Source organism: Typopeltis vanoorti, chromosome 2 (genome assembly GCF_054136105.1).
Source record: "Typopeltis vanoorti isolate ZY-2024b chromosome 2, IOZ_Tvanoo_1.0, whole genome shotgun sequence".
NCBI lineage: Eukaryota > Metazoa > Arthropoda > Arachnida > Uropygi > Thelyphonidae > Typopeltis > Typopeltis vanoorti.
In genome coordinates, this window is record NC_143550.1 from 33,637,724 (window position 1) to 33,781,902 (window position 144,179).

At 35.0% G+C, this 144,179-nt stretch overlaps 1 protein-coding gene across 1 annotated transcript; it reads right to left on the reverse strand.

The window, feature by feature from the left end:
• Positions 1-616: 616 nt before the first annotated feature.
• ND-13B (NADH dehydrogenase (ubiquinone) subunit ND-13B) lies at positions 617-74,721 on the reverse strand. Its single transcript, XM_090414508.1, has 5 exons — positions 74,426-74,721; positions 50,198-50,258; positions 23,224-23,340; positions 7,127-7,192; positions 617-907 (listed from the first exon to the last, which is right to left on the reverse strand). Exons 1-5 carry the CDS (start codon positions 74,719-74,721, stop codon positions 806-808), a joined length of 642 nt encoding a protein of 213 aa, XP_090270634.1. The 3' UTR covers positions 617-805.
• Between the last annotated feature and the right edge of the window lie 69,458 nt (positions 74,722-144,179).

The following is a 144,179-nucleotide window of genomic DNA, read 5'->3' on the forward strand; positions in this document are numbered from 1 at the left end:
CTGCATATGTGCTATAATTTGGACTAAAGAAGATCCAACATGGTATTAAATAAAAGTTTCTAATTCAGTGGCTGGTACATGAATGGTATGAGAATATGTTCTCTGAATATGCAATGTTTTATGCCATAGTATCCCAGAGTAATATCCTTGCCATAAGGAACTTTAATCTTCCCCTTCCCTTTCCCAGTGAAACATCTGAATAAACAACTTCAAAGCACAGGCAAGCTGTGTAATTCTTTGCTGATCTAAAATTGCAACTTAAATACTAAACTTCAGCAAGCTGTTTTTAACAGAATCAGTTCTAGTGATGGGCATAAAAATGCCCATATATTTCTGCTTTATCCTAAAAAAATGTGCATACGTGTAGACTAGTAAAGCAGTTCAAATTCCTAAGTATCAGTGAGAGTAATTTTAAATACATTGTATTGTGCTTTAGCAATGTTCATTTCTTGTTATTTCTTACTTTGCATTTTACTTTATATGTATTTTACCCTCCATTTTTCTGCATTCCACTATTTTCATATTCATAACTTCCATTTCTAGAAGTACTAATTATTAAGCATAATTATTCAGTTCTGTGCTTTCCCTCCATAAATCATTCACTGTTTACAAAAAATGAACAAAATGAATGCTTTGCATATTTACCTCATCCTATACTTTTTTTTTTTTTTTTTTTGTAAATGAAATACATTACATTAACTGCTTTATTTTAAGCAGTATATAAGTCCTATGTATCCATTACTTTCTAATTTATAGCTATACAGTAAGGTGACATTATGCATACTAATCAAAAATTATCCTTCATTCAAATAGGCCATTTCCATTGATTTTCTGGAGGGGAATTAGCTAAGGGTTCCCAGGGCTTCCAAACCAGCATTCTTCTTGTTAAATTGAGTTCATTTTCAGCCTGTTTAAAATACATTAATGAAGTTAGAGAATAGCAAAAGTTATGAAATAAAATACATATCTTTATAGCAATTAGATGAGTAAATTAATACTTTTCTTCAGAGCTTTCTTTGTGACTATTACTTGATAACTATAATTAGTGCTTTTTTTTTTGTTAAAAAAAAAGGGGAGGTGCAGGTAGTGGACATGCCATTACTGCTTATTATCTGCCATCTTTGCTAAAAATTGTCACTAAATAACAAGTGTTTTATCTTGTTCTATAGGTTCAGCACTAAAAATGAATAATGTTTTCCAATGAACTTTCTATTTTTAAATTTTTATGCAGATTTTCAGATTAAATTTGTTATAGCAGTTATTAAATTTAGTTTGCATGCTGAAGCTTTGCTGTGGATAAAGTGCACAACTAAGTTTAATCTGATTTTAGTATCAGGTTAAATACCATTTTCCTTCATGAGGATCCAAGTAGGTGATAAATAACTGCAGAGATATCAAACATTTTCCTGTTCATCCCATTCATCACACCATATAACTGTTGTATTCTGAACAGCTTTTCTCTTCACACCTTATTCAAATTTTAAAATATTAAATATCGATCCATGTTATACACTTGTGTCCAAAAGCTAAGTATGAACTACATTTTTACTTGTATATGAAAAACATTTTCATGACTACAGCCAAATGTAGACATAAATTATTCTCATGCTAATAAATTATATTACATAAAAAAATGTGTAATAAATTTTGTACAAATTAAATTGCAATGTTTAGCTGAAAGTTACAAATTTTACATAAAACTATGAGGAGAGACATTTTAGTAAGGAATATGTCCACCCAAACTGCAATGCAGCTCTCACAATGTCATACCATGCTTAGCACAAAGTGATTCAGAAGTTCATCAGACAAACTGGCCCACTCCTCCTTCATAGCAAGGATAAGACCTTGTTTGTTTTCTGTAGGGGAATTTCGAGCAGCAAGTGTCTCCCTATTGCATCCCGAATGTGTTCTCTAGAGTTGAGATCCAGGGAGCATGCTGGGCACTCGATTCAATATATCCTCAGATCTCCAGAAGTACTCCACTGCTTATGTATGATGCTGTCATTCATAAAAATGAATTCTTTGCCTGCAGCACCATGGAACAATCAAACATGATTTTGAAGAACTTCGGTGCAATATCGTTCACCAGCCACAGTCTCTTTTTTCCAGCACTTGTAGCTCGATGCATCTATTAAGGATAATGCCTTCCCACACCAATCTCAGCATCGCTATATCTGTCCTTTTCAAGAGCATTCTTGTGATGGTAAGCATTACCGCTTTCACGACAGATCAAGTGTCATCTAGAATTGAAGGAAAGAGTAAAATGACTCATCTGTAAAGAGTATATTAGCTCATTGGTGTCTTGTCCAATTTTTATGGATATGTCACTACTGAAAACATGCTTTATGATGAGTTGTGGATAAAGGGATACAGACTAAAGGCCTTCAGGCATATAAGCCTATTTGTTGCAGATGTCTTGCCACAGTTTGTTGAGATACCTGCATACCTGTACTTGAACAGAGCAGACTTGCTAGCTGATCTGCCATGATGCTTTGATTACATTTTGCTGTTATAACCAAAAATCTGTCATCAAGCTCCATGGTAGAACAAGAATGACCTCTTAGCAAACATCTGGAACACAGTCCACTGGCTTGAAACGCTGTCCAGAGCTTGGATACAACACTGTGATATTCCAAACTCTGGCAAAAGCTCAGCATGAATTACATTTTTACCTGTATATGAAAACATTTTCATGACTACAGCCAAATGTAGACAAATTATTCCATCATACTAATAAATTATATTACATAAAAAAATGTGATATAAATTTTGTACAAATTAAATTGCAATATGTTTTGCTGAAAGTTACAAATTTCACACAAAACTATGAAGAGAGACACTTCAGTAAGAAATATGTCCACACAAACTGCAATGCAGCTCTCACAATGTCGTACCATGCTTAGCACCAAGTGATATCTTGGTATTCCTCTGGGTCGTTTTCCTGCCAACCTGGCAGAGAACACTTGTTTTTGCTAATCTTTCTTGTCCATTCTGTTTAAGTGACCATACTACCTGACATTAGCTCTGCTAATGCATTCCTGGATGCTGACAATCTCAAGTTCTTCCCTAATATCCTTGTTTTTAATATGATATTGCCATTGATGCCATATGTTCACGCCTCTGATCTTTCTCAGGACTCTCATATCTGCAGTCTCTGGTCAAGTGTTTTACTTCTGACCCAGCTCTCAGATCCATAAGTTAAAACTGGTTTGAACACTGTCTTGTATATAGATAATTTAGTGTTCCGACTAATTTCTCTCTTATTCCATATGAATTTATTCAGTTGACTTCCTACCATACCAGCGTTGTTGATTCTGTTGTCTATTTCCATATTTAATTTACCATCTTCACTAAAAATCATGCCTATGTAGATGAAATGTTTTACTTGTTCCAGAGGTTCTCCATTCACAACACATTTGACATTTTCAACGATTCTGCCTATTTTCATTGTCTGTCTTTTTTATTAGTGACCATCATACCATATCTATTACACCAGTTATTCAATTTAGTCAGAGAATCTTCAGACTTCTAGGGGATTTATTCAGAAGTATAACATCATCTGCATAAAGAAAAGAGCTGACATTAAAATCTCTAATTTTGATATCAGGTTTAATACCACTTTCCTTCATAATGTGATGCATACAGAAAATGAATAACAGAGGGGGATAATGTACATCCTTATCTGACACCAGATTTAACATTAAACCAGCTTCCTGTACTTACTTCAATTCTAACTGCTGACTTAAGACTCAAATAAAGACTAAGTATTGCTTGATATAATGCCCCATTGACATCATATAACTGTAGCGTATTGAATAGCTTCTCTCTTGGCACCTTGTCATATGCCTTTTCGAGATCAACAAAACTTAAATACAGATTTTTATTATATTCCCATGATTTTTCAACTATTTGTCATAAAGTGAAGATCTGATCCTGACAGCCTCTATTTGGCACAAATCCAGCTTGTTCTTCACCAAGCTTTTCTTCCACAATTCTTCTCAACCTTTCTCAAGTATACTTGCATAAATCTTACCAGGAACATTCAGTAGGGAAATACCTCTGTAATTCTCACATTCAGTTTTATTTCCCTTTTTATATATGGGTACTATGAGAGCTCTACTCCAATCATCGGGAATTCGTCCCTCTGTCCAGGACTTCTGAACTATGCAGTTCAGCCACTGTTAAGACTTTTATACCACCATACTTCAGCATTTCTGGTCAAATATCATCTACTCCTGCTGCTTTTCCTCATTTCAAATCTTTGATATCTTTTTCTCCCGTTTTCATGTCATCTTTATCATCTCTAACTCCTTTTACAGCACTCTTTCCTCCATTTCTAAGCTCCTTCAACAACCTCCAGAATATTTTGCCACCTTCTTGATATTTATTTTCTATGTTCTTGTCAAAGTCCTCCCATGAACTTTTGTTTAGCCAGTTTTATACAGTGTTCAGCTTTCTTACATTTGTCTCTGTATTTTCTAAGAGCACAAGCGGACTTACTTGCCAGGAACTTTTGATATGCTTTCTTCTTTTCCTTCACTGCCTCTTTAACTTCCTGTGTCCACCATGGAGTTCTGATTTTTCTACCCTTGCAGACAACTTCACCACATGCCTCTCTAGCTGAATCAATCAGGGTTTTCTTCAAGGCTTGCCACTGAATCTCCAAAGTTTGGTTCCTGTTCTCAAACTCTTTCATTTTTTCTTCAATAATCTTTGTGTATTTTAGTCTACAGTTCACATCTGAGAGCTGCTCAACTTTTATTCGCTTTAAAACTTTCTTACATATTATTCTTTTCAATATGAAATTCAACTTTATCCTTATCAAGAGTAAATAATGATCGCTTCCAATTTCAAATCCTCTGTACACTCTGGTGTCCTGCACCAGGGAGAAAACATCACTATCAACAATAACATAGTCAATGAGACTTTTGTTATTCCTTGCCTCTTTTCTCCATGTGAATTTGTGCACATTTTTATGTTGGAACATGGTGTTAGTAATAACCAGTCCATGGTCTGAGCAGAAATCCAACAAGTATTTGCCATTATTATTAGCTTTGCTCTTTTCTCCAAATTTTCCCAAAATATTTTTGTATGTCTGACAATCATTTCCTACTCTGCTATTTAGATCCCCAACAAGGACCAACTTTTCCTTTTTCATTGTGTCCACTGCTTTCTCTAAAGCCTCAAAAAATTCCTCCACTTCGACCTTAGTAGAACCTTCTGTGGGACCATAGGCACAAATAAGTCTCATTGTCCAGTTCCTCATTCTGATATTTGCTCACATCACTCTACTTGAGACTGCCTGCCATTCAAGAAGATTAGCCTCGTATTTTGTGTTGAATACTATGGCTACTCCTTCTTTTCCGTGATTGTCATTGCCTGAATATAACATTTTTTATTTATTGTTCAGAAAGATCTCACCAGTTTTTGTTTTTTTGTTTCAGTCACCCCTATTATGTCGATCTGGTACTTATATAATTCCTCAGCTAGCTCCATTTCTTTGCCATTCAGGCTTATGTTGATAGTACCGATCTTTAACTCTGGTGATGTTGAGTTGGGGTGTGTTTTCAGATTTGTTCCAGTAGCTGACTTTTTGCTGTTTGCCCTGGTAAAAACAAGGGAGATCCTTGTTTAATCGGGCGACGTCCCAGCCGACATGAAATTTTGTCATATTGTATTTTGGTTTAAGCCAAGAAGAATACAATTTGGTCGGCTAAATCCCAAGCTGCCAGCCCATCCTCGTCCATTCAGTATCCAGGTGGATATCCAACAGGGTGCACTACGAGAAGGTGAGGATTGGACATTAGGTCAGAAGCCCAGGTCGTTTTCCACATTCCTTTAAAGGCTACGTGGAGGTCTCCTCTCAGTTATACAGCTTTGACCCTTAAGCACCCCAGATGTTTTCTAAGAGGTCATCCTTGTTCTACCATGGAGCATGATGACAGATTTTTGGTTATAACAGCAAAATATAATCAAAGCATCATGGCAGGTCAGCTAGCAAGTCTTTGCTCTAGCGCAGGTATGCAGGTATCTCAACTAACTGTGGCAAGACATCTGCAACTTGACACCTGATAGGTTTAAATATTGATGCTATATGTGGGAAAATGGTTAAGAAGAAAAAAGGAACCTGGTGATGTTTTTTTTTTTTCTTCAACTGGAAGTTTACTCCTTGGGTAAAGAGTGCAAGAAAGATTGTTCCACAGAAGGTGGAATGAAAGAGAATGTGTTGGTTTGGTAAGTTCGAAGTGGACAGTGAATGAATGCTAACCAGCATTTGCTCATGTTTATGAATAGGCTTTAAGTAAAGCAGAGTAATGATGGTAGCCAGCAGACAGGCAGAAAGAATGTCTGTAACAAAGTGATTGGAATGAATCTGTGTGAAAAGGGATAATCAATTAATAAAACTGTTTTCTGGGTGTGAACAATGATTTTAAAGATTTTTGGTGTACTACATCAAAATCAACCTCCTCCTCATGTCTAAGGAAGATTGTGGCTTCCATGCATTTCTGTCAGAGTTCATTTCAACCGCAATCCTGAATCAAGGGCTTCTGGTGAGCATGAGAGTGCCGAACCCAAGGAATAACCTGATGCTGGACCATGTCTCACTTTTGTAATATGAAATGTACATTGGTTCCCACTTTTCCTTCTTTTTTCTTCCTTCCAATACTATTAGAGAATTGAATGCTATGATGTACTTTCCTGTTTTACTGTATTTTTGCCACATGTAGCAGGAATTTGCTTTCTGTCTTGGGTAGTAAGCTAAACCCCAAGATGTCTTGTCAGTATAGGAGGAATGATCACATAACACCTCCACATCCCTAAAGAAATGGAACTGACAAGAATTAAAGGCTGTAGCAGACAAGACATACTATTGCAAATGTGATAAACCAAAGTTTATGTGCTGATGCTAATTCCATCAAATAAAATTCTGAATTACAATGTGAGCCATGCACAATGCATGGCTCACATTGTAATTCAGGCATTAGCAAATTAATGCCTGACAATGAAAACAATATGAAAATACTGGTATCACAGTGTTCTAGATGGCTTCTTACACACACATAACAAATAATGTAGAATTTGATTATTCAAAAATCACGCATTTTAGAAGAGAGAAATATCATACCTGTATAATAATTTCTTCTATTTGACCTCCTCCAATCTTTTCTTCAATTCTTGTTAAATCATTTTCCTGTTTTTAAATGCAATGAATACTAACTAAATATACATTCTGTGCTTATTTGCATGTTTAAATCTGAAATACAGACCATCTGAGAGAAGTGTAAAAGAAAATAAAAATTCATATCTCTTATTTTACTGTAATGTGTATGAATTGAATTCAAAGACAAAGTGAAAAGATATTATGGACTCACTTCAAATTACCACAAAACATTCTGTTATTAGAAAGAAATATTGCATGTACTGCAGACACTCATTGTAGTGAATCCACAGTGTTATGCAGCAAGGTTTGCTATAGTGAACTTAGGTGAAAAAAGAATTCCTTAACATTCTCAGGAAATAACCCAAGAAGGTCCTGGACATTCAATTTTTTAAACTTATCTAACATCAAGCTTCAGCAGGTCTGTTTGAACCCTTCCCGATCACATTAATTGGTCTTTAATGCACTTTCCCCACTAGGGATCGCAAGTTTGAAGTATGGTAGTCAAGAATTTAGGAGTTAAAATATTCTGAATATCTGAAGACTTAATAGATTCTTTTGTCACCTTATAATTTCATATTTAGTGTTATATGATTTCTATATATATATATATATATATATATATATATATATATACACTTTTTTTTTTTTAAAAGAATTTACTCTAAAGACCATTACTGATTTTAGAATTTTTGTACTTAGAGAAGCATAAAATAAATTCATACAGGCTTGAATATAAACATCTCATTCTGTCGACTATAACCAACAGAGTGAAAAAGAAAAAAAAAAAAGGGCAAGCACAATTAACTATATAGCATAAGGAATTTTTACTGCCATAATTTTACCATGAAGAATTTAAAATTTTTCATGGTAAAATTACTCGATGCTGTTACTTAAAAAAAAGAGATGGAGGAGGACTAATAAATGTGCAATATTTTATAACCAAGATGACATGATCTATTGAACACATATACACAAAGCATTTTTAAGGGGGTCAAGAGGAAACATTAGATGAAGTCAGTAAATCACACGCTGATAAAAGAGCACAAAGTACTGAAAGGAACCATACAGAAGAACCCAAAATGACTAGTAAAAATTCAAACACTAATGGAAGACATAAAAGGAAGAGACCTTACATTAACATCATTTAAACATTTTTATTTAAATAAGAATGCCATCATAATGTGAAGGAATATTATAGCACACTTTGTGACTCTGGAAGTATTAAAATTTATATCACTCCATATTATCAGATACCACATACAATGTCAGGAAAAGCTAAAACATCAATTTTTCCACACATTAATTGAAAACAAAATTAATACCATTTATTCCATAGTATTATACTTACAGTTTATGTAAAAAAATAATTTTAAAAAATCGTTAACCCACCCACAGTACTAACTATAGGTTTATAAAAAGAGAACACAACATCTAAAACCAATGAATATTGGTTTTACTGATATATGCACATCAACAATGCCAATAAATAAAATGCTACTGCTTCAAAGGCTCAAGAGGGTAGCAGTGCACACATTCCTTACATTCATGGAGTCAGGGCCTGCGGAAGCAGGCATGCAGAGCCGCTACAAAGGGGGCGCCAGGGCACGAAAATAAATAAATGGAAAAGGGAATGAAAATAAATAAGGCTGGATACACCGAATAAAAAAATTTTAAAAAATTGTATATTACCAGTTTACAATTTTGCAGCAAGAGCAGGCTAAATGCTTGCCTCCAGAATCTAAAGTGCAACGGTGAACGGTTTTTATGTGCAGAAACAAATTTTCGTACAAAACATGTGCTGCTACATAACCAGTCATATGGTACTATAAAAACCACATACAATGTCAGGAAAAGCTAAAACATCAATTTTTCCACACATTAATTGAAAACAAAATTAATACCATTTATTCCATAGTATTATACTTACAGTTTATGTAAAAAAATAATTTTAAAAAATCGTTAACCCACCCACAGTACTAACTATAGGTTTATAAAAAGAGAACACAACATCTAAAACCAATGAATATTGGTTTTACTGATATATGCACATCAACAATGCCAATAAATAAAATGCTACTGCTTCAAAGGCTCAAGAGGGTAGCAGTGCACACATTCCTTACATTCATGGAGTCAGGGCCTGCGGAAGCAGGCATGCAGAGCCGCTACAAAGGGGGCGCCAGGGCACGAAAATAAATAAATGGAAAAGGGAATGAAAATAAATAAGGCTGGATACACCGAATAAAAAAATTTTAAAAAATTGTATATTACCAGTTTACAATTTTGCAGCAAGAGCAGGCTAAATGCTTGCCTCCAGAATCTAAAGTGCAACGGTGAACGGTTTTTATGTGCAGAAACAAATTTTCGTACAAAACATGTGCTGCTACATAACCAGTCATATGGTACTATAAAAACTCGATTGTAGCTTAAATATTCCAAAGCACATTACATTTGATTGTTTACTTAGGTTAAGTCCCATGTGAATATTGTAAAAATAAACTGTTTGTCTCTGTATAGTTTGTTTTAGATGTTATTATAAATAACACTCTGGAAGTTAACTGTATATACTGCTTTAATAAGAATATGTTAGAGTGTTATAAACAAAGGCAATGTTTATATCGCCGAAGCTGCATGTAATAGATCTACATGGCAGCATTAGAAACATTATTAAAATTTATTTGTAATGAGAAAGGCTTGCAGGCTCTAAGTGTAAACATCTGCTAAGTCAGTCAGAAAGGTTCAAACAACGTTCTGATGGCTGGCAACTTACAATTAAAAGAAATCAGAGGAGAACAAAAGGCGTGTCGAACTTGAAACTTAAGATGAAAGAATCATACTGATTCTTTGGGGGTTGCCAAACTTCATGCAAAGTCTCAGAGGAGGTATAATAAAAAGGGACTGATCCAGAGATTCCTGCAGAAGTAGAGGAGGCCCGGTTCCAGAGACGTCCACAGAGAGACAGGAGAGGCTGCCCGGTTCCAGACGCTGTCAAAGAGGAGGCAGCTCGTTCCAGACATTGCTAAAGCTGCCCGGTTCCAGACATCATCAGAGCGCATCCCAGATCCAGATGTTGGTTAAGAGAGGAGTTTTCCACTTCCAGAAAGGAGCTTCTCGGTTTGAGACGTCGCTAGAGAGAAATGACTTCTAGGCCACAGACAGCTTTCAAATTGCCGAAAGGAGAAGTCCCAAACGCAGTAGAAGAGAAAAGTTTCCAGTCCAGAGGGATCCTGATTGACAGTTGACAACAGTTTAATTTTTCTTGGAGGCAGCATTTTCAGTCTTAGAGGCAGCAATTCAAGCTACTTGAGACAGCAGTCATCCAGGCATTTTCGGCGAGCCCAAGTAGAGGAGAAAAGGCAAGGCAAATTTCCTGAAGTACCTTCGCTCGTAAGTTTATCTTTTCGCCGTGGGAGAATAACATTTTTCCGGAACTGTACGAGTCCCGCTACATTCCCAATTGATATAGCCGAAGCCAAAATTCCAGATGAAGATCTGAGATGAAAGAATTGCCATAGAACATTTAGTGAAAGCCTTTTGACTAATTGTGATATACAGAGCCTTTGTAAGTTCAAAACTTTTATATAATTCCTCTTATAGTTGTATTAGAAAGACTTTTAAGAAATATGTTTAATAAGGTAAAGAAGTGTCCTTAAGAGAATCAATTGGCATGTTAGAAGGTGATATCAAATTTGTAAAGATAACTTAACAGAGAGATTTAGGTAACCTCTTTGCAAGTAAGCTTGGAGTTTAATAAGTAAAATTTGGAAACTGAGAGTAGATAACGTTTTGTGTTAAAGAAAGTATTTTAAAGTTGAAAAAAAAAAAGGTTTTAAATTTTGCTAGAGAGTTTTTATAGAAGGATAGAGAAAACAATCTCCCTAATGTTTAAATTTGTGTATATTTCATAGTAATGTAAATAAATGTTACTTGACTTTCTTGTAAACATAGCATAATATAAACAAGAGAGATTCTGAGAGAGAGAAAGCGCACACAGCTACATTAGAATAACGGAGAATAAAGTATAAAGTAAAGAAAAAAGACACCACAAGTAATTAATAGAAATTACAAGTATACAAAGTTAAAATAATAATAAAATTTTACAATGTCGCAGTAATGACATGATAGCAACAGTAGATTTATAACAGTACGCATCTCAATAGGCTACTGACAGTAGCGCAGTGCGGACTATTGTTTCGTCTCTGTGTCGTGTTGTGTAATAATTTCTTGTGGGTATAAAATAGAAATGGAATCAAAAATTAAAAAAAAAAATTATCTGGTGCACAAAATCATAAGCATCATGCTGCGAAAGAAGCAGATATTAAAGAAACAAACCGGGGTTCTTAATAAATTTGTTAAAATATTCTGATGCAGATTGTAACCAACTCGATACATTAGAAATCAGAGTCGACAAACCATGCACATCATCCAGTTTGAATGGAAGTACTATTACAACTGTTGAACAAGATAACAAGATGCAGGATTTAAGTGAAAAACAGTTAGGAGAAGATTTAGTTGTAGTTGACCACGAAACTAACACATTGTTAGTCTCTGTAAATTTAGAAGATCCAGGTGAATGGGGAAATATTGACAAAAAATTACAAGTTGTTTTTAATTGAAAGTCGTAAATTTGGCGACGCGTATTATAATAGAAAAATGGAAAACGCGGAGCTCGTGCCAAGAACATGGCTCATTTATTCTGAAACTTTAAATTCTGTTTTTTGCTTTTGTTGCAAACTTTTCGCACCTACTGAATCAAGTAGTCTTGTAGAAGGTTATAACGATTGTAGAAATGTAAGTACAACTTTGCATAGACATGAGACTAGTTTAGCTCACATGAAAAATTTCTTAAAATGGAAGGAACTTGATAAAAATTTAAAAAACAAAACTACTATTGATTGCCAGACTCAAAGCATGTATGAAATGAAAAGGAACATTGGACGAGTGTTTTAGAACGCTTGATTGAAATTATAAAATTCCTTGGTAGCCAAAATTTAGCTTTTCGCAGATCATCTGATAAATTATATGAAAGGAATAATGGCAATTTTTTAAAATTAGTTGAACTGTTTGCGAAGTTTGATCCCATTATGGAAGATCATGTTGAAAGGGCCCTACAACGAAACAATAGAATACACTATTTGAGTAAAGACAGTCAAAATGAAATATTGGAAACTTTAAGTAATGCAATCAGGGATACAATTTTATTATCAAATCGAAAATCTAAATATTATTCCATAATTTTAGACTGCACACCTGATGCAAGTAAAACAGAACAAATGATCATTATTATTCGCTTTGTTTCCTGTGACAATGGAATTGTCAAGATCAAGGAAAACTTTTTAGGTTTTGCAGATATATCAGATTCCACAGGACGTGGTTTATGTGCAACAATAGTGGAACAACTGGAAAAATGGAATATTCCCATTGAAGACATGCGAGGTCAAGGGTATGATAATGGGGCAAATATGAAGGGGAAAAAATATGGACTCCAAAATTTGCTTTTGAACAAAAATCCTAGAGCTTTTTACGTGCCATGTGCTGCTGATACTCTAAATTTAATCATCAATAATGCAGCCAAAGTGAATGCAGATACAATTAGTTTCTTTGCAATTATTCAAGAAATATATAATTTCTTTTCATTCTCTTACAAACGTTAGGCAATCCTTTTAAGGTTCGTAAAAACTTTAACATTGAAACAGCCATCAGAAACGCGATGGGAAAGTAAAATTAATGCAATCCGCCCTCTACGATATCAGTTAGGAGAAATTTACGATACACTTTTTGAAATTTTAAATAATGAAAATTTTAATAAAGAAACTCAGCATATAGCACAAACATTATGTGCTAAAAGTGCTAAAATGAAGGACTATAAATTTATTTGTTCTCTTATAATTCGGCATGATTTACTTAACAGAATAAAGCCTGTGAGTAAAATGCTTCAAGACAAAAATATGAACATTACACTTGCTTTAGAATCTATCGAAAACTTAAAAATATTCTTACAAGAGTATCGATCAGAAACAAATTTTAAAGAAGTTCTAAAAACGGCAAAAGAACTGAGTAAAGAGGTGGATGGAGAACAAGAATTTAAAACTGGTACGGAAGTTCGACGACAAAAGAAGACACGACAATTTGACTGCAAGCATCATGACGAAACGCCACAATCGCCAGAAGATAAGTTTAGAGCGAATGTGTTTTATACACTTCTAGACGTTGCAATGTGTTCGTTAATAAAACGTTCTGAACAACTAAAAACATATTACGATAATTTCAATTTATTGTATAGATTACTACAAATTAATTACTACAAAGTACTTCTAGACGTTGCAATGTGTTCGTTAATAGAACGTTTTGAACAACTAAAAACATATGATAATTTCAATTTATTGTATAGATTACTACAAATTAATAATGAAGATTTACGAAAAAATTGTGACGATTTAGAGATTCTCTTGATGGACGGCGACAATAAAGACGTAAATGCAATAGAACTATATGATGAGTTGTGTGTTTTCCAGGATATTTTTCGAAAGGATAATTTAAATATTCAAAACCCTTTCGATATTCTTAATTTTACTGTGTCCAATAATTTATCTTTCCCTAACTTTTCAATTGCTTTAAGAATACTATTAACCTTACCTGTTAGTGTAGCGAGTGGTGAAGGTTCCTTTTCCATGATTAAAACCTACTTAAGAACAAGTATGTCACAAAAAAGTCTTGTTAGTTTCAGGGCCGGCTCTTGAATTTTTGCTGCCTCGTGCAATCCATTACTTGCCGCCCCAGCACCAACCTCAAATTAACTTTTGGAATTTTGAAAACCATTATGTTCAACATTAGCTTCATGACCATTAATTTTAAACAGAGTACCATTAATAATAATGCACTGATAAAGTGATTAAAATACTGCATATTCATAAAATAAACCATCGACTTCATCAATTGACAATTATATGAAATGTAGTAATAATTTATTACTTACATATATGGAATGATCTTCACTTGTACAATGGTGAACTGTTGAGTTACACTTAACTATAGAATGTACACATTATAGTTTTAGCACTATTTTCACATTATTTGTATTAGAATTTATATTGTTTTTAGTATCTACTGATTAAAAATACATTTTTCTTGCTTTCATATTTGCAAATTAGGTCTACATAGTCTAATTTCTGACTGATTTCATGTTCAATTAAAATCATGGCAAGACCTTTCAATCTAGTTTCGGCCATTGTTGAGCGTAAGTAAGTTTTAATAAGATTCAGTTTTGAGAAACTATGCTCACCACTTGCAACCGTCACAGGCAATGTCAGTAATATTCTTAGGGTGACAGCGACATTCAGAGCAAAGTTATTTTCAACAATAAAACGAAAAACTTCAATTGGCAACGTATTTTCTGGTACCAATTTGGACACTACTTTCAGTTCATTACATAGCTCAACTGCATCGATGTCTCTATTTTCTTCATGTGTTAAAATGGCTTCTAGGTTTTACAATTGTCTAAGAGCTCGTTTGTCGTCTCAGATTTTAATTTAAAGATGTTATATAAAAATGGAAAAATGTGAACTGTGATGTTCCAATTGCTCGAACCTTTCTTTAATTGAATTAGTTGCAACATCAATAATAAAAAAAGAAAAACTCAACTTTGAATTTTGTTTTGGGATCTAAAATAGGTTCATCTCTTGCTTCATAATCATGCTGCTTTTTCTGCTGATGCAATCTGGTACTTTCGAATGTTAGTTTCAAATCAGCATCAGCTTCGACTTTCTCAGCTAATGTGGTAGAATCGACAAGAAAATTTTGAAATGATTTATCATTTCTGAGATTCTTAAGACTTTTGAGAACATTACCCAATGTTGTTATGGCGCAAGACAATTCCATCTTTATGCTTTGCAACAGTTTACTTGTAACATTAATTTCATTTAAAACATAGTGCCATATAACCAGACAACATAAAAATTTAAAGTCTCTAAGTTTTAGAGCAAGGGTTTCAGCTTCGTGTATCACCATTTTGTCTACTGACTCATCATCAGCAATTTCTATCAGTGCATAATAAAACTCCTCAATATAGTATCTTAAAGGACGAATAGCATTAATTCTAGATTCCTAGCGAGTTGTACTTAATGGCTTGGGCGTTAGGGTTGTAATATGTGTCTTAAGGATTCCCCAACGCAGCGCTGATGCTGAGAAAAACACATACAATTTCTGAACCGTTTTAAAAAACGAAACCCCTTCTCTAGATGACAATTGTGGCATCATTGACCACCAAGTTGAGAGAATGGCTTTCCTTTCATGTTCGATCCATTGTCATAAAACTGGCCACGCATGTTTGCGAATGGAATATTCATGTCTGATAATTTTCTTATGATACATTTGGTTAACGCTGAGCCTGTGGTGGCTTTGGATCCGTATTAACAAATCTTACAATTAATGTTAATTGTTCAATGTGGCTTACATCGGGAGTACAGTCTGCAACTATGCTGTAATATTTAGCTTTCTCAACCATAGAAATTATTTGTTTTTTTATGGTTCCAGAGAGAAGAGCAATCAATCCATTTTGAATATTTTTCCCAAGATAATGTTGGGCCGAACCACAAGCTACTCTCATTAAATGTTCAGACATAGCACTGTCAAATCTGGCAATCAGTTCAACAAGCTGTAAAAAATTTCCATTATTAGGGTCATATAAATTATCAGATGTTCCACGAAATGGTAAGCATTACTGACCCAAGAACTGGACAACAGCAATTAGGCATTCTATTATGCTCCTCCAGTGCCGAATTTCTGAATTTAATAACTTCTGCTGCATTGAACCGATTGTCAATTCAATGATAATTCAATCCACTTTTTATGGGACTCCAAATGGTTTTTGGATTTCTCATGTTCATTAAGCTACACATACAAATGACCCCAATCATTATACCCATCAATAGTGAATGACATTATATTACAGGAAAACAACTTACAGCAGAAACAAAATACAGAATCTTTTTCTTTTGAATACACTAACCATGATCGATTAATATGTTCTCCATTGCTTAGTTCCCTGGTGTAAAAATTTAATGAAAATTTCCTACCATTAGAGCTGCGCGGAAAAATGAAATCACTGTTTGGTTTCTCTGGCGGGCCCTTTTTTAGGATTTCCAGTCTTTCGGCTTAAAAAAGGATTCCATCTAGCTGAATCAGTGTACCTATCAAGTTCATCACTTAAATCTCTAGATTCGGAAATTGTCATATCAGTCTCATTTTCAAGATTCCTTGCAATGTCTATGTTACTGGGATCCGAGTTAGAAGTACTTGCCATGAGCTCAGAATCATTGGTTTCGGCACATGTACTTATTTCCTCCTGCCCTACATCAGCTGATTCAGTTTTTAGATATTTAAGTAAAGTCCCGCTATGTTTTTGAATGTCACGTTCTTTTTCCAGTTTCCGTTTGCGATATTCTGCACCTGATAGTTCTCTTTTATCAGACATTGTAATCTATTTGAATATTAAAATTGTTTTCAACCCTACAATAAAATATTATTATTAGTATGGTATTATTTAGTAATTAATGGAGGTTGAAACACTGTACTAACTGCTAATTTACATAAAACTCAAAAAAATCTTATCACTGTAACAGTCGCTAACACTGATACACGCTCAAAAACAAGTGAAACGTTCTGGAGATTACAGTATCGACGGCCGTTACTCTAAGAGAAGGACTCTAGTGAAAATTTCAATTACTTCGTATATGACTCATTTTCTAGTACACGTGTCTTGCCTTAGGCAGTAATTCATATAATCGGATTAAGTTCCAAGTTCCCGTGTTTAGTTCACAATGTATGCATGCCCAATACTAAGAATTAGCATGATTACAACTTACAGAAAGCTATTTTAAATCTAAATGAGATATCCAAACCTTATGGTATGATAATATCAACAGAAAAATCAAAAACTATGGCCTTTAAAGGACAAGATCCAGCAAGAACTAAAATAGTAATAGATAACAAGATCTTAGAACAGGTGAATTCATTTAACTACCTAGGATGTATGATCACATATGAAAATGAAAAAGATATAAACGTAAAAATTGCAAAATATTTAAAAATAACAGGTGTAATTAACTCTATATTTAAACCAAACCTAGTTCAAAAACAAACCAAGCTAAAAGTATACAATACATTAGCCTTACCGGTCTTAATGTTTGGAAGTGAAATCTGGACAATAAAACAAAAAGACAAACAAAGATTAACAACAGCAGAAATGAAGTTTATGAGAAAAACTGCAAAGTATACCCTATTTGATCACAAAAGAAACGAAGATATTATGAAAGAATTAAACCAAGAACCAGTAATAGAAAAAATTAAAAAATATAAACATAAATGGATGGAACACGTTCAAAGAATGAAAACAGAAAGATTACCAAAACAAGCCTTAAAGTACAAGCCATTAGGAAAAAGGACGTCCTCTTAAACGATTCAACGATGACTTCTAAGGCCGGAACAGGCCATGCTAGGCCTAAATCCTTGATACATACAATGATGATGATGATGATAATGATGATGTATGCATACCCAATACTAAGAATCAGCATGATTAATACAACTAACAACTACACATTTTTACAAATATATTACAATATATTATACAAAATAGTGACACACAACAGTAGGTAATATTTTAACATTTATTCTGATGAACAAAATTGGCCTTGGGAATGGCAGATTATGTTAAACTCTGAATGAGATACTATTATATTATAATTCTTCTCATTCAGAATTTAACACTAGCTAACAGTGGGAAATTCAATTCATAGTAAGTTAACAAGCACAAGATGGAAATATAATATTGCATAATGAACTTTTAAATGCAGTTTTATTGCAGACTCCATTGTTGCATATGCAAGGAACAGAGAGTAAGCGAAGAATGACTCGCATAGCTTTGATTACCGAAGAGCATTACGCGAGTATCATTGGTCGACGGATTGTCGGAAATAGAAACAGCATCATGGGCATAATAAGTCACTGGTCAACTTATTATAAAAACTGCAATCTTATGCAATATTATTATTTATTCCACATCTTCCTTTTGGCTGCCCCCCACTCCCCCCAAAAATTGCCGCCTCATGCAAATGCACGCATTGCACCGCTGGCCCTGGTTAGTTTGGCGTTAATAGCTATTGAAAATGATGTATGTGCGGAATTAGACGTTAAGACCATTATTTCTAATTTGGTGAATATGAAATCAAGAACCCTAAAATTTTAATAAAAAAATTTGAAGTATATTTATGTAATTTAATTTATTTTCTGTTATTCTGTAAAGATTTTAGTTTTTGAATACTTATATTAATATTAATAAAATGTTCTAATTATTATTTCTTAATTCTTTTCTTATTTTCTCATCTATCTTGAGTTTCTTTTATTTTCTTAAAAGATAGTTCAACTTATAAAAATTATTAAAAAAATTTTATAACTTACTAAAAATTTAGTAAAATGCAAGAATTTTTTAAACTTTAGTTCAAATAAATTTTAACTTCAATTAAATTTCATTTTAATTTTGTTAGCAATTCGAGTCGATGAGAAGGCTATAATCCCTGTATCACTATATTCAACGATTAAAGTGAAGTGGCTTTATCAAAATTTGCTTCAACTTTTGAGAATTTTTTGAATATTCCGGTTTTTAATGATTATCCCGCCTAGTCAACACCCCCCGGTTCATTACATTTAGCGAACCAACGTGCGACTGTTCTGTCAAAATTTATTTAAGAAATTTCAAATAATTTAAATTTTTATTATCGTAAAAGAACCACACATGCCTGGATCGTTACAAGGGCACTTAGATAGACATTGCATGCAGGCGGCAAAGAACCTAGCGCCGGCTCTGCATGGAGTATTTGAATGCAACAATGCCAATATTCTTATAACTGTAATGTTCAAGTTGTATTCTGCTGTTTTACTAAGGATAAGCTTTCCTACATGAGCACATTTCTCATGAAATGTGCTCATATGGGCAACTCAAGGAAAACTGGGAAGCATTACTAATGGCAAGATACAACAGGCAATGTTTATCTCCAATGCGAGAATCAATATTACTTTGATGCTATTTTTCAATCAGTCATGCCTGAGATGTGCATGACAATGCATGAAAATTATCCGATTTGTTTGCATAAGTAATCCGTATTTTATATACATTTGTTTTAACAAGCAAGATTCATCACTGAATACTATACCTTGGTTTTTCCTTTATTGACTGCAAGGTGATTTTATAAAATCAGTTGTAATGTAATTTAATGTAATATTGCATGTAATTTAATCACTTGACATGTCATTTAAAACAGAAAAATACCAGAAATAGCCATCATAATTTTTTGCCAGATTATTTGGCAATGGCATCAGGATATGTATAACTAGTAAATGAGTGTAAAAATATGGACTCATACAATAATAGAAAATAAAATAAATCATCTCCCATGTAACACATCTACTTCATGATTACTGGTACAAGTGTTCAGAATGAGCTCTGGTTCCTATTCAGAATTGCCATGCAAGCAATAATTTTGCAGGATTCCTTGAAGAAACAAGAGAAAATTGTTTTTACAAGGTCATCAATTAATTTACAATTAATGGATTAGCCCATTTCACGGTTCTGAAAAGACATGAGCAATAAGGCCAGATTGATCCCTTCATTTGCCTATGACAAATGGTATTCACCTTTCCTAATTTCAGAACTTCTCCAAGTGTATAGATTTCATAGATGTAGAAAGTTTCTGGCATAAAAATGTCTGCTGGAGATTGTAAAAGGCTGTAAAGTGTCTGAGATCATGTAAAGACTTTAATGTGTGCATGTTGAGGCACAGTAGCTAGCTATACATTAAGAAGTCTGTATTTAAGATCTGTAATGGCACAATAGTAGAGTTTCTCCGTACAGTCATACACCGACTTACATGAATCTGGAGTTATGCGGTTTCTTATATGTACGTATTCCCGTCCCGCTTCACCACTAGTCATATCTTTCAGGTGCCAACTGCATTCACCAGTGTCGCACATGCTGTGAACAAGCACTGACGTGTTTTGCGCAGTCTCCATTCATACATGATTTTTAGAGTCTACAAACCTTGCGATTATTTAATGTTATGTTCTTGATAAAAATTTTATCACATAAAAAATAATAATGTCGTCCAAAGGAAGCAAGTCCGATTCTTCTACAGCTAGCAAGAAAAGAAAAACATTGACTTTGGAAACAAAACTCAACATTATTAAGGATTTTGAAAGCAGAATGAAAATTTGTGAGCTAGCAAAGAAGTTCGATCTACAGGAATTCACAGTAAGAACAATCATAAAAGAAAGGTTTACAGATTTTGAAGGAGACACAGATTCTAACAAGGAACGAATTGTAGTCACAAGGCAAGGAATAAAAACATCATTAGTTTGCTATGAAGAAATTTTGCGTGACAAGAAAAAGACATTATGCTGTCAGACGAATATATTAGATTTTATGAAACCATCAACATCAAAATAACTTTCTTTTTTTTTTTATGTATGAAAAACTACAATTATGATTATATTTCTTAAAAAAATATAGGTGTTTTAGTAAACCTTTGGTCCCAATTGTATATTTGTATATATAAATTACATGCAAAATTATACCCCGAGTTACACGTTTTTTGTTGGTCCCACCTACCGCGTAACTTCGGGGTTTTACTGTATATCTGTATATAAACCACTCTTTTTGGATAACTATCAAGACTGAATTGTTCACAGAAAAGGTTAAGCTTTTTTTTTTTTTTAAATGATCATCTGTTTCTAAGATAGGAGGAGATCTACTTTTCGTGTAGTGATAATGCAAAATTTCTGTCTCTGAAACAAGCTGACAACATAATCTTTAAAGTTTTAAATCTTTAATCATTTTGTTTAAAGATGGCATAATGATACCAAACAGTATGAATGCTTTCTATATACATCAAGTGCTACATCACTTCCCACCTCTTTGATGATTAGCATGTACAGAAAGGGGAGTTTGTTTTCTATTTTGACAAATTTTACTTTTTGTAAAGACCATTCAAAAAATCCAGAATTTGTTCAGATAACCTAGGCTGTGTTTCCAAAACAATAAGTGTGAAACTCCACTGAGGTAGGTAAAGAAATGATGTCCTTATATCTGAGATCTCTGATAACACATGATGGTTTTTTATCTGCTCACAACACTTTACAAATAACCCTTTTTTGGATAACTGTCAAGGAGTCTATAAATTTGCTGTTCCTGTGGCATGACTTTCAAAAGTCTGTCAGACTGGGAGAAATTATGGAAGTGAACGCTATAGAGATGTCATGCAAAAATGAAGGGATACATCAGGTTTATTGCTCATCCCTTTGTAAAACGATGAAATGGACTGATTATTAGCTTCAGTACATTAGCTCAAAAATGTTTTACTTCTTCAGGAAGTCTTGGAAAGTTGTCTGCTCATAGTAGCCTGAACAGGAACCGATCTCATTGCACATGACATTTTGAAACTATTCTTGCTACACATCATATTTTTTCTATGCTAACTATCACTTATAAGCCATGCAAAATAATGAATGAACTTATGCTGAATGAATGAAATGAATGAAAATATCCTGGATATGGGACATGTTTGAGTACATTCTAAGCCCTAAAATGTTTTGTGTATTTTAAAAACATTTTTTTTTTGTGTATTTCTAGTTCTTATACATAATTATCTTTTTGATGGCATCAGATAATTGACAGCAAAACATGTCAGTGTTCATATTTAAATAAAAACATTCTTAATGAAAACAGTCTAGATATCTTACTGTTGCATGTCTGATAATTTCCTCCAAATATAAATGTAATTATTCATTTATAGAAAAGAAACAAACAACATTAGATGTTTTGAAGGAAATATAGATTTTCCCATTTTCCCACTGTGTATGTGTGTGTGTGTGTGTGTGTGTTAAATTCAATGGTCTCACAGGAAGGGAAAGTGGCTTCTTTGAAATCTAATTAATATCCTGATAGAGCAGTTAATCCAGTCTGCATCATATATTATGACTATCAGTTGTATATGTTCTGAATGGTTTACCTCTTTGCAGGATGAAAAAATTGAGTTTGCTGAAGGATGAAACCTTCCACCTCAATATGGGACCAGCTAACTCACCAAAGGAAAAGACCTGATAAACATTCTTCATGTCCTAGATGGAATTCGATCCAGGTTTATCCAACTAAAGGGCATCATTGATACTGAATAAGCTATGGATGAGCTTCTGTTCTGAAGTCCATTTCGGTGGAAATATAGTCAGTTAAAATATATACATGAGAATAAAATAAACACATTAACTACAACGTCAATTGTTCTCATATGACAGTATCCACAATTAAACAATGCACTGGAGAGTAGATTAGTTTCTGAAATTAATTTTATAGCTATAACTGGATTCTATGACAGATGATATTACAACCATGAAGTACTAGATTTTAAAATTTAAATTTTTAAAGAACAAACTGTTTTTTAACTTGAACAAAAACTGCTGGTTTGTAGGATGAGTCCATATAACACTTTTAAAGCCAGTATGTTGTACTGAACATGTATGTGCGGTTAGCCTAGTGGCTTTGTGCTTCGCAACCATATGACTAGGGAGGGAGTGTCCCAGGTTTGATTTCCGTTGAAAACATGAGGAATTTAAGGATCTTCCTCAGCCATAGCCAAGTTAGCCGGTCTTCGGCACGGGCTTTTTCTGCCAGTCTATCTGGCATTTTTCATCCCGCAAGCAGGCAAACTGGGCCCGCGAACATATGCTACTATAGCCAAAAATATATCCTCCCAGCAGCAGGGCAGTTGGGAGTGGTACTAACAAGAAGTCGCATCTAAGTAACACGCAGACCCTGCATAGGAAGCGGGAATAACGCGTACTGAAAGAAGATGATGTTGTAGTGAACATCTGTAAATTAAGTTATCTCACTGTCATATAAATATTAAATAACTTTAAATTTAATCTAGGTTTATGCAATATCCAATAGATAAGCCAATCAAATTGCATTCAGTACCCCACAAATTTTAAATGACATGAAAAAAAAAATTAATACTTACAGACTGAATAATAGATAATCGCGACTGAATTATTGCCTCTGTATTTTTTCTGTATGCCGCATCTTCTGGCATCCTCTGCAATGCCCTTTGGGTTTTACTATACAGAATGTTCAAAACCTGATTAAAAAATAAACACAAATTATAAAATATTCTAGTATACAGGTGATTTTCTTTCTTTCTTTTTTTTTTTTTTTAAATTGTTGTAAATACAACTTCCTAGACATTCTGTTCATATGCACAAAGAGACAGTCACAAGCTTTGGATTACTAGCAGTGCTGAATTCAGACAGAAGAATTACTTTATTATGGATTACTAAAATGTTGGCATTTGTTTCTCAACTGTGGGTCATGTTTAATGCCTCAAGTTCTGGCCATTTTGCAGTTCTACTTCATTATTTTATGTTTACTGTGAGTTGCTTTTTTTTTTTTTAGATCCTCTTCCTGATTCCACCGAGTTCTTATCATTTTCTCAGTTAGGGGTGGCCTGAAACGCCTCTCTGCAGCCATGTTTCCATGTTCTTTAGCATACACAATCACACTTAGCTTGTATGCAATACTGTAGCAATGGCAACATTTTTCAGCTGCAATTTGCCAAGAAATTTAGAGAAATTTTAACAGCAGAAATTTATCACCATTCATGACGACATGTGCATCCACTGAACTCTATATAACTGGAATGCTCTCACACACCCCAAGGAAGCAAGAAAGAAATCGTGTAACTCAGAACAGAAAAAATTTCCAGAAATGAAAGTAATAAACTGAGTATCGCCGTATAAGACACACTCTGTTTTACAGACCAATTTTCAAAGAAAAAAAGTGCGTCTTATATGCTGGCAAATGCGGGTAATTGTTATCCCCTTTAACATACTCCCCTCCTCTATCTATACACTGTTCCATACAAATTTTCCATTGTTGGATGCAGTGCTGCAAGTCATCAGGTGTTATCTACTTCAGTAGAGCCGTTTTCTCCTTTACCTCATCCACTGACTGAAAATGGGTGCCCTTCAATGTGGATTTCAACTTTGGAAAAAAGTAAAAGTCACATGGAGCTAAGATTCAGCAAGTAAGGTGGATGGTCCAACACTGGGATCTTCTTGTAATTAGTTTACAGAATTAACAACGCATATAAAGTATATTAATTAAAGGTAACTTTAATAAATAACTTCTATATTTCGGCAACGTCACGTTGCCATCTTCAGGAACATAAAGATATGGTATGTGCACGCAGGCACTAACAAAAGCAAATGAGGAAGAAAGCAAGAAACTAATATTGTTCCTAAAGTCCTAATGGTGCCCTCTGGTGGGCTAATTTGGTTGACTTGGCAGTTGGGCTGAAGTTCTCAAAATGTAATTCTCCCAAATTTGGGGTAGTTTCATGCACCCAAATTTGTTGAAGTTAGGAACGTTTTTTAGAGCTGCTGAAGATTCCTTGAATAATCTCTCATATTTAAACTTGCTGCGGTGTACTATTTTTGTTTTCTTCCAACGAATTCTATGGTGTTTATTATGTTGGAGGTTTAATGGATTTTTTACAACACTCAAAAAGAATTAAAATAGAATTTAATACTTCCTATATTTCTTCTTCACTCTTCGCTTCCAAAAAGTAACTTATCGTATGCCCAACGCATGGCTCTCCTGAAACTACACAAAGAAAAAAGTATCGTTATCACCAGAGCGGATAAGGGTAATGCCACAGTTGTTCTTAATACCAGCGAATACAATCGTAAAATGAACATTATCCTCCCCGATCGCACTACCTGCATCCCGCTAGAACACGACCCCACTAAAACACAAGTTAAGAAATTAAAAATCTTACTTAAAAAAGTAACCTCCTGGTCCCCTGATGTCACGAGAAAACAAACTTTTCTGCTCCCGTCCCTCCCGAATATACGGTTTACCAAAAATCCACAAACCCAATTCCCCACTCAGGCCTATAGTAGATGCCACCAATACACCTTGTTACAGACTGTCTAAACAGCTGGCCAACTCTCTGTCCCCCCCTCACCGGAAATTCAGCTTCCTATATAAAAAACTCGACCCACTTTAAAGCCCTCACAGAAAATTTAACCTTGAATAATACAGACATATTAGTAAGCTTTGATATCTCCTCTTTGTTTACCAATATTCCCTTAATTGACACTTTATCTCTCTTAGAAAACGTTTTTCCCTCTGACATCTTAGATCTCTTTTCCTTTGCCATCAACTCTGGGTATTTCTCTTGAAAGAAAAAAATCTACAAGCAGATAGAGGGAACCACCATGGGTTCCCCCTCTCACCCCCCCCCTTGCCAATTTCTATATGGAAGATTTTGAAAAACGAGCCATAGACTCAGCCCCACTCAAACCTTCTATCTGGCTAAGATATGTAGATGATGTGTTCTCTATTTGGCCTCATGGCCCAGACACGTTAGACTCCTTCCTCAGTCATCTCAATAGCCTACATCCAAGAATCTAGTTTACTATGGAAAAGGAAAAGAACAATTGTTTACCCTACCTAGACACCTTAGTCACACGCCTGCCTAATGATACACTTGCCTTCACTGTATACAGAAAACCCACACACACAGGCAGATACATTCACAAACTTTCCCACCACCACCCCCTCACAACAATATGGCATCATTAAAACTCTTGCCAAGAGAGCCCACAATCTTTGTTCCAGTGGAACCGCCCTCACTACTGAGCTTAACCACATACACAGAACTTTCCTCTCCAATGGCTACAGCGAACACAGTATCAAAAAAACAATCAATTCCTCCCCCATTCCCCGTCCCTCTCGTCAACAAGATTTTAAAAATGCCATCACCATACCCTACATCTGTGGTACTTCGGAAAAAATAGCCAAGATACTAAAAAAGTATAACCTACACATAGCATATAAGCCCTACCGCAAACTTGCTACCCCTATCTGTTCTACGAAAGATCAGCTCCCTCCTCTCTCTCTCTCTGTCTGGAGTGTACAAAGCACCCTGTTCCTGTAAGCTTGCGTACTTTGGACAGACAGGCAGATCAGCATCCATCCGCATGGAGGAACACAAGTCGTACATCGTTAAACACAACTATGGCCATTCAGGCTTGGCTGACCATGTTTTGGACACCACCCACAGAGTATCATGGAAGAAAACCACCATGCTCCACCACAGCAAATTCACGAAAGAGAGACTTTTCTTAGAAGCAGCAGCAGCTCTCAGAAACCAACCAAATCTTAATAAATACGGTTGCATTAAGCTTCCGAAGATTTGGGAAACACTCATCACCAGAGGTCCCACCTTACATTCCAGGCCACTTACTACTGCCCTTAGAGGGCGCTCCACCTAGATAGGACTTTAGTGTCACACACATGGTTGGGCTTAGTATTGTAAGTTTTTGTGTGCTTGTTACATTAATTGATTTTGTAATCCCCGTAGATGTCCTAGTGACTAGGACGAAATATAGGAAGTATTAAATTCTATTTTAATTCTTTTCGAGTGTTGTAAAAAATCCATTAAACCTCCAACATAATGTCCTCACAGCACTTAAGCTTCTACACAAGAATTCTATGGTGGGTATCTAAGGCATGGTCTGCCAGTCCAGAGTGGCTGTACTGATGAAACCGGATGTAGTCTTTGTGTTCTGAAATCCTGATATTTGTTGTTCTGCCTGTTTGTCCAAAGTAGGACAATTTGCAGCTGCAAGGGACCTGGTATACACCAGGTAGGGCTAGGGGAAGTGGTTGGTCTTTGGTAGAGTGGATAAGGGATGCCAACTTTTTATATGGTCTGTAACAGGAAGTAAGGTCATATTTTCTGAGGATATTGGTTATTTTCTCAGAGGTGCCCTGGATGTAGGGGATGGTGATAGATTTGGTGTAATCTTTATTGTGGAGGGGGGGTTGTGGTTTACTGGTTACCAACCACTTCCCCTAGACCTACCTGGTGTATACCAGGTCCCTTGCAGCTGCAAATTGTCCTACTTTGGCCAAACAGACAGAACAACAAATATTAGGATTTCAGAACACAAAGACTACATCCGGTTTCACCAGTACAGCCGCTCTGGGCTGGCAGACCATGCCTTAGATACCCACCATAGAATTCATTGGAAGAAAATAAAAATAATACACCGCAGCAAATTTAAATATGAGAGATTATTCAAGGACTCTTCAGCAGCTCTAAAAAACATTCCTAACCTCAACAAATTTGGGTGCATGAAACTACCCCAAATTTGGGAGAATTACATTTTGAGAACTTCAGCCCAACTGCCAAGTCAACCAAATTAGCCCACCAGAGGGCATCATTAGGACTTTAGGAACAATATTAGTTTCTAGCTTTCTTCCTCATTTGCTTTTGTTAGTGCCTGCGTGCACATACTATATCTTTATGTTCCTGAAGATGGTAACGTGACGTTGCCGAAATATGGAAGTATTTATTAAAGTTACCTTTAATTAATATACTTTATATGCGTTGTTAATTCCGTAAACTAATTATCAGTTATGTATGACCAACGTATATAAGCCTTGCTACTAGAATGTGATCTTCTTATCAGCCAGATACTGCTTTACAGACAGTGCACTGTACGGTAGAGCAGTGGTTCTCAAACTGGGTGCGGCAAGTATGCCACAAGGGTGCCGCGAAATTTTGAATCGTCTATTTGAAAAAAGCAAAATATTCAATTGCCACAAATAACTAAATCAAAAACAAAAAAATTATATATTTTGATTTTAATGGATGAAGTGTATATAAAAATTATCATTTTTTTGTATCACTCTTATATTATATTCTGGGATTTCATTAGATCACCGCGTGTGGTAGTAACTAGATATGTGACAGCACATAAATACTGGGGAAAATAAACTAATGAATGGTTAGTTGTCCTGCTGTCTGTTTTAGTATTTCTCTGTTCAGTGTGACAAGTATTATACATGACCATTTCCCCTAAACAAAAATCATGAGTCTTTTGTCATCAGTGAGAATAAACGAAGTACGATATTAAAATCATTAAATTCAGTGAGTAGAGGTTTTTCTTATTGTTATATATTCCAACTATAACGAGAGACAGCATAAACAAATGTTTTTCCTTTTTCCATCCGGAAAAAAAATTATTTACTTGAAATAAATTTTAAAATAAAATATTAAAGTTACATATGCCCTTCAAAATCATGAATAATTTTTTCCTTAAAAAAAGAAGAAGTGAGGATTCTGATGATCAAGAAATGTCTACTTGTAGCAAAACTAATGAACCAATTCGCACTAATAAATTATCAAAGACTGATACTTGCATTAATGAAGATTTGATTATTTTTAACGTTCAGCAACAAAAAAGCACTAATGAAACAACAGAAACAGAAAGGATAAGTTCATGTAAAAAGGGAACAATGAAAAAGAATGTAAAAACTCGTTTATATCAAGAGTGCTATCTAAAAATAGGATTTACGTGGTGTGGTGATAAATTAATTCCCAGACCTAAGTGTATTTTGTGTGGTTTGGTTCTCTCAAATGAGGCTATGGTTCCTAGCATATTATTGCGACATTTCTCCACAAAACATGACAACTTGTCGAATAAAAATCCTGAATATTTCAAAAAGTTAATAAGATTACAAGAAAAACAAAGTAAAAGTTTTGTAAGAAAGTTTACAATTTCCGACCGAGTTCAAGAAGCGAGTTATTTAGTCGCTGAAATAATTGAGAAGGAAATGAAGCCTCATACTATCGGCGAAACCTTGATTCGTCCAGCCTGTTCAGCAATTGTGAGAACAATTTTTGGTACTGAGGCAGAAGAAGAAATAAAGAAGATTCCATTATCAAATGATACTATGAGTAGACATATTAATGATCTGTCAGTCGATATTGAAAAGTCAGTTATAACCAAAATAATCGAATCAAAATATTTCAGTTTGCAGTTAGATGAGTCAACTGATATCGGTGGTAAAGCACACTTACTTGTTTTTACTCCATTCATTGAAGATGATAATATTATCGAAGAATTTCTATGCTGCAAGGAATTCGAAAAAACTACGACGGGAAAAGATGTTTTTGATATAATGAACACATATTTTAATACAAATGGTCTATCTTGGAAAACTTGTGTGCACCATCTGTACATATGTACAGATGGTGCACCTTCTATGGTTGGAATTACAAAAGGGTTTGTTTCCTTTGCTAGAAAAGAAAATGAGAACATTATAACGACTCATTGCTTCATTAATTGTGAATCATTGGTGGCAAAAACAATAGGCTTGGAATTAAAAAGTGTATTAGAAGAAATCATTCATATGGTTAATTATATCAAGGCCAGACCATTAAAATGTAGAATATTTGCAGGACTATGTGAAGAGATGCAATCTCATTACAAGAATCTTTCTTCATACCGAAGTAAGATGGCTTTCAAAAAGTTGCGTATTGGATCGTTTTTTTGAACTTAAAGAAGAAATATTAATATTTTTCCAAAATGAAGACAAACCAGAATTCTATAAATTATTACAAGATGATTTTTGGTGTTCCAAACTAGCCTATTTAACAGACATATTCAATCATCTGAACAAGCTGAACTCCAACATGCAAGGAAGAAATTAGAATATTTTGATATCTACAGATAAAATTAAAGCTTTTAAAGAGAAAATAAAAATGTGGAAGATAAAATTAAGCACCAACAATGTAGAAATGTTCCTTAAAGTTGCCTCCAAAAAATGTAAGAACACTGATCTGCAAAAGCTTATTTACAGTCATTTAACATCGTTAGAAGAAAGAAAAAATTGACCGTTATTTTTCAGACATTTCAGTCAATTTATACAATTGGATTCGAAATCCATTTGCAGAGTCAACAACATCAGCAGTGAGTGAGTTAAGTCTTACAGAAGCCGAAGAATTAATTGATATAAGTAACGATCATACGTTGTAATTGAAGCATTCAGAAATGTGGCTGAATTCACTTTGGATAACAACTATGCAGGAGTACCCCAATATAGGATTCAAAGCACTTAACATCTTATTGCAATTTTCTACATCTTATTTGTGTGAACTGGGTTTTTCTGCACTCGTAAATATTAAAACAAAGAAGAGAGAAAGACTAAAGGCCCTTGAAAATGAGATGAGAATATGTCTCTCAAAAACAAGGCTTAATATCAAAGAAATATGCAAACAACACCAGGCACATATTTCACATAAGTTCATATTTTATTATCTGAACCTTTATAATAGCTTTTGTTTTGTATGTTTTTGGGTTGTTTGAAAATAAACCAATTTAGTTTAAATAAAATCTGTGTTCTTTTAAACATACTTTCCCTCATATCTTTAGTATCCATAATATCAATTTATTTATGGGTTATATATGTGAGTCTTTCAGAATCAATTAATCGGCACTTTACTCTCTATAAAAAGCAAATAATACTAGGGGTGCAGTGAAATTTATTTATTGATTTTAGTGTGCCACCAGACAAAAAAGCTTGAAAACCACTGCGCTAGAGCATTGTCCTGATGGAGAATCCAAGCATTGTTCTTTCACAAATCGAGTCTCTTCTTCCTCACTCGTTCTCTCAGCTTGGCCCAAGCCTCAAGGTAATAATGTTGGTTAACTGTCTGACCCTCTGGTACCCATTCAACCATTACCACGCCAGTCATATAAAAAAAACCGATCAGCATTGCCTTCAGTCATCTTTAACGTTTTCTTGACCTTCAGCAAAGTGTTTGTGCCATTCAAACATTTGTGCACGTGACATTACATTATCACTGTACACCTCCTGCAACAGTTTCAAACACTCAGTCGGCGATTTCTTCAATTTCACAAGGAATTTGAGATTAATGCACTGCTTGAGTTTAACCATAAAACGGCAGTACTACTGAAGCAGATAACACCTGATGACTTGCAGCACTGCTCCCAACAATAGAAAATTCATAAGTAACAATGTATAGGTAGAGGGGAGTATGTTGAAGGGGGGGGGGGGATAACAATTAAGTTGGACAACTGTAATAAAAAAAAACACATTTTTGCAACTAGTCTTGTTATTTAATAGCCACACCTCGTATTTCATATCTTTGAGGCTATTAGAGCACAAAAGCATAGGTGAAAGAAGTGATTGTAGTGGCTAGAATGAATGATTTAACAGAAGAAAAGTATGGCATGAGAGAGGACTAGAAAGAATTACTGAAGTAGCAAAAGAAAAGAGTGAGAGAGTTAAGATAGTAATTCTGTTGCCATGGTATGACAGAACAGAGTTAAAAAGGAGGACCATAATAGCGAATGACTCGATGCATAGGTTATGCAGGAGGAGGAATGGTGTGGAGTTTGTTGTGTGAAGCAAATTTGACAGGGTGAAAGGACTTATACAAGAAAGATGGTTTGCACATGAATGGATTTGGTGTTTGGAGACTGAAAAAAATTGTTGCTGAATGAAGTGAAAGTGGATGTGCGGAATCAGGGACACTAGAGCTTTTAGGGGGCAGGGGAACTTGTTGAGTGGATATGCAGACACCAGTGAGGAAATTGGGTGTAAGAATGATATAGTTGGTGAGATAGAATGTGAAGGGTATAGTATGTTCAGGAAGGATAGAAAGAAAAGAATGGGGGAGGAGTGCTATTGATGATAGCCAATGAACTGCAGTCAAGAGAACAGAAGTTTGACTGCAGGACAGTGAAAATAGCATATTTGAGACTATCTGTTGTGAGATTGAAGCCAGCATAACAAAATATACAGTTGGGTGCTGCTATAGACCAGGGGATGCAAGAGATGATGGAGATAGTATGCATCAGCAAATACACTCAATGAGTGGAGGACAGATAATCATTATGGGGGATTTCAACTATAGTAACATTGATTGGAAGGAGAGGATACATAGGAGGAAGAAAATGAATTTTATGCAGTTACAAAGAGATAATTACCTAAGACAGCATGTAATGGAATATACTAAGGGTTCGAGAGTGCTCAATCTAGTAATTGCACCTGAGAATTTGTCTATAACGAATATGACCACATTGCCACCAATTGGTGAGAGCAATCATATGATCTTGAACTGAGAGGTGGCTAAACATGTGGAATTTTTAGTGGAATTACTGGGTGGTAAGTATGACAAGCTTTGGAGATTGCTTGGATCAGGGCCATGACATAAAACTGCAATGGCTGGATGTTGATAAGGGATGGGAAGTGGAAAAGGAGTGTTTGAGGGAGGTAATGACTGACTGCATATCTAGAGTCAGGAGAGTAAATCAAGTTGGAGTTAAATGGATGAATAACACCATTAAGCTGGAGTTGCAAAAAAAAAGAAGAAACAATTGTGGAGGGAATTTAAGGAGAAAGGTGACCTGCAGGCACACAAACAGTACAAGGAACAGGCCAGAAGAGTAACTAGTGTAAGAAAAGCAAAAGCAGATTATGAAAGGAAGTTAGCAATGCAGGCTAAAGAGAATCCCAAACAGTTCTTTCAATATGCTGCAAGTAAAGGGAAAAATGTATATGGCAGAATTATTTTAAGGAATACCAATGGTAAGAAGCTAAATGAATCAGTTGAAATAGTAGAATTACAAAGTGAACACTTTGTGAATATTGCAAGAATGAGGGAACACCAATGGCTTATACATAAACTGAGATGAATAGCATATTACAGAACCTTAATGTGAATAAATCTGTTGGATTGGATAGTATAACTAACTTGAGTCTTACGTGAAGCGGTAAAGGAATTGTCAGTGTCCTTGACAACAGTGCAGCTCTGGGTTAGTCCCGAGGGGGTGGAAAGAGGAGAAAATAGTTCCATTGGATAAAGGAGGCTCCAAGGCGACTGCTGTTGCAAATTACCGACCGATAAGCATATCAGGAGTTGTCAAAAATATTGGAGAAGTTGGTCAAGAGCAAAATACAGGAATGGATAGATGGAAATGAAATACTGTATAGGGGACAGCATGGTTATGTGAAGGGCAGATCATGCCTTAGTAGCTTGCTCATGTTTTATAATACAGCGATGGCTGAATTGGATGAGGGTAATGGGTTTACAGTGATACTGCTGGCCTTTGGAATTCTAATCAGTCAACTGCAGCACATGGGAATGGATATAGGGTTGGTAAAATGGATAAGAGGGTGGGTGATGGAGAGATATCAGTGAGTAGTTTATTCAGGAATAGAATCCAAAAGAAGGTATGTGACTCACGGGGTTCTATTCTTGGACCCCTGCTATTTAATTTCTTCATTAATGATATAGGAAAGGATCTGAAAGGAACTGTTTAGCTATTTGCTGATGATGCAAAGTTAGGTAGAGCAATAGTGAATATACATGATGTCAAAATTTTGCAGGATGATTTGGATAGATTGGCAGACTGGGCTAAGGAGAATGGATGTCAGTTTAATGTGGCAAAGTGTAAGGTTATGCATTTTGGGGTGAAGATTATCAGCAGTATACCACATTGGTGGAACTCTACTCCAAGAAATTGATAAAGCCAGTGATTTGGGAGTTAAGTTTAGGGGGCACATAGCAAAAGTGGCTAAAGCAGATCATCAGATCACTTGGTTACTGAAGAACACTTTGATGAGCAGAGACAAGTAGGTTATTGAGCCTTGATAAGACCCCATCTTGATTATTGTGTGCAGATCTGGGCACCAGGGTTTCTTGGTGATGAGGAGGAGGGAGAAAGGATTCAGAGGCAAATGACCAAGATGGTAGCTGGTCTATGAAATGAACCTTACGAGAACAGGTTGAAGATTTGTGGATTAGAGAAACTGGTTGATAGGAGTAAAAAGGGTGATACGATTGAGACATTCAAATTACTGAGGGGTTTTTAGAAGATTAATTCAGAGGAAATTTTTTAGAACAGGTGTGGTGGTGGGAGAATTAGGGGGGGGGCATCCATGGAAACTGAGCAAGAGTGTCGTTAGCAAGGGTGTTACAATTGGATTTTTTCCTTGGAGAGTGGAATGAGTGGAATAAGCTACTAGAGTCTGTTGTGGGTGCCATGACTATGAATGAGTTCAAAGCAAAGTATGATAGATACTGTGCAAAAGCTGAATAGTTCTTGACATGATGTTTAGAGTCTCCCTCGATGGGTTTAAGGACTCCTTGGAGTTGCCCATAATAATAATGTTAAAGGTGAAAAAAAAATTTATTTATGTTTTGTCTATCTCTATTCACATATTACTCTCTGCTCTTGTTAATATTATAAATTGAGTAATCTTTTTAAAGCAATTTTGATTCAGTGTTCAGAATATAAATTGTTTCCATCATCAGAAATAATGAATATAACTAGTATATCAGAAAATCTGCGGTCGAAACTAATAGCTAATTTGATAATACATATAATTTAATATAGTTTTTAATCCTGCCATGGACCACATAAAATCACGTTAAGGGCTGCATGTGGCCCACGGGCCTGCTGTTGGCCACCTATGGTCTAGGATGACCAATGGTGGTATGATAAGGCTATACTGGAGTTATGTCTGGGGATGTCTATATTTTTAAAATGCTCTCACATGCAGATCTGTCTGGTCTGTCCTATTTATCCAATTATTCTACATAGCATATACACCACTGTGGATTTTATAAACACCTGATATTTCAATGGATGGATGTGGTGGATTAGTAAGATATAAATAAAAATCTTGACATCTTGCAAAGGAAGGATGAAGTCTACGTTTTATGTCACGATGTCAAAGTATTTTTTAGAAATTCTATCTTCTGTTGCATGCTGAATATAAGGAAGGGTTACCACATCTTTGTATTCTTGCTTATATGCCATTACTTGGGGAGGGGGGGAGGGGGCAGGGTTGTTGATCATGTATTTATATTCATTTTTAAACAAGGCAAACATGGGGTATTTAATTCTCAATTCTTCTTCTTCTCTGTTATTATTATTACATGGGTAACTCCATGGAGTCTGAAGGCTCATCACAGGAGACTCAATCTATCATGTTTCTCCTTGAACCCATTAACAGACAAAACCCTCACAACTGACTCTGGCAACCCATTCCACTTAATCACAATTCTCTAACCAAAAAATCTAGTGCTCACACCCCTACTAACCAAAACCTTTATTCTACTTCCAGGGATGACCCCTTGTTCTGTTCCCTCTAGCCAAGTGCTGAAACATTTCCCCTGCATCTGTTCTATACCCTTTAAGCAACATAAATATTTCTACCATATCCCCTCTTTTTCTCCTAACAATCAACTTTTGCAATCCATACACCTTCAATCTATCCTCATAGGAGACATCCGCAGGCCACTCACCATCTTTGTCACTCGCCTCTGAATCCTCTCCACCACTTCCTCATCCCTAAGAAACCCAGGGGACCAGACTTGAGCACAGTAATCCAGATGTGGGCATATCAAGCCCTTATAAAGAGGAATAACAACTTCCTTATCTCTACTTGTTAATGTGTTCTTTAGTAGCCAAGTAATCTTATGGTCTACCTTAGCAACATGTCCTCTAAACTTTAACTCTCTGTCTACCACCACCCCTAAATCTCTAGCTTCATCTATTTCCTGGGTACAGTACCATCAATGTGATACACGCTTGTAATCCCAAAATGTGTAACTTTACATTTCCCGACAGTGAACAGACACCCGTTAACTTTTGTCCATACTGACAGCCTATTTAAATCTTCCTGCAAGTTCTTCACATCACCTTGTTTAACTATTTCTATACCTGTTAATTTTGCATTATCAGCAAACAATTGAATATTTCCTTTAAGATTATTTCCTATATATGTATGTACAAATTAAACAGCAATGGTCTCAGCACTGAACCCTGCAGCACACCACTAGTCACTTGTTTTTTTCCTTGATTCTGCACCTCCATATACCACTTTTTGATTCAGCAGCCACCCTATTATCCACTTAACCAGTGTCATATCCATCCCCATTTGTTCTAATTTGCGTAACAGAATTCCATGTTTTATTCTGTCAAATGGCTTTGCAAAATCATCATGTAGTCATGATGATTTTGCAAAGCCATCTAACTCAGCCATTGCTCTATAAGTAATAAATAATAAATAAAGCAGTAATATCACTAGGATGATATACCCTTTCAAAGTGGTCACTCAGTAACTCAACTATTTTATTTACTTCTGTCTCCTCGTGACCATCATCACTCATTAAGGTTGATCTTCCATAGACATTCTTCCTCTTACCTGCCACATCAAAGAATTCTTTCAGATTTCCTTTGGCCTGCTCAGCTAGATTCTTCTCATAATCTGATTTTGCCTTCCGTGCCATGCTGGTTACCTTTCTTGCCTGAGCCTTGTACTGTTCATGAGTTTGCTGATAACTTTTATGATTATATATATATCCTCCACAGCATTTTCTTCTTCTGCCGCTCGTGATAAATGATATCACTCATCTAACTCCTACCTGATTAACCCTCCTTATACAATTTAATACTGCTTCCTCTAGAGGACCCTTAACTATATCTCATGCACTACTAACATTCTTACCCTGCAGTGTTTTATGCGATGGAATAGGTTTAAGCTTCTTCCTAAGAATGTCTTAATCACCTACTTGTAGTTCCACAAATACCGCTCCTGATAGAATATTCCTCATGTTTTACAATTTCCCAAGTCAAGACTGCATGGTCACTTTCACCAACTGGAGGCAATGTTGTCAACTTGGTTATGGATAGCTTTTCTGATCCTATGACCAGATCCAGTACTCTACCCCCTCCCTAGTCCCCTCTATTACATGTTGCCTTAAGTAATTATCTCTCAGCAGGTGTATAAATTCTACTTCCTTCCAGTCTATATCTCCATAGTTGAAGTTCCCCATAATAATCACTCAACCTGTACTCATTGTACTAATTTGGTGATGCATGTCTTCCAGATCATTTATGAAATTTCCTGGCCTATAGCACCAACTGTATATTTTGTACTACTGGCCTTAATCTCACACCAGATCGTTTCAAATGAACAGCCACCATTCTTGCCCATCTCCTATTCTTTTTGGTTGCAATTCATCTGCTATCATTAGCAGTAGTCGTCCCACCACCACCACCACCAACAACATGCTATCTTCTCTGAAAATAACAAATCCTTCATAGTGAATCATCTCTGTTAGCCAAGTCTCACTAATGCCTATGGACTTTTGGTTAGGTTGCACTACACTAATTAATGCCAAAAATTCCACCTTCTTCTTCCTTTGATATTTTGCTTGAGAGCCTAGATTCCTCACTTGGTCATTCTCACACTCACTCATTTCATGGGTGCCTTCACACAAATTCACTTGATTCCACCCTAATTGCACAAGTTTCCCTGAATTTACATTTCAGCATGCTTGGTGAACAAAGCTCTCTCCAGACATCTAATATCAAAACCATCTAGATGCAGTCCATCACCATTGTACAAATCTTTCTTTCCATCATACAGATCCATAAATTCTACAGCATTCCTTTTGCACAATCTACGCATACTCATTAGTTATCAATGCCCTCCTCCTCAGTTCGCCTCTATCACAGCATGGTAGGAGACTTACAATCTTCACTTTCTTGCTCTTCAGTTTTGCCTTTTCTAACAACTTCTTTACATCTTTCCTCATAAAATACTTCTCATCTCTCAAATCATTTGTACCGACCAAGACAAGACAATCATTTCATTCAACTTACCTTTTTTGCATCTGGATGGCATGGCTAATATTGTGAATTTTTGCATCCAAGAAACACGATTTTGTCACTTTTTTGTTAAGTACTCCCTGATCACTGTCTGCACACATAATTTTCTTCTTATCTTGTTTTTCTTGTTTGTTCAGTTGGTCTTTATTATTCCTTCAGATCACCTGCTGTTTTCTTTCTTCAGTCCCGCTTAACTCTTGTCACTTCTGTAATTTTTTTATTTTGCGCTTTGTCCTATGATGGATAACATTTAATGTTGTTCAATTTTGATGGTATATATTTTGAACACAAAATTATAAGTAAATAATTATTTATTGATTATTGCTGGTGTTATAACCAGCATCTTCAGAGCACAAAAACACAGTTTGTCACAGTAGTATACAAGACTACAACAACACAAAGACTAAAGTCCTAGAAAAACTGCTGTTTTCTTTCTTCAGTCCCGCTTAACTCTTGTCAGTTCTGTAATTTTTTTATTTTGCGCTTTGTCCTATGATGGATAACATTTAATGTTGTTCAATTTTGATGGTATATATTTTGAACACAAAATTATAAGTAAATAATTATTTATTGATTATTGCTGGTGTTATAACCAGCATCTTCAGAGCACAAAAACACAGTTTGTCACAGTAGTATACAAGACTACAACAACACAAAGACTAAAGTCCTAGAAAAACAGAGAGAGAGAGAGAGAGAGAAAGCAGGTACTAGTTATGTCTTAAGATGACTGTCTCCCAAATCTTAGGCAATTTTATACAGCAATATTGGTTGAGATTTGAGTGTGTTTCAAGGCTTCTGTGCAGTACCTTGTTTTCTTCCAGTTGATCCTGTGTGCAGGGGTATCCAAAGCATAGTCTGCTAGACCCAACTTGCCATAGTGATAATGCCAGATGTATCTTTTATGTTCACTGATGCAGATGTCCACAGTTCTTCCTGTTTGACTGTAGTAAGCTTGATTACATGAGCGGGGTACTTAGCAACTCTCATCTGCTCACCCTAGGACAGCATCCCTCCTTTATCACATCCAGGAGTCTACAAAGTACCCTGTTCATGTAATCAAGCTTACTACAGTCAAACAGGAGGAACTGTGGACATCTGCATCAGTGAACATAAAAGATACATCCGGCACTATCACTATGGCAAGTCGGGCCTAGCAGACCATGCTTTGGATACCCTTGCACACAGGATCAACTGGAAGAAAACAAAAGTACTAAACAGAAGCTTTTACAAGTCGGAGAGATTGTTCTTAGAAGCAACAGAAACCTTGATGCACTCTCCAAATCTCAACCAATATGGCTATATAAATTTGCCTAAGATTTGGGAGACAGTCATCTTAACACATAACTAGTACCTGTTTACCTGCTAGTAATTAGTACCAGAAATAGATATAAAGACAACGATTGAAGTTGCATGGCAGTCCTTCATGAAAATGAGAACACTATTCTGCAATAAAGATCTAAACATGGAAGTCAGATGCCGAATGCTGAAATGCTACGTGTGGTCTATTCTGCTCTATGGAGTTGAAACATGGACATTAAAGGTGACAACCATCAAGAAAATCGAAGCCTTTGAGATGTGGCTATAGAGAAGAATGCTAGAGATATCATACACAGAAAAAATTACCAATGAAGATGTCTTAAAATCCACTGGCAAAGTTAAACATCTTGTACAAATAATCAAGAAACGAAAAACATCATATCTTGGCCACATCATGAGAAACAGCAAATACCAACTTCTACAAACTATTTTGGTAGGAAGAATTGATGACAAAGGAGCTAGAGGAAGAAAAAGAATATCATGGTTTGACAACATCAAGACGTGGACAGGAAAGAGCAGTGCACAACTGCTCAGATTAGCATAAGAGTGCAGTTTGTTCGCCAAGATGGTCGCTTTCCCATCACCACACATTTGATATTAGCATCATTTCCCATCGTACTGTTGGTATCTGTTGCCTTCTTGTTTTTTTCAAGAAATGTCAGTTCAAGTTTTTTTTTTTTTTTTTTTTTTTTTTTTTTTTTTTTTTTTTTTTTAAGTGTCCAAAAAAATATCAATTTTATTGGTTTATTGATTGAAATTTGATTTGGTTTCCCATCCCTGGTGAAAACTTTTAAAATTAGTTCTTACTATACCAAACACAAGAATCAATTGAACTGAGTGTTATAATGTAACATTTGTTACAGTTTATTCGTTATAGTGAAGTTCTTTTAAAATAGCACTCAAGATATGAAACATTTTGGCAACTCACTAAAAGTTAATGAATGATCTGCTATATTAATATCTGATTGTATATACTGATGCACAGAAACTAAGTTTTTAATATCACCTCTTCTGAACATAATGGTGATTAATGACATCCTGAGGTAAACCAAACAAATACAACTTTTGCCTTGTTGATATTTTGCTGTTATGTCAGCATCAATTATCACAATTATCAGATGTCCATGGAATCTGATAATGGGAAATCCCATTATCACTCGCTCTATCTCCATCTCACACTTACACGCTTCATGTGTGAGGCTTAAGTGCAGTGAGGACATCATGTTGGAGGTTTAATGGAATATTTACAGCACACTAGGAAAGGATTAAAACTAATTCTAATGCTTCCAATATTTTGTCTCAATCACTGAGACATCTTCAGGGATTACAAAAAACTTTTGTAACACACACTCAAATACAACACAATACTAAGTGAAACATGTGGGTGACTCTAAAGTCTATCTAGATGATGAGTCCTCTGTATGTAGGTGGCCTACGGTGTAAAGTGGGATCTCTGATAATGTTTCCCAAATTTTGGGAAGTTTTAATCAAATTTTTTTAAACCAAATTTATTTAAATTCGGTTGATTTCTGAGTGTCACCACCACAGATTCTAAAAATAGCCTATCTTTATTGAATTTACTACAATAGAGCATGGTGGTATTTCTCCAGGAAATCCTGCAAGTTGTATCCAAAACATGGTCTGCAAGGCCATATTGACCACAGTCATGACTAAAGATGTATGATTTATTTTCTTCTAAATGGATGGTTGATGATCTACTTGTCTGTCTGAAGTAAACCAACTTGCAGGAACAGGATACTTTATATACTCCAGACACTGAGAAAGGAGGTTGTACTTTTTTAAGGACCTGGCTATTTTTTCTGATGCACCATGGATGTATGGTGATGGCATTTCTGAAATCCTTCTAAAGACATGGCCAGAGAATGGGGGGAAGAACTGATTATTTGTTTAATTCTGTAATTGCTGTAGCCAAAGGAAAGGAAAGTTCCACTGGAACAAAGACTGTTGACACTATTGGTTAGAGTTTTAATAATGCCATATTGTTGAGAGGGGTGGTGGTGGTGGTGGGAGAGTTTGTGAATGTATCTGTGAATGCAAATTCTTCAGGTGCTAAAAAACATAAGAATCCCAGTAAGAAACTGTTGAGGAATTGGATCTGAACAGTATTAAAAAAGCAGCAAAAAACACTAAAGAGGCTAAAGCCTAGATGAATTTAAAAAGAAGAACAATCTCTAACTGTATTATTAGGCACATGCATGCATCCACGATCTTGCACACGCCAATATTGAATAGCAGAGCTGTGGCAGTATGATAAGTTGTAGCATAAATTACTATTAATTTATGAACAGGGTTTAGAATTATTTCTTTTGTCGCCAAAATTTTTCTTTGTGTCTCATAACAACAGTAAAGATTGTTAGACTTTTCCCAGAGTACTGGACGTGGGAGGCCCTCCTCATTTGAATTTGCTGAAAACAGGGCATGGCTGGATAAGGCGCTGGTTCGAGTTCTTTTGTAGTCGATGTCTCTTTGGTGTTTTTCGATATGGAGTTCGATTGATTCTCCTGTCTGTCGAAAGTAAGGTTTGCCACAATCGCAGAAAATTTGATAAATGCCAGGATATTTGAGATTGTTATGATTAGTCTTTGGTCGACTATGAAGAGAATGTAGCTTAAGCAGTGTTGTGAAGGAGGTCCGACTGTTAAATTTTCTTAAGATTTTTGCTAATTTTAGAGAGATACAGCTGACATAAGGAATAGAACTACTGCCCTTAGAAACTGTAGTATCTTCATTACGGCGTTGGGTAGGATTGAAAAGGATTTTGTTGATAATTTTCTTTGAATATTCGTTTAACTGAAATGTGCTTTGAAGATAATTAAGTTCATTGCTAAGATCCTGTTCATCTGAAAGAAGTGACTGAGTGCAGTATCTAAGAGTAGATACGATGCTAAATTTCTGCAGAAGGTAATGGTGAGAATAGAATCAGAATGGAGATATCTGTCTGTATGGGTCGGTTTCCTGAATATAGTGATTTTGAATTTCTCATTTAAACGAAACTAGTTGTGCGATTAAAACCTTTTATGTTAATCTCGGTCTTTAGTCATTTAATACTTTTAACATGTTCCCAAACCGAGTAAATTTTCCAATAAACATTTCTAGTCCTTATGATGAGGCAATTCACCACAACATCAGAGAATACCAGAAAACTGAGAAGAATTGGTCTATTTATCAACAGATTTGTGTTTTTGAAATGCTGCAAGTTCCACACTGTTTTCCCTAATTTTATCTCGTTCAAGGAGAACATCAAAATAGAAAGGGCACATAGGATTTATCACAGAGCAAAATTAGAACTCCTCGCTGATTGAATTTTTGACACAAAACGCACCTTGGCCTTTTATTTGATAAAAATAAATCTCATCATTCTCCCTATAGAAAAAGGAAATGCTACAGTTGTCCTCAATGAAACAGATTATCAGCACAAGATACAAGATTTACTACATATCGACACTTACTAATTCTCAAAAGAGATCCTACTAGAGAATTTCAGAACTACAAATGATTTGCTGAGAACAAGAGAATTACCAAAAGCTTTATGCCTTTCCCTCAATTTTCTCCATCCTCTAATTCTTCGTCTATATGGTCTTCCAAAAAATTCGGCATCATATCTATTGGCCATTGGACTCGCTCACTTCTTTCGGATGAACAGGATCTTAGCAACAAACTTAATCATCTTCAAAGGGCATTTCAGTTAAATGGCTATTCAAAGAAAATTATCAACAAACTCCTTTTCAATCCTTCCCCATGCTGTAATGAAGATACTACAGTTTCTAAGCTCTAAGTATTTCTATTCCTTACATCAGTTCTATGTCCAAAATTAGCAAAAATCTTAAGAAAATGTAACATTTGGACTTCCTTCACAACACTGCTTAAGCTATGTTCCCTTCTCAGTTGACCAAAGACTAATCATAACGGTCTCATATATCCTGGCATTTATCAAATTTTCTGCAATTGTGGGAAATCTTACTTTGGACAGATGGAAAAATCAATCGAACTCCGTATCAAAGAACACCAAAGAGATATCAACTACAAAAGAGCCAGTGCCTTATCCAGCCATGTCCTGTTTTCAGCAAATTCGAACGAGGAGGGCCTCCCACATCCAGTACTCTGGGAAAAGTCTGATGATCTTTACCGTTGTTATGATGCGACATGAAGAAAAATTTTGGAGTCAAAAGAAATAATCATAAACCCTGTTCATATTAATAGTAATTTAAGATACAACTTATCAGACTGCCACAGTTCTTCCATTCAATATTGGCATGCACGAGATCATGGATGCATGCATGTGCCTAATAATACAGTTGGAGATTGTTCTTCTTTTTAAACTCATCTAGGTTTCAGCCTCTTTAGTGTTTTTGCCTGCATTTTTTAATACTGTTCGGATAGTTCCTCTACAGTTTCTTACTGGAATTCTTATGTTTTTTAACACATGAAGAAGTCTATGCAAGACCAAACTAGTTGTATGATTAAATCTTTTATGTTAATCTTGGTCGTTAGTCATTTAATACTTTAAACATGTTATGATATCCTCCCATAATTATTCTCTCTTCTACTTGCTACTCATCGAAAGAGCTCATGGATTTTTCTTGACCACACTGGATAATTGCTACTTATACTGCACTTTTGCTACCTTAGCAAATGAGTCAATCGCCTTGTCTGTTTGCAACCAATTTTTACCATTTATCTTATGCTTGCTTCAGAGCAAATTCAAACGACTAAGTGCACAATGGAAAAACATAAGAAACAAGTGTGAAGGAACAAATTATAACTGAACTCATACAACACACACACACACAACTGGAACAGCTGGAAATCAATGTCTTAAAACCTTTCTTATAAAAATCTGCCAATCAATGCATATGCTATTTGCATGTACTTAACATTCTCGACACATCTAATAATATTCTTTAATTAATTCATTAATTCTAATAATATTCTCAGATCCCACATCCAGATAGGATTTGAACCAAATGGCGTGGTTCAAATAATACTTTCACCTGTATTATACAGGCATGCAGAAATTAAGCAAAAAAGAAATCTAGGAATGTTATTGGAGAAAACATTGCAATTCACAAAACAAACTACAAATATCAGGTAGTAGAGGTCTGTTGGTGAACTGGCAATCAAAAATTAATAAGGAAGTTATTGATGAATCAGTATTATGCAGCAAATTTAGAGCAACTTTTTATTTTATTAGATTTGCTATTAGATTTTGTCCTTATTTTTTTCAGAAGTTTTGTACGTATACTTGTGCGAGATTTTAAAACAGATGGTGACAAACACTATGACAATGCATTATTATGCATTCAACTTAAAGCAAGATCTATTTGTGAAAATTTGCACTGGAAATCAGTTTTATTGTTACTTTTAACTTGATATGCTAATTAACAATAATTTAAGTCATTATGTTTTTGATTTTATTTAGGAGAAAATATCACCCATCAACCAGCAATTATCACAAGTAAAAAATGACAAATGAGAGTGAGGTGTTTCCAAAATTATAGGATGGCAATACGCTGCTTGGAAAGAAGTCAATGGACACCCCAAGGACAAGTGCATCGTGCCATGTAATTAGTCATGTTTGCAGCCAGTACACACTGGAGGAATATGATACTTCCAACTCAGTGCAACTGTGTCTGGGTTAAATGGCTGCGAGAAAGGAACATAAAATCTTGCACGATAAGTTAAATTAGTTAACTTATCAGGCTTGGTTTTACAGGGGGGGGTTTTCAAGCACATGTGTTTATATTGAACAATATAAAATTAGAATAATTAAATAATACTTCATCTTCTTCTTCTTTTTCTACGCGTTATTCCCACTTCCTATGCAGGGTCCGCGTGTTACTTAGATGCGACTTCTTGTTAGTACTACTCCCAACCGACCCGTCGCCTGGTCTGCCGCTGGGGGGGGGGGGGGGGGAAAGGGGATATATTTTTTGACTGTAGAGGTGTATGTTCACGGGGCCGGTTTGCCTGCTTGCGGGATGAAAAACGCCAGATAAACTGGCGGAAAAAACCTACTGACCGCGCCCAAGACCGGCTAACTTGGCTATGCCTGAGGAAGATCCTCAAATTCCTCACATCTACAATGGGAATCGAACCTGGGACACTCCTTCCCCAGGCATATGGTTTCGAAGCGCAAAGCCACTAGGCTAACCGCGCGGTAATTAAATAATACTTCATAATCTTGTAAAATGCATAAAACAATTCCTGTTGAAAGTTGTATGAAAAACTAAGAGAGGGGATTAACAAGATTAGAAAAGTGAATCAGCAAAAGTAAAAGTTTGCAAGGTCTTGCGAACAAAATTAAGTACCCACATTAGAGACGTTCGAAGGGAGAGAGACAAAGTGATGTCATCATAAAGGGGCAATCACAGAAACTTCGATATTGACACAAAGGATTAAGAAGATATTTAAGGGGACTGAAGGGGGACAGAGGTTCTCTCTTTTTTTTTCACTTGTCCTTTACCCTTCTTGGAGGATTCAGTTCCGACGGTGAGGAGACGAGGCTCTATCTGTGGGGTTCTTGCTTCGCTGCATAGAGGGACGAAGAGAAGGCGACTTCCTGAGGATATGACAGAGAGATCGGCAGTTAATTCCCAGCATCCTGATGGAAATCGCAGCATTTGTGTCAACGGGATATCTCCCTGATATCATCGGACTATTTCCAGGATGAGACCTGCCACATGGATGCGAGTTCTCTCCGACAAAGACCAAGACCAGCAAGGATAGAAACAGCTGTGGTCGTATGAAGTTTGAAGAAAGGACATTATCCGCAACCCTAGCAGAGATCACCGTAATTGTCTATGAAGCGTCCACGTGATGACTGCACCCTGAAGTAAAGGAACCGAGGCAAGAAATCCGAACTGAAGTATTGTTCATGTGACTTGACTGTGAATGTAAAATGTACCGAACAGGCAAGCTTTGTTAAACCATTTCTTTTTTCTTAGATGTATAAGATTAGAATTAGCACGCGTGATATTTGTGCTTACAGAAAGGAGATGGTGTGAATTTCAGTTTAGAGCTTAGATACACAAGAGTAAAATGTTATGATTATGTACAAAGAATGGAAGGAACTAAATTAGATTAGAAATAAAGAGACAACCACTCCTATATTGTAAATTTGTTGAATAACATCCTAAAGTTACATGAAAGTATGTATTTAACTATTAAATGTATGTTAAGCTGATTCAGTATAGCTTGGTCAAGAGAAGTAGTTACCTCCTTATGGATGTATTACTTGTAATCTCTTGCTAGTTAGAAATAAACTTGCTTTATTTGATTAATGACCTTGCCTGATCTTTTGCCAATGCACTGTCTAGAAATAATTGTGAACCCGTGTGCAAATTGATAGAGAATCGCCAAGATGTGCTGCATGAGTACATGTAAATTTGCTGTAATTTTACCTGTGTTCCCCTCCTAAAATTCTCAGACTATATTAATTCAATTAGGCTGGCACAGTCAATAATCAAACAAACTTGTCTAGTTAAGAAGTACGAGAATTTTGGCGAACTGCAAATCGGACACAGTAGTAACTTCAAGGCCTACTTTGTAAGCAGCAGGAACTGGGAACAGAATTAAGATAGGACAAAAGAGAGTCAAATGTTAGGTAGGATTAGTTAAAAGTAAGGTAATAAGGAGTCATATTAATAGCCCGTATTAATTTTTCAAAGACTCATTCAAGGATCTATCTGAGAGTAATTATGTTACAGTGAGTGACCCAACACTCACATTCCAAGTATACAGAACTGAAAATAACAATAATAATAACATGAGAGAAAATAACAATGGGATGTTATGTGAAAACCACCATTTGTTGGCTGACATGTGGAGTTTTGAATTTGCACAAAAATATTCAGAATTGAGACTCACAACATGGGTTTTCATGATAGGACCACAATATGTAAGATCTACATTACCTGAACCAACACGAAACGGCATCTGCAGTGATTGAAACCCAACAGACAATACACAACTTGGGCTTTCAATTCACCCACCCTATTCACCAGACCAGGTCCCATCTGACTATTTCCTATTCCCAAATTTAAAGAAACACTTGAAAGGAACAAAATTTACCACAGATGATGAAGTCATATCTGAAGCTGAAGACTGGTTTGTGCAACAAGGGAGACTTTTTTTTTCATAGGATTGCAAATGATGCAGCAGTGTTGTAATAAATTTATAACACTTTGTGGGGAATATGTAGAATAATGTTAAGTTACATGGTTCTACCTCAATTCCTTCCCGTGATTATCAGAACGTTTCAGCACATCCTCATAACACATATTCATAGTGATTATTTCATGAGGTTCGTAAATTTGAAAAATTATATATTATTATGTGACACTTTCAAGGAGTTCAAAGACTCATCAAAGGAAGACACCTACTCTACAGCTCTCTGTCTCCACCACTTCACCAACTACAACGAACCACAACTACCATAATCTACACCAATGCCATCTACTGCCCACCACCACTAGTATTTTTATAGCCATCCATGTCAAAGGCGGGATTCGAACCCGCAGCCTTTTGGCTGGAGAGCAGATACACTAACCACTCAGGCAACCGGGCAGGCACAGTTTGTAGAGAGGAAGTTGTTCATGCATGTCTTTAGTAATCTATCTGAGCATTTAAATACTTTAAAACTACAAGGATATGGAAAAAGTGCCTGATGTTATGTATACACATATAAAAGCTTCAGAAACTAGGGAATTAAAATATTTTCAAAATTTAAAGAAATATACTGATGAATCAACTTTTGGATAGTTTAGCATATACTGTGCTATTTTTATTGAAGCATTAATATCGACTGAGGAATGATTTTTTTTAAAGATATAAAGTTTAGAAAACTGGAAAATTTAATTAAATTACTTAGATATCCTGATCAATGTTCTATCAGTATAATTCAAAATTATCCAAACCTTGTCTGGCAAATTTACCTAATGCTGAATTTGGATTAGTTGAATTCCAGCATACTTTAATATCAAAAATTAAATTTATTGACTGAAATAAAGAGCCAAAAGGCTTCACTTCAGCAATGCAAAATTATACAAATTAAGTGGATATTGAATCCAACATTATTTCAAAGCTGAATATATAGAAACTACAAGAGTTTCGTGCCAAATATAGATAGAAACTATAAACGTTTCGGTGGATCCAAACGTAAACCTTTCAGGACTGGGGCAACTTGTGGAGTAAGTTCAGATCACTTACCTCAGTATTCTCCATAATGCAAAGCACATCTCCTTGCAGACATATATGATGCTATGCATTATGGGAAGGGGGTCACTACCCAGACCGGTTTTGACCTTTGTTGGGGTCTCGTCAGCAGGAGCCAGACTCAGATGTAAAATAAAATACCCAGGTTGAAGTGATGCAGAACTCATACTTTTCCATATGAGTTGCCAAAAGATGTCTGGGTAGTGACCCCTTCCCATAATGCATAGCATCATACCTGTCTGCAAGAAGATGTGCTTTGCATTATGGAGAATACTAAGGAAAGTGATCAAAACTTACTCCACGAGTTGCCCCCTGTCCTGAAAGGTTGCTTACGCTTGGATCTGCCAAAACTTTTATAGTTTCTTTCGGCACGAAACTCTTGTAGTTTCTATATATTCGGCTTTTAAATAATGTTGGATTAAATATCTACTTAATTTGTATAAATTTATTGAATTTAGAAAGATAGTGGAAGAAGACAAACAAAATGAAAATGAAAATTTTAATATGAATGATAAAACACCCAAACCATGAAGAAGTCTACCAAATCAGTTTAGTAACATGAAACACTTAAGTTGTTTTCTTTCAACAATCTTCTCTTCAACATATTTATATGAGACTATTTTCAGTAAGAATTATTTAATTTCTGAAACTTGTATTACTTTAAAGGCAACAAAAAGTAAACCAATATTGGCCAATTAACTTCAGAAGTGGAACAAAAAAAAAAAAAAAAAAAATCAAGCATTACATAATTTTTTAAGTACGTTAATTCAATGTATTTGGTATTGTCCGTGTGTTTATTTTTTTTCACGTAATATTATATGAAAATCACACAGCATGTTACGTAAACATTTTTAAAAATATTGTATGACTATTTAAATAATTTATTTTCATTATTTAAATCACGAAATTAAATTACCATATGTGTCAACATATATATAAGATGATATTTGAAATTAAAAAAAATGCTAAAACCAAGGGCATCTTCTATTCTGGGTATAAAATTTGAACCTTTGGTGATGGAAACATCAAGCAATTGCCTAGCTCTTGCAGGAATGTCTTACTCTGTTCTAATAAGCTTTTGACATGTTAATGTACTGATATAATGTACATATTAATATTGTACATCAACATTTGTATTTAATAGATGTATTCAAGTAGAGCAAACGTAGCTGTCCTAAGAAACCTTATTGGTGATCATATTAATTAGATTACATGAAACCGAAGATTAGCACATACGCAGCTAACAATTTGACAGATCGTCTTGTATGGAAAGTCATCATTCATAAGTTACAGCAAAGAAACACATTAGGTGATTACAATGCCTAATTACAATAATGAGTAAGAAGTTGTCAGCCTAAAATACTATAAGAGGTGTTTTTTTTTTTTTTTCCCCATGGTGAGTCAGTGGAATGTGTTTCAAGAGAACAGGTTTAAAGGAAATTGATCCCAAGTAAATACATATATGATTTCATTAATTCTTTGATTTGATTTGTTAATTCTAAAATGCAACAGCTTAATATTATAGGAATAACAGGTTTTTGGTACTGTGGCACAGTTAGCATAGGCATTGCATGAAATCATGCCCATCCTTTCCATTCTCAGAGACCTGGCAGGGTATGAAAAAGAGAGGGAAAAGGGGACAATAATTTGTATATTTGATCCTGTCAGAAGCGATCTTCCAGAACAAGAGTATCCCCCAGTCATTTAAACCACACTCCTGATATAATGTATCCTAAAATGGACTAATAAATACATATAAGATGAACTTGATTTTTCATTCTAATATATTAAATATATTTGTATACACACACACACACACATATATATAGGATAAATATATCTATAAGGATATTTTTTTTAAATAAAAGATAAACTCACATGGTGAGGATTTTTGGCTACAGCTAGCCCAGTTAATCCTGTTGACTGTAACAAAGAAAAACTGTTTTGAATTCATTGGAGAAAAAAAAACTGAAATAAATATACTAAAACAAACATTACCTACTTACAATCTTCAGTAAGGAAAAACAAAATGCAATGATTTTTATAAGCATTACAGAGAAAATGCCTTCATTAATTATGCCCTCTCAGGGCAGAGAATCATGGAGATAACACTTTGAGAGTATATAAGTGAGATAGATATTTATATAACAAGATATTTAGTGGGATGTTGCTACAGACCAGGGAATATAATTGGTGATGAGCAACTGCGAAGCAGGCAATCATTATGGGGACACTTCCACTACAGCGATATAAACTGGGCAGCATGCAGCAATAAGGGAACTGAATTTTTGGATTTCTTGAGGGATAACTGTCTTATGCAGCATGTGGTGGAGGGAACACAAGAATCAAAGTATTGGATTTGGTCAAAGCATCAGAAGATCTGATGTGACTGAAATGTCTCCATGGTCACAAATGACCATGTAATCCTGACTTGGAGGATGAATAGGTATGTGGAGGTATTAAAACAGCAAGAATTTGTGTGGAATAAGTAGGCAACTATCATAGGCTTAGAAACTGGCTTGAAGCAGTGAATTTGATGAAAGAATTTGAAGGAAGAGGGGGAGGTCATTGATACATGGAAGATGTTTAAGAAAAAGATGTTGCCAGGAATGGCAGATTGTATGCCTTGAGCAAAGAAGATAAAGCAATTTGGAGTCAAAAAAATCACAAGAGAAATAAAAGGGGAATTGCAAAAGAAAAGAGATTATGAAAGACACAAAGAGGTGGAGAACAGCAGCAGCATGAAGAATATAGGGCTCAGGCGAGGAAAGTGACTAATTGTAAGGAGAGAAAAATTAGAACATGAGAAGAGATTTGTGCTTCAATCCAAGGAGTTTATTTACTGTGTGACAAGTAGGAGGAAAAACGATGCTGGATGGATTACTTTGCTGGATAGAGATGGGGAATCGGGTGACCAAAACAGATGACATAGTTGAACTATTCAATGAACACTTTATTACCATATTTCATCCTGGTACAGCAAGCTATATTCCTAGAAGGTTAATGAATGGTAAAGTGTTAGAAGTGAAGGAAGAGGATGCATTCCGAATACTAATTCCAATAATGTTAATAAGGCAGAATTTCACAATGTATTTTACGGAATTGTGCCATGGAACTGACTGTGACATTATCTTGGCTGGTTAATGAAAGTCTTGCAATGAGACAGGTTCCTGGGGAGTGGAAGAAGGGTAAGATACTACCACTGCATAAGAGTGGCAGTAGAATTGAGATATCAAATTATATACATGTTTGTATTTCTTCTGTAGTTGTTAAGATTTTGAAGAAACTGGTAAGAGCTTGTATACAGAACTGGATAGATAGATGAGTGAAATATTATTTATGCAGGTCAGCATGGATTTATTAAAGGGCACTCTTGTTTAATAATCTGGTAACTTTTTACAATAGAGTAACAAGAGCAATGGATAAGAGTATGGTACACTGTAATTTTTTTTTTAACTTTTCAAAGGCATTTGACAGGGTACCACATCACATGGGTTCAGTAGTGGGACCCACTGCTGTTCAATCTTTATGTCAGTAATATTGTCACAGAACTACAGGAAGATGTTTAGTTGTCTGCAGATGACAACTGAGAGGGCTATTTATAACAGTGTTGATATTTTGCCATTTCAAGAGGATTTGAATAGGCCAGAAAGGTGGACAAACAAATGGGAATGTCAGTTTAATGTAACTATATGTAAGGTTTTCAAATTTGGGATCCATGGGATAGTTGATACTTGTTTGGTGAGGTTACACTGGAAGTGGAGGATGCAAGGGATCTTGCAGTGATTGTGGATAGAGATTTGAAATTCCAAAGATATATTGCGTTGTGGTCCTATTATTATTCTTGTTGAGAGGCTTATACGCTGGTTGAACATGATAACTAATATTTAAGGAATTGACAGCGTATACTAGAAATATAAATTAAATAAACTTTAATATATACTTTCCGATATTTCGGCAAACGTCACGTTGCCATCTTCTTGGGAACTTAATACAAGGACACGTGCACACAAGTACTACATAACAGCAAATGAGACTGAAGCTAGGAAGCTAACATTTTCCTAAAGTCCTGATGGTGCCCCCTGGCAGGCTATATTGGTAGTTCTTGGCCTTTGGGCTGAAGTTCTGATAAAAGTTTCCCAAATTTGGGGCAGTCTCATGCATCCAAATTTGTTGAGGTTTGCCATGTTCCTAAGGGCCGAGGCTGATTCCATGAACAGTCTTTCATACTTGAACTTGTTGCGGTGTATTACTGTGGCTATCTTCCATCTTATTCTGTGGCGAGTATCCAGAGCGTGGTCTGCAAGCCCAGAGTGGCTGTACTGGTGAAATCGGATGTAATCCTTGTGTTCTGAGATTCTGATATCTGCTGTCCTGCCTGCTTGGCCAAAGTAGGACAATTTACAGCTGCAAGGGACCTGGTATACACCAGGTAGGTCTAGGGGAAGTGGTTGGTCTTTAGTGGAGTGGATAAGGGATGCCAGTATTCTATGTGGTCTGTAACAAGTGGTTAGGTGATGTTTTTTTAAGATTTTGTTGATTTTTTCCTAGGTGCCTTGGATGTGGGGAATGGTGATGGATTTAGAGTAATCTTTTTTGTGAAGGGGAGGGGGTGGTGGGTTGTGGATAACTGGGTTAAGTATTTTTTGGATTTTTTTTGGGGGGGGGGGGGGGGGTAGCCATTGGCTGAGAAAGTGTCACGGATGTGATTTAGTTCATTGGTTAGGGCTTGATCATTTGAACAGATTATTTTTGCCCTGTTGAATAGTGTCTTAATAACTCCATATTGTTGTGAGGGGGGGTGATGGGATTGTTGGCGAATGTATCTGCCTGTATGAGTGGGTTTTCTATAAACTGAGAAAATCAAGGTTCCATCAGGTTGGCGGGTGACTAGTGTGTCTAGGGGAGGTTATTGTTTTCCTCTTTTTCCAGGGTGAACTTGATTCTAGGGTGTTGGTTGTTTAAGTGTGTTAGGAAGGAGAGGAGTGAATCCGGGCCATGTGGCCAAATAGCGAACACATCATCAACGTAGCGAAGCCATATGGTAGGTTTTTGTGGGGCTGAGTTTAAGGCTTTCTCTTCAAATCTCCATGAAGAAGTTGGCCAAGGGTGGGGAAAGTGGTGAACCCATGGCTGTCCCCTCTATCTGTTTGTAGAATTTTTCCTGCCAAACGAAATAGCCTGAGTTCATTGTAAACTGAAATAGGGCTGAGATATCAGGAGGAAATTTAGCTTGGATTAGCTCTAAGGTTTCTTTGAGGGGAGGAGATTCGTGAATAGGGAGGAGACATCAAAACTGACCATTATGTCATTATGTTGGAGTGTAAGGTTTTCTATACTGGCTTTGAAGTGGGCTGAGTTTTTTTATGTGTGATGGTGTGTTGCCAGTATAGTGTGAGAGCGCTTTGGCTAAATGCTTGGCTAGTTTGTGAGGAAATCAATGCCATCCACTATGGGACGTAATGGCACATTACGTCCCATAGCGGATGGCATCGATTCCTCCACATACAAATTTGGGAAACTTTTATCAGAACTCCAGCCCAAAGGCCAAGAACTACCAATATAGCCTGCCAGGGGGCACCATCAGAACTTTAGGAAAACGTTAGCTTCCTAGCTTCAGTCTCATTTGCTGTTATGTAGTACTTGTGTGCATGTGTCCTTGTATTAAGTTCCCAAGAAGATGGCAACGTGACGTTTGCCGAAATATCGGAAAGTATATATTAAAGTTTATTTAATTTATATTTCTAGTATACGCTGTCAATTCCTTAAATATTAGTTATCCCATTATATAAAGCTTCGATCAAACCACATCTGGATTTCTGTGCCAGATCTGGTCATCGGGATTTGAAGGGGAAGAAGTAACCTTGGAGAGGATGCAGAGATGGTTAATAAAAATGATATCAGGACTGTACAATGATTATAAGAGGACACACTGTAGTTTGGTGGACAGAAGACAAAAGGGGAGGGGGATATGATCAAGACAAGCTATTGAAGGGTTATTATCGTGTTAACACTGAGGAGATTTTTCATATGGTAGAATGGGAGAGAGAGTGAGGAGTCATCCCTGGAAGTTGCAAAACGGAGTGGTGAGTAAAAAGGGTAAGTAGTAAGTTTTTATAATACTCTGCACTGACCTCCCATAATGAGTCTTGTGACTCTATGGAGGTCAGGATAATATAATAATAATAATGTTTCAACATATTAATCTGTATTATATATTGATAAGTCACATTCAAATTGTACACAAACTGTCAGCATGGAAAGAATGGAATAGTCTGCTGATGTTGGGAGTGGATTATTCAGTTTTTAAAAAAAACTAAGTGTAGCTTAAGTTGCATTGCCAACGTCATTTCCCCCCCCCCACTCCTTTCACATAATTTCCACATGGAATCAGTCCTTTGTGCATTGTCCCACCCATAATAAATTTAACATTATTATTACTATATATATATATATATATATATATTTTTTTTTAAAATGCTATTTTTACTGCATCTATTAAGCTTGTTTGGTATCACTGAAAAATCTGATGCTGTCTACTTTCAGAAAATGTAGTCATGAGGCATTTTTTGCTAATGAGTAACACCTGTTACTTTCATCACTGCTCTCTATCTCTCTCTGTGTCCATCCACACAAAACTGCTTGGGAACAGATACCAATCTTTATGATAATTAATATTCAAGACTAAAAAAAAAAAAAATAGAATGGGACTTAATAAAATAATAGAATGGACTAAAAGAGAATAGGAGAGGAAAGATTAGCAAAACAGTGTTCTCTGCCAGGAAAAAGACCGAGAGGAAGACCAAGATATAGGTGGATTGATAAAGTAAAAAGTGCCTTAGAAGAGAAATATAAGATCTGATAATGTTGGAGTCATGACAGATAACAGGCTAATTTGAAGGAAAATTGTTGATAGGAAGTTAGTAAAGATGTAAGTTCTGCTTGTAGTACTATCATAATATCCTGCACATCCCTTGAGGATGCATGTCAGGAATTTGATGACTAAAAAAAATTTGAGAAACAACTCAATCTGACCACATTTAAAGTAGATGCCAAGTATAACCATCAATGAAAAAAAAAAAAAAAAAACGATGGCTAGTGAAAGAATTACCTAAGTCCCATGTCACCCCAACTAGTCTTGTTGAGATTAAGAAAATAAAAACAGGTGAGATCCTTCTACATAATACTTATAAGACTGTTTTCAGGCACTAGGAATCAGAGAGAGAAATCAAAGTATTCAAATAATACATAAAAATAACCTTGAATGTGAGTCAATTTCAAGAAGGATGATGTGGGCAAATTTCAAAATAGGAAATTTAACAATGAGACTTATCAGTGCCAGAGAAGGTGTTACAACGAAGAAAGAGGAATTTTTCAAAACATTACAGGATAGCTAATAAAGGAGAAGCTATTTTTTTCTTGTTGGAGACCTAAGCAGCAGCAGAGTATGACATAAATCCCAGAATACAGACATGTATTCTGGGATTTATGTCATATGCGACGTGGCCCCCCCCCACATATATATGGCATTGCATGCCCTATTTCGGTTAGGTCTGCTGTCGTGGCTTATGCAACCTGCGCTATAAAATTCACGACCACTGTATGATTGCATTTTATCGATGTATGAAAGTTTTAAGAGTGTATAGCTCATCAGTGCTCATCTTAATTGGTCTAATGAAATTAATCATAGAATAACTTTGAAAACTTTAATTTATCAATTAATTGTAACCAAATCTGCACAGAGTGGGAGACCATGTGTTTGTTTTAAGATACTGTATATTAGAAAACAACAATGAAGAAGAATGCAGTATTTGGTTGGTATATTTGAATTACTGAAAGGTGTAAAATTTGGAAGAGGACAAGGCTTACCTCCTTCGACTACAATACTGTTTCCTATTGTAAATATGGGCAAAAAAGTTATAACTTTATGGAAAATTATATATTAAAAACTTGTCTATATTATATATAAAAACTTGTCGACCATGTCAGTTCACACTACACACGCAAAACAGATGACACTCAGAAAACAAAAACAGCAACTCGTGACTAATGACAACGTTCAATTAGATTGGTTGACATAATAACCAATCACAGCGTTGTCTCAGAGCTCCAACGTGTAAGCTTAAAAGAAAGAATTACTAAATCTATGCCTAAAAGGGAAGAAAGATACCAGAAAACTGGAAAAATGCTATTTTGATACTATTATTTAAAAAAGGGGACAAAGAAGAAGTAAAGAACTATAGACCAATTATTATTCTCTCTAATCTGTACAAAATTTTCATAAAAGAAATAACAAACAGCAGAGACGTTGTGAGGAATTTTGGCACCTATGGCCAAGAAAGAAAATTGCACCGTTCTTAAAAAAAAAAAAAAAAAAAAAATCTCAATTTTTGCACCTATGGCCAAGGTCACATTGGCCATAGCCTCACAATGCCTCTGACAAACAGATTAACCCCTCTTCTAGACTCAAATCAACCAGTAGAACAAGCAGGATTCCGTTAAAGGCTTTAACACAATTGATCATATTCATGCAGTAAAACGAATAATAGAAAAAGCAGAAGAAAACCAACAGCCTCTCTGTTTAGCTTTTATTGATTATGAAAAAGCATTTGATTCCATCAAAACTAATGCAATAATCAAAGCAGTCCAAAATCAGGGAGTTCTTGGAGAATATATGGACCTCCTCCAGACAATATAGCTCAATGCAACAGCAACAATCCATAACACGAGTAGCAATAAAATATCAATTGAAAAAGGTGTCCAACAAGGAGACTCTCCATCACCCAAAATCTTTTCAGGAGTCCTTCAAGAAATATTTAAAATATAAACTGGACAAACCTTGGTATAAAAATTAATAACAGAAACTTAACACACCTAAGATATGCAAGATGATATATCATAATTTTTGCAAACACTCCAGAAGACCTTAATATAATGATAGAAGACCTATATCATGAAAGTAGAAAAGTTGGTCTAAAAATAAACAGAGAAAAAACTAGCATTGTGTTTAATCATTTTGTAACACCAAAAAACATAATAATAGGAAATAATTTCTTGGAAAGAGTCTCTTCATATATAGGTCATCTCATTGATCTAAATTGTGGACTCCAAAAGGAAATAAATAGGAGAGTTCAACTTGCATGGAGTGCATTCAGAAAATTGAAAGACATTTTTCAAAACAATTATGTCCCACTCTGTTTTAAAAGGAAGACATTTAACCAGAGTATACTTCCAGTCATCACACATGGTTGTGAAACTTGGTTGCTAATAAAAGCACTGGCAAATAAACTAACAACTCAAAGAAAAATAGAGAGAGGCTGATGCTGGGCATCACATTAAAAGGTAAGCGAAACATGTGGATAAGAAGCAGACTCACATCACTGACATGATTCTTTACCATAAGCGACTGAAATGGAAATGGGCTGGACATCTATCTGGAAGAGAAGATGGGCGATGGACCATTATACTAATGAAATGGATTCCAAAAGAGGGGAAACAAGGCCAAGGATGTCCTAAAAGAAGGTGGAGTGATGAATTGCAAATTTTGTTGGGGAAAATTGGTCTAACCATTGCCAAGAACAGAGAAAGGTGGAAAGAACTGGAGGAGGCATTCGTCCAGCAGTGGACAGAAAATGGTTGAAAAGAAGAAGAGATATTGATTTTTAATTGATCAGTGATTTATTCATATTATATTTATGTTTATAAATCAATATAAGTTCGATTCTCATCATGATGGGAGGAATCTTTATATGGACTTTTTCAATTGAAGGTGAGTTAGCTGATTTCATACAGAGGTAGCAGGTTTTTTTCTCCCAGAAACTTGGTTTTTCATCCTGCATACAGACAAATCAGCCCTTCAGAACACACGCAATTTACAGACAAAAAATACTAGAAGTGGTGGTGGTTGTGGGCAGTAGATAGCACTGATGTAGGTGATTGATAGTCGAGGTTCTGTGTAGTAGTGGAGATGGAAAGTTATACAGTAGGTGTACTCCTGCGATGAGTCATGAATAATAATAATTTCAGATTAAATCAATGATATGCATTCTCAATTATTATTATTCCTGGCCTCCATGGAGTTATGAGACTACTCATTGTAAGACACCCAACTTAGACAATAAAAATGTGTGCTCCATGCAAAAAATTTACTTTTATCCCCTTATTATTTCGCATTCATAACTTCCAGGAACCTTGTTCTTTCCAGCATATTGAAAAATCCCCAAACTGTCAATCTGGTAAATATTTTTCAAAAGCTTTATTTTTTTAAAAATTACTTTTTATATTGACCTCCCGCACATGCATGCACACACATACATGAGAGGTCGAAGAGCCTGTAAGCACATCAGTACCATGTGCAAGGTGAAAGTCAAGTGAGGGTTGGGTAAGAAGTTTAGTGACATTTTTCTTGAAGAGTTGCATGTAGTTTTTTTGGGAATAATTAATGAAGAAGGCTACTCGGGAGGACAGAAACAGATGGAACAAAAGAGGAAGAGAAGCAGGGTCAGTGTTTGCAGATGCATTGAAAACCCAGCAGGATGATGGACAGCTGCTGCTCTTTTTTTTTTTTTTTTTTTTTTTTTTTTTTTTTTTTTTTTATCAGGAGAATGGTCACTGCTATAGTTTTCAGTGAGACAATGACCTGTAGAACAGACAGTGCTAAAACATTGCATCTGTGAGGTAGAGGTCGTAACGAGGGCTCTATCTTCTAATCACTACCCACTCCAAACATATGAGCAGTATTCTAGAGATTAGTATATTTAGGATTTCTATAGATATGTATTTTATATGTATAATTAATAGCTGGGTGGGTGAAAAATGGTATCTTGAACAGAAAAGAATGCCTACAGATCTGATACTGTCTTGTGATTTATGTATTACTCAGGGTCATGATAGGTGAGCTAAGATCCTTTTTGTAAGAAAAAGGCAAGACCATGTATTGGTGGCACTGAAGGTAACCAGACTAATCTCCATACAATTATTCAGTCCAATGAAAACGATGCTTAAACGCTGTCTGAGAAATGGTCCCCAGGTGAGCAGGATGAATGGAGAGTGCTGTGATCAGTATACCTGTGAACAGGATTACATCATCATCATAATCATCAAATTCCTGACATTTACCTTCAAGGGATAAATTTTTATTCATAGTAAATTTACTTTCATGTAGTACTATCATATCCTTGTACAGGATATGATAGTACTACATGAAAAATTTACATCATGACTAACTTCTTATCTACAATTTTTCTCCAAATCAACCTGTTACCTGTCAAGGCTCCAAAATTGTCAGATCTTATATTTCTATCTTCTAAGGCACTTTTTACCATATCAATCCACCTATATCTTGGTCTTCTTCTGGGTCTTTTTTCTGAAAGCCCGGCAGAGAACACTTGTTTTTCCAATCTTTCTTCTCCCATTCTGTTTAAGTGACCATACCACCTAAGATTAGCTCTGCTAATACATTTCTGGATACTAACAATGTAAAGTTCCCTCCTAATATCCTCGTTTTTAATATGATATTGCCATTGATGCCATCTGTTCACATCCCTAATCTTTCTCAGGACCCTCATATCGCAGTCTCCAATCTTTGGTCAACTGCTTTACTTTTAACCCAGCTCTCAGATCCATAAGATAAAATTGGTTTGACCACTGTCTTGTACAATATACAGCTAATTTAGTGTTTTGACTAATTTCTCTCTTATTCCATATAAATTTACAGTTGACTTCCTACCATACCAGCTTTGTTGATTCTGTTGTCAATTTCCATATTTAATTTACCATCTTCACTAAAAATCGTGCCTAAATAGCTGAAATGTTTTACTTCTTCTATAGCTTCTCCATTCACAATGCACAGTTGATATTTTCAATGCTTTTGCCTATTTTCATTGTCTTGGTCTTGTTATTGCTGACTTTCATACCAAATCTATTACACCAGTTATTCAATTTAGTCAAGGAATCTATTCAGAAGTATAACATCTCTAATTTTGATGTCAGGTTTAATACCACTTTCCTCCATAATGGGATTCATACAGATAATAAATAACAGAGGGGGATAATGTACATCCTTATCTGACACCAGATTTAACATTAAACCATCTTCCCGTACTTCCTTCAATTCTAACTGCTGACTTACAACTAAAATAAAGACTAAGTATTGCTTAATATAATGCCACCATTGACACCATATAACTGTAGCGTATTGAATAGCTTCTCTTTTGGTACCTTGTCATATGCCTTTTCTTTGTTATATTCCCATGATTTTTCAACTATCTGTCATAAAGTGAAGATCTGATCCTGACAGCCTATTTGGTCCGAATCCAGCTTGTTCTTCAGCAAGCTTTTCTTCCACAATTCTTCTGAACCGTTTCTTAAGTATACTTGCATAAATCTTACCAGGAACACTCAGTAGGGATATACCTCTGTAATTCTCACATTCAGTTTTATTTCCCATTTTATATATGGATACTATGAGAGCTCTACTCCAATCATCTGGAATTCGTCCCTCTGTCCAGGCATTCTGAACTATGCAGTGCAGCCACTGTAAGACTTTTATACCACCATACTTCAGCATTTCTGGTCGAATATCATCTACTCCTGCTGCCTTTCCACATTTCAAGGCCTTTGATAGCTTTCTCTACTTTTCTGGATATAATACATATCCAGACTTCAAGTATGGATATGTATTCCTGATTGCATGCCTGATCAGTGTTTTTTTTTTATCATTGTGCTGTCATCACTGCTAGTTTTATTTAGCAATTTTTCAAAGTAATTACTCTATACTTCAAGGATATCTTTTGCTCCAGTTTTCATATCACCTGTATCATCTCTAATTCCTTTTACAGCACTCTTTCCTCCATTTCTGAGTTTCTTCAACAACCTCCAGAATATCTTGCCACCTTCTTGATATTTATTTTCTATGTTCTTACCAGTCTTCCCATGACTTTTGTTTAGCTAGTTTTACACAGTCTTTAGCTTTCTTACATTTGTCTCTATATTTTCTAAGAGCACAAGCTGACTTATTTTCCAGCTATAGCTACAATTATAAAAGTAATTTGTGTACAGGAGAAAGACGGTAGGTGATAGAACAGAGCCCAGAGGAACTCCTGCATCAGTGGCAAAGTTTGAAGACAGAGAGCTATCTGTCTTCAAACAGAGATAGCTCTCTGTAAGGATTAAATTCCATTTAATCCTTACAGAGAGCTATCTACCATAGCATGCAGTGAATGACCAGAATCCAATTACTAATGGTATCAGGTAGTCCAAAGGATGGCAATTTACTTAGTAGGTCTCAACACCAGAAATGATCAAAGCTCTGAAAAAGTCAAGAGCACCTTTCTACAAACCTTTCCGTGGCAAATATCAAATGGTGGGAAATGTAGGCTAAGAGGTCAGCCATTGACCTTGAATGGTGGTAATTAATATATTACATTAATTAAATATAAACTTGTCATGTAGCATCATGTCAAATGCCTTTTGGAACAAAAAAAAAAAAAAAAGGAAAAAAAAGACAGGGCCTTATCCTCATTTATCATTACTCTTGGGTCCATAAGAAATGGCAACCAGATTACTAAAGCAAGAATGCCCCATAATAAATTGATAAATCAAATTGGTGGGGCTCTAGGTAGTGGAGCAGTTGACTAATAATGATTCTGATTGGTTGGTAGTTTGACAGTAGACTTCTCTGTCCCTTTTATGGTGGGTGGGTGTGAGAGAGAGAGAGAGAGAGAGTGATAATTTAGTTATTATTACTAAGCTGGAGAGCATGAGTGAGATGCCATCAGAATCAGAAGACTTTTTACTGTCAAGTTTAGTATTGTTCTGATGTCTTTTCTTTTTACAAAAAAAAAAAAAAAAAAAAACTACAGGAGGCATACATTGCTCAGATTCTGATATGGCACACACACACACAACTGTATTTCCTCATAATCAATGGTGTACAATCCTGATATCATTTACGTTACCTGCCTCTGCACCATCTTCAAGGTTACTTCATCCCCTTCAAATTCTAGTGACCAGATATGAGCACTGAATAGTTATCCAAATATGATCTGATCAGAGCTTTATACGATGGAAGAACCACTCTTTTACCTCTGCTAGTCAATGTCTTCCTCAATATCAGAGCAAATTCTCTGGGTTGTCTTCACAACCTTTGCATAATGTGTCCTACCGAACTACAAAATTTTTACCTACAATTCTGAAGAACCACTGCTTGCTCTGCCTCTTCCAGTATAACTCCAACTAGAGAGTATGAAGACTCCCTAGTTGGAGTTATCTGTGGAGCTCAAATTTCAAAACTTTACATTTACTGCACTGAAATGACATCCCCATTCATCTTCCATGGTTACTTCATCCTCTTCAAATTCTAGTAACCAGATATGAGCAGAGAACAGTTATCTAAATGTTATGTAATCAGAGCTTTATACAATGGAACAACCACTCTTTTCTCTGCTACCCACCTTTCCAGCTTATTCAAATCCTCTTGAAAATAGTGATATTACTAAGAATCCTTGCAAGTTTCACATAATCTGAAAATAACTGAACATCTCCCTGTAGTCCAGTGACAATATCATTGACATAAAGACTGAACAATAATGGTCCCAGTAATGAACCCTGAGGATCTCCACCTGTAACTTTCCTACTCTGTGATATTGCTCCTTATATATATATATATTACTCTGATATCTATCAGAAAGCCAGTTATTAATCCAATCCACTATCCTAGTATCCAAACCCATGTGCTGCAACTTAAATATAAACTTGTCATGTAGCATCATGTCAAATGCCTTTGGGACAAAAAAAAAAAAAAAAAAAGACAGGGCCTTACCCTCATCCATTGCTCTTGGGTCTATAAAAAATGGCAACCAAATTACTAAAGTAAGAATGTCCCATAATAAATTGATGCTAGCTTGCACAAATGACTGCCCTCTTTCCCAATTCTGTATGAGTTTTTACCAAATTTTTCCAAAATCTAACCACAGAAGAAATGAAAACCAGACTACAGTTTGAAACCTCCATTCTAACATCACTCTTATGCAATGGCACCATCATCTTTTCCTCCTTTCACTCTTCAGGAACTTAAATTTACAAGAATTTCGCTAAACAGCAGATTAATAGCAGTCTAGCTTCTTAACACAAAATTTCATTTAATCCTTACTGATATCTGGAGTGCTCAGTACTCAGAATACACCATACTCTTCATTCATTTCCAATCCTTCACCCCCCCTCACTACCCTTATTCCTCTAAAAATAAAGCATGCTTCACCAAGTGTTTATTAAGTAATAAAAGTGATTATTAAATAACTCAACTATGTCAGCCGCCTTGGTCACCTGACTAGCTTCTTGTCAGCAAGGTAATACCTTCACAATCATTTATCACCTCACTGGCTACATAGCACAATAAATAAATAAATAAATAAGATTCCACTTGGATTACCGTTGACAGGGCGTAGCATAGAGGCAGCCTGCCTCATGGCGTGGCTTAATAAGGGCGCTCATTCAGCCATATTGCTGCTATGTAGCAAGCGCGGAAAGAAGTTTTTCCAAGCTTAAACTGATTAAAAATTATTTGCAAACAGCAATGACCCAAGAAAGATTGGTTGGTCTAGCAACTATATATAGAGGCAGACATAACTTATAATTTCAATTTAGAAGAGCTTATAACAGTTTTATTGTGCGATATCCCCGTAGAGCAAACATTTAATTAATATTATAATGTAATTTTTTGCATTAATGTTTCTCTTGTAATAAAAACAAAACAGCAGTTGGAGATTTTTATATATTTTTGACTTATAATTCATCAGGGGATATATTTAATTGTTTGCCTCAGGGTGCATCTAATATGGTGACGGCCCTGATTGCAACACTATTTTCATATTCTTTTTTCATATTCTATTTTTCTCTGTACTAAACTTGTCCCCTTGATATCTTGAGCATTTTAGTCTTCTAATATATATTTTATTTTTATTATTATGTGACACCTCCAAGGAGTCCAAAGACTCATCGAGGGAGAGTGTGCCAACAGCATAGAACAACTGATCCCCTTCCAACTACAAACCGTGCTCAAACTTGCTCAACTTTTTGCTGAGCCATTAGCGGCAAAGGCTCTACCAATCAACCAACCTTTTCTGGAATTATATTTGGTCCACATATGAAAGGTCACAAGACCTATAGCACATCAGTGCTATGTGTGGGCAAGAGGAATAGAAGAAAGGAGGAATCTGTTTGTATTTTGTTTGAACAGCTGAGGCTTGTAATCTTTGGGGAAGACAGAGTAGGAGAGAGATTGCAAAGACAAAGGTAGATGGAATGAAAGAAAAGGCAGTGAAGTTGATTCAGTGACTATCTACAAGTCAGTACTCACTTGTTTCCAACTACCTCTGCTGCTGCTAAAGCCCAAGATAGTACACAGTCAACTGACCTGGCATCTTCCACTTTCCTATATTTAATGCACACATACACATTCCTTTTCCTCACCTGTCATATTTCTAATCCAATGCATACATGCTATGAAATCCTCCACAATGTAGTCTTCAAATGGTGGTGGGCTAAGCAATATGTTAGCTCTGATCACTGCCTTAAAGGATACCAGTTAGACAAGAGAGGCAAATTCATAGGAAAAAAAAAAAAAAAATCATACAGAACAGTCAAACTCATGCTTTAAAATTAGTATCAGTGAAGCCTCTCTTAATATTAAAGCTTATTTTTTTATATCGTCTCTCATCAGCCATCTATTTCTATCTTCATGAGTTAGTGCCACCTGATGAATAGATGAACCTAATGAACCAATTAGAATAAGTTACACATTTGGTTATTTAAGCACAAATTTTAGTGGAGATAGCAAACTAAATACAGACATTGATAACAGAATAAGTACTGTTGGTATGGTCAGAAGTCAGATGAACAAATTGATACTGCACATGACAGAAATCAATCTAAACAACGAGTAACATACAAAGACAGTGATCAACCAATTTTAAATTATAGATCTGATCAGAAATAAAATAGCTGATTAACAACCAGAAATATGAGAGTTCTGAGGAGAATTAGGAGAATGAATAAACATAATTAATGGCATCAGAAAAGAACTTGGTCTTGTTAATATTCAAGAATATACAGGCAGCCCTCGGTTTACACTGGTTCAATTCACGTCGATTCACAATAACGTACCAGGTTTTTTAATAAATGGAAATTTAGTGACTATTGGAGGAGATATTATTTTACAGATCTGTTAAAAAAAGATCAATGAAGAGAACAAAATGAATACAGAGATAATAAGAAATAGGTCTGGAAGGAGTTGAAGAAACATTGAGAAAGATGAAGAATAGAAAATCCCTCAGGATAGATGATTTGTCTGTTGAAATTAACAGAGCATCTGGTAATTCAGGATAGAAAAGGTTGAGTGACAGCTTTAGATGGATCTGAAGCAAGAAGATGATGGAACAAATGGAATTACTGTTCCAGTAAATAAAGTCAACTCAAGAAGAGAGAGTAGCTTAACTGTGAAGATATTTCACACAAAAATTTCACTTTCTTAAACTCTCCAGTTGTGCAAGTGGAAGAACAACAAGACATTGCATCCTTCTACTGTTAAAGACCTGAGTTCGATTCTCGCAATGACAACACGAATCTTAATGTGTGCTTTTATAATTGAAGGCGAGTTAACAGATCTCATATGGAAGTAGCACTAATTTTTCTCCCAGAAATTCAGTTTTTTTTTTGTTTTTTTTATCCCATATACAGGCAAATCAGCCAATAGGCCATGTGCAATTTATAGACACAAAATACTACTGGTGGTAGGTGGTAGATGGCAGTAGTGCTGCTGTGTCCCCTCCCACAATTAGGTGACTTGGGAAAGTCAACTAATAACATTCAGGTAAGAGATCAAACAACAATATAATTTCTTTGAAATCAAGTGTAAATATTTTCAACAGCTATCTCTGATCTTGGGAATTTTAACTATAAGTTGTTACACCTTTTTGCTACTTGTACATGGAAACTATGACTTCTGCATTGACTCAACCTTGAGTATGGCTCCTATTGATTAAATCTAAATAAAGGTTTGAAAACAGTCTGGGTAGCCTTTTCCATAATGGTTTTGGAAATTATGGGATACTGAGGCAAATGATGTCAAGAGCTTTTATATATAAATAGTCTAGCTATGAAGATACTTCACATGCATACTTTGGTAAAAGATTCAAGAATATAATTTCTGTTCACACAGAATGGTAATGACCATGCTATACAAGGATCTAGGAGTCGACCTTCTGAATTATGCAGTGCAGCCAATGCAAAACTTTTCATATACATCTCTGTATCCTAAGCAGAAAACTAACATATTCATATCATCATTATTAGTAATATAATTTTCTAATCAAATTTTCCGGATGCTTGGGTTCATTTCCTACTTTTCTTTTTTTAAGTTTCCAACAAAAATCAGCTTTTCCTTTTTGTGAGATATCCTTTCTTATGCCTCAATAAATTACTTCTTCTTTACAGTTTATAGAGAGAGGCACAAATGAATTTAATTCCAATGCTCAATGATTCGTCTTTTATTCTGATATTTATTAACACAGCACAAAATCAATTCCCACTCAAGAAGTGTACTTTCAAGTTTAGCATAGAATACTGTAACTCTCTTCTTTCTGTGATCCCTGTTGCCTAAATAAATAATACACGTCCATTTTAATTTTCATCTTGTTAACAGCGATAATGTCAACAAGATATTTCTGAAATTTCTTTTTTAGCTCTATCCCTTTTCACTTCATTAAGTGATAGTGACTGTCTTCAATCCTGTGGAATTGATGAGAATCATCTATTGTTGAAGGGAATAAGTCTTTTCCCAGTTTTATAATGAATTGACTTTCTTATGGGAAAGAAAAGTAGCATTTGTAAATCACAGTGTTGTATTACTGTAAGTTAGTATTGTATGTAAGGTAAGGAACTGGATAATCTGGAATCCTTGCTCTTCTGAAGACCAAACAGATCTTTTTTCGTCATTTCGGACCTAGAGTAGGTAAAAAAGTTATCTTACAACAAGAGATGAAATACATCTACCACCTAACAAACATTCATAATTATATTATTATCATCGGACCTTCATCGAGTCCAAAGGCTCATTATGTGAAAGACTCACAGTGGGATTGAAACCCCATAACCTTTTGGATGGAGAGTGCAGATGCCATTTACTCAACCAATTAGAATAATCTGTAAGGTTTGAGTTGACACTTTCAAATGTTACCTAACTGGTGGTGGAAAATTAATATTTGCAAGACAGATTAATGTGAAGTTGTGTCCTGATGAATCTAGTAACTCTAGGGCGATATCACGTAAGGTTGATATTATTAACCGCCTTACTGTAATAAATATATTTCTTCCATTAACATGAATAAACACGCCAAAAACACATATTTCAACTTGAATAGTGAAGCTGAAATAAATGGCTTAAATAAATAGTATTATTTATTCCTTGTGTTTTTTGGTGTCAGCTGAAGAAACCTCTCATGACACAAGTATCTGGCAAAAAAAAAAATAAAAATAAATAAATAAAATAATAATAATAAGCATATAAAACTAATCCTTAAGTAGTGAAATAACGTGCGCGTTGTAATCGAAAACTTTTGATAAATGGAGTTTGTATTATTATTATTACGTGACACCTAAAGTAGTTTTCAGGCTTCAGTGGCTCAATTAGAACAAGATCCCCAGTAAACCGACTGTGTCCGAAAAATGTACCAAGGTTTCGTCTAAAGGAGCGATACAATAAATGTAGTAGCAGACTACGCTTAAAACTATAATTGTACATAATTATTAAAATTATTAAGATACATGATGCTGGAGTATTGAACCGCATCTATACTCCAGTATGAAGGTGATTCTACCTCAACATCGATAACCTGGAAATATAAAACAGTAATACGTAATTTAACCATAACAAATCACATAAAATACAACTCACTTTTTTCAAAGCGCCAGCCATTCTCGACACAACTTGATTTGATCCCAACACTCACCACCAGAGTTCTAATGTTTTTACATGTTGAACTTCTACACACAGCTCAAATAAAATACAGTATGTACTGCACATCAATTATGAATAAGTGATCATTTTAAACTAGTGAAGCTCCCAATTAATGAGGTAAAAATAAAACTTCCATTAATTAGTATTAAATTTTCAGAATAATTTGAGCATGCACGTAATTTAAAAATAACTACACTCAGTATATGAGCAGCTCATCAGATTACTTGGTCACTGAAGAATGCTTTGATGAGCAGAGACAAGCAGGTTATTGTTCCTCTTGATCGAGCCTTGATAAAACCCATATTGACTACTGGGAACAGCGCCAAGGTTTCATGGTGATAAGGAGGAGGGGGGGAGTGGATTCAGACGCGAATGACCAAGATAGTACTGTGCACAGATCTGGACACCAGGGTTTCTTGGTGATGGGGAGGAGGTGGAGAGGATTGAAATGTTGGTGACCAAGATGGGGTAGCATTTCTATGGAATAAACCTTACGAGAACAGGTTGAAGATTTGTGGGTTACAAAAATTGGTTGATAGATGGAAAAGGGGTGATATGATTGAGACACGCAAATTACTGAAGGGTTTTTACAAGATTAATTCAGAGGAAATTTTTCAGAACAGGTCTGGAGGTGGGAGAACTAGGACCATCCCTGGAAACTGAGCAAGAGTGGTAGAACTAGTTTTTTACTTGGAGAGTAGTGAATGAGTGGAATAAGCTGGCAGAGTCTGTTATGGGTACCATGACTGTGAATGAGTTCAATGTAAAGTATGATAGATACTGTACGAATTCTGAATAATTCTTGACATGTTTAGGGCCTCCCTTAATGGGTTTAAGGACTCCTTGGAGTTGCCTGTAATAATAATAATAATAATAATAATAATAATAATAATAATAATAATAGCAGGAATATTGGAATGAACCTTATGAGAACAGGTTGAAGATTTTGTGGGTTACAGTAACTGGTTGATAGACGGGAAAATGATTATATGATTGAGACATGCAAATTACTGGGAGGTTTTTACAAGATTATTCAGAGGAAATTTTTCAAAACAGGTCTGGTGGTGGGAGAACTAGGGGCCATCCATGGAAACTGAGTAAGATTGTCATGTAGTAGTGTGTAACGTAGTGAATGAGTGGAATAGGTTTGCCAGAATTTCCTGTGAGTGACACGGCTGTGAATGAGTTCAAAGCAAAGTATCATAGACACTGCGCAAATGTTGGATATTTTTTGACATGATGTTTAGGATCTCCTTCGATAAGTCTAAGGACTCCTTGGAGTAGCCTGTAATAATAATAATAATAATAATAATAATAATAATAATAATAATAATAATAATAATAATAAAAAGAAAATGTTTTTGTTTCTCCCTAAATATCTCTCTATTCTACTTTTACCATGAGTTGCCTTGACTTGCACTACTTTGAGGGTCAGCTAGACTCACAATACGTGCAGGTGCAAACTTGACTTGTTTGTCTGTTTGCTTACTTGGGAAATGCAGTAAAACCAGGTTTAAAATGGCTTATATATATATATATATAATAGTCAAGGGAAATCACCTTAGACCCTTTTCATTTGAATAATAATCTTAGCTATAATTTGGCAGACTCTTTCAACTCTACTATTAGATACTGGAGATCGCGTGATTCCACACACGCACAGGTGTACAACAATAGAACTTTAACTCGGACTGTAGTTCAAGCTCATAACTGTAATTTACAGTCGAATATTATGGCTTTATAGTTGTATAGCTTTAGAGTGTGTCAATGTTAATTTAAGTGTCTTTTATTGTCTTTCTATGTTCTTATCGCCTGAAGAAGTCATTTTTGACGAAACATGTTGCGTTTTTTTCAAATAAATGTCATTGTGTTATAATTCTCGGGTTTAAGTCAGTTAATTTAAAAAATGATAATATATATATATATATATATATATATATATATATATATATATATATATATATATATATATATATATATATATATATATATATATATATATATATATATATATATATATATATATATTATATATATATATATATATATATATATATAATATAATATATATATAGGGTGTTCGGGATAAATTTGACAGTTTCGTAAGGAAAAAGAAAATCTTCTTTGTATCTATTAAATTTAATGAATTGACAAAAAAACATTACAGGCAGAGTTAATTACAATACTATCAATAAGATTTACTCAAAATAACCACCATTAGCATCGATCACAGCATCAATTCTGCTTCGGGACCTCGAACAAGCTGATGCTACAGTCTCCCTGGGAAGGGCCGCAAAAACTGTTTTAATTTTATCCATTAACTGGGCTTTTGTATTACTAGAAGTGCGATTGGTGTCTTTTTCAACTGCGCCCCATACAAAATAATCCATGGGGTTAAGGTCTGGGGAGTTTGGAGGCCAAACATTTGGACTGGTGAAGTCGTAGAAATTTTCAGACAACCATTTTTGACTTTTCCCAGAGGTGTGGCAAGGGGACGAATCCTGCTGCCATACATACTGCCTACCATTGCCTACTCTTGTTATCCAGGGCTTGACTACAGTTAGCAACTCCACGAACAAAGCCCGAATTCCAATGCCAGGGTTCTTCAACACCTGTTCCTGCAGATTTGCGAGGAATTCTGCTGTACGAACGCAATCAGATCGTCTGCTAGGGATCTTTCTTCTTGCTACATCCTCGTAGTCACCATTGCAAGTCTCTAGTTCATGCCTGATTGTTTTTACTGTATTCAGGGAGCATTGGGCAGCAGTCGTAATATCCTTATTTTGATGGCGGGCACGAATCATCATGATACAAGTTATTCTCTTCCATGATTCAGGTGGGTTCCAGCTATTCATCCTTTCTGACATCTTGTATATGAATGAAGAAGGGTCCAAACTTTTAAATGAAGAGAAGTGTGTGTTAATACATGTAACTTACGGAAAAATATAATTAATTATAAATTTGACAGTTTCGTAAGGAAAAAGAAAATCTTCTTTGTATCTTTTTTGTCAATTCATTAAATTTAATGAATTGACAAAAAAACATTACAGGCAGAGTTAATTACAATACTATCAACAAGATTTACTCAAAATAACCACCATTAGCATCGATCACAGCTTCAATTCTGCTTCGGAACCTCGAACAAGCTGATGCTACAGTCTCCCTGGGAAGGGCCGCAAAAACTGTTTTAATTTTATCCATTAACTGGGCTTTTGTATTACTGGAAGTGCGATTGATGTCTTTTTCAACTGCGCCCCATACAAAATAATCCATGGGGTTAAGGTCTGGGGAGTTTGGAGGCCAAACATTTGGACTGGTGAAGTCGTAGAAATTTTCAGACAACCATTTTTGACTTTTCCCAGAGGTGTGGCAAGGGGCCGAATCCTGCTGCCATACATACTGCCTACCATTGCCTACTCTTGTTATCCAGGGCTTGACTACAGTTAGCAACTCCACGAACAAAGCCCGAATTCCAATGCCAGGGTTCTTCAACACCTGTTCCTGCAGATTTGCGAGGAATTCTGCTGTACGAACGCAATCAGATCGTCTGCTAGGGATCTTTCTTCTTGCTACATCCTCGTAGTCACCATTGCAAGTCTCTAGTTCATGCCTGATTGTTTTTACTGTATTCAGGGAGCATTGGGCAGCAGTCGTAATATCCTTATTTTGATGGCGGGCACGAATCATCATGATACAAGTTATTCTCTTCCATGATTCAGGTGGGTTCCAGCTATCCATCCTTTCTGACATCTTGTATATGAATGAAGAAGGGTCCAAACTTTTAAATGAAGAGAAGTGTGTGTTAATACATGTAACTTACGGAAAAATATAATTAATTATAAATTTGACAGTTTCGTAAGGAAAAAGAAAATCTTCTTTGTATCTTTTTTGTCAATTCATTAAATTTAATGAATTGACAAAAAAACATTACAGGCAGAGTTAATTACAATACTATCAACAAGATTTACTCAAAATAACCACCATTAGCATCGATCACAGCTTCAATTCTGCTTCGGAACCTCGAACAAGCTGATGCTACAGTCTCCCTGGGAAGGGCCGCAAAAACTGTTTTAATTTTATCCATTAACTGGGCTTTTGTATTACTGGAAGTGCGATTGGTGTCTTTTTCAACTGCGCCCCATACAAAATAATCCATGGGGTTAAGGTCTGGGGAGTTTGGAGGCCAAACATTTGGACTGGTGAAGTCGTAGAAATTTTCAGACAACCATTTTTGACTTTTCCCAGAGGTGTGGCAAGGGGACGAATCCTGCTGCCATACATACGGCCTACCATTGGCTACCCTTGTTATCCAGGGCTTGACTACAGTTAGCAACTCCACTAACAAAGCCCGAATTCCAATGCCAGGGTTCTTCAACATCTGTTCCTGCAGATTTGCGAGGAATTCTGCTGTACGAACGCAATCAGATCGTCTGCTAGGGATCTTTCTTCTTGCTACATCCTCGTAGTCACCATTGCAAGTCTCTAGTTCATGCCTGATTGTTTTTACTGTATTCAGGGAGCATTGGGCAGCAGTCGTAATATCCTTATTTTGATGGCGGGCACGAATCTTCATGATACAAGTTATTCTCTTCCATGATTCAGGTGAGTTCCAGCTATCCATCCTTTCTGACATCTTGTATATGAATGAAGAAGGGTCCAAACTTTTAAATGAAGAGAAGTGTGTGTTAATACATGTAACTTACGGAAAAATATAATTAATTATAAATATGTCAAATTTATCCCGAACACCCTGTATATATATTATGTCAAATTTATCCCGAACACCCTGTATATATATTATTATATATATATATAATAATATATTTATATAATATAATATATATATATATATATATATATATATATATAAGCCATTTTAAACCAACCTGGTTTTACTCCATTTCCCAAGTAAGCAAACAGACAAACAAGTCAAGTTTGCACCTGCACGTATTGCGAGTCTAGCTGACCCCTCAAAGTAGTGCAAGTCAAGACAATTCATGGTAAAGGTAGAATAAGCTCTGATCACTATTCTTAATATTTACCCTTAATGCACAGCCCATCTCCTTGAGGAGATGCATGATGCTATGTATTAAAGGCAAAGGGCCATAACCCAGACCGGTTTCGACCTTTATTGAAGTCTCGTCACTGGGAGCCAGGCTAGAAATACCAAGATTTTAGTAATACAGAGCTTATAAGTATTTTACCAGAACAAGTTACCATAAGGTGTTTTAACCTTATTAAATTAAAATCTCCGGATGAGATATAAATGTAGAGAGTATTTTACCTTTGGTATAATAAATGTTAAAGATACCAAGTTATTTTAAACCCGGTTTTACTAAAATCTTGGTATTTCTAGCCTGGCTGCCACTGATGAGACCACAATAAAGGTCGAAACCGGTCTGGGTAGTGGTGTCTTGCCTTTAATACATAGCATCATACATCTCAAGGATATGGGCTGTGCATTAAGGGTAAACATTAAGAATAGTGATCAGAACTTATTCTACCTTTACCATGAGTTGCCTTCACTTGCACTACTTTGAAGGTCAGCAAGACTCTCAATAGGTGCAGGCGCAAACTTGACTTGTTTGTCTGTTTGCTTACTTTGGAAATGGAGTAAAACCAGGTTTAAAATAGCTTGGTATCTTTAACACACACACACACACACACAACCACACACACACACACACACACACACACACACACACACACACACACACACACACACACACACACACACACACACACACACATATATATTCACTTAACTGTTTTAGTGAAAAGATGAAATAATATTGTTTAGATAGTAAAAGTATTTATTTAGTAAACCATGCATTATTGAAACACAAATTATTTATTCGAAACTAATTAACAAAAGAAATAGGTACTTATGCTGATATTTTTAAAAACAAAAAGGATATTTTTAGTGAAATTTTAAACATTTTTCGTGAATGTAATTAATAAATAATAATGTTTATTCATTTTTATTAAAACACGTTGTTGATTTGTGGCATCTCGAGTTACAAAGTACGTTACTTTTTTTACAGGCACATCTTTTTGTTTTACATTTTAATTTGGATTGCTCGTAGGAACACTTCTTAAATCCTTGACTTCCAAATACGGATAATTTTCCTGCAATCTCACGCAGACTTAAGTTAATCTGTGGAACTGTTTCGGTAAATGTAGTAGTAGCTATTTCAAGAGCGTTACTAGGTAGCCAATCTTTTATAATTCCAACTGAGGTACCAATTTGGTATAAATTATTTTTTATATCTAATACGATCCCCACGATGTTATTTCCACCTAATGGGCCTCTATCTACCTTAGGTACATACACCAAAACTGTGGAATTCACTAACACATCTTTAAATTTCTTCAAAGAAACTTTCATTTTTTTCAGCTGACCTTTTCAGGTGTTTTGGAGCATTTTCCCGTTGATCTTTAATGCTCTCTTCTTTTTGGCACAAATAGCATAGAATTTTCGATCCATATCCTTCTCCTACTGTATTCCCACATATTGAGTGCACCGGATTTTTACAAATGTCACATGAATGGGCTCCAGTAGATTCCATTCTACAAACAACACAACATGCTTTACTGTCGCTGACAGCTGCTTCCCCCTTCTGATGCAAGTAACACTACAGATGTTTTAACTGTTGAACCAGGAGTTGAAGTAGAGTTGTTAACTGGTTCGAGTTGTCTTATTGTCGATAAAGAAATTGATTCAATTTCTGGTAGATCCTCTAAATTTATAGCCTTTTTGGTGAGTAAATCAGCTGCTCGTAGATCGTGTGACATTGAAGTGTTATTGTTGGTTGATTTAACTATTAATAGATAATTTGAAGTTGAAGCATTGTAATCAATTAATTCAGATGCTGGTGGATCTTTTGAAGTGGAAGTGTTGTTGTTGTTGTTCTCTAAGGAAGCTGCTGGTAAGTCTTCTGGTGTTAAAATAATGTCATGGTCCTGCTGATTAAGAAGTAGATCCAAGTCCTCTTCAGTAACAAGTTTTTCAAGCAACTCTTTCGAAATATGACTAGATTGGAGTCCTGTTTTTGATTCTGTTCCAAATAAAGCTTTTCGTTTAATGGTTCGATGAAAAGAGGAATTCTTTTGGAATTGAACAAAGTAACAACCTATAGCCCAATTTTTTGTGTCTTTGTCAATTAGCCAAGCACGTAACATAGCTTCAACATCTTGATTTGATCGCTCAACAGATCCTTGACTAGCTGGATGTCTAGGCCTACCATTTACAATTATGCACGTTGGCCACAGACTTGTTAATTTTTGTATGACAGCAGCCGTAAACTCACGGCCGTTGTCGTTTTGTAGTATATGAGGACAACCTACTTCCAAAAATATTTTTAATAGCTCCATTGCTACTTCAGCAGCTCTTTTTGTAGTCAACGGTCGAAGAAAGCTGAATTTCGTCGCGTGGTCCTGGTAGTTTAATAGCCATTTGTAATTTCTATCTGGTGTCGACTGTAAGTCAACTAAATCGACTTGGCCACGATGATTGAAGTCGCTAGATACAATTGGGCAAACAACGATTCCTTTGTTTGGAATTTTTTTTTTAGACTGACATACCGTGCACAGCTTTAAAAACTCCAGTATAACTGAAGTAGGTATTAGGTATTTCAATTTCAAACTATACAGCATTTTACCTCTTCCTCGGTGGCCAGTTGACTGATGGGTTTCCCGAAGTATGTGGTAAAAATGTTCCGTTGGTACTATTTTCATAATTGGATCGAATTCAGACTTTCTCTTCAAAATCAAAGATTTTTTAGTACCTACTTCCATAACATCGTATTTTTTTTCCTTAATAGTACTGTTTATGTGTCCGTTGCAGTTTAAGTAGTGGTGCTAATTTAAATTGTTCAATGATTGTAACAGCTTCTTCTATCCTTTCGCGAGTCCACAAAGGTTTTTCTTTTGCATGCCGCTTGTTCAAAAACGTCCTGACAGTTTCATTGAACTGTTCTTCAGATACAAATTCGGTCAGAGTTTGATTTTTTTCTATATCTGAACTCATTTTTCTACGGTAGGTACTTGATAAAACTTGAAATATGGAAAACAATAATAAAACTGCGCGCAACCTTCCTCGCGTTATGTTTGGCTGGCACGGACGCCAGAGGGGAGCTTGTATCGACGAAAAATGTTTAAAATTTCACTAAAAATATCTTTTTTGTTTTTAAAAATATCAGCTTAAATGACTATTGTTATATTAACTATTCTACATTTAATAATGCATGGCTTACTAAATAAATACTTTTAATATCTAAACAATATTATTTCATCTTTTCACTAAAACAGTTAAGGGATTTCATCAAATCACTAAAACAGTTATGGGATTTGATCAAATCACTCAAACAGTTAAGGGATTTGATCAAATCACTTACTTTCTTCAGGGAAATCACCCCACAGAGTGGTTATTTTAACATCTTCCGTGAATTGATCATATCCTTTAGGGATCTGATCAAATCCCTATTTTCATCATTTCCCTGCGACATATATATATATATATATCCTAACAATTTTATCTTGTCATCTCCTTGGTATTTCCAATTGTCTTTTGCCATCCATAAGTCTCCCTGTTAATCCTCTCAACCATGTTGTGTTGTTATATCTTGCAATGTGTTCAGCCCATCTCTACTATGGAAGATGCATGCTGCAACCACTAATGGAAAGTCAGCAGGAAGTACATGAGGAATTGAGTCAATTTGATGTCAGTATGGCCATGGAACTTGATGGTATTTCAAGTAGAGTATTGAAGAAATGTTGGAAAGAGTTAACAACAGCTGTAAATTACCTTTTATAACGTGAGTCTTAGAATGGCCCAAGTTCAAAAGGAACAGTCCCGCCTATGGTAAGAGCAATGGTAAAATGAAGATCATGCTGAGATCCTGCAGGAAGACTTAAGTAGACTGCAAGTATGGACAAATGTAAATAAGGGTGTGAGAAAGAGATGCTCTCGAAGAAGATCTTAGAAAAAACTAACAGTATCCATGGAATTTAAACAAAGAAAAATTACTTGAATGTTAGGCAATTTCAAAATAACCTCCACGTGAAAGATTTTCTTGAGTGTGTAAAAGAAAAATATAATTTAACACTGTTTTAGCATCTTTGGTGAATGTCCCATCAGTCGTTATCATCGAATTCATATTCAGTTAGTGAAACTGCACTAGCATCTCTTTCTCACAAACCTGAATTTATTTCGTAGAGGTAGCATGCAACTCTAGACTGTATACACCAGCTTGATGTCTTTTAGCAAAATGAGCACTCTTTATTTTGCACGATATCTTCTACATCTGCCACCCATACTGTTCACATATAGCACAGCTATTTATTTATTTATTTGCATTCATCCTTTCTTTTACTTTCAACATAGTGATAGAATTCTTTTGAGTTGTCCTTTAGCTTGCATAGCCGGTTTCACTTCCGTACAATAGTTTTAACCCTTCTGACCAGCCTCTTATAATACTCATAACTGATATCATCCTTATGATACAGTTCAATTTCGTATTAATAATATCCATCATATAATGTGAATCGATTTTGGAAGAGAATGTGCAGATTTCGTACGGGTCACAGACATCATCTCATAGTGGATGACATTTTAATCTGTGGCATTTATATCAATTCTGAAGTACTTCAAGCTGTTTTCTTAAGCACGTCCTCTTCCTGTTTATGCCAAAGACCAACTTTCACTGAATACAAATGCGTTTATGTGTGAGTATAATCTCATACATGGGAAGGCGTTCCCACATCGTTTTCATTCCTGAAGTTTTACAGCATACGTGTGACAGGCGATAGAATAATGAAATTTGGTTTTAATGTTTTCCATCATCTTCATCATCACATGAAAGTAACTTATGGTGAACTTTCTGATGCATATAACTGCAAAGGGCATATCGGATTCTATGACAATACAACCTTTTATCAGGGTGAAATAAACAACAAATCAAGTTCGTCCATTTCTTTCTAAGTGACATTTGTTCACTTCTCTGATTCTTTTTAGTACGACGATATCTTGGAATGCTTCTTCAGATCAGCTTATCCATATTTTAATTCTGATATGATCTCTTGTATACTGCTAATTTTCATTGTGACTAATTTCTCTCTTATTAAGCATAAATGCATTAACTTGGCTTCTCGTCATATTTATCAGCTAAAATAATCTACCAGATGCATTACATTTTCCAAAGAGACTAACTAGCCTTAACGAAATTTTTAAAGATTAATTCGCTGGCAGTCTCTGCCCTTAGTCATTACTGAATGGATAACACATACCTATCAATAGCTTTATAGGCATCATAGCACAGGGAGGTGCTTAAGGTGCAACATAGCATAGGGGGTGTTTATGGGTCAAAGCTGTATAACTGAGAGGAGACCTCCACATAGCCTTTAAAGGAATGCGGAGAACGGCCTGGGCTTCTGACCTGATGTCCAATCCTTAACTTCTCGTGGTGCACCCTGTTGGGTATCTACCTGGATACTGAACGAACGAGGATGGGCTGGCAATTTGGGATTTATCCGACCAAATTGTATTCTTCTTGGCTTAAACCAAAATACAATATGACAAAATTTCATGCAGGCTGGGACGTCGCCCGATTAAACAAGGATCCCCTTGTTTTTACCAGGGCAAACAGCAAAAAGTCAGCTACTGGAACAAATCTGAAAACACACCCCAACTCAACATCACCAGAGTTAAAGATCGGTACTATCAACATAAGAAGCCTGAATGGCAAAGAAATGGAGCTAGCTGAGGAATTAGATAAGTACCAGATCGACATAATTGGAGTAACTAAAACAAAAAAGACAAAAACTGGTGAGATCTTTCAGAGCATTAAATACAAAATTTTATATTCAGGCAATGACAATTAAGGAAAAGAAGGAGTAGCCATAGTATTCAACACTAAATACGAGGCTAATCTTCTTGAATGGCAGGCAGTCTAAAGTAGAATGATGTGAGCAAATATCAGAATGAGGAACGGGACAATGAGACTTATTTGTGCCTATGGTTCCACAGAAGGTTCTACTAAGGTAGAAGTGGAGGAATTTTTTTGAGGTTTTAGAGAAAGCAACGGACACAATGAAAAAGGAAAAGACGGTCCTTGCTGGGGATCTAAATAGCAGAGTAGGAAATGATTGTCAGACATACAAAAATATTTTGGGAAAATTTGGAGAAAAGAGCAAAGCTAATAATAATGGCAAATACTTGTTGGATTTCTGCTCAGAACATGGACTGGTTATTACTAACACCATGTTCCAACATAAAAATGTGCACAAATTCATATGGAGAAAAGAGGCAAGGAATAAGAAAAGTCTCATTGACCATGTTATTGTTGATAGTGATGTTTTCTCCCTGGTGCAGGACACCAGAGTGTACAAAGGATTTGAAATTGGAAGTGATCACTATTTAGTCTTGATAAGGAAAAAGTTGAATTTCATATTGAAAAGAATGACATGTAAGAAAGTTTTAAAGCGAATAAAAGTTGAGCAGCCAGATGTGAACTGTAGACTAAAATACACAAAGATCATTGAAGGAAAATTGAAAGAGTTTGTGAACAGGAACGAAACCTTGGAAATTCAGTGGCAAGCCTTGAAGATAACTCTGATTGATTCAGCTAGAGAGGCATGTGGTGAAGTTGTCTGCAAGGATGGAAAAATTGGAAATCCATGGTAGACACAGGAAGTTAAAGAGGCAGTGAAGGAAAAGAAGAAAGCATATCAAATGTTCCTGGCAAATAAGTCAGCTTGTGCTCTTACAGAATACAGAGACAAATGTAAGAAAGCTAAAGAGTGTGTAAAACTAGCTAAACAAAAGTCATGGGAGGACTTTTGGCAAGAACATAGAAAATAAATATCAAGAAGGGGGGAAAATATTCTGGAGGTTGTTGAAGAAGCTTAGAAATGGAGGAAAGCGTACTGTAAAAGAAGTTAGAGATGATAAAGGGGACATGGAAATGGGAGAAAAAGATATCCTTGAAGTATGGAATAATTACTTCGAAAGTTTGCTAGATGAAACAAGCAGTGATAACAGCAGTGATAAAAAAACCAGGCATGCAGTCGGGAATACATATCCATACTTCAAATAGAAGAAGCCATCAAAGGCTTGAAATGTGGAAAGGCACCAGGAGTAGATGATATTCAACCAGAAATTCTGAAGTATGGTGGTATAAAAGTCTTACAGTGGCTGCACTGCATAGTTCAGAATGCCTGGACAGAGGGACGAATTCCTGATGATTCATAGTACCCATATATAAAAAGGGAAATAAAACTGAATGTGAGAATTACAGAGGTATTTCCCTACTGAGTGTTCCTGGCAAGATATATTCAAGCATACTTGAGAAACGATTGAGAAGAATTGTGGAAGAAAAGCCTTGTGAAGAACAAGCTGGATTCATATCAAATAGAAGCCGTCAGGATCAGATCTACATTTTACGACAAATAGTGGTGAAATCATGGGAATATAACAAAGATCTGTATTTAAGTTTTGTCGATTTGGAAAACGCATATAAAAAGGTGCCAAGAGAGAAGCTATTCAATACGCTACAGTTATATGGTGTTAATGGGGCATTATATCCAGCAATACTTAGTCTTTATTTGAGTTGTAAGTCAGCAGTTAGAATTGATGGAAGTACAGGAAGATGGTTTAATGTTAAATCTGGTGTGAGACAAGGATGTACATTATCCCCTCTGTTATTCATTATCTATATGGATCACATTATGAAGGAAAGTGGCATTAAACATGATATCAGAATTGGAGATGTTAATGTCAGCTCTTTGCTTTATGCGGACGATGTTATACTTCTAAATAAATCTGCTACAAGTTTGGAAGATTCCCTGACTAAATTGAATAACTGTTGTAATAGATAGTATGAAGGTCTGCAGTAAAAAGACAGACAATGAAAATACGTAGAATTGTTGAAAATGGCAACTGTTTTGTGAACGTGGAACCTGTGGAACAAGTAAAACATTTCAGCTACTTAGGCACGATTTTTAGAGAAGATGGTAAATTAAATATGGAAACAGACCGCGGAATGAACAAAGCTAGTATGGTAGGAAGTCAATTTATTAAATTCATATGGAATAAGGGAGAAATTAGTCGGAACACTAAAGTAGCTGTATACAACTCAAACCACTTTTATCTTATGAATCTGAGATCTGGGTCAGAAGTAAAACACTTAACCAAAGACTAGAGACCACCACAGATATGAGAGTCCTGAGAAAGATTAGAGGCGTGAACAGATGGCATCAGTGGCAAAATCATATTAAAAACGAGGATATTAGGAAAGAACTAGAAATTGTCAGTATGATATGGTCACTTAAACAGCATGGGCGAGGAAAGATTAGCAAAACAAATGTTCTCTGCCAGGTTGGCAGGAAAACGACCCAGAGAAAGTCCAAGATATAGGTGGATTGATAAGGTACAAAGTGCCTTAGACGATAGAAATATAAGATCTGATAACGATGGAGTCTTGACAAGTAACAGACTGATTTGGCAGAAAACTGTAGATAAGAAGTTGGTAATGATGTAAATTTTTCATATAGTACTATTATATCCTATACACCCTCTGAGGGTACATATCAGGAATTTGACGATGATGAAGATGATGCATCATAGCACTTGCTTATGGGTACTCCTGTTATTATTAAGAATGATGTTAATGTTTTCTGGACTAATAGCATTATAATTTTCGACATTTTGTTGTTATTTATCATATAAAATTCAAAACAATAAAATATCATCGGCTAGCGCCTTTAATTTCTCTGTAGGGAATAGACAAGGTCGTTTTAGCCCTATCTAAGTTTTGGAGACTGAAAAAAGGTTTAATCTTCACCGATAGCCAATTAGAGACAGCTCCCAATTCTATCATTAATTATAAACGGTGTTCAGTGAAGAGAACCTCCATGTCTTATTTCGTAATCATAACACTCTATTTATTGTCTATACTAGTGTGGATTCTAATGGTCGATTTTCTTGATTTTACACAACGAAAACCCAAGTTTTTCGAGAGGATAAAACCCAGCTTGTCGTGCTAGAGATAGGCTAATTAGCGACCCCATTGAAGAAAGATAAGAAAACGTTTCTGTAGTCCGTGATTAGAATTGAACTGTGGTCCTTCTTTGGGTGGCCAAGGGCTGCGAGTGCAAATGCTGCTTCACTGAGTATATTTTTTTACACCAATAACAAATAAATACATAATAGTAAAAATGAATACATCATATATTTACATATGCTTTAACCGACCTAAACACTCTGTAGTCTTGGAGATTTGTATATTTATATATGATAATCCGCATCGAAGTGAGTTCTTGTTTTCTATTTATATATCAGGTTTAGCATCCTTTAAGGTAATCCTTTTTTTTTTTTCATAATGTGACACATAAAATTTACATACCCGAAATCCAGTTTACAGTTTCCCCAATTTTCCTTTCGATCAATCCTTTTAGGAATATCTGCATAAATGTTTCTTGATGCATTCACCGGAAATACTTCTCTATAATTTTCACATTCAGTTTTATTTATTACTGGTATCTGATGACTTTTCTACCTCAGCCATTAATTTACTTGTAACATACTACCTAAACATTTTTATCACTGTCCTATTTTCTATTAATCACGTTTATTATTCTTCTGAAAAATAATGTTATTTTTCCGCGAAAATGTAAATATGAAACATGCAAAACTATTATGAAGTTACTGTAATATTGGTGATTTTTTATTTATTAAAATTTCCGTAGATTATTTTGGACAACTTTAATATAATATTGCCGTTTTTCAGAAGATTTATTGCATCTATTTAGTTGCATTTAGTGATATAACTGTAGAAATATTCTTAGTTTAAGATTGTATTACGCGTACAATCGCGCCAAACCTCGTCATAACGAACTGGTGTCAAAAAGCACAAGACACCGTAGCTGCAGGTGTGGGGACCTTTGTCCTGAGCACAAGCATTACAGCATCGAGATGATATAACAAGGATAATTTCACATTTGAAATATACAGATTTAAAGAAATTGTTAGAAAATCTACCAGAAAATTGGAAAAGAAAACGTTTCAAGAAACTGATGTATAAGGAAATCAATCAGAATAAGAAGAGGCAGGAAACACTGAAGTTATTAAGAATAATAATGACAACAAGGTAAGTCAGTTAGAATATACGAAAGGAGAAAATATATGCGTGATCTGAACTAGAATAGGTTTGGCATCAGGACCCTGTATTGATTATTTATTGGGGCTGAACCTAATGCAGAGCGTAAGGGAAACTAGATCATCATGGGAAAAATGGTGAGAATGCTTGAATAGTTCAGTTGTGGTATGCAAATGATAATAATAATAAAAACATAATAATAATGATGATGAAGTAATTGGAAGTATAGCGAAACATTGCGCCCTTCGATTGGAAAATACCTGGTTCGATTTTCCTCGTCTTGATAAGGGGAGTCCTTATATGGACTTTTTCAGTTGCAGGTGAGCTAGCAGATCTCATAAGGTGGTATCAGGGTTTTTCTACCGAAAATTCGGGTTTTACATCCCGCATACAGAAAAATCGGCCTTCACAAAACACACATTTTACAGACAAAATATACTGTTGTTAGTGATGATGGGCGATAGATGGCATAGTCTGAGAATTAAGTAGTAGTGGAGAGGATGAGATGTATTTAGCAAAATAGAGTAGTGTGCCCTCCCACGATGAGTCCTTGGACTCCCTGGAAGTGTCGCGTAATAATAATAATAATAATAATAATAATAATAATAATAATAATAATAATAATAATATTATTATTATTATTATTATTATTATTATTATTATTATTATTATTATTATTATTATTATTATTATTATTATTATTATTATTATTATTATTATTATGCAAAAGAGCCTGTGTAGTCAGTGGATGTGGTGTTTGCACACCATGACGCTTGACCGCACGAAGGAAGACTTCTTGGTTTGAAATCTAGTCGGCGACTACAAGAAATTTTTCTAAGCCTTTTTTCGACCAGTTCCCGAGTTAGTCGATCTCTGGCAGACAAGCGAGTTTTTTCTCCCGGAAACTCAAGAAAATCGACCGTAGAACCCACATTATTTCAGACATTAAATACAAGTATTAGGATTAGGGACCACGAGATGGTGGCACTTGTTGAGCCGTCTCTCTTCACTGCATGCCGCTTAATTAGTGAAAGCCTTGGGGACAGCTATCTCTGATTAGGTACCAGTCGAGATTGAACTGCCCACTCAGTCTACAAAAAGTTAGATAGGGCAAAATGGCCTCGCCTACTCCCTATACACAGGAATTAAAAGGCGTTAGCTGATTTTTTTTATATATATTATTATAACTAGACACATAATCATTGAGCCTGTGTAGCTCAGTGGATGTGCGTTTGCCAACCACGGCGCTTGGCCGCACGAAGGAAGATTTGGTTTCGAGTCTAGTCGGCGACTAGAGGAAATTTTTCTAAGCCTTTTTTCGACCGGTTCCCGAGTTAGTCGATCTCTGGCACGGGCAAGCTGGTTTTTCCTCCCGGAAACTCGGGTTTCTCGTCCTGTAAACTCAAGAAAATCGACCGTAGAACCCACATTATTTCAGACATTAAATATATTGTGTTAGGGGGTTAGGGACCACAAGATGGCGGCACATTTGAGCCGTCTCTCTTCACTGAGTATCGCTTAATTAGTGATAGCCTTGGGCCATCTATCTCTGATTGGTACCAGTGGAGATTGAACTTCCCACTCAGTCTCTAAAAGTTAGATAGGGCTAAATGGCCTCGCCTACTCCCCGTATACGGGAATAAAAAGGCGTTAGCTGATTTTAGCTGACACATAATCATCTCAGTGACATAATCATGTCTTTTTTATACAATGAAACCTGTAGTGAATTCATCACTAAAAAACACACGTACAAACCACAGTGATAAGTTTTAATACATAAATATTTCATCCCAAGAATCTTGGGGCATCCTCAGTACAGTAATTCAAACAATACTAGGAATAACATACAGTTAGGTCTCATGATTACAACGAAATCTCAATATGTGTGCAGTAGCGTGTTACAGAATGAAATTAAAATATAATTGAAAAAACAAAAAAGATAACATATATAAAAAGATTATTTTACACAATTTTGTATGACAATTTCCAATACTTCAGGAATTGAAAGAACGTTATTACGGTTTAAATTTGGTCTGTGTAGTAGGGATTAACCACATTCTTTATATTAATGTTCATGTTCACATAAAGATCTATGTAAACGTTTTGCCTTTTCCCAATGGATCCTATGGTTTGGGTTTTTAACTCTGTATTGAGCGAGGCCAGATTTCTGCGGTTTCAAAAGAGAAATGTGGTCCTGATGTCCCGAAATGCGTTTCTTAACAGATCTACTTGTCTGTCCAATGTAAGACAACTTGCAGGAGCATGGGTGAGAGTTAGTCTTTAGGAGAAGGCAACAAGTTATAGATCTGGTTGATGCGTTTGTAGGTAGTGGCAAGATTGTATTTCTTCATAATTTTTGAAAGACATTCGTAGATGCCTTTGACATAAGGTATGGGAATCCTATGGGCTTCTTCTTGTCTAGGTTGATGTGCGGGAAAGTGACTGATGATTTTTTGAGTTGTTTTAAGATTGTATCCATTTAGTATGGCTGTATTTTTGATTATTTCTAGTTCTTGGTTTAGAGATTCTTCAGAGGAGCAGAATCTGTGCACTCTGGTTATTAATGATTGAATAATGCCAAATTTTTGAGATGGATTATGAGCCGAAGAATTGTGAATGAGGCGACCTGAAAATGTAGGCTTGTGATAGACAGAAGTGAAGATGGAACCATCTTCTTTTATTTGGATGTGTAAATCCAGTAAAACTACAGGTGTAATTCTTAACAGATACGTAACAGTACGGAATGATCCCAGACTGCAAAGACGTCGTCGACATGTCGTAGCCAAATTTTTGGTTCGGGTTCGAATGTGAAAATTTTTTCTTCAAGTTATTCTAGAAACTGGTTTGCTAAGTTTGGAGATAAGAAAGAACCCATTGTTATTCCTTCCTCTTGCTTGTAAATTTTACCTTTCCAAGTGAAGTAACTGGACGTAATAACAAATTTGAATAACTCAACAATATCAGACGTAAATTTTTGAGTTAATGAGTTTAATGTTTCTTTATGTTTCTTTATTGATTATCAGTATCTCGAAAAATTCGGGGATAAAAGCATTTGATAAATGTAATATTAATCTACACAAAAAATACCTTAACTTGCCAAATCTATCTAAGAAAATTCATAACAAATTACCGACTGAAAAATAAGTGGTCAACTTATCTAACCGTACACTAACAGAAGATGAATTAAATGTTCTAGCAAGAGGTCATAAATTTGCAATTTCACCTAAATATTTTCCATATTTAGATTTTATACAAGAGAAAAATGAAAAATCGGCCATCTTTCCAGTATTGAAGCCAACAGACTTCGTTTCGAAGTAGTAAAAATAAGATGCCAAACCTTCGGAATTAAATATATCACCATCAGAATTGAAAGCTCTTACCTCCTTAAAACGTAATAAATAACATAGGAAATACCACTGTGGTTCTAGCTACCAATTTGTATGACCGAAAAATGAATCTACTACTACGAGATCGAAATACTTACGCCAAACTGGATTGTGATACTACAAAAAGACAACTCAGGAAACTATATAGGTTACTTGATGAAACCTCTTCCTTAGATGAAGAAACAATTGAAAAACTCAAGACATACCATGCTAGACCTCCTAGAATATATGGCTTACCTAAGCTTCACAAAAATAACGTTCCACTCAGACCCATCATAGATTCCATTAGCAGCCCGATTTAAAAGTTATCAAGATTCTTATCTAACCTTCTCAGTCCTCACATAGGCCACTCAGTCTCATCAATTAAAAATTCCACAGAGTTTCATGCAAAAATAAAATACATTCAACTGTTAAAAACGGACATGTTAATTAGCTTCGACATTGTCTCCCTCTCACTAACATTACCCATAAAGAAACAGTAGATTTATTAACTCAAAACGTTCGATCTGATATTGTTGAATTATTCACATTTGTTATTACATCTGGTTACTTCACTTGGAAAGAAAAAGAAATTTACAGCCAAGAGGAAGGAACAGCAATGGGGTCTCCTTTATCACCAAACTTAGCAAACCTGTTTCTAGAATACCTTGAAGAAAAAATTTTCATGTTTACCCAAACCAAAAATTTGGCTATGATATGTCGACGACGTCTTTGTGGTCTGGGATCATTCCGAACAAGAATTACACCTGTTTCTAGATAAAATAAACCTTCTTCATCCTCGCATGAACTTTACGCTAGAAAAAGAATCTCCACAGGGCATCTCCTTTCTAGATTTACACATTCAAAGAAAAGAAGATGGTTCCATCGCCACGTCTGTCTATCGCAAGTCTACATTTTCAGGTCTCTACATTCATAATTCTTCTGCTCATTATCCATCTCAAAAATTCGGCATCATTAAATTATTAATAACAAGAACGGACAGATTCTGCTCCTCTGAAAAATCTCTAAACCAAGAACTAGAAATAATCAAAAATACAGCCATACTAAATGGATACAATCTTAAAACAACTCAAAAAATCATCAGTCACTTTCCCGCACATCAACCTAGACAAGAAGAAGCCCATTGGATTCCCATACCTTATGTCAAAGGCATCTACGAATGTCTTTCAAAAATTATGAAGAAATACAATCTTGCCACTACCTACAAACGCATCAACCAGATCTATAACTTGTTGCCTTCTCCTAAAGACTAACTCTCACCTCTGATGTTACCAAGCATGTATGAAGTCCCATTCTCCTGCAAGTTGTCTTACATTGGACAGACAAGTAGATCTGTTAAGAAACGCATTTCGGAACATCAGGACCACATTTGTCTTTTGAAACCGCAGAAATCTGGCCTCGCTCAATACAGAGTTAAAAACCCAAACCATAGGATCCATTGGGAAAAGGCAAAACGTTTACATAGATCTTTATGTGAACATGAACGTTAATATAAAGAATGTGGTTAATCCATACTACACAGACCAAATTTAAACCGTAATAACGTTCTTTCAATTCCTGAAGTATTGGAAATTGTTATACAAAATTGTGTAAAATAATCTTTTTATATATGTTATCTTTTTTTTTTTTTAATTATATTTTAATTTCTTTCTATAACACGCTACTGCACACATATTGCGATTCCATTGTAATCATGCGCCCTGACTGTATGTTATTCCTAGTATTGTTTGAATTACTGTACTGAGGATGCCCCAAGATTCTTGGGATGAAATATTTATGTATTAAAACTTATAACTGTGATAATGAGTGTAAGTGTGTTTTTTAGTGATAATCATGTCACTGAGCATGGTTATGTGTCTAGCCAAGGGTTGGAAATGAACGCTTGAATTTGTACTTTTTTTAACTGTATCAGAAAAAAGAAAGTTGCCCAATTGGACCCAGCAGATCACCTAGTGTGAGACGGTGTGGAGAATGTGTCAGCTTGAAATAATATTAGTTCGGTCTCTAGCTATGATAGAACCTTTCTTCACCTGATTCTTCTTAATATCATTGATAATTTTGACCAACTATCCTTGATTTGTGGGCAGATATTGTTGTACCTTAAATTCCCAAAATTTATATAGGGCTAAAAGTGTCTAGTATATTCCTTTTGAGAAATAAAAGGCGTTAGCGATTTATTTTGTTTATATGATCTCTCTGGCGTATCATTCTTAGATAATAAAACCTTTAAGGCACACAAAAAGAAACTCTGGATATAGATTTGTTGTTACGTTTATGTTCCTATTCTAAAACTGATGTTCTGATTAGTATTTGCATCACTTTTTCCACTTACAATCGACAAAGTAGTGCTCATATTTGTTCAGATACTGCGTTCAGCTGCACAAAGTATACAAAGAATACTTTCAGGGAGTGGATTGAAAATACGAAGTATATGAAGAGTACTTAAAGGGAGTGGATAGAACGTTTGTTGAAATATAACTTTTGGAAATCAGTAGGCGGTCTGCTTCTATGGTTAGTCATTACCGATAATTAAGTTCATGACCTTAAAGATTTCAGAAGAGAGCGTACTTGTGTTCTTAAATCTTAAGTGGTATTATTGTCTGAATTACTATGTTCTGGTGGCTATTTTTGTAAGAGTTGCGAAATCCCTCCTTGAGTTGCACAAAACAAAGTGGTGTCAAAAGCACAAGTCACCTTAGCTGCAGGTGAGGAGAACCTTTGTCCTGAGCACAGGCGTTACCAGCATCGATGTTGATGCTATAATGAAATATGAAAATATGAAATACATCTTGCCATCAGTTAAATATTTACTACTTAATCGATGGCTACAGAATGAAAAACGCCTAAAAATACTTTTACTCAGCGACAAGTATCGAACATATAAGTCTTTCCTCTTGCATTCCAAATTGTAGGACAATAAATGTTGTCACAAGGCTACAAAAATATCTCTTTTTTTGCTAATAAAAACGAAATACCATCTATTTTTCGACATTGGTTGTTTCCATCAGTAGTCTGAGCGAAATTCATACGATGTCTGTTACGTTTATAACGACACCCGCAATTGATCTAGTACCTAATGCGACATATCACTTTTCTTAATTCATATCAGGCATCCCTATCAAGTCATTTGATAGCGGGCTAAGAAATGATAGCCACTAGTCCATCATTAAGTTTTCAGATAGTAGACATGACTGTTTGATAATATAGTAATGGAAAATATGTGAATTCAATACAGTATGAGCTCCTGTATCTGATTCTGTATGCGAGAGAGAGGTTGGTTATTTTGTTGGTTATTTTTATTTTTATTTTTAATGAGTTCCAACTCGTGAAAGCTTGCAAACTTCTGCATTTTAGTATCATTGAATAATCCGGAGATCAAACAAGAACTTGTTCAATCTAGTTTAGATAATTTAATAAGAAGAGATGGCATCTGACATTGATAGATGAAATTCATCTACTAGCTAAAGATTCAGCTAAAGATTAAAGGTCAGAGGGTAGATATGCATTTTTATTTTTAATAAGTTCCAACTCGTGAAAGCTTACAAAACTCTGCATTTTAGTATCATTGAATAATCCGCACACTCCTCTAGAGACCAAACAGGAACTCGTTCAATCTACTTTAGATAATTTAATAAGAGATGGGATCTCACATCGATAGATGAAATTCATCTACTTGCTAAAGATTAAAGGTCAGAGGGAAGATATGCAATCCACTCGGCCACCCAAAACCAGACCACAAAGTTGCAGTGATATAAGAGTTGTTTAAGTTTTATTTGATGACTTTTATTGCGTAACTGTTTACGAATACATAACATATAACCAGCCATATCTGCATGCACACGCAAGCATGCATGCTCATACATACAAGAATGGATGTACTCTTTTACAGAAAGAATGAGATTTACATATGGATTATCTCATGTCCTTATTCAATCAAGGAGGGTAAACATGATAGGCATCATATTACAACTCATGGAAGGAAATGCTCTTTATTGCGCTCACTATGTTCTATAACATAAAATATTAAAAATTATCCATCCCCACTTACTGAAGATTCAGAATTAGTCTTAGCATTTAATCTTTATGTCGTCTTTTAAACTATCCGGAATTCTAGGATAATATTGGCACATACCTAATATCAGATATATCCACAAAAAAAAATAATAATAATAAAAGAAAAATGTCTAATGAGGAAAAATCATGGCTTCCAGCCATTCCGCTAGCCCACAATCGCCTATCCATTAAACTGACAGGAATGCGTCAGTTTAATGGACCAATCAAGCGAACATTCAGGTGGGCGCCTCCAAGTTCTCAAAAATGTCCTTCAGGCCTTCCAAATAAGATTCATTGTTGTATTTTCGGGGGGAAAAAAAGTATCATACTCTGCGTAAAATAATTTTCTCGACTGTTTTGTCGAAAAATATCAAGGAATATCAAGGAATAAAACCTCACACGTCTAAAGTTAATGAATATTAACTTTAGACGTGTGAGGGCGCTGATTCTTGCTTAGTTACCACCTGTGAACATGGTAACCTGCAAAAGTAGAAAATAATAATAAAAAAAATATTAACAAAAATGACATCGCAGAATGGAACCAAATCATTAATATTAAATAAATTATTTCTCCCATAGATAAGGATTTCTGAAACACTCCGTATTGGTTTTAAAATCTCCAAACAAGGGGAGATAGAGAAAAAAAGATAGAGGAAAAAAAGTAATTTTGAAAATTAACTACAATTTCTAACTTAATGTAATATTAAATTGTATTTAATTTAATATAAAACCTAACTCTGCATAATTCATATATTATCTTGAGATAAAACGAAATACTGGAACGAAGAAGCTGAAAGAACAGAAATTTGAAAGATTTGGCTTTCTTGATATAATGCTTCCGTCTTTTCCTTGTAAACGGAGGTTTGATACATCGCGGTATGCTACACACGACAGCAACCCACTTTCCTCACTACGTTCGTAATCTAAACGAAGACGACGCATGGTATCGATTTATCATTATAAAGAGAATATTTTTCATAATCGATTTTGCGTGCCTAAAAGTATGCAGCGGTCACGTTCAAAAATCGCATTTCTAAATTTAGGTTTGTTTAAACATTGTCAAGATATGACTGCTAATGTAAAGCTAAAAAAAGATTCTTAACGAACATTAACATTTGTAATTTTATTCAAGAAAATTCATGCAAATCTTTATAGTGTTCTTCAACTTTGCATATTGCAATAATCATGTTAATTGGTTTAGTTCAAGTTTCAAGTTTCAAACGAAGAACAAGTTAGTGAAGAACAAGTTCACTAACTTGTTCTTCATTTCTCTTCGATTATTTTTTTTTTCGATGATTATTATTATTTTTGTTAAAAAATAGTATCCTTTCACGAAATACTAGATAGGACTTCTGCTGACTCACTCCCATCATTCCGATCTGATAATAGACTTTAAATTAGGTAGGAGTAATACTGCTGCTCCTATAGGTACAGACGTTCCTGAAAAAAGGTTTCCCAATCTTATGAATTTTTCTGTGTGGTCACGTGTTCTAATGGAGATGTGCTTTCTGGACTGACTCGAAAAAATATTTACTAACTTTCGTCTTGTGATAAATAATCGTACGATAAATTTTCTAGCGATAATACATCATTATGTTAATAATAAATACAAATTTATTACATTACATTTAATTTATAAAGACAAATATAAACCATTAAAAGATTAAAAATGAAAATGAATAGTGAATATTTTACTGCACATGTGTAGTTACCTAAATTTTTTTAAAGCTTAGCTTGTATCAACCGAGAGCGAAAAAAAGTTCAGCAGTTACAAGTTATGGAAAGATACTAGGTAGGCTTTGGCATATTTTACGTAAGTTGAAATGGTACCGAACAATATGTTAATGATATTGAGCTACGCCATTCTTGGCTTGTTCTCTCTGAACTATTTTAATTACTTCTGATTTTCATTCCTAGTCGGGTTTTATGCGCTACTTTTGCACATGGAAGTTAAATAACCCTCTTCCAAAAAAAAAAAAAAAAAAAAAAAACAGAAAAGAGAAACGAAAGAAAATAACAATTACGGGTAGTTCTATAACGCTGACTGGTTCTGAAACGAATAAATAATCATCCTGATAATTAGTTTGTTCAAGAAGTCGATTTTGTGCGTTCGACCATTTCTCTTAATCGAACAAGAAGGTTGTTGCTTGAGATTACGAACGAAGCAACTAAAGCTGAAGCAAGCGTACCATCAAGTAAAGTGATGGTTCTTCTGGCCAGTCTTCTTGTTTTGCTAGATGAAAAAACTTTGTTATTACGTTAAAAAGCCTTTTGAATGATCTTCTGTCGAATCAGCGGATATTGGTCAGGAGTTATGGGGAGGGGGATTTAAGGAATAGCCTCAAATAGATGAACTCGTCCAGTCTCGGGCTTGCGTGTATTCTGCAGTAGTACTAGACTTTTCAAAGGCATTTGAGAGATTCTATGAAATATTACTGCACAATTTGGCTACCGGAAATTGGTAAGAGAATGAGTGTGATCAATATCAAAGAAGAGTGTATGGCGAACTACACGAGTCGAAGAAATTGACGACGAGTACTGAGGTACAATAGGCCTCGGACCTCTACTATGTAATATTTGTATTAACGGTACTATGGGTGGTATGGAGGAAAATATGCAGTTTCCTGATGATAAACACTTCGCGAAGGCTATAAGAAATTACTCTTATACAGGTAGCAGCATCCTTTCAAAAGAGGTGGAATAGATTGGGAAGAGGAAAAATCGATGTCAATTTAATGTCTTTAATCGAAATATTTTTCATTTTGCATCGCAAAAAATTGTAGAAGATGCATTATGAGTTCACACACACATACATGGAACTCACCTATCTTCATTCGTGTCGGCTTGTTTGGCCGAGTGGTTGTTGTATCTGTCCTCCAGCCAAAATACTGTGGGTTTGAATCCGGTCAGGGCATGGATGGATTTTTGTGATTTTCTTTCACCTTCATACACTAATTCGTACAACTATATACACATTTTCCCAATATGGAGGGTCACCAAGGGAGACGTAGATGCAAACCTCCCAAACCTAAAAAAAAAAAAAAAAAGCACAAGCTTATATAACAGAACAAAAAAAAATCACGTGTTGCAAAAAAACATCACAATCTAGGTATGAACGAAACTCTAGAACACGTCTGATATAAAATATACAAACATGAATAAAAACTTGAGAAGACTCCAGGAGTCCACTTTATTGAGAAGACTCAATAAAGTGGACTCCTGGAGTCTTCTCAGTTTTCGGAGCTATTATTATTTGAATACCTTTTACTACACTTTAATAAGACCTTCAAATTTATCAAGGAAAGACCTCGCACGCTCTGATTATAATAAGATCGTAGTACTCTATTATAGCTTGCAATTGATGATTTCATATCTGCACTTTCAATCCTTCTGTTATATATGTTTCCCATATTTCGGGAATGTTATTTTTATACTTTTGGAAAGCCTCATATACCTGAGGTGTGTGGACGATGATGTGGATGTGTGTTTCTGTTCTACCATAATAATAATTGGTTCGGAGTATAACAGAAAGATGTTAACTCTTTGAGAGACCATACAATCTTATCAAGTGACTGTCAGAAATTCTACTAACTTCCAAAAGGAAAAGGTTTCCAATTTAATATTAAAAAAGGTAAAAACTTGTTCTCCTGACATAACGAAAAATCCTATACTCACAAAAGAACCTTTGAAGAAGAAAAAGAAAGCTTCTTCTTTCTAAAATCCTCCATAAGGCTTAACTATGTGGATTATAATTTTGCTATTTAGTTGCACTGCCGCGACACATTAGACACGTTTTTATAAAACTTAAATAACCAAAATCCTGAATGAAATTTACTTTTGAAATTGAAAACAACCATTATTTGCAGTTCTTGGACCATTTTTACCGTTCAGAGACTTCTAGATGGTTCTCTCCGTTATACTATCTGCAGAAAACACACACACACATAGTAATGAGTTATATAAACATTATTCACATCACCACCACCATGGACCTATGTGTGGAATAATAAAAGCATTAGCACACAGAGCAAGAGCTATTTGCTCAAAGGAACGACGACGATATACTCCAAAAAAGAATTATATTTCTATTAATTTCACATGTAGTGGCCACAATCCTAATATGATAAATAGATTATTAAGCGCTCAACCTAATAGCAGAGAAACTAATAGAGAACAATCAATTACTCCTAAACAGTAGTGGTTCCTTATATTAAAGGAGTATTTGAAAACAATAACAACAAATACTAGCTAAAGTTAGAAACTGACCACCAACCAATATTAAAACTAGTTTTACTTATCCTTTCTCCAAAAATATGAGTTCACTCAATTATCAACACCTGCAATTTTATGGTTATGAACGTGGATGAAGTAGATTAGCGACTGTGTGCTGAGACATGAAGCTAGATGGTGACAAACTGTTACTATATGCTTCAGAAGTGACAGATTATTCTGAGAATTTGTCAATGCTTTGTAGAACATTCCTAAACCTAAATAAATATAGATGTAAAAAAATAAATTTCCAAAGAACTAGTACAGTGTAATTCTACATTTAAATGAACAAAAAACCTCGCTATTTTGTCCCCGAAGGGCTTAGGGAAAATAAATGAATGTTTACTTGATATTGTGTGTTCTTCAAAACTTCAGATTGCTTGGTTTACTTTCGTATCTTTATCCTTGAAAACCTCAGTTACTGAAAGACGAAATATTAGATTGAAACCCGCAACTTTCTTTGGTTCTGTATTAATAAGCCATTAAAGTTCTATTATATCTCAGTGGATTGGATAAAACAGAACTAGCGATATTTTATTCAAGTTATTAAAATTAACGAAGAGGTAAGATTTTATCGGTCTTACCTGAAATGCATGTGTGTGTGTGTGTGTGTTTGTTAACTTCATGTGGTTGTAATCTTGCTTATGGTCTCCATAATCAAATTTTCTCAATTATGAAATATGTTTCCTAATCTGCTCAGTAGATGGCGGTAACACATAAATTTTAACACTGTACATATCATAGGGATCCATATTCTAAGCAGCATTTTCACTTCATGAGTGATCTCTCTCTCTTTCTCTCTCTCTCTCTCTCTCTCTCTCTCCCACACATACACCCACACACATACATACAGACACTTTATCTCGAGAGAAATAACACATTTTTGCAGGATTTTTCTGGTTCTAAATATGACAAACTGAGATCTATAGCCAGATGGGCTCTGTGCATGGAGAGAAGTATATGTCAACCTCCATCCGATAAAGAAAGGGGTGGAAAGCCGAGAACTATAAGCAGTCTTGACAAAATTGCTGCAATCGATGCTCTCTAAAGTAGCATGCGTGTGGTCATCAAGTACGCTGCTAATGATCTAACCATTTACTACATCATCGAAGACTGCCTAAATTGTGAGAGGGTTTAATTCTGTGGCGATTTATAAATTCTGTGACGACACTGCCACAGAATCTATTCCTTCGCACAGATTTTCTAGCTTTTTAAATTCTTGGTATTATATTTCTAGAAATCTGTGGTCCACACTGAAAATTAAAATATGCATTATAAGAGAGATAAAAAAGGAGAAAAATGCACGATTTTCATATGTATATTTTCTACTTAAAAATCTATTTTTTTCTCTCTCTTCTGTGTCTATAAAGATAAAAGAATCAGGAAATTTAGATGAGTGTAGTTATTTCACAGATGCGGCGAATTTCTTTTTTTTTTCTTTAATTATTTGTGACTTTAGACGAAAATGGTGATACTATACATTTGTTTAGTACCGCAGTAGTTTGGCAATTTAAGTTTCGAAACTTTTTCAAAAATTGCACCGAAGCAACCCATTCACCTTGAAATCAGAGAATTTAATTTGAAATTCCTTAATTCTATTCAGGGCGGGGGAAAAGGGGAGTCGAATATCTGATTAAAACAAAATGCTAGTTTCCTCAAAGGACAAATTTTCAATGGACTGAGTTCTCAAAATAAAGATTTTATTTCCTTGCTGTTTTTCGTGGTCTGTTTCACTGCTACGAATTCTTAGATAATACAAGCAACTCTTTTCGGAGCAGAATACGAGGATTTTAGTCTTTTTTTTCTTTATGAAATTTCATCCTTTTTGTTTGTGAAAGCAGCACGCGTGTAATGAGATAGTTAATACGATTTGCTCTGGTCGCTTGCTTATTTATTCATTCTGTATTTCGTGAGCTGTAGAAAAGAAAAACTTGCGAAAAAGAACACACACGCGCATGCGGTTTTGTAAACAAAAGAAACAGTGTTTTAATATAAATGAGTTACGTTATTCTTTGTGGAGAACCTTTCGGCTGTCGCTAACCTACTGCATAATTTCCTCACGGCATTATTCACTGGGTTCACTGGATTTGAAGATCCCATCCGTATTTCTTCCCGTTCTCCTTTCATCCCTGTACGATGGTAAACGTAAATTTTATATTGTAAGCAGTATATAGATGCGATACAAATATTTGTTCGATCGACAATAATTCCTCATTATTATGAAAAGAGGAAACTGACACGAAAAAGTAATATGAAAAGTAATATTTCGAGTCTGAGTGTTGCATCATTTTCCATGGAGAATTCAAAAGAAATGAAAATAACTTTTTTGCTCTAATAGTCATCATTTCCGTGCGTTCGTCTTGATGGTAACAATAGTTTTACTTACTAAAAATGCTAATTTGTTTCACTGTTCATTTCCCATTCTTAAAATTTTGAAACCAAATGTTAGTCTTTTCAAACACATTATTCCCCGGTTATGAAGTCTTTTAAAATGTCATCATTTATTATATTTATGTATATGACAAAAAAAGTTTCTATATGGATGCTACTCTTCGTCGACCGATTGCATTTGTCTTCAAGTGGATTGCTTCCGACGCCTGTTGCAAACAGCTTCATTCAACTTAATTCATTAAATACTCCTTTAGGAGATCTGATGACGTCAAACAGGTCAATTTGAAGTCATTCCCAAACTATCTTGTTTTTCTAAAAATAACTTTTATGAGATGGATAATGTGTGCGTTTGAAGAGATAAGTTTGATCGTAACAATGTTTATTCCAATATCTTTTTCAGAGGCCTTAACATGTGCCAAGAAAACGACTCCAACAATATTTTGCACCACCATTAGTCTGAAGTATACATACTAGGCATCCACTGATTCATTCAAGATTTGTCTTGCTATATTTTGGAGCATCAGTACGAAATAACTGGAACCGGGATTTAACAAACCAAACGTTCCTTTTCCACTTGAAGCGTGTCCAGTATCGATATTCCTGAGATGCCCATCCATAGTATTGAAAGATGTTTACTGCTTTTTTGTGTAAAACTAAATCTAAGGATGTTTTTTAACACATTATTTATTTAATTAACATTATTTATTTCAAAATCCAGAAACTCTACTCTGGAGACCAAACATGGAACTTTTGGAAGCCACTTTAGGCCTCTAATAAGCGAGGCGGTAGTCTCATAGTGGACAATGAAATTAATATCTCACCTAAAGACAATCAAAAATGTCAATAGTGATATTAATTAACAGCATGTTGGCTGGAGAGTGAGTACGTTAACCACTCTGCCGACTAGAAAGTTGGAAGGAACGAAACTCAGTGAGTTCGTATACGTCACTCATTACAGCGACTGACTCTATGGGTTTTGACACATTCATTTGCAGATTAATATAGTATCGTGTTCCAATCTTACTATGATACGCCTGTTATCAAGACAATTCAGAAAACGATATATTCTTGATATACACTGCTTGGAAAGACGTTAACGGATACTATAGTGTGAGGAACAAACAGCGATGTCACTCACCTTAATAAGGTATAAGATCTCCTTTAGCTGCGATGATTGTAGCAAATCTACGGAGTATACTTTCCACAAGCGTTAGCGAACAATGGGAATTTTTGATCATTTTTCATGTAGGCATGTAATGAGGTCTGGACTGTTGTGGGGCAGACGCAGACGTCCCTTGACCTCACCCGACGCTCCAGTTCACCCTACAAACGTTCAGTAGGGTTGAGATCAGAGCTGTGTAGAAGCCAGTCAAGTGTGGTGACGTTCAAGTCCACAAACCGCGCAGTTACAGAAGCAGCTTTGTGACACGGTGCATTGTGTTGTTGAAAGAGACAATGGTCAGTTTGGCTTTGGACCACAAACAGTGATCCAAGGCCAAACCAGGAAAAACAGGACCATACAATCACACCTCCACCACCCCTCTGAATTTCATAGTTGGAGTTATGCACTCTGGTAAGGGAAATATTCACCTACCACACCCATTTATCTGCTAGATAGAGGGTGAAGCGTGATTCGTCGTTCCATAACATACCTTTCCAAGCTTTCGCGTCTGACTGTATATGCTATTTGCACTACTGAAGACGATGCTGTCGTTGGCTCGGGTAACTTGGGGCTTGCAAATTACCGTCCTGCCATTGGAACATATGTTGTGAGCCGCAATTCTGAATGTTTTTGTACAGATTTGTGTTCCAGTCGATGCCTGGAACTCCGTATTCGATGTGTCAGCGCACGAATGATGGGTTTTATATATTATCCTTCGTAGCAACCTATGGTCACGTTCGGTGAGTGTGGTAGGTCGTCCACTATGGGTATCAGTTGCAGTTGACTTCCTGCGCTTCTATCTCAGCATGGTATCACTGATTGTTGATCTGGGATGGCCCAATTTGTCAACAATTTACCGAATAGATAGGCCTGCAACATGGTATCATTTCACAACGCCTCTTTCAATCTCTGTCGGTTCCCTTCTCGCAGTCATTTCATCCGGAGACAGTTGCACTGACTTGGGAGCATCCTATTCCTCCAATTTTTACCGGCTACAAATGCGTGACTCATTAGATGGCACACGATGCACCTTGCCCATGGGGGTGTCAGTTAGCTTTTTTTTCCAAGCAGTGTATATTGTAGTTTTTGAATCATTATGTATACTCTGGAAAACATTGCAAGCGAACAGTCTATCATATATGCTTCGACACTGATGGGAACGCTATTCATACCGAGTTGGTTGGTTGGTTGGTTTGTACTGCGACTGAAGCAACTAAGATGATGAGGCTAGTGTATTATTATTATTATTATTATTATTATTATTATTATTATTATTATTATTATTATTATTATATCTGTAGATTGCGTATGTTCTTTTGGTTTAATCAAGGTCTTTTTGTTTTTCCTTTAATAGCGTTGATTGTATTCTTCACATTTTCTGCACAGAAGATTGTTGATCACGTAGTTTTGCAATTTTTCATTTTCGAAGAGTTTTTCAACTCATTTCTAATGTTTTTTACTTGGTAGATTAATTACTGATCTACCAAGTTATTACTCACTATTAATTACTGGATCTGATTTTTTTTCTCTTCTGAGTTTTTCAGGTAGAATTGTTTAGTTCGTGCTTCATATCCATCTTAAAAATTCGAGTTGCTATTTATCACCCGTTAACTGTGTTAGATATGTTAGATATACATTGCATTATGGAAGATTAGGCGAGTTCACATTCTTGTTAAATGATGTTTTCAGTTGACGTAATGTCTAAAACTCAACATCAATTTATGTAATCAAATCTCTCGTATGTGAAGCTTTAAAGCTTTTAATTTTTAATAGAATAGAAACCAGAAATACATGACGAGCGACGCAATTCCTTTATTAGTCCTAATGGTCAGAATCCATCGCTCTGCCAGATCTGCTACCATTTGAAAGCAATTACCAGGTGTTTGTTGCAGTGCACTACCTATTATTTACCTGTAGTGTTCAGCACTATTTATGTATAATAACTGGTATTTTATATAATAATATAATCAATAATAACATTGTTTTCACATCATTATCTTTAATAAATTGCACAAAGCTATATGTGTATACAGTAAATATTAAATAAATTATAATAGTTCTTATTATAAATTCACGAATATCTACATTTTAATAAATGTTCAGAGTGTGTAAATAATTGCTTCTAATTAAACGTATATTTTTGTGATTAATTAAATTTATTAAATAAGAAAATTTAACGCTGTACTGACAAGAATGACCGTTATAGGTTTTGATTATAGTTTATCATTGGTTTGACAGAGTATTTTTTCGGCATCATACAGAACCAACGGTAATCAGGGTGTGTGTGTGTGTGTGTGTGTGTGTGTGTGTGTGTGTGTGTGTGTGTGTGTGTGTGTGTGTGTGTGTGTGTGTGTGTGTGTGTGTGTGTGTGTGTGTGTGTGTGTGTGTGTGTGTGTGTGTGTGTGTTTCTGTTATCCATTTTTTGCCATTATATTCTATTTAAACGAAACCAGTAAAGTAGATGAAAGGAAAGATTTATACGTGAAATAAAATTACTATTTTCCGCTATCCATTAGAAAGACATGGGTAATTAAAATAGATACGTCAAATCATACAACTAAAAAGAACGTTCTTTCTGAAGTAATGAAGTTTCCGGAGATAACTAACTACATCGAAGAAATAGAAAAGTAGAAGCGAAAAATCGATATTTTGTTAGTTTTCAGTTATCTTCCAAGGACAATCGTCTTGGCCTTTGATGCGTAGCCTTGGAGTGACCGTATCAGTCTGAGTGGCCAACTAATATTTCATAAAGAGAGAAAAGCAGAAGTATACAATCAAAAAGGATAAAAATAAAGAAAAGGGGAGGGGAAACTTTGAAAGAACGATTAAACACAAAAAGAGATAAACAGTATGTGACATCTACATGGATCAGTGTAACGAAAACTTAGAAATACCGAAGAACAACAATACAAAGTGGGAAAAAATAACACTTACAATATCCGATTAAATGGGAGAAGCTGCGTAGCGTACGAAAATTAGGGATGTCAAAAACTAAATATTTTAACTTCTCATCTTCATGAAAAATTTATTCTACCTCTACAGTAAAGAACGTCTCTTACTATTATCGATGGTTGCACCTACGCATTGTATCTAAAGCATGAGTTATTAGCAAGTAGAAAACTCTCTGGGCGGTGATGTTATATTGAGACGCCAGACTACAGAATTGACCAACTCTCTTGATAAACTAGCGAGGTAATGGCAGTAAAAAAGAAAAAAAAAAGGAACATAAATAAACGGAACGTTTGACCTCAGAAGATAGAAAGTGTTGGACTCCATTCATCATTATTATCTACGGTAATGGGTGGGTAACAGTCATCTTAGCAGATTTTTATAGACAGTATTTCCTGGTAGTAACTCCTTATTTCTCTTCAAGCCTTCGTTTATGGAATATGTGGTTAATAGGAGAAAAATAAATGAAGAAATAAATGTGTACATGTATATAGGATTTTACAGAAGATAGTATTATATAATTATATATATTATCATACACTTCTCTATATCTATACATAGTACTGCTGATTACTCTGTGTATATATATATAAATATCTATTCTGCTGCTAACGACTATGGCCCTGCCTGACTGTACTATCCTAGCCCAATTAGGTAGTCGAGTTCATTTTTGCGCAAGTGTTCTTGGAGCTTGTAAGTAGTGCTGCACTGGGCATGTTGGGTTGCCTCCGTTTAACTGTATGTTTTTGCTGAAAACATACCGGTTAAGTTTTTAAACTAAGAGTACGCAAATATCCATTTCATTTATGGTTGTTGCAACGTCAACGTGAGAGCTACTGTTGTGGAATACCGACAGTGATTTATCGGCCATATCTCTCTAACTGATAAGTTCTTACTGATGTGCACAGACGTCTTTTCCAACTAGTTTCCCATAGAACATTTCGTGTTGTGTCTGAATGCAGTCATGGAGCAATTACCCAATGAATATCTAATATTTTGGAGTTTCTCAAACAACTGTTTAGAAAGCTGTTAAGGTTATGTCTTTATGTCTGTCTCATATGAAAATTAAGTAGTATGGCACCTTGAAAAAGACAATGTGTTTCGAATGAACTTTTATCATTAGGTGCTCGCAAATACTAATGTATGCAGATACACTTCATTTACCAACTTAACAATATGTTTACCAACAAAGAAATATGTTTACATGAAGTAAAAACCATTCGTTGGGAGACCACAATTCTGATTCAATCAGTATCGAAACTCCAGGCAACATACAGTACTCACTTCAGCAGCAAATGTTTGATTCCAAAAATCTTCGATAGTCCACGTTAATGAAAAACGTAGTACATACGATATAAATACGTATTATGCATATTCGTATAAACAAGCACAGGAAGTTGATCACTAAGTATTTGACCGATAAGAACACTCGTTTTTATTTGTTTGCAATAACTATATACATTCGTAAATTAGCTAATGTCGGAGTAATGGATTATTTATTAGACAGAGTTTTAATGCGTTATATACATATGAATTATAAACGGAGTTCATTGGAAATAGCTACCAAATGGTGAGTTGGATCACATTGAGCTTTTAGAATAACCATTTATTGTACGAGACTCCGGAACACTTTGCATGCATCAAGTATCCTTGCATGTATGAGGAATTCCTGCAATTCCATTAGATTTGCTAGTGGTAGGTCCTTGTCACGTATATTTCGTTCCAGCAAATCTCAGCAGTATTGAATTCCGGTGACAGAGATGGAGGAAGAGAGAGAGCCAATTCACTAAGTCATGTTCATAATCACGTGCTGTAACAATTTCTGAACGACACGTGTTCTGCAATGTGACGCATTATCTTATTAAATGTGTCCATCGCATGTAGACTAAGCAATCAATATGTATGTATGTATATATATATATATATATGCATATTGTTACATATCTTCATAACGACTTTCCAGGTGATGGTGAGGTGGTCGTTCTCATACGGACGAATCACTTTATTCTCTCGGAAAGCAGACAAACCAGCCGGAGAACACATGATTAACAGAGAAAATTCATTGACCACAGACTTTGTTCTAACCGATATGGACGTGTAAGTATAGATTTTAATGAAAAATATATTTTTTATATATATTTTTGAGCTGCATCTTAGTTGAACCGTTATTACTCTAATATTTGTGTAAAGGATTAACAAAAGTCCTTAACTTTTTAAATCTAGAGCATTAAAAGTGCAGTACTTGATGAGATTAAATGAGAGATTACACGAGACGTTACTCTATCTCAGGATTATAAGTCAAAACTTCTGAAACACTCCTAACTTCATTTTATTATAACAATAATAATCTTATTTATGGCATATCTGAAAGGTTCCCTATCTGCCGCAACTGAGATCTTTAAGGCACTAGAGAAGTGTGCGAGAAAGCAATCTAGGCGCAATTGCCTTTCTCAGCAGGAAAGAAGACTGTTGTTAGAGGGGTAGAAAATTGCACAAATTGTTTATGGAATCTTACGAAATTAAGTTTTCTAGCTTAGATAGCATTTCTTATTAAGTTTCTGGATTACATGTATAAAGACTTGCCAATATGCGAGAATCTCCAAATGTTGTTTTCAGTAAATCACGCATTTCAACCGTTTACTTTTTCACAAAATTTAAATGCATGCATTGCGTCATTTTTCATTTTAAAAATCGAAGCAAAACACGTTCAGCTTTATTGGCTTACAACAACAACAGACTTATACTGACACTCGGATAGATAACAATGGTCTTAATTCTCTTCAGTATCAACAGGCTTACGATAACAAATTCTTTAAACCTATGCAGTTACAAAGACACGTGTCGTTGGCAATGAAATTTAAATCTAATTGGAAGCCTTAGTCTAAGAAATAGTTGACTGAATGGATGTGAAGCATGAAATGAAAATTCATTTACATTGAGATAAATATTGCTGACATGGATCTGGAAGACCAAAAGACTTTGCTTTGCTTTTAGCTAAATTACCTGCATTGTTTTATTGTTATTCGCAGAGCTTATAGATGTGCATGGAGAGAGTCATGGAGTTGATGAAACGATAGATTATGCCACATATATAGAGAGAATATCAGTCTCTTGGTCAAAACGAAGTTTTCCAATGCCACATGCTTGGATTTCCTACGAGCACTGAAAACAAGAAATAACAGCGAGATAACATACTAGCAGAACAGAAATCCTACTGAAATGTTAGCATTAGGTTCGTTTACGAGCAGCATTCCTGTGAATAATCTCCGAAATCGTTTATTGCTGTACATTTGCATAAAAGATGTTTCTCCAGAGTATATTCGTTCCATTTAATCACTTCAGGCTTCCGTATAAACAGGAATGTTAGACTAACTTGGTTGGTTACTTCGTATATGAACTTATACAAGAATGTCTGGTATTAAACTGGAACATATTTCCCCAGTCACCGACGAAATTAATCACTTTTTTTTTTTTTTTTTTTTTTGAGTAAGCAGAGGCTTGCTGGCTAAATTCTAGAACTCCCCATAGTATGCAGCTCATCACATATAGGACCTGAAGCGTGAATGTTTTATCATAGAAAACTAATGAAAAACAGAAACGGACTTATCTAGGACTTAGCCGAAAAAAAGAAACTGGTCTGGAATAGAAATTGCAATTGCTGCATATTGATGAATGAAAACAAAATTGTGACATAACATTTTCCTGATGAAATAGTCTTCGCGGAGATAGAAAAGAAAAATTTCAGAACATTAATTTTACTTTAAATTTCAGTTTTATTATATTGATTCGTAGTGAGTGACTTCCATGTAATTAATTTGAAAAATCTAGTTGCCTGCAGTGGGAAACACATTTATTTTACAGATAAAAGGATTTTTTTTTATCAAAGTAGAATTTCAGCTCTAGCTACTGTTTTCACTGCAAAGAAATATTCCAGAAATTATATTATATTTAGTTCACAACAAAAGTTTGTGATATGTATCATATTCTATTCAGGTAAATTTGGCTCCGAATATTCATGCATTCATGTTTCTGGACAACAGGATTGATGTATTTCCAGACTGCTCTTAGTAATAATGATAAAATCTCATTAAATACTTTTAACAATCCAGATTACATCAATCTTTGTCTCCATCAGCCTGTCAGTGCAGTTACTGCTTCGTGTGCTATATACTTGAATATGCCCACGAAGCAGTAAATTCAAACTGATATCTATGCCTGATTTTGAGAATAATTAAATATATGGCTTCAAAAGAGGTTTTCTGTGACTTAATATTCCTATTTAGTGAATGGGTTTGGTACAGTATGCAGTTTAGTCCACTGGGAAATGTTGTCTACAGTAAACTACATTTCCATGTAGGGTATTATATATATCACATCAGTCCATTGATCAATGTTTATATTGAACTGTTACACACTAACGTATACTATAATTATTTCTTTTCTAATATAGTTAATTGTTGTTTAATCAATAATATTTTAATAATTGCATCATCTACTGTTCTCTATAAATATGTCATTAAAACTAAACACTTCCTCTAGAGTAGGTCTGGTTGGTAGAGTGGATAGCGTATCAACTCTCTAACCAGTAGTCTGGGTGTTCGAATCCAGCCATGGACATGGATGTTTGTGATTATCTCATTAATTCACACATTCATACAACAAATGGATACACTCTCACAAGATAGATTTGGTTACCATAAGAGAAGGAAGGTAGATTCAATCCTCCTGCATTAGGGAGTGGCCTTCAGCCAGCAGTGGGGTTTCTACAGGCTGAATGGTATCATCACTTCCTCTAGAATTCACGCGTTCGTATATTACTTTAATTCAACTAATTTAAGAAGCAACTGTCATATGCAATTTTTACATAACTCCGAAGTTTTTTAACAATCAGAAGAGGTTAGACAGTCTGGTTAAAGATTAGATTGATAGATATTGTTATAGCGTGGTCGAAAGAAAATTCACGAAAAAAAAAACGAGAGAAAGAGAGAGAGAGAGAGAGAGAGATTTTATGATTCTTTTTGAATATAAAATCCCTGTCTGACATCGACAACTTATGCATCTCAGTATTTTGTTTTGCTATATAAGTAGTGTTCAGCTAACACTACATATAATTATATAAGTAGTGTTCAGCTAACACTACTTATGTAGTGTTATAAAACTACATAATACAAATTGCATCTGTGAATCGGTGTATAAGTTGACGTTTTGAGATTCAAACGGATTTACTGTTAGTTGAAGCTTGGACACGATAATATGGAATGAGAAAATATCTAACCTTGCGCAATAATCTAATTTCGAGGAATTAATCTGACAGTAGTCAGATTAATTGAGCATTACAAATATTCACAATTATCTCCGTCATAATTTACGTCATTGATGAAATAATTTCAGTTAACATGAAAATTAATATAATCTTTTCATCAGTTAACTCTATCACATCACGGATTTGAATTCTTGTGGAAAGAACTAGCACAACCGTACCAGATTAATCGAAAGATAAGTATCGGACAGTGGGTCATGAATCGGAGTGAATGCGATTACACAGACCCTGATATTGGACGTGATGTTGTTTGCTTATATCGACATTATTTTACTTGGGTTGGTATTTGAAGAGCTACTGATGCATAATGAGCGGCTGCTTCTCATAATAGAGTTTGGTTTAGAGCACTTTTGCTAGCAGAATTCCAAAGAGTTAATTACGTACAAAGATCAGCTACCATCAGTGTAGGTTCTTTTGACGAGCTCATTGTGAAATTCTACCTTGTTCAGCGAGCTAATCATTAATAAAACACAATTACGAATATAACAATGGGCTTCCATCCTCATTTTCTGGAAGAATAGCTCTCTACTCAAAATACTCTACGTCAAGAGAGAAGTGCATAAAGATCTCTCAAGGGTATCAATACTAGTTTCAAAACATCTGAGTGACAGTTCAGAGTTCTAAGGGATCGATAATTTATTCTTAATAGTTGGAATTAAAATCTCCCTTATAGATTGTTTTAAGAATATTTTCATCATTTTCAAGTTAAAGTCGAATTGTAAAGAAAATTCTATTCCCAGAAAGTACAACCTACAATTGTTATGCTTTGTAAATCTGTAATTTTATTTTATTTATTTATTTTATTTAATTAATTTTTTTTTGAAGCTGAGATGTAAGAGTATAACAATAGAGGAATATAATGAGCTAAAACTAAAATAATATGTATTAACAAAATTGAAAAACGATTTAAAAATCAACTCATGCACACAGTCAAATTTAAATGTTAGACGATCTGAAAATATATTTCTTACGAGAAATATGATATGATTGATGCTATTGTGATATGACAGAATTAACCTTTCTACTGGCCGTGGTGGATAAAATAGTGAGACCAAATTGCACTTCTTATCCATGTTATTCAATAGGTGTTACAGAATCGTATCCAGATTTTGCGGGACGTATAGACGTCATGGCTGGTTCATGAAGAAAAGCTTACTTTCAATTAATATTGCTAGGATTAAGCTTATTTCAGAGAGATTAAAATATACTATATCCCCAGCTCATTGGAGATATGGTACAATATCTTGTGACAATGGGTATAAATTAATGTTCAAGAAGCATCAAGACAAAAACGATAAATGGCATTTTACAGTCAGAAAAAAAAAACATAATTCGTTGAGACAAGAATATAAAAGAAAGGCGCCAGAGAAAAAGTGGGACTTTGAAGGTACCCCGGATTGGTAGAAAACTTTGTGAATAAAACGTCATTTGTTTGGCTCAAAAGCCAAACAGATTACTTTTAGAAGACCTTGTAGAACACCCGATCAATATAGCTACAAATAACAAGAGTAACAACTTGAGCCTGTTTGAAACTTTTGTGGTATTTGTACAATGCCAGAGAAGACATATGGCATTTTATTCTAAAACTTTCTACCAGTTTTTTAAACCTCGGTGTGAAAATAGTTGTAGTGCAATCAATATTTGTAATTGCAGAACGTGATGAGTGAATAAAGTTAGTGTAGAAGTAAACAGTGAATGGAGGTCTTTATAATTTTGGAGTATAATTTAGGTGAAAGTAACGGGCCAGTAACCTGATTATATACCTTTACTTCGCTGTTTTGAGATAGGCTGGATAAATGCTGATTTATGTGTCATCTAATTCTGTTTTTATAATGGACTGTAAAGAAAATACATAGCAAGAGATTTAGGTCAATTTATTCTCATGACTTTTATCAAGGGAGACGTTGAGCATGACTTGTTTGACGTGGTAAAAGAATAGTGAAAGATGTAGATACGAACTCAGTAACAGTGCTTATGGTAGGATTTATAAAAGAGGCACACCGAAGACAATCTGAGCAGTGTGCAACTGACACTCTACAAGGTGATAGATCAACTACTCCGTTTTAACGAACAGTTTACGGGGTCACGTGGAATGTGTTATGAACTCCAATGAATATTAGAGACATGGCGTGATCATTTGAAATTATTAAGAGAACATATGATAAAACAAAAACCACACCAAATATATTGAAATGATGTTTACAGAATAAAATATTATGCAAATAATGAAATGTAATGGTTACACCAATACAGGCAATTTGGAAAATAGGCGTTCTAATTGCTTAATGATTATAGCATAAAGTAATTGGAAGAATCCATAAAATTATCAAGCTAAATAGACCTACTAATAATATACATTCTAATTAATAAAATAAATGACAGAAAAGTTATTTCTAATAGAAGATTAAATAGCATTCCCTTCATAGTTGGTTTTCTATAGGAATACTTTATAACTGATATTTTAGAACCAGTTATTTTTCTGATATGTACACAGAATTTTGGAGAACATACACATACCGACCACTGAATTAGAAACCTTTATGCAGATGTACTTAAACGTCACTTACGCAGCGAATATGCGAAATACTTGGGTCATTTGCGTCACCACGTGTTCTAGGCAACTGTTTAAGAATGTTGCTGGTCAGTAATCGTCAATAGCGTCGATCACAATGGGAAAAACAAAATATCTTTCGGAGTTCGATAAATTCTTACTAGAGCCACGATTTTTGACAACAGCACAGCTGACTGGTTTCTCAAAAGTTGAGATATCCCGGATGTTTAATCAGTGGAAAAAGAACTCACATTGCTTGTCAAAGAAGCGTAACTGTGTGGTTCTAAGACAGGCTGTCAGGAACGAGATCTACGTCGTCTGAGAAGGCTGGTACGGACAACCAGAACTTCTGTGTGTAGCAGTTAACCGAAGATCTTTCGGTTAATTTCCGATTCATATTTCACCGAACTATGCCAGCGAATTGAAGAGAATCGGTATTGGCAGTCGCATGACTATACGGAACCGACTGATTTCTGCAAACAGGAACTTCGTTACTAAACACTGGAAGACTCGAAAAAAGTCATGTGGTTCGATAAGTCAAGGTATACCTTGTTCTGTACAGACGGTAGGTGGAGGAGCGGAGCACAATGAAGCAATAAACTCAGCTTGCTTTGTAAACACAACTCAATGTTCTAGAGGTGGTGTCATGGTGTCGGGCATGTTCTGTTGGTACGGAATGGGACCCTTGATGTTGTTGGAAGGTCGGGTGTCCTCCATAGAATATCTAAACATTATTGACGATCAAGTTCATCCTGCAATATTGACTTTTTATCCAGTAGGCGATGATTGTTTCATTGATGACAATGCTACTCCATCGCGCAAGAATTGTTCAGCATTGCTTCAACGAGTATGACAGCGACTTTCACATTCTTCCTTGGCCACCAAAACTCCTGGATATAAATCCCGTTTAGAATGTATGAACATGTCAGAAAAACAGATCCAGAAGCAAAGTCCTCTTCCCTCAAATCTGAGCCAGTTAAAGAACTGTTTGGTGAACGCTTGGTATGTTGTAGACGGAGATGCAATCCAACACCTTGTGGAATGTATGCCAAACCCATATGTGCTGTAAGTCTTGTTAAAAGAGGTCCAATTTGGTATTAAATAAAAGTTTCTTATTCAGTGACCTGTATGTGTAGTAGGTATTTCGCTATTACCAAAATATTAGAAAAATTTGAAGGCTGCTGTATTTAGTGCAAAACTTTTTTTTTACCATCTTTATAGGTTGAGTGGAATATGCGAATAAGTTTCTGTCATTTCAAAGCTGTAAGTTAACTGATAATTTTGGCTTATTCCGAAATGAGAGTTTCGAAGAACAGTGATATACATCAAGATCCACTTTGAACCAGAAAAAATGCAACAAAAAATCTGGTGATGTAACAAGAACCAACAAGAAAAATGAATAAAAACATGGCACGGAATCAAGAACTTCATCAGTAAACCATATACATCGCTATAGCAACAAAAGCTACCAGAAACGTAACACAATGTCCTTCTTGTCTCTGAAAAAAAAATTACATCAAAACAGTAGAAAAGTGCATCTTTTATTTTTTCGAAAACTCTTTGACGGAAAGGAAGACATCGAAGGAAATAAGATATCTTTATATCGTTACAATTGAGAAAAACACAATGTATGCTTTTCTAGTTCAAAACACAAGCTTCCTGCAAATATATTCGACAGTGGCATTGAAGAGACATTCTGTATGAAGTCACAGAGGACCTATTGCAACTTAAAAGGAACTACTTTAGTCTAGAATAACAGAAATAGTGTTATCGTAGAAAGAGAACAAAAGAGTTCACTCCGGAAATCTTCTTGATCACACCCCGTTATACAAGCTGTGAATAAGAATTATATAAAATAATGCTTAGATAAACATAAACAAAAGAGCAAAGATATTGATGATCTAAATTTTACATGACGACAGCATTCGGAGTATTATACTAAAACAAAATACTAGATGTATTCAAGTAATTCAGCAAGAAGCATATGGATTTCCCTAAAACAGTTGCGAATGTGCTTATTTTATAGAAGAAGAAGAATACAATAGATTTCTTTCTGTTGTCACACAAACGAATATGACTATTGGCATGCCACTGCACGTTTCTCTTTCTCCTCCTTCATTCTCGCACAAGGTGCCGCGGTAATATACCGAGATAGTATTTCCGATATCTACAGAAGAACACAGTAACAGACCATAAATAAAGTTATGGATCAGTGTTCGTCAAGCAACTGCAGGACAACACGCAGTAGCAACATGATGTATTGTTTTTCGCCCAGTTCGTTCTTTGCGGCTATTTATAGAACTATGGCTAAGTTTACCGGATGGAATTGGATGAGACGATGTTGTAAAATCTAAAGTCCATTACAACGTTGCGTTTGATGCATAGAAACTTGACAAACTGTAGGTTCATGAAACGTGTCTCGTAGATAGTATAAACGTAGTTTTGAAACTTCTAAACCAGAATAAAGACATTTACAAAAGCACCGAGTTTAAAGTGCATTCGCTCCTATTGACAAGCTATATATGTTCATATAAGCTGTATATATATACGCTGTAAAATGGTAAAAGTTGTACTGCAAAATAAATCCATTTCTTGGGTGTGTTTATTTTGCACTCGTACTGATAAATAGAAACTTAAAAAGTAAAACCTCGTAGACCGACATTCCATTTCGGAAGTTTTATTTTATTTTATACCTTATATGTTTATTTATTTATCAATATTGTATTATTTTATCACTTATATATACATGTTTTCAGAATAAGAAATCATTTTTATAAAAATACATAGATTTTAAATATTATTTCCTGACAGCATTGTTCCAGACAGAGGGCAACGAATATTCAAGGTATGTATCAAAGAGGCTGAGATTAAGAAAAGAACAACTATAAAATGAGAAAAAGGAGTAGAATTATATGAAGCAGAACTTTAACAGTTTGGCAACAAAATGATTTATTGGATGATTTATGGATTGATTACGTATATGGTGTGTTTCTCTAAAGGCTTTTTCGAGAAAAGCATCAACTCCCATTTCAGTTGATGTACAATTTAAAATTAACAAGAGGTCGGACAGCCGATAACCACCTCTCGCTGCTCCTCAGATAAATTACAATTAACATCTGAAAGTGGGTTGATCAGCCATTTGAATCAAACTGAGAAACGGGAGGAGTTCTGTGAGCTTTGGAATAGCTTGAGATCAATTAAATCATCTGCGAATAGGGATTCATTTGAATATGATTATCTTAACATATTATTATATAAGACTGTAGAATGTATCAATCATCTTTCTCTAAAATTATCTGTTTGTCTTCTGCACATGCGTATATGGAACTAGAAGGATAACACACATTGAAAAATAAATAGCCAACATAGCTAGCCATGTATTCTATTGTCCAGCAGCACTAAATCAATCTTTCATTGGAACCGTTTACGGAGAATTGCTCTCCATAAAATGGGAAAATGTAGTTTTATTCAACGGCAGTTTGGTTTTATTGTTTTTCAACAGAAGTAAGTGAAACGAAGCCTCACTCTTCTCTACTTTTATAACCAAATTTTATCTTGAAGTAGGATAACCTGTAGAGTGATTGAGACCACTGTTGAATGAATAAATAATTTATCGTTCGCTAGAGAAAACTTCCGTAAAATAACTTAACATATCAGTTACTGTTCGTATTACTAGCTGCAACATGATTACAAGGAAAAGAAGATAAGATTGCTTTTTACAATCACTCATATAATAAAATATACGCTAAGAAAAAATTGAGGAGTAATGATTAAAGTGAATACGTCGAGACGCAATATAAATATCCATTTATTGACCAATCTTTTGTGATCTTCTTCTATTTTAAAAGTCTATTTAATTTCGTTTCTGAAATTTCAGATACCACGAATAGATGAGTTAAACGATTGTTGATCATTTTTTACTTTCCTCTTGTTTTATGTTATTTCATATAAATCACAGTTGGATAATATTCGTACATTATAAGGTAGTACTGAAAATCTCATTGTTCATTTGGACAGTACAGTTGATAGTTCTACCATTAGATTCTGTTTTATCGTTTTTAAGTAGTCACTTTGTTGACAACGATAGCCCACACGGAATCTTTCTCTTTGTACATGTTTCTTGAAGCAGAAGAGCATCTTAAGGTTTGTTTTAGAGGGAACTTTCATTTGCTTTGACGAAAGCTCCATAACACCAGCAGAATATTACACGGGAGTATCTTCGATAGAATATTGCCATGTAGTTTTTATTTTAAAGTACATTGGTGTTCAGTGTCAACATCGAGCCAATTTATCTTTCTACCTTCAAGAAAATTGCAGTAGACGAAAACTTAATAGAATATTTAAAATTTTAAATTTTATTTTATTTTAAGAATTAAAAAAAATAAGATTTTAAATTTAAATAGTGTTGACCTTAGGTTCTGCGCAATGAGGCAAAATCATAAGGTCATATAATAATACTAGATTTCGTATTTCTTAGGATTTTAGAGATTTTTTGTAAACGTTTAATATATTTTGAAGTGCAAGCACACCTAACATTTTTTTTTTTCAAATTCGACAAAGGCAACACATGCATCTTTCCAAAATTACTTCCTTTTTTTCAATAATTAACTTAAAAATTAATACCAGATTACACCATATTTATTACTCTTTCTTACTCCTGTAAGAAATAAATCCCACGTTTCGTTTAGTCTTTGAAGTTAATCTTACACAAGGTATGATTCATTATATCATCTGGGTAGGTTGCAAATACAATCATGACCTCAAGTTGGTCTACCTTCCTTCTCCCCTATGCATGCTTCATTTATTTTTATTCGTACCCATACCTTCCCCTTCACGAGGACGTTGTGTCAGAGTTAGCCTTAGTTCGTTACTCTCCTGTAATAATATTGTTCAGCCGTTCATCCAGGTAGGTTTTAATTAATTATTTAATGTCGGCTCATGCAAGTATTTTGGATAGATTATTAACTGTGCTAAAAATATATTAGTTCGGATTATTTAGGGCACAGGTTCTATAATTCACATTTCTTATGAACTGTTGTACAACACTCACAGAATTAGTTATGGCAAATTTCGTTGACCACAGACGTAGTCAATTGAACCACAGTAGATTGATTTTTTCTTCTCAATGTTTTTCTTTCCTTCGTGCAGTTTGGTGACTGTCAAAATTAAAATTTGTTCAAGTAATTTAATTTAACTTAATGCACTGAAATGTTTTCGCTGACGACTGGCTTTTTTTGTTTTAGTTTTCTTGCATTTATGATTGAATCTCCTTGAGGCAGCTATCATGAATTAATTATAACGTTAGCCTATGATAAGAAAAAAATGGATTTTATTCAAACGAAATTATCGCTATGTATTTCCTTTTTTCGAGCATATTTTGTACCTGAAAAGTTCTGCTAGCGGTTAAATAAAGCTTTCCACCTAATATCTTCCTATCAGTTACATCGGGTTTGCTCTCGTATTTAGCTTGACGAATTTCAAACGCATAATTCAGCAGAATCAACTGGAATCCAAAGCTAGCTGCTTCTTTTCTGCTTCTTTTAGCATTCAAACTAAACTAATTTGGTAGTTTAATTCTGCCAACCCCCACACATCAAAAAAAATTGTTCTTACTGCATAAGCGCTATGGACACGATAAGGTTGTAAAATAATCCCTAAACTTTGTTCTGAAGAGTAAACACGGTATTTGCTTTTTCAATAATTAGTAGTGGTGATGTCAGTACAGTGTGCTGAAAAATCGCCTACTATTCATATTTATTCATCCCATGGTTCGTTGAATGCCATGCTAAGAAGCTAGGCACTTTTTAATCGCATTCCACGAAAAAGACGTTTATACAAGATGTTTATAGCTTTTGTAGAAACTGAACGATTTCACAAGTCCACGGACTTGTCAGTTGACATAAAAGCGTTCAAACACCAATAACGAATTATGGAAATAGTGAAATTCCTCATATTAAACATTACTAAGACAATAGTACAGCGACTCTAAAATTAACTTATACAATTCGTTCTATCTGAGAGTGTAAGAACAATTAAATTGGCAAGCAATTTACCATTCTACCATACATTATCGAAACATTTAATTACAAAAGAATTTTGTTTTATAATTTCCTGTACGAGAAATAGGGTACACACTCTACAATATTTTTGTTTCTCCAGGATAAAGTTTCTTGAATAACCCTTTTCAATAATCGGCACTTAATACTATGGGGTTGGATGCTTAGAGAAGCCGATATTGATCAGCAGCTGGATCCGACCTGAGATATTTTACTGCTTATTAAAATACGTAGATTTAAAAGTAGGGGAGATGGTAAGCCAAACTCCAAGTAAGCTAAACAACCTGGTCAATACTGATTATTTCGCAGCCAACTTGCTTTTACAGAACCAAGTACTGTTTTACTAATTCTTTCCCGTGTTGGTAGACATACGAATATAACAGATTCCCTGTTATATATCTGCTAAGAATCAATACACACAGGGAGTAATGACGACGTTTTGAGTCATGTCCATGATGTGGGAAAAATGTAGATTAAATTCAACTTTGTATAATTAAAGCAACTCTTTCTCCTTTCTTAAATCGTCATTACTGTTGTGTTTTGATTTCCAATATAGGGAAATCAAAACACAACAAATGGAAATACTATCATTTTTGGGATAGTTCTCGTTAGCATCTTTTCATTCTTATTCTTTCTCTTCTTAGGAAAAACTGGTCAAACTAACTGGCTCTTCTTTCCACAGGTGTTTAGCAGAATGATTGTACTTGATTAGTAATGTGTTACAGAATAGTCTGGAATGATGGGAAAGTGATTACAATAATGAATTTGCTCATTGCGTTATGATTTATTGTGGGATTCTTTTTTTGTTTATTACGTTCAAGATATTTCACCCTTGTTAAATTCAACATTAATTTGTCAGGAATTTAACGAATGATTTATATCGATTCGCAATTAATTCTACTTGCTATACATTCATAGCAAGTAGAATAAAAATCATAGTATTTGATTTTAGAATTCGTCTCATGTCATCAAAAGAAATAAACGAATTTAGTACTGTCTGGTTTATCGATTTGAAACTTTCTAATATATTATCCATGTGGTGGTGGACTAAACTAAGTAGTTTAGTTTAGCTGCTGTTGTCGCTTCCCTAGTGTAGGGGAATAGATTAAATGACGGGATGTGATGGGCAATGAAACGAGAAGACAACATATCTCTTAATGATTTTTTAGCGATGGACCATTGAACGAAGAATAGACTATGTCGTAAACAATAGAAATTGTATCTGTATAGCCTCTATTAAAAAACCTATTTTATTTTACCTTTTTAAGCAAACACGCCATAAAAAACACGCCAGATCATCCACTTTTGCTACGCAATTTTTCTCCACTTATTTTCATCTAAAGTGGAATGATCAAGATAAACTGTATAATCACGGAAGTCCATTTCATTTAAATGAGAGCGATTAGAGTAACGAAATGTAGATGACGTTAAATTTAGTACGCGATTCCAAATTTGAACATAATGAGCCAAGCATGTGATTTGTTATGTGTACAAAGTGATAGATGGAACCAAACAAATCCAACAGTTATCTAAGGAGATAAATAAGGAATTTGCATCGTTCCTGCCCATCCCCTGATTGTCTGCAATCATTTCTTTCATTGCTAAACTGGGATAGATGAATTTTGATCACAGACAAAAACACTGACTTTTGCATGTATAAATTACATCTTTCATTTAATAATTATGCAGGGATGAGAATTATGTTGTGTATATTTTGAGTTACACAATTGGATGATTCTGTCTAGTCTTTCACTTTGGAAGAAGAGGAGAAAATTTTAAATTATCTTTAATCATGCGCATAATATTCGAGAGACACTTAATTACAAATACTCAAATCTGCATTTCTTGTTTTATTTAATTCCTTGACGATATATTTTTATTTTGCTGAGGGAAATTCAGTTACCATTTCATTGGTGTCTATGGATTTACAACTCACTGGATAGCGTTGGTTGTTTCTGCAGAATTACACCACAGCTTCAATCAGCAAATTCTATGAATTTGCAAAAGGAGCACGTTTTTCTTTTCAGCACTCAAGGAAGATAGTACGAACGCCTAAGAAACTTTGTAGACTCTTGTTTTCTAGAGTAGAAACTTAAATCAATTAAAATCAAAGTGATAGTCACAAACTTGAGGTTGACTGATTTTCAAAGAAAAATGAGTTATTAGAATTATAAGTTGTTTATTAAAGGCAGTGGATTCATCAGGACATAACCTCGACAATGTTAAAGTGTATGCTATCATGCCTCATCAACAACAACAGTTTGTCATCCTTTTCTACAAACAGATCGTATTGCGCGCGCTTCATATATGATTTTCTTCCTCTGAAATGCAATTTAAAATAAGTACTGTGGATTGTTAACGACCAATATCTCATGTTTTGACAGGTTATGTATCTCAAAAAGTGGAATCAAAGTCGTAAAACGGAGTAGAAATGGTTTCTTCGGTTCATTGAACCCTCATCAAGAGTTTCAAAACGATGACTGCCGTTTCGATTACTGTTATCGTTCAGTGATGCGAACAAAATCACTCACTATTTAAGTCAAGAAGTCGGTTTATTTTAGCCATTCGCATGAGAAATACTAAATAGTGCAGAACTATACAAAGATGTTAGATAATATTTTTAACTTAAAAAGACTACTCAGCCAAACTGTTAAGTCAAATGAAAAAAAAAACTTGGTTTATAAATAGTTGGATTGAGATATCAAATAATTTTGATTGAGTTGCAAATGGAAATATACTCTATTGCAGTTGATTGACATTTCTCCACCTCAGACTTATCTAATGTTACTGAAGACATTGAGGTCTTTCCAACCTGCAACGTGTTATTCTGGAATTAGCTGGAAATATTTAGAGATTTCACATGACTTAGTTTTGTATAAAATCTATATGAATGATATCAAAATAGCGTTTTGGATAACTGACTATACTGTTATTTTGAAATCATATTCCTAAACCCAGTAACTTTCCATATTTGAATTTTCTCTTGAAGCATCCGCTACCAGACCAGAAATTTATAATTCCCAACACCAGCATCACAAAGATTCTTACTTGGCTTTCTTGACGTGATATTGATGCTGTTGTCAAAAATGTATGATAGATAATTGGAATAAAATCCTGTAGCAATGTCTTTTTAAGGTTTTTCAGAAAATAAAATACGAGAGTGGTCTGAAAAGTTCTCGGCCTAACAATGAAAAACGAATTTATAATTAAAAATTATTTTTTATTGTTCAACGTCATCTCCCTTAAGACTAATACATTTATTCCAACGATGCTCCAGCGCCATTAATCCATCCCTGTAGTGGTTCTCAGTAAGATCTGCAAAATACCCCTCTACAGCTGCAATCACCTGTTGGTTCGAAGAAAAACACTGACCAGCGAGGAAGAGTTTTAGTTTTGGGAAGAGACAGAAGTCAGAGAGAGCCAAATCTGGGGAATAGGGTGGATGTTCCACCAATTCATAGTGCAGATCCCTTAATTTTCCCATTGCTAAAACACGTTTTTGGGCAGGTGCATTGAACTGATGAAAGATGATTTTTTTTCTTCTGCAAGTCGGGTCTTTTCTCACGAAGTTTTTCATCTAGTCTGGTTAAAAGATCGGAACAACATTACTCGGTTATTGTTTTACCCTTTTCAAGATAATTAATAAACAAAATGCCTTTAGAATCCTAAAACACCGATGCCATGACCTTTCCTGCTGATGGAACCTATTTTGTCTTCTTTGGCGCTGAACAACCGGCTTCTGTCCACTGTTTTCATTGCTGTTTGGATTCTAGCGTGTAATGGTGAATCCAGGACTCACCCATAGTAATAAATTGACGCACAAAATCAGTTTTATTCTTGTTAAAACGCTCCAAGTACTGTTCAGAGATTTTCATGCAAGTGAGTTTTTGATCTGCTGTGAGCAAGCGCGGCACCCATCTTACGCCAAGCTTTTTCATATGCAATTCTTCATGCCAAATATATCCTACACATTCTTTTGAAATGCCTATAGTCTCAGCAATTTCACGCATGTTGACTCGCCAGTCATCCAATATTATATAGTGCACTTGATCAATGATTTCTGGTGGTGTTACACTTTTTTGGACGTCCTTCACGTGGATCATCTAAAAGGCTGGTACGGCCCCTTAAACTCGTTAGTCAATTTCTTAATGTCGAAAACAAAGGAGAAGAGTGCCCATAAACGTTTATGAACTTCGAATGAATTTGTTTTGGTGTAAAACCTTCTTTTACAAAGAATTTTATAACTGCACGATACTCAATTTTATTCATTTCAAGGGATACCGACAACACCTTTGCTTCAGACAGCTGTATAAAACAAAGTACTTAATAGAATGACGTGCAATTTCACATGGATGCTTTTGACAGATGTACCAACTTAGAAAAAAAACTTGACGGTAGTGTTGCCATCTATGGTCGAGGCCGAGGACCTTTCAGACCACCTTCGTACGTAGAAAGTTAAATATTAAATTCCAAATAATACGTAGGAAATGTCTTCTAACCACTTCTGTATACCATTGTTGATGGCGACCTTTCACAATCTAATAATTTATCCCATATTTATGACTAATATGTATGATGTCTCGGGAGTAAAGTCTATGACAAGTATATTTTTTTCCTTCAAAGAGGAATTCTGATTTCATTCTTGATACTCTTATAAGGCTCTAGAAAGAAGGCACATAAAATATTTCTTATGCTTTCTACTTACAAATTTCAACTCCTAGCATTTACAATTTAATAGGAACAAGCTGCTTTTCAAAAATCAATTGTACACCGTTTGTTTGGAATTAAGTTTTCCATCGGCACAGTATTTTGAGAATTGGGTTCCATTTCCAGCTTATCCACAAAAGTCTGTTAAGTATATTTTCCAGGATATCAAACATGAAGTGGAGTGAATAAGATTGGAATGTTTACTATGTTCTGAATGGCAATTAAGTGACTAGTTAATAATGACCATGACGTGTTATGGATATTATTAATTGAAATGGCAGTTTTTTTTTCCTCTCCCGAAACAGTCAAACATCCGCGCACACAATTTATAGACATAGAAGGCTATAGAGTTATGGTTTATAGTTCAGTCATAGCATTAATTAGGTTTATATAAAGCAGAGATAACTTGTGCGTAAGCGGTCACTGGGGTTTATACTTAAAGCAACATATGATAAAGCAATCCGGAACGAAGAATATGAAACTTCGTTTCATATCCACAATAAAGAGATTTCAAAATTTATTTTGAAATCTCTTTATTGTGGATATGAAACAAACTCTTACTCACACACCATCTCTTAATCTCACACATAATCTCTTACTCACACACCATCCTAGCCAGTCAGGATGGTGTGTGAGTAAGAGATTAAGAATAAAGTAGGCGTCTGTTTGTGTCTTTCTTTCTATTTTTAGGAGAAAGCAATCCAAAGAATACTGTTCTGGAGGATGGAGTTTGATGGAATGAAAGAGGAGGATGAGAAGTTAATTCGATAAGCCCGAAGCCGAGTTACTCTTAATTATGTAATTAAATTATCTTCAGTAAAGACACCAAGCAGATGATTGATGTGTCGAATCTAGATTTATTTCAGAAGGGGGTGATTTAGTTTTGTTTTCTGGCATCCAGGATACAAACTTAAGCAATATTGTTTTGCAAAGAGATTGTGTTGTCCTTTATAAAGTGAGGAATTTCCTCAGATTTATTTCAACTATTTCTGATTTTTCCTCTTGGATTTTACTTAATATTTATGACGATTAGTTATATTATCTTTTTCAGTTATTCATTTTAAACATTCTCCAATCTCTTTCTAACCATACAAGACCGATAAGAAAATTCAGTGATACAACTTGTGGTATTAATCCTCCCAATTCATAAGTCAGTTAAATATTTCCTCAACACTTTACAGCGCCTTTGATCTTGTTTTCTTTATTAAAATCCTTTCTGAACAACGGTAATCGATCAATTACCGTTTTTTTTAAATTAAACTTCGTTTTGAAAACGAAGTTTAAAAACTCCGCATAAAACTCCTGCCCTAACTAGGTTCCTCCATGAGCTCACTTAGTGGTACTGTAGTCTCGGGTCGTAACACATCTCATGTTGTACAGATGTGAATACAACGCTGATGTAGGAATACCTCCATTTTTCCATTCCTTGTATCGACGATAACGCAGTGCTTTTCTGTATGAATTCTTCTGTCAATACCACCTACAGTATATCCCCGGTTGTTCCACATTTGGAGTAATAGGCCCCTCTTCTATTCGCATAGGAGCCAGTTTAGTCTAAAATCTTTTTTCTTTTCACTTCGAGTTCCTTAGTACTAAACGAGAGTTTTTGCTCTCTAAAGGTTTTTGCCTGGTCTCTGAGGAGAACCAATCAGTTCGAAACTGCTGTCAGGCCAGTGAAACCTTATTAAATTGGACCAATAGGAAGCGGATATATGGACGCTTCGGCAGTGATCATGTTCTCCTATAAGGTCCGAAAAACTCGTAAATGCCGGCGAGTGTATTCCCGTAAGCCAGTGTTTTTCAACGTGGGGCATACGCCCCACAGGGGGACAATATGAATATTTTGGGGAGCAATTTGAAAACGTACATATACATATTTATATTATACTTTTTCAGAACTTGGCTGACTATTATGCTAGAGTGGGGGGCATCAAAATCTTTGAGACGTTGAGGTGGGGCATGATCTAAAAAACGTTGAGAAACTCTGCCGTAAGCTCTCTGGTCAAATTTCTTACGAAACTTTTATAGTTTTTGTATTCAGCTTTGAAATAATGCTGGATTTAATATCCACTTGATTTATGTATAATCGCCGAAACGAAGGCTTTTGGCTCTTTATTTTAGAATTATTTTTTCCTTTTTTAATTCCACTGATGATTTACGTAAGGTGCCCCGTTCATGCTGCACACTTGAATTTTATATTTAGTAGTCTTGTTTAGGAGATTAGAAAGTAAATGCTTGGTTACGCTCTAGAAGTATTTTTAGCAAGAGTTTGCATTAGTAATTATGGGTGGATAACGTTTGAAAATTTGTTGTCCCCAATATCACAGTTTGGGGTACTATAGAAACAGTGAAAAGGATAGCCTAGAAAGGGGGGGGAAGTGAAAAATTGATAGAGATAAATTGCTAATGGAATGTTTAATAGATTGAAAATGGCGAATTCGTGCATTGTATAAACGAACATGTGACTGCAACCTAAAAGTTCAGTATAAGTGTGATTTGCAAGGGCGTGACATCTGGATTTTTCTTTCGGCAAACTGCGATTTGGAATGGGTTTTTCAGGACTACCAAGTTAATAGCCTGTAAATGAATAAACGTATAATATCTTACGTTTAAGTTGTACAAGCCTCACCTAATGAGCCTTTGGATTCTCGCGGAATCTGTACAATAATAATAAAAAAGTGGTACACAGGAGGCCTTTAAGACCCACAACTGCCAAGTAACCTTGGCTTCCTTAACCATAATTTTAAGAGGATAAAAGAGTAATCTCGTGTATATGTGTGAGCACGCGCGCGCCTAAATAGTTGCGTGTATTTGGCTGGTTTGCGTGATTGCTGGATGAAAAACCCAACTTAAAGAAAAAAAAAACTCTTTCCACCTCCGTGCTAGACGAGCTAACTCGCACTCATTTGAAAGAACTTATAATGGTTTTTCCAGCCCTGGGTATTTGAAACCAAGTGTTTCCGACCATGCATCGTCTATAATGATAGAGCTATCACAGGCTCAGATTATCCAAAATTACACTGCTTGGAAATAAGTCAACGGAACGGATACCATCGTGTGAGTACCACAGCAATGGCGCCCACCATAAAAAAATAGAGGAACTACTTTCCTTTATTTTTTTAAGCGATGACTGCAGTGATCCTACCGGATATATTTTCCACAAGAGTACGATAGCGATCAATGGACATTTTGGATAGGCATGTAATGAGGTCGTGGAATGTTGTGACGCGAACTTCCCTTGACCTCATCCGATGTGTTCCAGTTCATCCTACAGATGCTCAATCGGGTTCAGGTCAGGGCTATGTGCAGGCCAGTCAAGTATGCTGACGTTCATTTCCACAGAGCAGTAGCAGGCTGACGACCATTGTCTCTTTCAGCATTGTTTTGCTGAAAGAGAAGGGTCATTTCCGTAGAAAGGCCACAAAATAGGAAGCATTGCATTTTCCAAAATGTTCAGATATCTCTCGGAGTTCAATATTCGTGGCACCACAAACAGGTCCGAGGAAAAACAGGACCATACCAGCACATCTCCATTTCCGAGTTTCATAGTTGGTATTACGCACTCTGGTAAGAAACGTTCACCGGATATCAGCCACACCCGTTCGCGCTCCATAACACAGCTTTCCAAGCTTCCACGTCCCACGCTCTTTGCACCACTGAAGATGATGCTGTATGTTAATCCGGGTACCTGTGGGCTTCGATATTGTGAAATATGTTGCGAGCCTCGGTTCGGAATGTTTTTGTGCAGATTTGTGTTCCAGTTGATGCCTGAAACACCGCATTCAACGTGTCGGCCGATGAATGAAAGTTTTTACATATTATTTTTCGTAGCACTCTAGGGTCACGTTCGGTGAGTCGTACACCGCAGCGAGCACTTGCAGTTGATTTCCTGCGCTTTCATCTAAGTATGGGGTCACTGATTGTTGACCTGGGATGGCCCAATGTGTTAACAATTTGCCGAACAGACAGTCATGCAACATGGCATCCTATCACAACCTCTTCTAAACTCTGCCAGTTCCCTTCATGCAGGCATTTCACCAGAACGCAGTTGCACTATCTTGGGAGCATCATATTCCTCCAATTTATACCGGCTACAAACAGGCATAATGCACCTTTCCCATGGGGTGTCCGTTGACTTCTTTCCAAGCAGTGTATTATATTATATGAAAGTTCGAGGATTTTCATATACTGTTAACACTCAACTCTCCTCCAAACCACTGTTATAACTTGCCTTTCCTTTACATTTTATTCTCGCGTAATGAAAATCGCTCTTATTCTACTTTTGGGAGTGTTGATCCTCCCTTATTCTTTCCTATTTCAAAACGTAAAGATTTTACCCATGCCTTTTTTATCCCGAAAAATTCCTCTGACTCATGTCACTCTCATATCGCCTGTTGGTCTTCTCTCTGCTATTTCTATTCTCCACCGTTTCTTCGTACTCTCGAAATGGGATTTCGAAGGTAAGATAAGTGCCTTGAAGGTACCTTACTTTCATCGTTCACTCAGAATCAGTTATTTTACAGGAAACTACAAGGAATTTTAAAGCCGAAATATGAAATTTATAGTGCAAACTCTTAAAAATGTTTTTGAGATGACTCCATGTTTTTCATATGATGATCTCACGAGGCTATGAGCTATCAGAATATGAAATTTTTAGTCTTGATGAAATAGAGACTAAAATACACAAAAATGTTTTTTGAACTGTCTTATTTGACAAACTGCAACATTTATTTCTTTGGGTTACTTATTGGAAAGTTATATATTACTTTAACAAGTACAGTAATGTTTTTCAGAGCCGTACTATAAAACACTTTGGAATAGAGATTCTTGAAGACAAATTCCAGGATTGATTCAGACTCTAAACAATTAAGATTCAACTACACTTAAATCATTTGAAGCGAAAAAGTGCATTTTCCAAACGTAGAGCTTTTAACGGATCCCAGATATGCCAGCAGTTTATGTAAAAAATAAACAAACCGAAAAGTATCTGGAAATAAAAAAATTGGCTAGCGCTGTGTTATTCTTGTATAGGTATCCGTGACTGCAATATTTTTCACAGTTACCGGTAAGGTACTCGAAATAAAATTTTAACTAAAACCTATGCAGTGATAGTTGTTAATATGTTTTATATCGCTGTAGGAGTTAAAATGAACGAGCCTTCCACATCGTTTTACACCGTACGTTAACCGATGACCACTGAATGATATTAGGCACAAGAAAAATACTGCCTGCCTTGCTTCCTGCAACTCATAAGATGACACTGATTAAATAGTTTTAGGATTTTGTTTTCCCTCCTTAAATCTTGCCGTCTTTTAAAGCCTGGGATTTTGTGGCTTTTTGACACGTTTGACATTCTTCAGAGAAAGTTTTAGAAATATTTACAGCAAGAAAAATGTAGAAATTAAAAGGTTTGACCCCACAATCACATGCCAACCCTTAAACCATTACAGTGTAAATGGTTTATCGTTTTAAAAAAAGTGGTAACTTAATAACTGAATATGCTTTTAATTTCTAAGAAATGGATCAGATGGAATGAAATGCTGTTTTTCGAAATTTTAAGGATCCACATCATTTCTCCAGACATTTAATGGGTGAGAATGAGCATAAGATCATCATATTGAGCATTACATTCGCTTTTCAAAAATATCTTGAATATCCAAGAGAGAACACCGCGAAAAGGAGGGATGGAAAATCGCATGCTTTCACACGTTTTAACAGTTGAAGTTTGTAGCAATGTGCTAAATGAATTTAGGTAGGAAATTAACTGACGTTCTGTGTGAGAACCATCGCCCAGCTTATTGGAGATGTAGCCTAAAAACAAGTACTATGTTTGGTCTCCATAGTAGGATTTCTGGATTATATAAAAATCACAGAAAACACAAAATTAAATATCTCTTAGTCACATTAATTCCAATTAGGAACAATGATATTGATTTGACTATGAGGTGACAGTCACTCTACGATTAGCCGCGCATGTCGAAACCGAACGACATTCATAGTAAGGACTTTGCTTTTTAAGCAACTCCTGAATGTTTCATTTCCACTCTTTCGCATGGAAAAGTAATAACCTCGTAAACATTTAAAAACGAGTCAATTTTAGTACCAGATATTATTTTTGTTCAGCAGCGCATAAGATACTTTTCGTCATCATTCAAGATGATCTTTGTGTCCAAGTATTTCTCTCATTGAATACCTCCTTTTTCCATCTCGCAAACTAAAGCCCTTACTGTACTAATATCCCTTATCTTTAGATGCGAGGTCCTAGATGAACTCTTGTTCTTTATATACACCCCTCGTTTAAAACACTTTAAAAAAATTAATTTCCACTTGGAGAATACAACTTCTAATTCAATAGCTGACCACACACTTCCTGTTTGAAAGTATTATATAGCTTATTGTGCAAGAATTTAAAATTAAATTCTTGTAGGGCCGATTTTAAACTGAATTTTAAAATATAATTTCTTAAAATAAAAGCGACTCTGAAAAATCAAAACAGAGTTCACACTGTAAAACTAACATGAAATATAAATTTACAAATACATCTGAATAAAATAATAAAAGCTTCATTATATGACGTAATGTTTCCATAGTAACAGGTCCTGTTTTAATTGTTCAGTAGTAAGCATGCACTTCTGATCCTTCTGAGTTTGAATCCACCTTATATCAGAATCTTTGGAACTTGTATGCTATTCATGTAAAAACTTCTTTGCTCAATTCAGTATGATTTAATGTTCTAAAAGTCCACTAAAACGAACAAAGATGGTTGTATGTATTTGAATAATATGCGTAATGAAATAAACGCAGACTAAAAATGCCAGAAGCATCGTTAGGGAATTATTCATATATCGCGGCATTGTTTTATAGACGAAAAGAAATCAAACATGTTTCTGGAATAACTCCTAGTATGAGCTTAAATATGACAGGTAAGAGAGGCTATACGTGTTTCTTAAAGACGATGTGAAGATTCTTAAAACAAGTTGAAGTACATATGGACATAAATGACAGTAATTCTTAGTAAGTGTGATTAATATTCAAAAAGTACCATTAACATTATTAAAGAAGATGGAAGAGTGCTTTGGCTGTGTATTATAGTAATGCGTATGTTGCTAAAGGTAGGCTTTATGCTTTGTTTTAACGAACGATGCCATCCTTTTTTATAACATAAAAATGATGGCAGACCTTGAAGTTACAAGACTATATCCATGTTATATATTAATATTAAGGCGTGCAATTTTTATGGCCGCCCTTACTTCTAGGACATAAAAGTAATTTAATCCTTTTTTTAAATGTATGTAGCGCATACCAAAATTGTTTTCTACAATAAAAATAGCATCAGCTTTATTACATTCTAGTGACATGTTTTGGATAAAATAATCAGCATTTGCAATCGATATTTATTCCTTCCTTATATACGTGTCGATAAGTGCATAAATCATGTACGTCATATTTTCTGGGGGTCATCTCAGGCGAACCTTACGTTAAATAATGGTATTTTAGGAGTACATTGCAGAACTTTTCGTATATCCTTAATTCCCTGTACTAAGAAAAATTATAAAATCGAAATAAATGTAAAATTATTTTACACTCACTACAAACATTCACTTTTAGTTTCTGAGTAGAACAGATCGACAGTTTAAAAGAATCAAAGAAATCGTCGTTAGCACCACCATGGAGAAGAACAAAAAAAAAAGCATGCGCATAAATTATTTAAACTTGGCAATATCTTAAGATAGCTTTAACACTAAATACACACGAGCAGCTTCTGTGTGGTGATGCATCCAGATTTTAGCGAGTCTTATTCTTTCAGATTTTGTCTTATAGTGTTCTGCATTTGGCAGCCGTTTTATCTTAGCAAAACGAGAGCGAATGATGATCTATTGATCACATTCACATCACTTTGGGATCAATAGTTCACCAGGTTAAGTCAACTGGCCAACTTCGATTCAAAAGAGATAAGCTTATTGTTTGAGCGGAAAGGACTGAACTGGTAACTGGCTTGCGTATTTCGCCAAATCAGTTTTATATGACAATCAACCCACTCGACAGATCGTCACAATATTTATTCAGTGGGCTGTAATTAGATTTGCTTGTATATTATGTGTGGAATTTTCTCTCTATTATTATTCGTACTTGTGAGGACTGAGTACAAACTGCGCTCCCAAAAGGTGAACAGCTAGAGCATTTTACTCTTTAGTGCTGACTGTTTTCTAACCTTCTTTCTCACTTTTCAGTTGAAATATCTGGTTGTGTGCTTTGAGTGGGAGGCTTTTAACTTTTCTTTCATTCATACCATGATTCCCTTCATATTTTTTCGGAAGTCTAAATGAAGTCACTAATCATAACTAGTCGTGTTCCCCTGAATTACTTTTTTCATTTATTCTTTAATTGTATTCAATTTTATGTAAAAATACACAAAGAAGTTGACTTTTGCATGGTTAGGATTATCGCTTTCCACTCCCAACTCAACACCAATTTTATTTTAGGAGATATTTTGCGTATAATAGCGAGTGAATTCCCTGTAATGAATAGAAAAAACTAGATTCATCTTTGCATCATAATTTGGCTTTAATAACGTTATTTTAATAATGTAGTTCACGAATACTAAATCGAACATCTTGAGAAGTGGAATCTTCTACATACAACAATGCCAATAAGGGGAGAGCCTACGGTATACGAGAATGCAAATACAATTGTTGTTTTCTTGAGCAGAAGGTGATGTCCCTGATGAATTTCCCTCTAACTGAAGAGTAATGTATTTCGGTATATGAAAGATATTGAAAGTATTCGTTTATTTCTCCTTCTTCCTATTTGTCAAGGAAGAAAGAAATGTTTTCCCATATTAACAGGGGATTTACGTTCATTTTACACGCAAGAAAGGAAATTTAGTATTTGAAAGTGTCAGCGTGAACAAGATAGCAACAGAATGTTATCTTTTGAGAATATTATATGAATTAGATTTTGGTCCTTTTCCCCCCCTTAACTACTCCTTTCTGTAGAATATTCAATGTTTCACATCCTCGACCGTTTAAAATTTATTATAGACTATTTTAAACAATGATCGAGGTTTTGTCTAATTTTACCTCGAACATTCCGAATTAAATATTAAATATGAGCGAATAAGTTCTCAGCAAACGCATGGCCCGGTCTTAGGATAACGCGGTGTTCCTTTAGTGCGGAAGGAATCATTTGATTCACCCCCCCCCCAAAATACAACTTGTCAGAATGAACCCTGTATAAAAATGTGCCTCTGTAGTGTAGAACGGATTGACATTTGAACTTCGTTTGAAAAGACCCATGTACGAATTTTATCTAGGATGCGAGAGGTTGCGTCCTTTCAACTTAAGGAAGTTTAACTAGTCTCGTATACTGAGAAGATAGTGTTTTTGTTTTCTCTTCCTTCCTGTAAACTCGATTTTTTTACCAACAGACAAAGCTGCTAGAAAACAACTGCATTTAGCAGACATATACTCATGGTCTTGATCGGTCATAATTCTAATAAAACAAAATTTTAATAAAATATAACATTAATGGTATAGTATATATTTTGATTAGCTTCTTGTACAATTAACATTTTTGCAAATCTACGACGTTTTTTCATTCCTTTTTAAAAACCCCTTCACTACCTACAAATCATCATTAAGAAATAGAGTAAAAACATTTTCCCCCTGTTCATTTTTCTGCGTTTCTGTTTATCGTCTTCGTTCCGTTTTCGTCCTTTAATGTTTCTTGGTATCTTCAAATTGAGTCATTACTAACGCAAGGATTCATTTCTAGAGTTATGAAAAACATATGTATGAAAGGTTGTATCAATTAAGAACGTAAAATTTTAAAGCAGGAGCATATCGTTACGTAGTTTGGAAATTCAAGAATTTCTCATATTCACGTTAAGAGAACTCGAGAATCCCAAACAACCCGAATGTGTGCTAGTTAGTCTGTACTGATTCACCCTCCTTCAGAGAAAAAAAATCCTGGCTATGTCATTGAACTGGAGGAGAGAAAGAGCGTATATGTGCGTGCAAGTATAGTACTTGAATTAAATTACAATTAGATACACTGACTGACAGTTGTGAATTAAATCTTTTTTTCTCATTTTTCGTTTTCTCCCTTAACCATGAATATCTAAGAAATAATGTTTCATTTCAAATACCGTATGTCTATATTCTCCCTCTCTCTCTCTCTCTCGGCTCCCTTGCGGACAAGAAAGGGGAAAAACCAACCAACCAACAAACACACACAAAACAGATAGCTGTTCCCGTAAAATTTTCAAATTAGCATCACCTATCAGAATGAAGTGAATATTTAAAATGATTTCTGTTGAGAAGTTAAAACACGAGGTATTAAAAAAGAGCACAAAAACCATACAACTGTCGAACTCTGTTTATATTTCTCTGTTCTCTTCATCCTATGCGAGATCGAGAAATTCCTATAAATTAGGATGTCTAGATTTCAATCTGTGGTATTCTTTGTATTCGACAAATGATTTCCTAAATGATTGCAAGAGTATTGTCCTTATCACTTCCTACAGTTGAGTTCTAACATTTAAATAAATACCGATCATCATCGTTATTTCTCCAGAAACTTATTGACTTTGCTACCCTCATAAGAGAAATTCAGTCCATGTAGTGGGAATAAAGCTTACATCTCCTATTTAAAATATATTAACTATGCCGTTATACAATTGCTTGATTGTGTTCTGTTTATATGATATTTGAATGCCAGATTCTCGTTAAGAGTATTTTTAATGCTATTTCTCTCGGAATAGCTGGCTTCATAATTCTCTACATTAATATAACGAAAAGTATCTCTGCATTTGCAGCTTATCAATCATTAGGCACAAAGCTCTTACATTCTTTAGTTATCCGTAGAAATATCAGTTTAACTTTCCATAATGAGATTTCTGCCTGTCCAACAAGATACTTAATATTGCAGATTTTTATCGCTACAATCTCGAACGACATTATCACACTCTTTGAAAGATGACTCTCATTGCTAAATATATCTGAGCAGTGGCGCAGAACTCCCCGACCAGATGAAACAGAATTACTCGGATGATAATAGTCAATCAACGTAACGTACACTGAAATTAGCGTAGTTCTTTTCTACGTACTGTGATGTTTTAAAGGTTGTACCAATCCAAATGATTCAGCTTTACATGAATATAAATGGATTAAATGAAAGAAAAGTTCAGCTGACTGATCGCAAGGTTCCAGCAACTTTAATCGTATTGGAAATATTTTTATACAGAAATCAAAGACAGAATAAAAATGTATCTTTTTGCTCTTCATGTTTTAGACCGCACATCTAATACTGTGAATTTTTTTAACCTCCTTTCGAGTTAATATAACATCTGAAGAATGTGCAGCCTATTATGCATAATAGCTGGCTAGTCATACTATCTTTTTATGACTTGTAATAAACTTAATTTATTTCATAGTTGAGAAAGGTGAAGGAATTTTCATAAAAAAAGTGTTCACTTCAAAGCCTAGTAAAAAAAAAAGTGATATAGTATCTTGATGTGACGCCTTCTATTGCTTTGTCTCACTGCTGGGTAAGGAAACAAGAATTGACGGTGAATATTGGAGTTGAATAAGAATTCAAAAAATCGATATGGAAATTGAAACCTTAAAGGGAATAAGGAAAGAAAGGTGTTATAAAAATTTAATTAGGATGGATGCAAGCAAACTTTTTTTTTTGAATAAGTAGAGTATTTAGGATGGATTTTTATTTTTTATTTTTGGAAGTTTTGAGAGGAATCTGTTAGACACAAAAAATAAAGAGAAACCACATGAGGCAAGGTTTATTTAAAATAAAAGGGTTTGCAAAGGGAATAAAGAAACAAAGATCGGAAAGGAGAGTTGATATCTTCTGGGGGGGGGGTGTCTTTTTCGTTATGATATGAAAAATGGATTCTTAAAAAAACCACCTTGTTTTAAATAGTTTTATTTTTTAGAATGAAATATTTTGTGCTAAAAGATTTAAAACCTCAAGCAAATTGGTTTCGATTCATCATTTTTTCCAATGATGAATCGAAATGTGCTCAGAATTGAAATTTATTCCTTTTAATACGGAGACAGGTTTTCACGTATACGAATCAATCGAGATAAGTTCAGTATCCGGACGAGTGAAGAAATGAACTCTCACTGAGACAGTCTGTGTGATACAAAACTGAAAGTTTAAGGAGTGTTTTAATTGCTACAAAACTGTTGTAGCATTAGTTTATTTCGACACACTTCAGTCTAAGGGGAACTTCATGTCGTTATCTTTTAGAAGATAAGATTCCATGTAGTTATGCAAATCATATATGGGAATGTTTTGATCAATGCCTACCAAAGTAGTGGTCTGAAACAGATCGTGAACGGTCCAGAATTGAACATCAGGAAGTGTTTTCCCTGTAGATTTCCCTGTGGTATGAGATTGGAGTTCTTTTGAGGAAGGTAAAATCTGTAATTAAAGAAAACAAGATTTCAGGTATGCATGATGTTGCGAATATTTTTACGATAGCATAAATGTGATCGATAACGTTCTACAATGCGATGATGCTAAAAAATGTATTTGGGATTTGCGATGACACTGGAGTTCGCATCGAATGTTAGACGTAGGTTTGACATGCACAAGGCACTCCTTCATTAGATTTAGATGAAAATCGGTTTAAGTTGAATAAAACAACTTAAACCGATGGTTTAAGTTGTTTTATTCTACTAGGGATTTTATTACTAGGGATGCTTTGCATTTTGTTTTCGCTTTATATAATTAAGAAAATAACTAGATGTTTATGTGGACGCCAAGAAGCCTTTCAACAATAATCATGCTTATTTCTGGGAAAACAAAGTACTCCGAAACGCTTAATGATCTGTGTTGCTTAGGTTAATTAATTGCATGGTAAAGAGTTTTCTTTTCGCTCTTAGAGCAGTTAATGAGGTTAATATATTGAAGAGACTCGCTAGTATTTATTTTCTAGTGCGCTGGTATTAATATGCAGAGATACTCTGAGTGTCAGCATTTATATCCAAATATCGCTGAAAATACTAAAAAAAACATGATGAAAAATTAATCACGTGGGTTTGAAAAGCTTATGCCAAGAGAGTTAACGGAAATTAGCTGAAATCACAGTATTTCGCTGTTCTTGGTTTATTTGTTATAAATTATAAACCCTATAGCTGGTAATATATTAAATAACAAATTGAAATACATCGAATAATTCCTTACCGTTTCTTTCCTACCTCGATAAGAAACGGTTTTGATAAATGCTGGTTGCTATCACTGACTTCATTTTTGAAATCCTTTCCAAATTTTGGATGTAGAAAACTTAAATTTTTATAAACTTAACTAAAATGAACTGCATTTCTTCTGCTCTCTGTTTTAAGTATTTCCTACCATTGCGCGTTGTGAAATGCATAAGATTGGCAATACGTCATTGTTGTTATGTGACAATACTAAAAACTGAGTAGCCATAAAAGCATTCCTGCCACTCACTCACTAGTGATGAAGGATCAGGTCCCGTTTGTGCTTGCGATTTCGTTTGTTTCTGTGGTTGGTTTCCTTTAAATCTTGTTTGTGTATTCTTACTACAAATGTACTGCTAGTTGATGGAACAAAGAATAAGCTTCGTTTTATTTGCCAGGCTTGAGAAAACTACAATAAACTACAACCGAGATAAAAAAAAATAATAATAGAATTTTTTTTTTCAAAGACTCAGAATAATTGAAATTTCAATTATTTAGAGTCCTATTTTTTATTCTTATACCCTCCCCTTATAATGTATGCACCCATTTGTTGCGTACTTTAGTTAGTTGGACTTCAAATATTTAGAAGTAGTAGCAAGCATCTTATCGCTGAGCATGGATGGTTTGCCTATTTCGTTATTGACAACGCAACAGGTGAACGCAAGTCCAACCATTGTCTTGGAAATATTACATCCGTCTTAGTCAACAACAAAAGATAGCTATTGTATATCATATGAGGGAATGCATTTAAAGCATTTAATTTAACGTAGTTGTTATAAATATTTTACTGTATAGTAGCTACATAACTTCAAATTATTTATGTGAACGTAAATTATCATTTGTGAAGGTATGACTGAAAGAGAGTAACCAAGCTGCTTATTTACATGCAGTTTTTTAAACAATTCGTGCAAATTGCTTTTGTGGTTATTTGTAAGCGCGGTGTCTGTAAATATATACAAAAGAAAAAGCCTAGTAAGAATTGAGAGAGATGAACTGTTGGAAAATATTCATTGCTAAAGGTAAATTGTTATTATGACTATATAATTCCACTGATTTTTTTTTTCAGCCTGTACTGGGTTTCTAGAACTCTGATTTTTACGTTGGACCATCTCTCGCGAATTATAAAGTTCATGTAACAGCTTTTTAGTTTTGTATGCTAACTACATTTAACATAAGAAAATTTTCCCTTGTTTTACATTGGTTTTTCGGCCAGAAAAATAACGTAAATTTCACACAATAAAATTACTTCTTTAAACTAGAATAAGAGCTTTAAAATCTGACATACATCAGTCAAACTATGAACTTGAAATAACCTCTGTGATATTGAGAAGGATAATGTTTAAATCTGGTAATCTACTTCCCACTTTCATAAAACGCGTATACTTCAACGGTGGGTATGAAGATAAGATTTAGGTTTGCTACGCGAATCATTATATATTCCGTAAGCTTGGTTAATTAGTGGTTTAACTAAATTAATGTGGTTTGGGTGAGCACATAGTCTCTTGAAAGAAACGTAAACATAATAAATGCATGGTGGAAGATTTAAGAAAGGGAATCATCTTACTAATTTTCTGTTTCAGGAATGCTCTTGAGTGCAATTTATGTTATATATGTTTATGGAATGTTTGCGGTCAGTAATCAATTTGCTGGATGTGCAGCTGCTTTGCCGCTTCCACCAGTAATAGTGTAACTTGATGATGCAATTCTGTGTTTGGTGTGTCCACAGGAATTGCAGGGGGTATAATAATGAGATACTCTCTCGTTAAACGAGACATTCACTTTACCCTTATGATGGTATAGTAGGTGCAAAGTGGGGCAATCTCTTGACGTCCATTCTGGTTGTCCATACGGCTAAATTAATTTGTTTACCATAAGTTATATGCTTACAGCACCGTGATTACAAACTGTATTAGTGTGAAATTGGAAAGGTGTCGTCTAATTTAAACTATTGTTCCATTACGGCTGTCTAGTTTGTTTTTTTTATGATTACTCTGTGCACAGAATTTAGCAAACTCATCAAATTTCTACGTTCTTAATTAGTTTGCTCGTAGCTTTAAGAAAGTTTTGGAATCGAATAGACTTTAAGTCTTTCTTTGCATGAAATATGCACATCTGCAAATTTAAGAAGTTAATAGCTAAGTTAGTTTCAAGATAGCGATGAATTAAAAGTGCAGATCCAAATTGGCTAAGGCATGTTTTTATAGAAACTATTTTAAAGTCACAATTCAAATGAACAAAAGTATAGAAAAATTTAAACTATGTAAGCCTTTGTCAAAAGTAGGTCAAGCATCATAATTGTATACATTTATGATCTAAATGCTGCGTCGAGAGTACCAGAAAATATCGTAAGAGTGGAACGTTTTTCACATGCCATTTCCCATTACTCATATAAAAACAATGGAGAATAAGTAGTCACAGATTCCTCGGAACTCAGTATAAAATGATTATAACTATGGAAATTTACTTTGTTTATTCTCACATATGGAGTGAAACGAAAGAGGGCCTCTCTGGTGAGATGTTTTATAGATAATTCTAGCGTTATCTAAACGCTCCAAGAATTCAGTGGGGTCGTTTGAAATTATGGCCGGACAAGCTAAGATTAGAATCACCTTTTATTATGTTGGTAAACTGTGTTCTTTTGATTGGTTTGCACTGAATATGGAGTTTTCTGGATTAAAAAATCCTGCCACCTCCGTATGAGATCAGCTGATTCATCTACTCTTTAGGGGGGGGGGGAACTGTTATGGGGGTTTTTCGTGTCCTTGATAGGATTCCAGCTTGGGTCTTTCCAGTCAAAAAACATTGCTGATATCAACTGCACAACCGATGATATTTCTCTTGAGCAGGTTTTCTAAATACTTTAAGAATTACTACATAGTGGGTAGATACTCATATTTGCTTAAAGGGGAAAAGAGCAATTGTAATTGAATTTAAATCACTCACGTAAAAATATTTCACTAGAAAGTTGAGTGGTTTTTAAAGAAATAGTTCTTTCAGATAATTAAAAGAATTGAGAGAGAAAGTGAAGAAGATCTTGATAATGTTTGAAAACACTAAGGGTTTTCCTCCAGAAAATTTTGAGGAAATGCCCCAGAACAGAAAAACATACTAGAAAACAAACAAATGAACAGACACAGCAACGGAGAATAAATTAATTACTCTACCTAGAAAGCTATCTGGTTGAAACAGACCGCCTGGTTTAATGTGTGTATAATATAGCATTTAGGAAACAGCAGTAGATTAGTACAAGTCCATTACATTAAGCAGTGACGCATTAAGATATTAAGATCCACGAGATACGGCCGGAATTTTTCCTCCTCCACTGCATATGACCATCATAAAGATGTCCAATAACCTTTTGTCTTTATGTACACTAAACTCAATTTACACAATTCCATTCATCTTACTTTTTGATGAATAAAATAGTGGAAAAATGAAAGTTGGTAATAAAATAGCTAATTTTTTAAATGATTGAATACAACACCCAGCTTTAAACTATCTTGGAAACTATAACAATCGCGCTATCAAACAAACAGGATTATCTTCAAATATTATCGTATTTTTGTACTGATGATTTCCATCGTGAAATACTTAGGTATTTCATAATTCATCTTATCCCTCAACTTGGATTCTTAATCTTCAGATGTTTGATTTTTTTTAACATTAAGTTTTAAAATGTGCATGTTTAGATAAGCTGTTCACAGTTGATACTGAGTAGCAACTGTAATTTAATTTCAAATTGAATCTCTGGATATTCTGAATTAGATTTTGCTATCGTTAGTTTTCATGTATTCCTTGTATTTTTTTTTTTTTTTTAATTTTCAACTGACGGTCGATTTTAACTGTCATGTTTGCGTCTAGAGCAGATGCGTGCAGTCATTCGCAACGATGAACCGTGCTCACGGATTCGTAAAATGTTAAAAACTTTTTAAAGACTATTATTTAAAAGGAGACAAACTATCACACTAGAGAAAATGTGCGGAATTTCTTATAGAAAGTTCTACAAGAAAAGGAAGTATTTAGAAATATTATTCTGTACTAAATAAATGAGAATCTTTTCGAATCTTTTCTATTTTCTTTTACTAGTGCTTTCAATAGATACAATGAACCTTTTTTCATGACACGTTTCGATCGTAAATGACTCTCTAGGGAAATATATTCGAGTCTTAAAATCCTAAATAGGAGGTTTATTCATAGAAGAAAAATTAGCAAGTAGTCAAATACCTTTTTAGATTCAGATTTGTTGGTTTCGTTGTATAGATGGTTTTATAAACAAAATTTAGAAATCGGATCTGTGAATATTCTGGACATGGCCAGTTTACTAAAACTACCGTATTAAGTGTTTCAAATATATTTTAACATCACTGATTTTAACCTCTAGAAAAAGAAAATCCTATCACTAACGTACTGTCTTAAGAAAAGCAAACTTACAGAGCGAAATTATCAGCTGGAGGCCACTTGGATTACTTCAGTTACATAAAAGGTTTAATTTAGAGAAGGCAACCGCTTGTCTGCGGTTGGTCTCAATAGCTCTCTGAGGCGGAGAAACAGCAGGACACGTCGCGACACTGTACAATTGCATTATACATGCAGCACTACTATTGAAACATTGATATTGTTAAAGAACTGAATAAGAAACATTCTCTATTTTAAATGTATACGATAGAAATACAGAATTGGTGTACGACTGAGTTAAGAAATTCAGGAATAAATGCAATTTTTTAGTTTCTTTTTAACATCATTTGAAAAATCAGTCTAATTCCTCGAGGTTAACAGATGGTCCTGTTCTGAAAACCAAAATGAAGACTGAAAAGTATTTAATATACTAAAACATGAAGTCGAATTTGTCCAGACAAGAGATCATTTATCTATCCTAATTAGGTATTATGTATTAACATCGTATATTAATATACATTACAAAAACTGTATTATTCATCACTGGACTGCCTCAGTAATTTAGTTAGTAACACACTCTCTCTCTTTGGATGGAAAGATTTGAAATGAAATCCCTCTTCCTCTAAGAAGACTAGTATGCTTTTCAGCTCTTCATATTTCTTCTCTTGATCTCCCCCTCCCAATTTTCTCCTCGATTTTCCAGTAATGTCATTTTGAATGGGACCTTTCTATCTCGACCTGATTCTAATCCCGTTAGGATGAGAAGAACCTTATAAGGTCAGATGAGTTAGCGGATCTCACACAGAGATAGAAATGCCTTTTATTCGGCAATGAAGGCCAAAAACATGAATTCCCAATTATATAAATAATCGCTGTTTTTGATCCAAGCGTTACAAAACATTTATAAATAAAAAATGAAATCTTGAAATGTCATTAGTTTGAGTGAAATTCTTTTGGAATGCATACATCTCGCTGTCGTATGTGCGTGTCCTTGAAAAAATATTGCTAAATCTGCTCTACATAGCACTTTGAGTAGAATCTATATAATATCGTAAGATAATATCTTGAATCCCTCACGGTTTGGTGATTATAAGTTCCTTCAACATGATTCAGTGTTGTTACCGGCGCATTTCAAAATGATGAGGAGCTAATCAACAGTAATTGGTTTTTATTTTGTGCATTGCAAGGTTTCGTTGAGCATGCTCAAGAACATAGCATCTGTAAGAGCGTTAGCTTAGACTGTACACAGTATCGTGGGCTTGGTGTAGGATGTTTATTTCAAATTATGAGAATATAACCTTCGGCGTCGGAGTTGCTTGTTTGCATATCTTAAAAGAAACCGACTCTGTCCAGTTCATATATTCGCCTTTGTTTAGTGCTTTTAGGTTTCGATGGCCTGACTGACTGTTCGAACAGTTGATTCTCATCACAAATCAGATGGAAAACTATTCAGTATTGTTAGCTATACCATACCAGGAACGGTATGGAGCAGCTACCTCTGGGTAGAGCTAGTGTCTTTTGAGTAGTGCATATGAAGGCGACTCCAATATCGAAGGTTATATTCTCTTTAGCTCTCTGGTATATTTCAGAACTGTTAGTTTAATTTTTATCTAACTAATAATAATGACTGATCCATATTCTTCATATCAATGACTGAATAAGTACTTCTACAATAAAAATCGATAATTTATTGAATGGTCGAAATGTGACAAGATTCAGTTTTATATTCTTAAATGATAACCCGATTATCATCCTCAATCGGACGATAATTAAAAATGATTTTAAAACATTAATTTTTGGATGATGGGATTAACAACCGTAGTTTTTTAGCAGTTTAAACGATGTATTTTATTATGTTTGTTTACAATTCTGAATTATGCTTGATTAATATTAGGTTTTGATCTAAAAAAGGATTAATTGAAGGGATAATGAAAATGCTTATTAGCTCCATTCTCTTAAATCCGCTTATATTAAAATGAAAGCCCAATTAATTACGTTTTACTTGGATAAAACAAACGATTCCGTAATTTTTAATTAATGAATCTTTTACTATTTTAATGGAACGCTGTTTTTAGTACAAACAAATCTCGTATACTCTTATTGAAACAATGACAACAAACTAATTTTAAAACTATTTAATACAAGCAGTTGTACGTTTTACTTTCTGTAGTAAGCTCATGGAAGAGTCCCATACATTACTCACCATCAATAGGACTTCTAAATTTCTCATATGTAAATTTCAACCAACAAAGTCTGTGTAAACCTCTGCAGCACAGTAATACTACCGGAGAGATTAGGATAATACAACTAGGAAACTCTACTCTAGATATAGTATTTCTTCAAGCCACTTTAACCTTTAGCATCTTGTGCTTTCATTTTTATTTCTTCATAGTTCTTAGCTCCAGTTATTATTGTTAAGTTCTTTGTGTAGGAAATTCTTGGTTTGCCTCTAGGCTTCTTTCTTTTTACAGTCCCTTCTATTATTTCGGTAAGCCTCAGGTATTGTCCAATTGACATTAGGCTTTTTCTTCTTTTATTGATGTGTGATGTGGTTCATGAATGACATGCTCTTCTTGAACCATGGTTCAAGAAGCTACTGCACTAAAGTTCGAACGTCTCCAACTTTGTGATGTCTTGTTCAAGTCTCACAACTGTATGCATGTTTTCACCAGTCTCTTTTTTCAACTGACTAGCAAAATATTTCTTCTACTTTATAAAACGTTTTGGTCCAAATATTTTTTTTTTTTTTGCTTTCATATCTGATTGGTTTCTTCCATCATCATTGATGGATATCCCACGGTATTTAAAGGAAGTTACCAGTTGTTATTGGGTTGTTCCTTCTTTCCAAGTTTGTTTACATGGGTTCGCTTTAGGTGTGATTAATAGTTTAATTTTTTTTAAAATAAATTTTTAGGTTGTACCGTTTGAAAATTTCCATCTTTGTCAAGATGGATTTCAGTTTGTCTTCATTGTCAGCAATAACTGCTGCATCATCAGCAAATCGCAGTTATTTTAATTTCAGTTCCATTTATCTTAATTCCAGTTTCTATTAGATCTGTTAATTTATTTATTGCTTCTTCAATGTAGAGATCAAAAAGTATCAGAAAAGAGAACATCCTCGTCCCATACCTTGATGTTTTAGTTTTGCTGTTAGTGGCTTCTGTTTGGGCTTCTTGGTGCCTATAGAGATTAAATATGAGCCTTCTATCTCATCAATCTATCCTTATTGTTGGAACGTGTCACATCGGGAGACGAAAATCACCCACTACCTTAATAAAGACTCACAAACACATCCATTTCACAGTGAAAGACGAGAAATTAATTCACTTGGCTATAACCAGTCTAGTAGTTAGTACTTCAGTCTGTAAAACCTGCCAAATTGTTTACATTTAGCAATTACACGAGAATTATGATATTAATGGTATATGTTTCTGTCTGGATTAAGTGAAAGCAAAATTAGTTATAATCTGGCATGAAAGAAATAAATGAGTTATTAGGGTTTGTTTATACTATATTATTTTATAATCAACTTGCCATCTGTGAGTGTATGCACAAGGTAATTGAATTCTATATTAGTATTTCGTTTTTTTAAAGTGATGCTCTATTTCCAAACACTCATTTTTTGAAATTTTATTTTACTAAAGATAATTGATCAAATCAAATCTGTATTTTAAGGTAAATTAGTAAATTTAAAATCGTTTTCTTCTGTTTTACATAGTTATTATATTTGTTTAGTTTCTGAATTGTGATTTACTATTGTTATCCATTTCCTACCAACGAGGGAATCTTATCTTCAGCTTAAACACGGGAGTGGGCGAAGCAGCTTTAAATCTCAATGATTACTTGCATGTTCCATGCGAGTCACGCATGTTCCTTCTCTTGCCAAGATTTTATGCTGCTCAAAGTTTAAATTTATGGAGAAACATCACCTTTTAAACATATGATTGAATTTTAATAGATTAAATAGTTTGGGAGAAGCCTCTAGCAACTAGTTTTCTTAGAAAATATAAACATTTCAAGATTTTTTAGAGGACGCATTAAAAGTAAGAGTAAGCATTAAAACTAGTCACGATTTCATATATATTTTTTAAAATCCCTAATTGTTCCAGAAGCGTTTACGATAGCAAATTTGCTTGTCTGGCTTGCCATATGGAGGGTCTTTGTGATTTACAGAAACAGGCTGCGGTTCGAATCCTACTCGACCACATGGGAAAGTATTTAGGTGTTAATGTTATTTTGATCATCATGCTTCTCCTCACATCACTTTGCTCGTTACAGTGCCTGAACTGACTTGAGAGGACAGCCTTTGGTCTCGAGAGCAGAATTCCAGATTAATTTATCGCTGTAGTTTATGCTAAATGCTCTGTAGTTTATTTAACATGTAGCACATTAATACATTGATGTGGAAATCTAATCCTGTAGTCCTGCTATTGGGATCAAGCATGGGTTTTCTGTTACTTTAATAAGCATGATGGTTCCACATCGGATGATGATTATCATTAGCCAGTTGATGTCTTTCACAAAAATCCATGACATATTGGGATTCCAATGCAGTCTTCTGATAGTAAAGCAGAATTGCCGTCCACCTTGCCTTATCTCTAACGATTTCATATAATGGTTTTGAGAATTTCCTGAACTTTGTTTATCCCATTTTAAATATTTTTCCCCGTGCATTTTACTCACGCGAAATAGCTTATCAGCTAATGCGAAGCTAAGCTTTCACCTCGTTATATGCTACGTCTGCAGGCTCTTTTCAAGTTTGTTATAACGGAAATTCCTGAATGTAATTTAAAAGTAGAACGTGGAGGCTTACAGCAAAACTATGGTGCTGATTTGTAGAAGCAACATTATTGTGGCACGGAAAAGGATTAAATAACTTATTAGTCATTTAAGTATTTCTTAAAATCATTAGTAGTAAGTGAACGGATTAAACCTTCCAACTCGATTGCCTCTTTCTCCGCTAATATCAGGAGTATACAAATGCATAGTATTGGCCTATTTTCTATGAAAAGCAACATTCCTGATTACACATAATTACTGTTTTAGAATCCACTGTAATCGAGAGTATATCGCTGTTGTCATGGGATCGCGTGTTTCAAGTCAGTGTTCAATGACTAAATTCAAATGGTTCACGGAATCAAAATCGTTTATAGCACAATATCACTGCACGCAATTAATTTCTGAGTGTTCGTTAACTTTCAGTAAAAATGAATTTAAAACATATCCGGAAATGATTAAAATACTAAACGCAAGTTTACAAAATATTAGGATTAAAAAAAAAAAAGTTTAAATTCCGAAAAAATGCTGCAGAATCATAATGGAATTTTGAACGCTTTTGCGATAGCGGAAATTTTCATTCGTGTGCATTCATGTACACAATGGCATATGGAGCAATTTACTTGCAATAAATCATAATGCCAGCTTTGCTCTTAATTTTGGAAATTCCTAGTACGCAATCTATTTCACGCGTCTCTATTAGTTATATTACTTTCGGCCAACAAACAGAATGTAAGATCGATTTTGTTGGCTTCTGTCTTCAAAATGTTTTCTCTCATGCTCAAGGAATTACTCATAATAATGTTCTTTCCTAATACTTTTTCTGAGCGCTTCCCATTTTTTAAATGATCCACCACTGCTAATTATATCAAATTTGATTCTGTGATGCCTAATTGAACGGACCATCGTTCTGAAGATTATTTAGCTTTTGTATTAAATTATTATTATTTCAGTGGGTTGTTTTTTTTTCTTCAAATCGCTCAACTGAATAATGTCGGTATTCAATGTTAATATTGACTGCAATATTCTCTGAAGAATATTACTTATAATTTAAGTAATATTCTTCAGAGAATTTATAATAATAAATGAATCGGTCAGTTTTATTCCCCACTGAATCTTAAATTGTATTTTTAAACTTTACTTATGAATCTCAATCCGCACTTTAATTTTTAGTGACGTCATGGCTCGAGTACTGAAGTTGCTTTTTCTTCAAGCAGGATCTGAAGATAAGTCTTTCTCCTGTAATAGTACGAGAGGTATGTTTATTTCTCTTTTCCTTTATTTAGTACTTTCACATCTTTATTGTCTTCATTTTAGAAGAATGTTCCAAACCACCATATGTACTGTTTGATTTCCACATCAGAATCGTGTAGATGAATAGTTATACAAGAGATTCCTCCTACCGAGTAGTTCTAATTTTGGCTGTTTCATTCCTGACAGTACTTACTGTAAA

Coding starts and splice junctions, on each gene's coding strand:
- ND-13B (XM_090414508.1), bottom strand. CDS start 74,721: ATGAAAGTTTCTTTGAAGAAATTTAAAGATGTGTTAGTGAATTCCACA. Junction 50,259..74,425: donor GGAAGTCAAGGATTTAAGAA/GTGTTCCTACGA, acceptor AATTCAAAACAG/TTTTTCTTTGTTACAGTCAA. Junction 7,193..23,223: donor GATTATCTATTATTCAGTCT/GTAAGTATTAAT, acceptor ATTTAAAAACAG/GAAAATGATTTAACAAGAAT.